General features: G+C 51.9%; 3 protein-coding genes across 15 annotated transcripts in view; 1 reads left to right on the top strand and 2 right to left on the bottom strand.

Moving 5' to 3' along the window:
- Positions 1-5,793, bottom strand: part of LOC104356596 (P2Y purinoceptor 1) — a 7,008-nt gene extending 1,215 nt beyond the window's left edge. The window contains exons 1-2 of the mRNA XM_033000072.2: positions 5,752-5,793; positions 1-5,235 (exon numbers count right to left, since the gene is read on the bottom strand). The exon at positions 1-5,235 is cut by the window's left edge and continues 1,215 nt beyond it. Coding sequence (XP_032855963.1) covers positions 4,076-5,167 — 1,092 coding nt within the window. The 5' untranslated portion in view covers positions 5,168-5,235; positions 5,752-5,793 and the 3' untranslated portion in view covers positions 1-4,075. The remainder of the gene's footprint in view (positions 5,236-5,751) is intronic.
- A 34,544-nt stretch (positions 5,794-40,337) lies between these two features.
- Positions 40,338-141,396, bottom strand: MBNL1 (muscleblind like splicing regulator 1). Of its 13 annotated transcripts, none has more exons than XM_042798811.1 (11): positions 141,202-141,396; positions 113,503-114,507; positions 68,199-68,369; positions 62,951-63,151; positions 56,012-56,269; positions 55,067-55,120; positions 54,077-54,230; positions 48,665-48,700; positions 47,872-47,966; positions 44,711-44,785; positions 40,338-43,057 (listed from the first exon to the last, which is right to left on the bottom strand). In XM_042798811.1, the coding sequence occupies exons 2-10, from the start codon at positions 113,674-113,676 to the stop codon at positions 44,729-44,731; spliced, it is 1,200 nt and encodes a 399-aa protein (XP_042654745.1). In that variant the 5' UTR covers positions 113,677-114,507; positions 141,202-141,396; the 3' UTR covers positions 40,338-43,057; positions 44,711-44,728. The 13 variants fall into 13 exon arrangements, with proteins under 13 accessions (XP_042654745.1, XP_042654750.1, XP_042654739.1 ...); XM_042798816.1 differs by lacking the exon at positions 141,202-141,396 and adding an exon at positions 132,723-132,867; XM_042798805.1 differs by lacking the exon at positions 141,202-141,396 and adding an exon at positions 132,499-132,597.
- LOC122153813 (basic proline-rich protein-like) lies at positions 114,634-133,246 on the top strand (the record flags this gene model as incomplete). Its single annotated transcript, XM_042797032.1, has 2 exons — positions 114,634-115,170; positions 133,175-133,246. Coding segments are annotated over exons 1-2 (609 nt in total), but the record flags the coding sequence as incomplete, so codon positions are not given.
- Positions 141,397-142,242: the final 846 nt, after the last annotated feature.

Raw genomic sequence — 142,242 nt, 5'->3', positions numbered from 1 at the left:
CCAGGCTGGGGAAGACTCGGCGTGGCCCCTCGCTGGGCTCATACAGCACGGCCCCCGGGGGGTTTAGTCTGGGGGGGTCCACGCTGTGGGAACGAATCTTCAGGCCCTGTCCTCGGGTGAGAAGAGGCAGGATGCTCCGCGGCGCTCGCGCGCTGGCCGCCAGCCACGGGGACGGTCCCACAGGTCCCCACGGCCGGGGAATTGGGGTGGGGAGGCAGCTCGCCGGGGTGCTGGGGAATTGGGGTGGGGAGGCAGCTCGCCAGGGCACCCTCCTGCTGAGAGCAGGGTCAGGCAAGGCACTGCTGGGTCCCTAGGGCTGAGCGTGACTTTGTTAACTCGGTGTCGTATGAACTGGATTAAAACAACAACAACAACAACAACAACCCGTGGTGCTGTGTGATGAAAACGTACAAACTGACAGCAGATCATGCGTAGGTTTCTTACCGATTTCATTTTGTGTTAGAGATTACCATATGTAAGGATTAATGGGCATAAATTAGAAAAAAAAATTAACCCTGTGAGCCAGAGGAAGCAAAATATAGCTAATGAATAAGAATTTGTTTCAGCGTGGATCATAGTACAATGCTTTGGCAAAACTTAAGCTCTAAATAGCTATTTACTCCAAACCTTTTGGTGTCTTCAGCGAATGATTTGTAGTTATTAAAAGATTCCCAGATACACCCAGAGGAAGAAAAGGTTAAAAGCATGACCATGAAATCATAAAATGTTTACTCTCATTTGCTAGTCGAAGGCTAATGTAGCAAAACAGGAAAAGGTGGAACTTTTAGGTGGTCTTCCTGTAGGGAGGCGATGAGCTGAATCCCGTTCCCAGTAAACGCAACCCATCGTCATCATTGATTATTAATTAACAGCCCAGAGGCTGTAGCTGAGATTGCATTCTCTTTGCATATTGGATAGATCAGAAAGAAACTGCTGTCGAGTGGGTTCCGGAGAGGCTTCTTCGACTACATCCATGGCAGAGGTTTACGGATAAAGGCAGGGATCACCTAAGGTTGGCGGGCTGCTTGGCTTCCACAAATACGTTACGGCAAGGATAAGGGCCAAAAGGCAAATATTTAACAACAGACAGACTTGCCGAGTTGCCCAGGAGCTAACGGCTCCAGCCAGCACAGAAGACCTGCTTGCTTTTTGTCCCGGTGCTGCCCAGTCCCCCCGCGTCGAAGCGGCGTCCTCGCCGACGGGATGGCCCAACGGCCACGATCCCGCCAGGCTGCGGGTGCAAAGCCAGCGGTGGGGGGAGAGGCGTGGAGCTGGTGCGGCTTTGCAGGGGCGCCGACGGCTCCGCACCCGGTCCAGCAGCGCTGGGAAAGAGAGCGGGAACTTCTCGGGCGATTGCGAGGCACGGCGTCACGTTCCAGCGGGACTGAGAGGAGGCTGCGGCATGCTGGGGGGGTGTACGGCGGGGAGTCGCGCCGGAGCAGCACGCGGGTTGAGGTGCGAGCGCTCCCGGTCACCGGGGCTGAAAGATGGGAAACAAACCGTGTGGAAAATGTGTTTAATGATCCTTCTCGCCGTTCGGTGGGAGGCTCCGGTACGCTCCCGTGAGGAGAAGGTGCCGAGTGCGGTTCCCTGCCACGGCCGACCGTCAGCGAAAGCGATCTTCATCAAATCAGTGCCCAGCACGGACCTCGGTGATGAAGTGGGGGACGCCGTGCTCTTCGGCGAGGCGAGGCGAGGCAGAGCGAGCTTTCACGGGTAGAGCCACGGCGGGCGCTCCGCTCCCGCCCGGCCCCGGGGTTGTGGCTCTCCGAGCTCACGCACGCTGTCCTAGCCTGCCAGCTTTGCCATATTAAAGAGACATATTGCGAGAAGGCTGCAAGTAACTACATGAGGACCAACCTGGGGGTGCGGTTTTTACATTCTGCTGCATCTGTTTAGGATCTTTTTTCAGACATGAATTAGTGGAACATTTTATTTCCTAACTGAAAGAGAGAAATAGACCACGAAACGCTGGGAAACGAATACGATTTTAAACCTAGCAGAGCAGATTCAGAGAATATCCTATTTTTATGCTCTCTCTCAATTTAACTCATCTGCCATTCCAGCCAGGACATGGCTCAATTGAATGAAGTCTCAAACAATCACATAATAGGAGAAGTCATTTATTGTGAATCAGGCTCACTCTCCAGGGATATAAATAGGCTGTGCTGTTCCACAGTCTTTTGTCAGGAGGGATTAATTAGCAATTGACCCTTGCTTGGGATTTCTTCGCTACCTCTACATTTTTCATCCTATAGGGCTCAATGAGATCTTAACACTGCTTTAAGGAGCTATGCTTCCTAAGCAGTAGTTTAACTTATCTCTAGGCTATAAATCAGTAGTTTAATTTATCACTAGGTTACATATCAACAGTGAATAGTCAGGGTGGAATTGAGTTTATTATAAAGATGTTCTGTTAGAAGACACAGTATTACCGTGATTGAAACATGCTGTCAAATTTTCCATTAATGCCCAATTCTGAATATGACCACAGAGTACCACACTTTACATACTTTACATTTAACTTTCCAATAAATAAGTTCAATAAATAGGGATTTTGCAGATTAAGAAGCTGTACGTGTGAACAGAAGCTGCTTTACAATGTTGTCAAAAAAAATAACTAGAGCTATTCTTTTCTGTTACCAATCACTGGAAATTAGTAAGTAAAATATAAATATTTTACTATTAAGACTGGAGGAACTAAGATCTGTTAAAAATCACCCTTAGGTTTACATAGAACTTCATTTTGTACACTAGATTTATTATTTAGAGCATGCTTTCCTATCATTTTTAGCACACAATATTTTCAAATACATTTCTTAAAAATACGAGAAATGAATGACTGCCCATGTACGATTTCATCTGTGCTCTGATCACTAGCTCTTGAGTTACACAATATTGCAGTTTGGCTAATTTTGGACGACCTGTTCCACGTTTGGAGGAGATATGTAATAAAGGGCCGGATTTAGCCTGTAGTATGTTGCAATATCTTGTTAATACAGTAATTTATTTGTCACAGTACAAAAAAATTAATTCCCCCCAGTTATTTTTTTTTTATATATATATATATATAATATATAATCCATTTATATTACCCATTTTAATAATTATTTTCTGGGGAGACAACTCTTACGTTATCCCTAAAGACCACCAGGAACAGAAACATTCTCATACCAAATGAAAACGCGGGTAACTCGAGCGACCGCCGTTCCACTCGTCCGAAAGGTACGGTTATTTCCAGCAGAGGCGTTTCTGCACGTTTTTACCCGTAAAGAACTCCAGCGAGGCTCCCGCCACCGGCGCTGGCGAAACACGTGCAGGTGCGAAGCAGGCAGAGACCCGCTTATCTGTCTGCCAGCCGCGGAGGGCTCGGGTCACCTGGAAGCCAATTTGCCTTTTAATGGGGGGGGGTGGGGTGTGTCCAGATTTTTCATGAACAACCATCGTAATCTGAAAGCGTAATCATGCACACATCAGTAAGCCTACCTCTTGTAAAACACCGGCACTCAAAGAAGACTGAATCATAAATGCTACCGAACTATCAAATAATTATCAACACTAGTAGATGAAGAAATAATAAAACTGTAAAAGGTGAGATAACTGCATCGTGACTTTGATTTAAATACTTGTTTACAACGGCAAGTGAGCGAAAGGCCAGGTGTGTGGACTGAGCCTCGGAAGAGAAGACACTGCTCTTTCTTATCTTTATTTCCTACTTTTAAAGAGAGGCTGTTTGAGAGCCTTTTTGAACGTGGGAGACTAAGTCATTAAACCAGAAGTACTTGGATTGCTTGCTTCCTTTAGGGGATTTACTTCATTTTACTTTATCTGACACAAGTCAGAAAGAAATGAGAATATTGCAAGCAGAAGGAAAGCTGAATTTTGACACGTTATTTTCCATTCAAATTCTTCCACTGACTTTGTCAAGCTTTTTCTAAGATCAGAAAACGAGGCTTTACCTAAAATGAATCTGAGAGACTGGTAGATTTTCCTCACACACTTGTAGCACTACAGTGTCCTACTGTCTCCGAGCGGAGGATTTTTTCCAAACTGTTCCCAAATCTTTTGCATTTGTTCACAAACTGGTATCTCCGTTCTGTTTATACTCTGATAAAATATTGAGAGTCATCTCCTCGCTTTTGGACTGCACGTTGTGTTCACTTCTTCTGGACGATTTCCTGGTCGCCCTGGAAAGGCGCCTTCGAAAGGTATCGCCTGCCAGAAAGTAAAGAATGGGGTCGACGCAGCTGTTGAGGCTGGCCAGCCCCCTCGTCACTTGGTAAGTGGCATAAACCTTATCGTTGAAGGCACACATTTGTGGGGTCTGAAAATCCACCCTGGCTCTTAGATTTAAGGTCTTCATCACGTGGAAGGGGAGGTAAGACACAGCAAAGACCGTCAACACAATGATAACCAGGTAAATCGACTTTCTCCTGAGAGGAGAATTGTCCAAATCTTTGTAAATCAGAGCTTTCACAATGAGCCCATAGCAACCAAGAATCAGGATGAATGGGATGCAGAACATAAGCACCGTGGTGCACATGCTGTAAATGAAGTAACTTCGCAGGTAGTCATCGGCTGTTGTGTCGTAGCACGTCGTGGTTTTATTCTTCCTTATCCCCGTTCCCGAGTAGAAGAGTATCGGGGAAATCACGGCCACCACAACAACCCAGACCAGGGTGCTGATGTACACCGCGTTCTTCTTCTTCAGCCTCCCCAGCGACTTCAGGGGGTGCACCACCCCCGTGTACCTGTGCACGCTTATGCAAGTTAGAAACAAAATACTGCCGTACAGGTTCACGTGGAAGATGAACCGCTGCAGCTTGCACATGATGTCTCCGAAGATCCAGTCCGTTTTATTGAAGTAGTAGAAGATGAGGGCAGGCAGAGTCAAGACGTACAAGAAATCGGCCAGCGCCAAGTTGAACATGTAAACCGAGATGCCGCTCCAAGGCCTCATGTGGAAGACGAACATCCAGATGGCCACGCTGTTGCCCAAAAACCCAGTGATGAAGACGAGAATGTAGACGGTGGGCAGGTAATAGAACTGGAAGCCAGTTTTGGTCAGGGAACACTTGGTGGTGGCGTTTCCCGCAGACCAGCCGCTGCTGGAGAACAGGTTGGGCTCAGTTCCATTCAAAGCAGCAGAGAAGAGGACTTCAGTCATGATCCTTCCACCAGAGTCACATAGGTCTGAGGTGAAGCAAGGAAGTCTCTACAGGAACAGCAACGCATCTAAAAAAAAAAAAAAAATGGAGCGAAGGAAACCTAACTGGGAGGTAAAACCTGCCCTGCTTTCCTTCAGAGGGTTTCTGCGCTGGGCTGAGCCGCTCCCACCCGCGCCGGTGGGGTGCGGGCCGTCCCCCCACGCCGCGCACCGGGACCCGGGGACCCCTCCTCGGCCCCGGCACCCCCCCACCCGGGCCCCGGGAACCGCCCCCCCCCCCCCCCCCCCCAGGCCCCGGAGGACGGGGCAGGCGACAGCGGCCGGCGGGGCCGGGCGGGCGGGGAAGGGCGGGCGCCGGGCAGGGGCAGCGGGGCCGGGGGGGTGCGGGGGGGGGTGTTGGGGGGGGGGGGGGGGCAGCCGCTTTCCCCGCCCGCCGTTCCTCCGGCGAGCACCGCGGCCGCCGGCCCCGTCCCGCAGCCCGCCCGCCGCCGCTCAACCTCCGCCCGGCTCCGCGAAGTCCCCTCGGCCCCGCTCCCCGCCGCGCCCCAGCCCGGCTCCGCGGAGCGCCGGGGGTTCGCCCCCACCTGCCTTCCGCGGCTCCCTCCTCCTCCTCCTCCTCCTCCTCCTCCGCCTCAGCCCGCGCTCGCCTCCCCGCGCCGCCCCGGCTCCCATCGCCGGGCAGGGCGGGGAGGGGGGCAGCGGCTCCGGGGCCCCCGCAGCCCCTCAGCCGCGGCGGGCAGCGCGCCGGCCCCGGGCGGAGTGCGGGCGGGACGAGGCGCCGGCTCGGCCCCGGGACGCGCCGCCCGCCCCCCGCGCCGCCCTCGCAGGCGGTGCCGCCGCTCCCCGCCCGCGGCACGGGGCTGGGGGGGGGGCCGGGGCTGGGGGGGGGGGCCGGGGCCGCCCCGCCCGGGGCACACAGCCCCACGCACCCCCAGGCGCCGGTGCCCCCACGCACCCCCCCCCCCCCCCCCCCCCCCACGGGCGGGCTGGCCCCGGAGCCGCGGCGGTACGGGCGGGCAGGACCCCCGGCCCGCCGCAGGGGTGGAGGAGTGGGGCGGTGCGCCCGGGCCAAGCCCCCCTCCCCGACACAGGCATCTTCCCCACGGAGCGGCAGCCCCATCCCTCGGCCGGGCAGCCCCATCCCTCAGCCCGGTAGCCCAATCCCTCAGCCCGGTAGCCCCATCCCTCAGCCCGGTAGCCCAATCCCTCAGCCCGGCAGCCCCATCTCTCAGCCCGGTAGCCCCATCCCTCAGCCCGGCAGCCCCATCTCTCAGCCCGGTAGCCCAATCCCTCAGCCCGGTAGCCCCATCTCTCAGCCCGGTAGCCCAATCCCTCAGCCCGGCAGCCCCATCTCTCAGCCCAGTAGCCCCATCCCTCAGCCCGGCAGCCCCATCTCTCAGCCCAGTAGCCCCATCCCTCAGCCCGGTAGCCCCATCCCTCAACCCGGTAGCCCAATCCCTCAGCCCGGTAGCCCCATCCCTCAGCCCAGTAGCCCCATCCCTCAGCCCGGTAGCCCAATCCCTCAGCCCGGCAGCCCCATCTCTCAGCCCAGTAGCCCCATCCCTCAGCCCGGCAGCCCCATCTCTCAGCCCAGTAGCCCCATCCCTCAGCCCGGTAGCCCCATCCCTCAGCCCAGTAGCCCCATCCCTCAGCCCGGTAGCCCAATCCCTCAGCCCGGTAGCCCCATCCCGGTGCGGGGTGCCAGGTGTGCCGCTCCCGAGCGGCTGAACAACGCTTCCCTGATTGGGCTTTCACTCAACCCTTTGAAATCTGCTCTGCAACCCAGTTTAAGCTCCACGAACATGTTAATTGCTGTAAATGGAACAGCTGAGCAGAAATATGCTCTACTGACCTCTAATTAAGCACTATACATTTGGCACTTGAGTCAGAATGCGATTATTATTTATTGTCTTGGCAAAACACAATCTGCTGGTTTCAGCCATTTCTTCCTTGTTCACATTTTAGTTAAGATGTGTGGTGAGTGATACATGAGCTAGTCATATCTGCTCTCAGCTAAAAGCTGTGTTCTAGACGGAGGATTATTAGTACTTCATGAATATGTATTCATTTTTCAAACTTTTGAGTCTGTCTAAATTATAAAACTACTTTGTTGGGAAAGCTTAATTGGGAAATCAGCTGCATATTGTACCCCTGTAGGAATATGCAAGTGGATGCAGATGGAGTTGCCAGCCCGGCATCTCTTGTGGGCAAGTTACACAGACTACAACTTTGAAGCAACAGCTTCAATTTTGTACATATAAGACCTTTTCTTCTTGTATATTACTGGGTGGGTTTTGTTTTTTTGTTTTGTTTTTTTTTTTTGTACTCATCCACTAACTGCATATTTACTACTTTGAAGATTCTTTAAAATTTTAATACAAATTGGATATGAAGAAGAAGGAAAGCGAGAAACGAGACAAGGACAGCAACACCTGTAAAATCTGTGTTGCAAAGCAAGCCTGGTTTACAAAACTGTTCAGTGGTGCCCTCTAGGATTTAAAAATTCTAGCAAAAATTAATCCTTAGCCTCAGTGTTCCCACAAGAGAAAACACCCAACCCACAAACCAGACGTACGGTGAATACGGTGTAATAACATCAAGCCCACCATGCTGGTTTATGAAGAAGCCATCTTGCTCCTTGGAGGAGCAGCTGCATGGCCCAAGCCAGAGTTCGTTTTAATAAAGAACTTGGATTATGGTGTGGGAGAAAATATTATCATGAGAGAAAATACAAAGTGATGCTATTATCATACGAGAAGCCTTTCAGTTTATCTTTCCCTTTATGATTGTTAGTTCATTAGTGATTTTCTGAGTCCCATTGCTAGCACGTAGCTTCTCTTGGCAGCTTCCTTGAATTCCTCGTTTTGAGCAAATTTTGAGACATGCCAAAGCAGCGTTAGATAGCATCAGTAAATGTGCACTATGAACTACAGCCTGTTTTCCTCTGTTACCTAAGCAGCGCCGTAAATCCAAACGGTGGAGACAAAAGGTCGGCGCAGTAATTCAGGGAGCCCACAGCTGCCCGGGGAAGGAAGGAGGCACTTCTCAGGGTTTGTGCTGGTGCCGGAGCCAGGCGCCCGCTCCTCCGGCCAGGGCGCCGGGGGGGTGCGGGGGTGCGGGGGGGGGGCAGCCCGAGTGTTGGGGGGACACGGGCAGGACGCGGCTGCTCGCACCCCGTTTGCCCCGGCACCCCCGGCAGTGCTCACGCCGACCACCCGCGCCGTGCCGGTGTGCCGCTGGGGGGGACGGGAGGGACACCGCCGTGAAGCCGTGGCTGCAGAGAGGTGACACCTCGTCCCACGTAACGTTCTTGGGGGACCAGTAGGCACAGTCAAGGCTGAACACAAATGTATAGGTAGCCAAAGGCAGAAGTGAATCTGTACCAAACCCAGGCTTCACATCCTTCAGCTCCAGCAATGTTGATCCGTTGCTAAAGACTCCAAGCTCAGATTTATAATCTGGTCTGAGAAACTTCGATTTATTTAGTTTGCTGTGCCAGGGCAGGATTTTCCGAGATACCCGTAACTTTTTTTCTGAGTGTCATCTCATTTTCAAATGGCTCCTTTGAAGGGTGGGCACCCGAAGCAGACGGGGTTGCTCACACTGATTACAGGCATCAAGCTGCAGCTTCGATGGTGCCCTCGAGGGTGTAACATCACACTCCCCATCACCTCCCAGCTCCTCCCGGGGAAAAAACTCCCCTGTCAGAGCATCAGGTGCTACCACACACTGCAAACAGCAGCAACTTATCTGGAACCACACTCGCCTTGCCTCGCAAGAGTGGAAAAGCACCATTTCCATTTTTCATGCACATTTTCCAAATCACTGGCATTTTTGCCTCCTTTTTACTCCCGCCTCACATACCTCACTCCGTCCAGGCTTTCCTTTTTTAAACCCCAGTCGCTGTGACTGCTCAGTATTTCATCCTTTGCCTAGCAAACCTCATCTGTTGTCTCTGCCCACACTCCATTTCCCCTCCCGCCGCGACGCGGGGCGGGCCGGGGGGGGGCTGCTGGGGGGCAGAGGGGTGCGGGTGGCCGGGACCCTCGCTCCTCGCCCACCTCAGTGGCACTTTGGCCCTGCCAGGGAACCTCCTGCCCGCTGCAGCCGGGCCCGTGCGGGGTGACAGCTCCGTCCCTGCTGCTCCATCGGCAGCCCGCGTCTCAGCACCGCCCTGCTGAGCCTGCCAGGACTGGAAATGGAAATCTCACATACTGGTTTTAACAGTTTGCGCGTTCCGACTGCAGTGCTTCAGCTGTGAAAGGTCCAAGCACTTTGCATGAGTAAAGAACGCGGCATATCTTTTAGCAGCCACACTGCTACATGCCTTCACACACAGCCAGCAAATTAGTGTCTTCCTGCTTGTATCACTGATCTGTTCTTATTTTGGACCACAACCATAAAGCATGCTGCATTAGCACCTTTTCCTCCATAGCTCTAGCATATGCCTTGTAGCCGAATAGGTTTCTGTCTGGTATAGCTGAAACTGAATTCCTTCCAGCTTTGCCTCTTAATGCACTTTCTGAAAAATCTGGGATTTTATACCACTGATTTCCATTAAACTGAATGTTTTGTTCTGTTAACAGCTGATTTAACTCAAATGGATGATATATCCCTAATGAGAAAAGAAAGCATGCTCAAGAGCAAATGGAAATTCCCTGTCAGTCCAATTAGCGCTGAACTATCGCAGTGTGTGGGTGTGCAGAGGGAACGGGCTGGACGTAAATCCAGCTGTTTCTACCTGTTGGGTTTGGTTATTGGGAAGGAAGACTTGGATGCAGATTTCAGTATTTCCAAGTGTGCTTGTACGGACGAGGGCCCCAAACCGGGAGCAGACAGAGGCTGGTAGAAAGGACCCCCATAAACGATCATCGCAGTGCCTGCTCCCAGTGAGGGCAGAGGGAGATGTATATACACCCACGTGTATATAAGGCGCTCCGTGTCTCGCTCGGGAAGCTGTGGGAAGGGGTGGGTGAGCTGCTCTCGACTCCCCGCTGCAGGACATCCCATCTGCTGCAAACCCCCCTGTTTAACATTTTACCTGAACCGGCTTGTGACCTACCTATGGGCTCCCGGTGAGCTTCATTCCCCTTTTCATTAGGAACCTCGTGAGGTCAAACAGTGCTTTATCACACTGTGCTTTCTTTCTCCAGTCTCTGCAGTTTCACATCTTCCTTTTTCATTTGTCACAGAAGATGGCATCTCTTCCCAGCACCCCTTCTAAAGCATGCAGACTTTCCACAGTGAGCCTGAAATACTAATTTATTTTAAAATACTACTGCCTGCAGTATTTAAAATACTACCACTTTGAAGCTGTAAGAGGTCCCTCAGCTGGGCTTCCAATGGCCACCTGTACATAGGTGAGAACTGAGGAAATTCTGGTTTAAAGGATTTGAGCAAATACCTACTTGTATAAAAAAGGTGAAACTCATCCTTGTCTATCTAAAAATACTTACATATATATAGTAGCCAGACTGTTAGAAATGGCTAGTTACCTCAGGTTTTTTTTTTTTTGTTTTGTTTTGTTTTTTTTTTTTTCCTTTCAGCCTTAGCTTCACATGCTGAAAATACCCAGCTTTGGCCTTGACTTGTGAGTAAAAGATCTATTTGGGAAATGTGAGGGTGAGCACTATTTTGTGCAATAAGCAATTTCTATCACCTTCCTGCAAGAACTTGTAGCCCTCAGCAGCTGAGGCGGAAGGCTGAACCCTGGCAAGGAAATGATATGCAAGACAAAAATGTCTGTAACAGTAAGGAAAAGCAGGAAGGCGTGTAAAATCTCCCGCAACAGACGCCCAATATTCCCTTCTCCCCCTCGCAAAGGGCTGGCAGGGTGGGGTTCTGGTCTGCGGGCCCTCCCCAGCCGCAGGGACCCTGCTGTGCCGGGCGCAGTGGGGGCGTGGGGAGTGGGGGACCCCGATCCCGACGCGGGACCTGCTCGCTGCTGCAAGCCCCGGCAGCCTCTGTTCGTCTTTCCTTGGAAAACAAACCTGGGAAATGACAGTTCAAGAGCTGATAAGAATAATCAGACGTGTCTGTTGCGGCTATGGCAGGCGCTGCTGGTTGAAAGCAAGTCTTAACTGAGTTCCCAGCCCGTTCACAAAAAACCGCCAGCAGGATACGTGCCCAAAGCTTCGCTTCTGCCAGCAAAGCCTCTGCTTCGCCACCGCTTTGCTCTCCTGCGCTTGCTGTCCCTGCCGAGCCGACATTGCCGTCCTTCTTGCTGTTCTTGGAGACCATCAACCCGCTATTTCGGGGGTGACGAAGTCCTGCCGTGTGCAGCCTGCCAAGGGGCACCCCGACGCCTGCTGCTAAGGCGCGGGAAGCGGCTCTCCGCGCCGCGGGGCGAGGGGAGCGTGCGCCTGTGTGCATTGCTAATGGCTGAGCTGACATTTTGCTGTCTTGAAAACAAAAGCTGTTCATGGGCTAATTAAACAGATCTGCACACAGCGTAATGCAAGCCCCAAGGAACGACAGAGTCCCAACAGGGTGTGAACTTTGGAAGACGGAATGACACAGTATTGTGCATGCAAAAGATAATAATTTTATAATCAGTAGTGGGTAACGTGGTGGGTGGCCAGCACGGGAATTCAGAGTGCTTGGGCTGCAAGGCCCTGGCGAGTGTCTGATATGACTGTCACACAGTCCCATGGGGATGAATACTCTACATCTTTTCTTCTCCTTCTTTGCCTTTATTAATATTATAAGCCAACAAGAATAACGAAATTGCTGTTTTGGAGTGCCTTCTGAATTTCAGCATATGCAAATAGTTTCTGATCAGCACCGCCACTGTGATGCCCCTGTGATACCAACACAGCAATAAATAGAGTTAATGGAGCTGACGCATTAATCCTAGTAGAGCAACGACACTTCCAGAGTCTAAAGATAACGCAGAATACTGGAAAACTTGTTCTAATTACAGCCGAGAGCATCTTGCCTTCTTCCTATATTGCCATTTTAAATTGAAATTACTATTCTCAGTAGAAAAGATCTTTTGTTCAGCTACCAGCCAAGAAAGACAATTCTACTGAGAAGGTTTAATAGTGCGTTAATACTCACATTACAGTTTCCTCAAATGCCCAAGAAGACAAACAGTCAGGAAACAGTGAAGATCGCATACCAAGGGAGACAAAATTAAGTATTTCAGTTAAGTACTTGGTACCTAATGCATGGAGGGAAATGATCACAGCGCTCCCCCTGAGGTGCTACAACTGACGCGGCCTCTGAGCCCATCCCGGTGGGGTGCAGGGACGTTCCTGCTGCCGTGCGGGAAACCGTGGGGGCCCCGCAGGCGCCTGGTGCCTCCTTCCAGCCCTGCCCGGCTCCCCCAAAGCCTCCCGCACCCCCAGATCCCTGCAGCAAAGCTGAACTTCCCCGCAGAGCCCAGCCCCTGGGCAGCAGCGCCACGTCTCATCCTAATGCTGTTTCGCGACCCGATTTTCACTGGCGCTAGCTTGCAGGTAAACATCCAGTTCTGTGTATCTGCATCACGGGCTGGCTGGATATTTTTTTAGCCATCTCTGTCTTTTTCTCCCTTATCTGGAGCAAAGCTTGCAGCAGGGAGGCAGTTGGGTTTTCCCGGCCCGGCGAGGGGGAGCTGCGTGGCACCGCTCGTCCACAGCCCTGCTGCTGGGAGAGCTTTCGGGCGGTTTTGGGAGCGTTGCCAACCCTGCACCCCGTGTTGGTGATCCCGGTCCGGGGCGGTGGAAATGGGTGCGAGAGCCACGTTTCCTCAGAACGGCTCTTCAGAAGCCGGGAGTTTTGCATATGTCCTCGCTCCTCAGCTCCCGGGCAGGTTTCAGCTCTGCTTTGCCTCCTGTAGGTGCATACGGCGTATGGGTACGGACAGGCACCCGCACCGACGGCCAGAGCTTGGTAATCAGCAGCGCGGGCATGCTCTGCAGGCTGCAGACACCCGAGCAAAGTCTGGTTTGGCTGCCGCAAATTCGAGCGCGATTCCCGGTGCTCAGCAGGCAGCTGAGAGAGCAGTCCTGCCCCGGCCCCGCAGCACGGCCGGAGGCAGCACCCCGGGCTGCAACAGAGGAAGCCAAATGTTACTCAGGAAATACCTGCAATTGCATCACTGCCAAATCACATCAAGGGTAAACATCATCTGCTAACGTTCAGCAGATATCAGAAAATATGGTAATATTGGATTTTTAAGTAAATTTCCCTTTTGGTGTTTCTTTATAAACATGCTTAAATGTAGGCGAAATTGTTTCTTGGCATTTTAATATAGTATTTGGTTAAAATAAATGTTGCCAACGCTAAAAATATAGGAAAGCTAAAACCAGACAACGTTTTCAGGTGCTCAACTTTCCTACTGCGTATGAAACACTGGAAAGAAGATGTTAAAACTGATCTGGAATAATTTTTTAAAAGCTAAGATTAAGAAATCAGAGAACGGTAACGTACTAATAGGTGAAAGCCTCGCATATTGCCTTCCCATGGGCTGGAGGAGCAACAGCCGCAGTTTAGAAGCTGTGGAGGTGACCTCTTGCTCCTGTCAGCAAACACCACTTACTGGGGCCCTTCTGAGCTTTCATCCTTCTGCTTTTCTGTGCTCACATTTTCTTTCCCAATCAGTTCTACATGAGTTGATCTAGATAAAAGGAGGAACATGCCATATACCCACGCACGGTATTATATTTCCTGCAGAAATCTCGCCCTGTGCTGTTATCCTGGTGGAGCTGAAGGGGGTGACTCACCGTTTTCCATACATTGCTGCTCGCCGAGCGCCCGCTGGCCCCGGTGCCTGTGCCAGGGGTTGGCTCTCACCAGCCCCAGTGTGGCCACCGGGACCTGCTGGGCTTGCCGTGCCCGAGGTGACCACCCTCCCTGCAGCCAGTGGCCGTGCTGGGCTCCGAGCCCTCACCGCCTCCCCAGGCTGGGCTGCTGCTCCGGGAGCTCCGAGTGGAACTAGTGCCTGTTAGTTCCCTGAAAAAAAAGACAAAACTTCTGAGTTCTGTTGGGTTGTTATCGCCACATGGATAAAAATAAAACATCCCCGTACCCTTTTGCGTTGCTGTACGGCAGCAGTTACGTGCTCACGCATTCGAACGCGGTCGTATTGCATAGCTAACTCTAGAACTGCATTTTCAAAGGCTTTTAGTGTCACTTGGTGTCACTCACCAGGTCCCTGCTAACGGCACAGGCTCTGTTCAACCGTGGGCCGTGTTAAAGTCTGGCTGTATTTCAGTTGTTCCTCAATTCAAGAGTCCAGAGCTACCAGTAATGAGCAGTCAGTGGTTTTTCTAATGGATCTTAAGGAGCTACTTTGGCACTGGTTTTACAACAAGAATAAGTAAGGTGCAATTCTTGCCCAAGTCTCACTGCTGGCGACGAAACCCAAGTGGCCCTGGGGGGTGGTGGTTGTGCCCCCTTGCCCCTCCTGTCCTGGGGAGTGGCGGTGCCCCCCTGCCCGCGGCACCTGGCCCTCCCTCACATTCCTGCCCAAAGGGTTTAATGTGGGGAAGGAAGGGCCTCAAGAATACCAGTCATGGAAATGGAACCTAAATTATTCAGTTTAGTGCTGCTGCATAATGAATCCTGGATTTTCAGCTGTCCTGATGCCAATACTCTATTTTATTTTATTTCGGGAATATCTGAAAGTATGGTAAGGCCAAAGAAGTGACAGGAGTTCAAACTAAGTATTAGGAGTCCCTTTTTTTTTTTTTGCGCTCCCTCCCGATGGGTTTGAAGCTGATGGGGGTAGGAGCACCCTGAGCAATACCTCGGCACAGCCAGACCCTTTCATTCCTCCCCCAGCTACTGTTCCCTTTCTCATCAGCCCGCAGCCCTTTCTCCCTGCGGCTCTGGCTGGAGCTGGTGGGGGGGTCACAGCCATCTCCCATCACCAGGGCGCTCCCAGCTGGTTTCTGTCCTGCTTCTGGGCTGAAACCAAGCCAGCTGAAGGTTTTCCTGCCATGTCGCAGAGCACCCGGGCACCTCTCTGCTCTCTGTAACTCAGCAAAACTTCTGTATGCATTTGACCACTTCAGGTAAAATTCGACAGCTCCCGCTGGCAATCAGGAAGGAGGTGATGCTAAGGAGTAATCAGAGAGATACAATAAACAGAGAGATACGTCAGTACCTGAAATAAAAAAGCCTAATGAAAAGCTAATCATGTAGTACAAAAAAACGCTGGCTCAGCTCTTACTGGAAACAAATACCCTGGCGATCATTACCGAGGCCATTTCTAACCCAACGTGCAGTTGCTGAAGCAACAGCTTCAGTTCAAGCGGCACCGGCTGAGGCACCGCAGTCCTGGGTGGAAGCAGCACGGCTGCAGGGGCTCTTCTGTCCCCGATTTCCCACCTCCCTCATTTAAATTCCAAATGCAGACAGACTCACCTGGTTTGTAGCTGAGTCATTATTAAAAAAAAAAATTAAAAAATAATAATAAAAAAAAAGATAGGCATGTTGACTGTAGAAGAAAAATAAAAGCCATGAATATACACCTATTCTGAGATGTTGTAAAGCAAAGTTAGCACATGGCTCAGCTGACTGTGTGTGTGGACACAGAAATGCTCTCAAGGAGCAGACCACAGCGCAGAGTTGGTGGAAGCCCTGGCTACACCAGACAAGTTTCCATTTGCCCTCAGGAAATCGAGTCCCAGGTTCAGCCGGGCTGGTGAATTGTTCTGCCAGCTCCGCAGGGTGCTGTGACGGACGGCATCACAGGTCAGCTGTGGCTGCTGCCCCTGCAAATGGCTCATCCCCACCCCTCTTTTCAGTGAATCACACCAGGACCAGGCCTCTCATTATATCTGATTCATTTGAGCTTCCACTCCTTATGTCTCCAATTTTGTCTCCTGTTTCATTCCAAAGGAGTCGCTTTTCTGATTTTTTTACCACCCACGGTGTGCAACCGTTCTGCACCAGTGCCTCCCAGATTCCCGCCCCAGGCGGGTACCCAGCGATGCCTCCGCTGCCCGCCCGCTCTTGACTTTCCCAGACAAACCCCGCATGGAGATAAACGAGGCGTGGAGCCACCCGAACCAGGAGGGCTCCCCTGAAACCCCTTAGGCAAGCAGAACAGACCCTCCTTCCCCTCAGGTGAATTTTACACCCTTTCCCTCTTTTAGTATATGGGGGTTTTGCTTTTTTTTTTTGGTTGTTTTTTTTTTTTTTTTTTGTTGGTTTGGTTTGTTTTTTTTTTTTTTTTTTCCCCTAGAAATCAAATCAGCTCACGCTGGGCTCTGTGGCAGTGGGACCCCCTGCACCCCACCACGGCCACGGGACCCTCTGCTCCCCAAGGCTGGCGGCAGCTGCCCGCTGCGGGCACGTCTTCCCTCCTGCCTTTCAGCCTCTGCTTGCTCCGCACTAATGCTTTCCATCCCCTTAATGATTAATGATTAAGGGATTAACCTTTAGCTTTTAAAATTGGAGCTTCAGGAGCTTATTTCAGGAGCCTGGTCTAAAAATGTACTGGAAAAAAAAAAATCACTGGGATAGATAATCTTTTTTATAATCTCTAGAATTTATCTAAAAGAACCCACTGTTAAGTAAAAATACCTCCGTTAATGTTCAAACATGAGTGAGTATGGTTGTTGTTGTACAAACCTTTCAAAGCTACTAATGATTGATTTTAATGTCTTTTATTTAATGGGGGACAATATCAGCACTGACTTAAAACCACAGCAAAATTGTGTGCAGAAGGGCAAAAAGTCCACTATGGGTTTCCATTTGCCACCTGATTTCTAATAGGAGTACAATCAAGAGCAATTGTAAAGGGGGGCAGGGGGAAAAGCTGTATGCCCAGGACTGCAGAGCTGCCTCAGGTGAGGACCAATACCAAACCCTACCGCTGTTTAACCCGGGGGGTCTGAAGAGAGACTTGTCCTTCGTGCACAGGAGCAGCAGCACCGTGCAGGGAAGCGCTGGCGCTGCAGCCGGGGTGGATCCCCTGGGATCCCCTGCCATCAACTGTCACCTGGCAAAAATGGTTCCTTAAAAGTTTCTCTAAGAGTTCCTCGAAGATTCCTTCTGTTAGGTACCGAGACAGCCGTGTGGTGTAAATCTAACCCACTCCTGCGTGGCACCAGCACAGAATTTGCCGCTCTGTGTGTGGCAGCAAACCAGGCACCGCACGCTGCTGCAGAGCCCCGGCCGGAGCCTCCAGTCAAGCTCTCCTCATCCCCCAGAGCTGCTTACCCAATCCTTCAACTAATGAGACATAACTCTCTTTTAAGATGCATCTTATTAAATGCTTTTCAATTATTCTTGCGATTCTGGTGTTCTGGTATTTTGTCCACGCTGAGAGATATTTTCCTGTCAGCTGCTTTAGCTTCTCTCTGTACTTGCCTCAAGAGCGGGGAGAAGGGAGAGGAGAGAGCAGAAAGCAGGGGAGAGGGGAGAGGGGAGAGGAAAGGGGAGAGGGAAGAAGGGGAGAGGGGGAGTGTGGAAGCACTGCTGGCAGCCGTGGCTCCGTGGGGACCCGGACACCCCAGCACCCTTCCCGGGAAGCCCCCCCGCACCCTCGTCCCCCCGCTGCCTGCTCGGGCCGTTCCTGCTCGTCAGAGGCCGCTTCGGGCTGGCCGTGCCCCGGCTGGGGAGAGGGCACGGATGGGTTTCACCCGCTTTCGGAGCCTCGCTGGCTTGGCCCGGGCGCCCCAAACGGCACAGAGCTGCCTGCCTTTTCCTTTCTGTACCCCCGACCTTTAAGAAGTGGCATCACCACACCTAAGGATAGATTTGTAAAATCTTGATTTGACACAGTTGTAAATGTGACGAAAAGGGAAGGTTCCTTATGACTCTGCGCGGTTTTACAGTAAACAACTGAGATATATGACTGTAAGCTGTAAATACAAATTGGTTCAGAGTTGGAGTGCCCTTTATGCTCTCCTGCTACTACTGCACAGCCACAGAGAGGGTGATTTACTGAAAGCCCCGTGTCTGGAAGAGGAAATGCCAGTGAGATATGTCTGGTGATCACTCCCTTTCTATGAGAGAGCTCAGGCGTTGCTACTGGCCCGTCCCCTGTCCCCCCCTATCTCTACATGAGAAGGGACAAGGGGACAAAGAGGGAAAAAATTCCTTCAGCCTGAGTCACTGAGAAAGAAAGGATGACTGTAGGAGACAGAGAGAGGGCCGCTGATTAAAATAGCGGCGCTTGTAGATTTGTGTAGTCCTGGTGCAAAGACTTACAACCGAGTGGCCTCCCCTACCAAAGGAGCTGGGCCGGGTCATTACCCTGCGCCCGGGTTCCTCCCTGGCGCGCCCCACGCCTGGCAGCTTGGCTGCAAACCACGGATTGAGATTTTCTTGCTCTGTCCTGGCTAGAAAATTGATGGGCAGATTGTCCCCCTCCCCGTCCCCAGGGATCCCCCAGCACTGGCCACCGAGAGGGGAGGGCAGAGCCGCAGACACGCTCCTTTGCGGCTCAGTCTGATTTTGGCTGACAGCTTAAATAGATGCTAAGTGATAAGGGAGCTCTCGAGGAGAGGGGAGCACGGCTTTGTCTCCCGCCGTGCCCAGCAGGGAGGCAACGTCCGTGCTGTCTTAATGGAAATAAATACCTCCCTGGTACAGGTGCTAATGAGGTTTCATCTGTTTGGCTAAGGCGGCTGCTGCAGGAACCCTGCCAAATCCCCTCGGTCCCGGCTGCAGCGGGGAAAATAGCAGCCAGGGCAAAGGTTTAGTACTTCTGTAAACTAATGAGAGGAGAGGGATCATCCTGCCAGGCTTACAGGCCAGATAATGAGATTGAATCTCTGAAGTCATCATTTGGTGGTTAAGTGAACAGGACTAATCCGATGTAAACTGACGGGTCTAATTATTGGACCCACTGCTCGAAAAAAGTTGGGAGCAGGCGTCCGGCAGCTCGCTCCACAACCACGGCGCTTCGCAGGCTCCTCCAGCACCAACAGCCCCGACCCCCTTCGCCCCAAGCCACGGGTGGGGGGTCACACGGGACACACGGACCTTCTGGTGACACGGCTGTGCCAGGTCTCGCCCGGGGCAGAGGCGGCTGCTGCTTCCCCGGGGGTGGGTCACTCCCTGCCTTGCCTCCAAGAGCCCACGCGAGGAGGGGGCACACGGGGTGGGCAGGGGGTCGGTGAGCCCCCAGAGCACCAGGGCTGCACCCCGGGCTCCTCGCTGGCGGCGCGGCCGCAGCCACATTGTCCCACCCCGGAGTAACGCATCCTGGCGAAGAGACTGGGAATTTCTTTGACCAAATTCAGTTCCCCTTAAATAACGTCACCGCTTTACGCTGGAGGGGGCCAGGAGCTCGCGCCGGGTTTGCAGCCCAGACGCATCTCTGGGACGTTGCACTGTGGGCTTCGGCTCCTGAGGTTTTCTTGCCATAAGCCCAACCTGTTGCCAAAAGCCCCCGTGGGGTCCCGCTGCTGTGGCAAAGCCAGGAGGGAGCCGGGGGGGGGGGGTACATCGGCAAAACCGGTGCAGTTTGGCACCCGGAGGGGACGACCCATTCCCCGGCTCAGGACAGCAGCGTGCAGCGGCGTAGGACGGCTGCTCAGCGGAGCAGCAGCTCGTGCAGTTGTGTGGACTCCCCAGCCCTTCAACTCTCCAAATTTTTTTTTTTTAAAAAAAAGGACAAACCCCAAACCCAGGATGTCGGATTTCAGCTATAAATCAACCCGCAGTCTCACCAGGCAGAAGTAGGTCGCTGCTCAGAGGGAGCGGCCCGAAAGCTCTCGGCGTGCTCCCCGAAATACTTCCCTGAAGGGGCCACTGAACCTCTGGACACAGCCAGCGGGCAAGGTGGGATGAACCCATCGATTTGAGAGATGCCGCGCCTTCCCTGGGGTTGCTGCCTCGCCGTCTGAGTTATCTGGGTCAGTTAGTTGAAGGCCCCCCCATTTCCACCCCCCCACGTGGGTGGGTGCTGCCGCGGTGAGTGCCCGTGCCCAGCGGCACCAGCCCGGCCCCGCAGCTGCCCGGGTGCTGCCCGGCACCGTGGCCGCTTGTACCCTCTCACGGGTCAAAGGATTTTTTTCGGGGACATTTCCAGGGCGCTGGGGCGAGCAGCCGCGAAGAGGGTCTGCCTGCAGAAAGAGGATCGATCGCAGCGTGGCCCCCAGATGCTGCTGCTCCCGGAGGTTGGGGCAGTTTAAGCTTCGGTGCTTGATGAAACGCGATGTGTTAAATAGTAAATAAGAAGTCTGATGCGGCAGCCCCGGGGATGGGGGTCACTGGTCCCTTCGCCCCCCCCGTTCCCCTGCACGACCACCATCTGCGGGCCCCCGGCCGAAGGAGTTTGTGCCCAAGTGACACGGACACCTGACGACCCCGGTTCTGAAAACAGGAGCTTCATGAGAAAGCAGTGTGTCTGGTGAGAAGATGATGAGAAGATGATGATGAGATCACTGATGAGAAGATAAGGGGGGCGAGATAGGGAGACTTCCTTCCCATCTCCCGGCAGATGCACGGAAAGGATAAACCCCGCTTTGCACGGCTCTGGCAGGCGGCGTTCCACGGCCACGCCCCGGCCCAGCCACGGCCACGGGCCTTTTCCAGCCGGGAGCCGCGTTAACCAGCGGCTTCACCCAAACCACCGGCCGAGGGGAGCACTGCCCCCCCTTCCCCGCCCCCCCCCCAGCCCCTGCAGGTATCCCCCCTGCCAGGCCCCACATCTACACATTTAAACTTCATCTCCTTTCCGTGCTATTTCCTCTAGTGGATAAAACCTGATTTTTTTTTTTAATATGTTTTTTTTTTTTTTAGCGCTGATTAATATTAAAAGTGCAACTCCTTGGGGGCTGTTCAAAAAAAGGCAGAGCCTTTGAAGGAGGGACCACTGAACTGCACCAAACCACATAATTTAATTATATTATCTTGTTTAAATTAATGCTGGGTTTTAAAAGGCTGCTTAAAATCAGGACAAAGAAATCACTGGCAATGTTAACTGTACCACTTAGAGTAAATAGGCTTTTGCCGAGAAATGTAAAAATAAATATGCTGTTCTTCTAGCAGCCCCACTGATCATTTCATAATGAAAGCAGGCAGGCAGATGAATTTCCTTTCAGTGAAAACACACAGAAAAATGACAGGCTCATGGTTATTTACTTTAGGTTTTGAAATGAAATTACGGCAATTATTTTGCTCTTCAGAACACGAAACGCAGAATTAATAGAATTCACAGAAGATGAATATTCAATTATCCCGGTTTAGGGTTTTTTTTGTGGCTGGTGCTGAAGCAATAAACAAACATTCCTTCGGAGAGCTGTCTCCAGCAGCGCTGTCTGCCAGCAGATCCCTGCTGATGCTCCACGCCCCAGGCGCTCCCGTGTCCCCGGGCACCTTTCCCAGTCACCGGAGCCGGGAGGAGTGGTGGGTGCTGGCGGTGGGTGCAGGTGGTGGGTGCTGGCGGTGGGTGCTGGTGGTGGGTGCTGGTGGTGGGTGCCAGCAGCCAGGGGAAAAGGCCGAGCAGATTTTGCAGGGAGCGCGGCAGAGCTCGGAGGGGCCCTCGCCTCTGCGCGGGCGGCTTCTTTACGAAAGGTCGTGGACAAACAGTTGAAAGGTTTCTAACCAAAACCCTCTCCTGCTCCCAGAGGGGATTTCCCAGGGAAGGCGCACCACAGAGCACGTGGTTGGTGGTGCCTGTACTCCGCAACCAATCGGAAATTTTTTAGATGATATATTTAGATGGCGGGGCCCAGAGTACCGGTTCGCATGCTCAGCGTGGGCTCAAACTCCGAAATCAGTTATTTTTGTTGTTCTACTTCAACGCTGCCACTGGTGATCCAGCTCCATTAAAGTTATTGGCTTGGTTTGGTTGAACTGGCCAGCAGCTGAGCACCACCCAGCCGCTCGCTTGCTGCTCCCCCAGGGACGGGGAGACACCCGGGGACAAGATAAACCTTCTCACCTTGCCGGGCAATGAACGGGAAGAGCTGCAGGCTGCAGCCTCCGAGCCTGCTCTGCACCAGAGCCACGAAAACACCTTTCCTGGCAGAAATCAAACCGACGCAAGCGTTTTTTCTGTCCCGACTGTAGGTGTGATGCGGCGCAGATGCGCTGGGGGCCGTCCCCTCGCCCCGGGGTGTCCCCCCCCTCTCCTCGCCCCGTGTCCCAGCCGCGCCGGCGCACATCGCCCCGCGACACCCCTCGCGCGCGAGCAGGGCGTTTCCGCGGGGGGGATGAAATGTCCCAAAGGAGACGAGGCAAATCCAGAGTGCCACCCCCCTCTCCGAGTCCCACGCGGCAAAGCCCCCGCGCTGCCCCTCAGACCAGCTGGCCACTGCCGAAACTCTGCTGATGGGGACACCACGGAGCCACCACCGGGTCCCGCGGGGACCTGCTCTGCGACTGGGTTGGCCCGTTCCTCAGTTTAAATTTACAGAAGATTTCCTCCTATTTCCCTTCTATACGGTATTTCTTTAAGGATCACGCAGCCTTACAGAAAGAGGTATTAGAACAGCACAAGCTAACATGTTTACAGCTTCACGTTTAAATTTGAAAATGTGTTTTCTAAACTGATGACTGTATATTTTCAGACCTTTCCAAAGCACTTGTTTTCCTTTGTATAGCTTCTGCTTCTTATTCTAATTTAATAAAGCCATCGCTAAGGCAGAGAGTTGACTGTTTCTGGCTAATGACAGACTTTGATTTGTTTGTACGTATTGTTATAGATTATTCCTAATTACAAGCATTTTTCAGAGGCAGTTGAAAAAATAAACAAGCAGCTGGTTTGAATGTGCAACCTATTACTGTATTTCCTAGAGCTGCGGAAAAAGTATTACATTCACAGTAGGATGGTTTTCAACAGAGGAGGGCAGAAAAGGAGTTTTCCAGTTGGGAGTCCATCTCACCTCCCTCCCCCAGCGTTGCTGCCAAGAAAAAGATAATTTTTCAGCCTTTCTGGTATCCCTGGAGGTGCCCACCCAGCTCAGAGTATGAAGTGTGGGCTCTCCCCAGGACATTCCATGGGGCAGCCGGGGGGGGGCAAGAGGAGCAGCACCCCGGGGGCCCAAGGGTGGCCATGCTCGGCAGGGGGGAGAGGGGTCTCTGGGGTCTGGACGAGCATGGAAAGGATTGCAGATGTAGCAACAGCCGTGCGCGGAAGATGCTTCTCAAAGCAACGAAAAACGGCCGAGAAACCGGGCAACTAACTCTGCAGCAGCTTTAGCCCAGATGGGGAGCCCGGCCGGCTGCCCCTTCCCACGCCGGGGGGTCCTGGCTGCTGCCGAGCCAGCGGCACCGTCAGCGTCCCCGCGGTGCTCATCCCGCAGTCCCAGCCCCCTCCCCGTTGAACCCCAGCCAGGGCAGGTGGGACCAGCCCCCACGAGTGGGGTGCAGCCTGGTCACACCCATCCACACAGCAGCGTCCCGTTAAACACGGAGGGGGACAGCTCCTGAGGCGAACGCAGGCATCTCTTTCCAAGTAGATGATGTTATTTACTGCACAAGCATACATATTTTAAAGTCATCTGGAAGGCCTTGCAGTAAGCGAGGGAGTTTGTGGTTTTGGGCAGGACCGTGCCAAATTCCGAGGCAGACCTTCCTTACCAAACTCAGTCCTGTTGTTGCCAGTCACAGTTTTGGCCACTTCTTGTCATGCAGTTCGTTAGAAATCACGCACGTGTTACAAAACTGTATTGCTAAACACTTGGGTAACCCATCCAAGTCAAAGTCCCTGCATGTTTGATTCATTCTCCGAACAAAGACTGATTTTCCTATGAAAACAAACCACTACATGCTTCTTTTCAGCCCTTAGGCAAGAGTATTTCTGGAGTTAGTTTTGTTTTCTGTTTTGTTATTTTTGTCTTGTTTTGTTTTCCTTAAAGATAACATACTTGATTGGAGAAACCATTTTAAGACTCAAAGCAAAAGAAAAATCAATCAGGAACCTATGTTCTTTACTAGAGAAAATTAGGAAGAAGCTGTATTTAAATAAAAAAGTCCACACTTTCCCTTGGTGCCGTGCTATAGAAGGGCTACAACCCCAAAAAAGCCAGCCAGCGCCTTTTAGCTGCCCCAAAGCAGCAAAGAAATGCAGCAGCACCGTCACTAAGATAATGCTGTGGGAATTCCTCTGCCACCCCCCCAGCGCGCAGGGCGCGTTAGGCAGCAAATGGTTGTTCTGGATACCAAAGTGCAGAGAACACGCCGAGTGCTGCGTGAAGGAAGGGACCCGACAGCCTTGCACGCACGCGTCGCCGCTGCGAGTCACCCCCAGACCCGCAGCAGAGCGCCCGCCCGCGCCGAAGGGCCCCGCGAGCGTTGTCAAGCGGCGCTGCCCTTCATTCCCCCTCCCTGGAGGATGGTTGCCTTCAAAAGCCATTAGAGCGGCGCAATTAGGCGCCCCCGCAGGTGCCCACGTTGCTGGCCCTGGGCCCGCTGCAGGGCTGGGGGGCCACGAGAGCAGCCGGCGGGGAGCGGCAGCGGCAGGCAGGGGCTGCGGCCCCGACAGCCGGGAAACGCCGCTGCAGGCAGCTCAAACCCGCTTTGGGTCTATTCAGCCCTTTATCATCGAATCGCAGAACAATGTGGGTGGGAAGGGACCTTAAAGCCCCCCCAGTGCCCCCCCCTGCCCCGGGCAGGGCCCCCTTCCCCCAGTTAGGGGGCTCCCAGCCCCGTCCAACCTGGCCTGGAACCCTTCCAGGGAGGGGGCAGCTCCTCCAGGCACCCCGTACCAGCACCTCGCCACCCTCACTTGCACTGGAATAAAACTCAAGGGCCTTTCCAGGCCGTAGTGGTGTGTTGTGGTTTGAGCTCAGAGGGCGAACGAGCACCACGCAGCCGCTCACGGCGGGAGCAGAAGGCCTAAGAGGAGCCCACCCTGCGCGGGTGGGGAGCGGGCGGTGGCTGCCGGTGCTGGGGGTACCACCAGCACCCCCCGGCCGGCTGCCCCGCTGCGATTTCATGAAGGGAAAGGAGGCGGGAGCAGGGGTGGGCAGGGAGGGGTGCGGGTGGAGGGGGCAGCAGGGGCTGGCGGGCGGCTGAATCTTCCCTTCGGGACCACTTCTACGCCGACGGGCAGTAAAAACAAGATGATTTTTGCTGCCCTCCCCCTTGCCCTCAGGATCACACCGGTGTGGAAGCCAGGCCACGCTCCCCCCCCCCCCCCCCCCCCCCCCCCCCCCCCCCCCCCGGCAGAGCCTCCCCCCCCGAGGGGGCTCTTCAGGAGGAGGGTGGGTTTTCATTATTCATGGGTTCTGCCTGCTGCGGGAAGCCGGGAGGATCAAAGTTTACTTTGCCAGGATCCGTGCCTCCTGCAGGCAAGGCTGCTTCCAAAAAATAATCCTTCCACTCCTGCGTCATTAATTTTTTAGCATGATTCATTTAAAAGAAGGATTAATTTCAGTGTGGTTGGCCATGCAGGGCTTTTCTAATAGAAAAGTAGAGGCAGGATTGCGGGCAGGAGGCTGCTGAAGCGAGAGCAAAACGCCGGGCTCCCCTATGACCCTCTCCAACAGCGAACAAGTCCCTTCACTTGCCCCTGCTTCAGCTTCCTAGTAAGTAAGTGAGGATAATCAGAATTAACCACCCTGGTAAAACACTTGGAAACCTAGAAATGCAAAATGCTGTGAAAGAGCTAGATCTATTGTAGAGGGATGACAGAACTTCAACATGCAATGGTTATTATTTACGACCCGAGCGTTAAGACCTGCAAACGCAGACTGGGATTCAGCGGTGGGATCTGCACCCACCGCCCACGCGGAGCAAGGGGGAGGTGGGCTCCCGGGCAACGCTCACCGCTCCTCAAACAGGCACAATAAAAGTCAAAAAGAAGCAGAGGCTGAAAAAAAACCCTCAGAAGTCTAGTTTGAAAACAAGGGAAGGACGTTATCAGCTCACTGAAATCCATCTTGCCCGTCCTCGGAGTGCGTGCAGCTCAGTTCTTTGGTTTTTTCTCCCCGGAGGCCGCGCTGGGGTGTCAGTGCCCGGGGTGCCGGCGCGGGGGGAGCAAGCGGCGGGACGGGGGCTGCAGCACCCAGCTCTCTGCAGAGTCATTTCGAGACCAAGAGAACCCCCACCTCCCCTCCACCCCCCCCCCCCAGCTCCTCCAACCGCAGGAGCATCCGGGACCGGCTGGGCTGCCGCGGCTCGCACCGGGCAGGAAACGGATCTGACTCTGTCTGGGGTCTTCTGGCGCTGCTGCAGCCTGACCACAACGGCCTCACCGTTATTTTCTCCTCTTTGAAATGGAAAAGCACCGAAGGAGGGCAGGGGGGGGTGGGTGGGGGGGTGTCTCCTCCAGGGAGCCCAGCCTTGCTACAGCATCTCTGTTCAAGCTGGCACCAAACAAGACCCCCTTGGGAAAAACTCCCCCGAAATTAGTGGAGGCCTCCAACACGGGCTCAGACTAAACCCTCAGCGGTGCGTTACGCTGGTGAGTGGCACACGCTCAGAATTGTGCATCTGGCAGCAGGAGGCCCCGGTCACCGATTTACCTCCCGCTAAAGCCGAGCGGAACCCTGACCCGGCCACAGGAGCACCACAGCCCACTGCTAATGAGCTTTCTCTGAGCCTGGTTGTAATTAGACCCCAGCCAGCGCCCTGGCTCAAAGACGGCGTCCAAGGGCCGATGATTTCGGAAGGACGAGGCGCAGCAGCCCAACGCCGGGCTCCCCCGAGCCCGGCAAAGCTGCGAGGCGACCGCCCGAGAGGCCCCTGGCCGGGCTCTGCTCTCGGCCTGGCTGGCACAGCAGCGTCCCGGGGGATTTTAAACCTGGTTATTGAGCTGATTTTCAGACACAGTGTTCAAGCGGTGAGTCCAACAGACTCAACTCGCTGCTCAGGCCACCCGAGAAGCCCTTCTGCATCTGCCCTCCCATCGCTCTCCTCAGCACCTCCGGGATCCCGACCGCTTCTCTGCTAAACACGCCAGATCTGACGATGCATAATTAATGCTGGAAACTGCATCGCGTTAGGCATATGAGCTCGGTCTGATCTGTAATCACAGCCAGTGGAAGAACCGCCGGTTCTTGGTGCCGAAGAGGCAGCTCCCTCCCAGAGGTCTGAAGGCAGAGGGGCGAGCCAAGCGAGGAGGCAAAGCAAAACCAGAACCTTTGTGTTCCTCTGCGCTTTGATCTCCCTGTGATCCCAGGTGAAGGGTTTTAATGGCATTTGTTCAGGGTTGTGGTTTGTTTGGTTTTGTTTATCTAAGCACACAGTTTTTATTATTTAAAGAATAATAATAAAAGAAAAAGATTGCGCTCTTCACACAACTAGCAACCACACCTGCAAATGCCCATCCTCACCGTGACGTGAGAAAGGTCACTTGAGCTGTAGAATTTGGGGTTCCCACAGTCTGGAAGCACATTTCTTCATGCCCATTCGTTTTTCCTCTGGAAAAATGTGCCGTGGGCCAGCGCCCCCCGAGCCCCGTGCGTGGGGTGGGCTAAGTGAGGGTTTCCCAGGGCCCTGGGGAATGGAAGGCAGCTCTCCCCTGCCCTGCCAGCAGCCCGGCTGCCCTCGCCCCCCGCACCTCTCCCAGATAACGCCGAGCTTAATTGAAGCATTAGGAGCGAAGAGCTAAAGAACACACGCTTTCCCAGTAAAGCTAATTTTGCAAAGAGCTATTCGGGGTTTAAGTGCTGGCAGATGACAATGAGGCCAGAAGATGCAGGGAGCGGCTGCTGCTCCCCTCGCCTGGAGCGAGGGCGAGCTGGGGGGCTGGCCCGCAGGATGGGGTGGGGTGGGATGGGGTGGGATGGGAGGGGATGGGGTGGGAGGGGATGGGGTGGGATGGGATAGGGTGGGATGGGAGGGGATGGGGTGGGATGGGATGGGGTGGGATGGGAGGGGACCAGCCACCCCGCTCCAGCGCAGCTCCTGGCCCCTGGCTGCAGGGGGGGGGGATGCATGGAGGGCAGAGCCCGGGGGGTGGGGGGGTCCTGCCCCGAGCACGCCCAGCCCCTGCCCGCAGCGGGACAGCGGGGGAACGGGGGGGGGGGGGGGGGGGGGGGGGGGGGGGGGCCGGCATCGCCCCGGGGCTTCACTGACTGTTCAAACCATTTCTACTGTTGAAAAATGCCAACTGGTTTTCAAAGGCTGAGAAAAGTGGCCCCTAATGGCTCCTCTTTTATCTGAACTTTTAGTTATTCATACCAGAGCCTTTGTTGACATTTTATAACTTTTTTATTTATAAATGTTCTTCCCTCCCCAGTAGGCTGCTCTGCAGAAACAGATGTTCTGCACACAGCTTTGCAGAGTTATATCTCTTAGGCTAATTTATCTCACTGACCCCAGATACATGCCTGCTTAATAATTAATGACTTTTTTTTTTTTTTTTTTTTTTTTTTAATTACTGGAATACTGCACAGATTCCTCTGGTGCACTGAAGAAGGAAACCAGACCTGCGCTCAGCATTTTAATAGGAGTCGACGGAGAAGCGAAGCAGCCCGGGCGCGGGGGCAGAGCAGGTCCCCGGGACGCTCCCCTCTCGCTGGGCTAACCCCCATGGGAAGGTCACGCCTTAGGAGTTTCCAAAGTTTGCCACTTCCCACAGCTCTGGGAACAGTTTTCAGCCGTGGAAAACCGGCGGGCTGCTGAGAGAAGTCACCGGTTCTCAGAGCCACCAAACGCCGTGATTTTCCAGCAGCAGTTTTGGTGGTGCCGGCTGGTGTCCGGTACCTCTGAACACCGTCATGCATCTATTGAAAAGTCAAATATTGCAAGCGAGCCACGCCTGAAAGTGCCTCCCCACCCAGAAAAAATGAGGGCGTTTTCCCTCTCGGAAAGGGCTCTGACACGTACACGGGGCATCGACGCGGGGCTCTGCCCTGGAAAACCCCCACGGCCTTTCGCTGGGCTCTGACAGTTCTGCTGCAAAGACCCATCACAAGTCACTGGGACGACCAGAGCTGGTCCCCCCAAAAAATAAAAATCAGTATTTCTGTTCCCTGGGAAGTTTTGCCACATTTTGAAGTGAGCTGCGAATTTTTTAACATTCGTATTTGCTATTCAGTATTTTGAGTCAAAATATTAATTTTTTCACATTGAATAGTGTTAAAACAAAAAAATGCTAGAGCATGGCAGCGTTTCAAGCTGTTAACAACATTTTACTCTGAAATGTTCCCATAAATAGAGAAGACTAGATAAATTACACCATACAACTTCATAAAACTAACATAAACTCATGAACAAAACTAACAGGAAATGAAACTTCTCACCAAAGCATAATTCTACGCTGCGATTCTGATTTCCAAAGTTTTCCTTGTTTAACCCTGTTTTCGAAAGACCTTTGGAAAAAAAATTTTTTTTTTCTTTGTTTTCCTTTTTAGAAAAAAGATCCGTGCAGTTTTTGCAGAGCGAGTTATATGGATTGTTCCCCTCTCTCGGCGCGTTTGCTGCCCTGCTAGTCGCAACCCCCGCCAAGCGTGGCCGAAGTGGGGGTTCAGCCCGGCTCGGTGAGGGCAGCCCCTGCCCCGCAGCGAAAATGCCCCCGGCGCAGCGAGCGGGGTGCCAGCCCCCCCAGCCCCACCCCGGGGGTCCCCTGCCCCCCCCCTCCCCTCCATCCTCACCCCAGGGGTCCCCCGGCCCCCCCCAGGTGGCCCCGGGGCAAGGGGCTGGGCCACCCTTTGGGTTGGTTTGATGGGTTTTTTAATGTGAACTTCCCCCCTCGTCTGCAGGCGCAGTAAATCAAGCCGCTGTACTCCTCCGCCCCCAAAAATCCAAACTATGGGCAGGGTAAGTCACCCCCGGCAGCTGGGCCTCGCCGCCCGGCCGGGGAAGCTAATTGTTTAATTAAGAGATAAAGTCGGCTCGCACAGCCTCTGTAACCCAGCGTGTGTCTGACAAGGCGACACTTAATTAAAACAAATCCCCACATGATTTGCAAACATTCTTTTTTTTTTTTTTTTTTTTTTAAATTATGGTGCATTACCCGTCAGAATAGTGTTTCTAACGAATTGTATAATACCATGGCCACCCCCCCAGCTGCTGCTGAAACTCAGGAGTATACATTCATTTTCTTATACTATTTTTTTTTTCACCCTGCACAAACATGCAATGACCTGAACCCCTCTGGAGACGCCTGCAGCGGGGCTCGGGCGTTACAAGACCGGCGGTGCCCCCGGGACCTGGTCCAGCACCACTTGTCCCCGCTGTGGCTGGGGGGCTGGGGGGGGGCCGGGGGCTCAGCACCACAGGCTGCACAGGAGAGGGAAAAGCCAGCAGCTCCCCTGGGGCCACGGGTTCAATGTTCTGCGTTTCAGCATGCGAGCTTTGCCTGGAGCAGAGCTGGGGGGGCTGTGGGATCGGGTTTGGTAGGAGGATGCGCTCCCCCCACCAAAATCACCTGTTGGAGCAAGTCTGGGAAGGAGAGAGGTGCGTGCAGCCAACACTGCGACAAATATGTAGGGCGAAACACACGCTCCAGTATGGTTTTATCGCTCATCTGCTTTTTTTTTTTTTTTTTTTTTTTTTTTTTTTCTAGAGAGAAGGTGTGAACACAGCCATATTTTAGCCCTAATTAAGCCAGTCCCAACATATGCAGCGACAATGAGTGACCTGCGAGCCGGGGCGGCCCGCTGCCGGCACACGCTGTTCTCCAGGAACAATGACATTAAGGATGGAGTGGGAAGCCACCACGCTTGCACGGAGGCTGAAGCCGTGCGGCACAGACGCTGCACGCCCGGCGGGGAGACAGCTGGGCCTCCTCCGGACTATTGAAAACCGAGGGGATGACTCAGCCTCCCCCCCCCCCAGCCCCGAAGCGAGGCAGGAGCAGCGCGGGGAGGCCAGCCGGCGGAGATGTCCCCCCCAGCCACCCCTGGTCCCCCGGCCCGGGGCGAGGGACGCTGGCCCGCGGGGCTCCCAGCCGCACCCCGGGGTGCTGGCGCCCGCGGCGCGGGGATGCGCTTGGCAGGCAGCGCGCCTCGCCGAAAGGCACCACCGGCTTGGCAAGGGATGCTGCTTTTCCACACAAGAAGAGACACGAAGTTGTTGACACATTTCTTCCTGTTCCCATTCAAAACTACATCGCAAGCAGGGCTGCGAGAAAGTCACGTGCCGGATTTAACAGATTTCTTCCCAGAATGAGTCTTCAGCTCAGAAGGGTAAGACATGAGGGATTAAAAAACTAATACAAAATTCTCTTTGCCTGAGAGGACTGTCACAGCATGCTCGAAATAGGGTGCCAAATTCTTCACTGATTTCTGCCCTGTAGTAGCCTGAACTGATGCCACTTGGAAAGCAAAAGACTTAAGTAGCAGTTTAGTTCATATAACTATTAATATCCACTCTACAGGGAAAAGGGTTTACAAATATATTGCAAGAAAATGTTGTCCATCCGTCACAAGTGGGTACCTTCAAACTGCAGCATTGCAAACCATTGCCTGGGACTGGGGGGGGGGGGGGGGGGGGGGAAAGGATTGAAAAAAAAAAAAGGGGGAAGGGATTGGAAACATGTCCCTTCACCGGTCACCCACCCGTCTCGCCGGTGGCAGGCTGGAGGGACACCGACCTGCCCGGCAGCGCTGGGAGGTTCTGAAATGTAAAATGCCACAAAAATCAACCGGGAAGCGGCAAGGCCTACATTTTAGCGCTGAATATGAAATGGCGCAGAAGAGGCATGAGAAAAACCCAGTCAGGTTCTGGCAGTTTCTGACACCGGGTGCTGCACGTGGGACGTCGCTCTGCGCCTGCGCGTTGGGGCATCTCAGGACGTGGGGCCAGCCCCGTCCTGTCCCCGGGGAGCAGCTCACGGGGGGGGCGGGGGGGGGCTCGTGGTCCCCAGCTGCAGCGTTCACCCCGGGAGCGATTTGGGGTCAGCAGGACCCCGGGCCGAGGCTCGGGCTGCAGGAAGGGACCACAGGGGAACCAGTCCCAGCCCCGTGAGCTTTGGTGAGCACAGCCCCATCATCCTTCTTGTGAAAAATGAGGGCTTTCGCCGGCATCTGTTGAGCAGGGAGAGAGATGCATGTGTGAACTAGCAGCTGGATTAGGTTTTTGCTGTCCTGAAAGCAAAGAGAAGACTGAATTCCTGAGAAAGAAAACAGATTGGGAAACAGAAGATTGCCCAATTTACCTACTGGTGAGTCAGAAAGCGGCAAACCTGGCATGTTTGCTGTGCGGCAGCGGGCGCTGTGTTTGACTGGAGCACCCGAAGGCAGCCAGTAAGGACTGGGGGGGGGGACACGACACACCAAACCCCTCCCTGTGCTGGCAGAGTGTTTGCACCCGCGCTGGGCTGAGCTGTGCCGCTGCCCAGGGTGCAGAGCTCCGAGGGGGCTGGGCTCGGTTTGGCACCCGTGCTGTGGCAGGGTGAGTCGCCCTGGGGGCTGGAGAGCCGGGGGGGGGGGCTGCCCCAGGCAGCAGCATCCTCCCCCCCCCCTCCCCGCCCCAGTCCCTGAGATGCAGCTTGGCCTGGTGACCCTCAGGGACAGGGGTGGTGATGGGGAGAACTGAAACACCCCAGCGTTTTCCTGAGCTGGGCCAGCAGTGACGATAAACAACCGCCCCGAGCTGACAGCGGCCGCTTTGCGACTGTCATCAGTAGGTCTGTTAGCCAGAGCGGGTGTGCAGCAGCCTGCCTCCGGCGACCGGCCCGTGCCCGTGTTTGCCAACCCCTGCTTAGACGAGGCTCCTCCAAAGGAAAATAACCTAAGCAAACTGGAACACGTCGCGCATTAAAGCTCAGTTACTGAGGCAGCATCAGGCGCAGAAGCTCGTCGAACCCGAGACACGAGCCGGAGCCCCGGCAGCGGGCACTCAGCTTGCCCTCGGATTTTTGCGACGTTTAAGGCTGCTCACAGAGAGTCCCCTGGCTCGGGGGGCTCTTCGCAGGCACGGGGGGGCTGGGGGAGGGCTGGGCTCACACTCACCACGCTGGTGCAGGTGGGGAGCAAAGGGCACGGCCCAGCTCTTGGCACCTCTGCGCTACGCGAGCAGCCCCTCTCAGCTCCACCACCCCACCCCGCGATGCCGCTTTCCTGCCCAGCACCCCGGCCCGTCCTGCCCAGCACCCCGGCCCATCCTGTCCAGCACCCCGGCCCGTCCTGCCCAGCACCCCAGCCCGTCCTGCCCAGCACCCCGGCCCGTCCTGCCCAGCACCCCGGCCCGTCCTGCCCAGCACCCCGGCCCGTCCTGCCCAGCACCCCGGCCCGTCCTGCCCAGCACCCCGGTCCCCACAGCCTGGGGACACCCAGCCCCCAGCACGGCCAGAGCCCGCTCCCGCATCGCTCCCCTCACCCACCTTGTTTTTTTTTTTCTTTTTCTCTGCCCTAAATTCCTGTGCAGAGCAGAGCATCCCACAGCCCCGCGCACCCCAGGTATGAACACCACCCCCCCCCCCCCCCCATTTTCCCGCTACGCCGCTGGCCATGAAGCCGCAGGCTGTTAGAGTGGAGGGGATGGCAGAGCCCCCCGCCCAGGACCAGTGGCCTCGCACCGCTGCGGCACCATCTCGGCCTCCAGCAGCCCCAGAACTTTCAGATCAGCCATAAAATATTCTGGCCCCAGCCTTCTTTTGAAGCGTTGGCGGAGCAAACCCCCGTGTCGCTGCGCTCTCGCGTCGCATCCCTGTGCACACCGGCGGCAGAGCTCCGAGCGCTCCCAAGCCGCCGGGATGGGGGTGTCCCCGGCTGTGCCCGGGGGGGCTGCGGGGAGCAAATGGCTGCGAAGCCCACAACGGCTTCTGTGACCCGAAACGCCTCGAACCCCACAGCCACCCCCCTCACTGCGGCACCACCGGCCCCCCCACCCCTTCAGCTTGGGGGGGGTGGGGGGGTGGGGAGGTGTGTGTGTGTCTGACCTGCAACCCCAAGCTGAGTCTGTTCAGGGGGGAAGAGCAGGAGGCTGCACGGGGGAGGGAGGGTATAATTGCACTTTTTGCTCTGCCTGCCCACGGGCTCAGGGACTGCAAACGGGGCCAACAACCCCACGGCAGCAGCTGGTGATTCAGAGCGTCTGGCAAGGGGAGGGCTCAGAGGTGTAGCCTGCCAGACCTGCAAAAAATAATAAAAAAAAAAGCACCATGCCAGAGGCCAGCCCACCAGCAGCCCACGGGTCCGCGTGCGGCTGCGGGAGGGCTCGCGCTCCTTGGGCCGGGACACGCAATCCCTGCAGCTGAAACAGTGTGGAGCTGCTTTGTTTTGTCTTTGCAAGTCCCCAGCTCGGTCACCCGAGGACAGAGCTGTAGATACAGTTAAAACCCCTTTCGTTTTAGGCTATCTCTGTTCAAAACCACTAAGAGGTGCCCACCCTTCCCAAGCATGTGGTAGATACCAGACAACAAACATCTTTTCAGCTTGTTTTGGTAAAGTCCCTAATACACTTATTCTCCCTGACCTACTGAAGTGATAAATTACCTCCTAAACTGCTTGGAGAAAGGCCAGGATTAAGTTGGCGTGCTCAAGCCAAGCTCCAGAATTTTCTTTAAAAATAGCAAAGATCAAAGCGATGCCCTACAAAATCCGTCGGGTTTTAGCTGCAGCTCCGGGGCTTTTCCAGGCGGTGGCCGAGTGGGACGGCTGCAGCGCTGTGTGTGGAGCAAGTGGACATGATAAAGCTTTATGTTACAGACAATATGTGACTGAAAAACATTTAAAAACCCCTCAGCCCCACAGTGCTTTATTTCCCTCTGCTCCATATGAAGCTGAAGTAGGGGAAGGGCAGTTCTCAGCTCTGGGGTCATGGGGACGAATCCTGAATCCTGCCTTCTCTCCCCAAAGAGCACAGCTCGGGGGAAGCTTCACGGGGCCGGGCTGGCTGGTGGCTCTGGCACCCCTGCCCGCCGTGGCACCCACCGTGGCACCCACCGTGGCACCTCCATCAGCCGCTGAGCCAGCACCTTTGGCCGCCAGCACCTTTTATTTTGTGCCCCAGCCAAAGGCTCCAGGCGAGCTGAACTCCAGCTGCGCCGAGAGCACCGGGCTCTTGGAACGGGCTGCCCCGAGCTGCATGCAAAGGTGAGCAGAGATCCTCTAATTACAGACTAAATTGAAACTCCGTTATAGCAGCCCGTAAACCCAAGCACCGGCTGAAGAGGTGGGTCATGCTCAGGCGTACGTCACCATCCTGGTTTTCCACGCTGCGCACAGTAATTTCAAGGTAACCAATAAACCCCCCGATTTTCAAAGTTCCTGCCCCCCCGGCAGAGCTGCAGCCGCCCGGGCAGCGAGTGCACTGGCGGGGAAAACGCCTCGGGGGGTGCGTTTGTGTTTGTGTAACCCCCTCTGCAACACCCGGGGAGATCCGGGGCTTCTGCACACACAACACTTTCTGCTTTTGCTCAGCCGTGGCCCTGGTAGAGCCCAGTGAACCAGTTACAAAGGGGTTCCTGAACCAAAGGGGATTTTGCAAACGAACGCAGCGTCATAGTGATGGAGACGGGTCAAGCCCCGTTCTCTGAGCAGCTTCCACTGCCAGGCGGTTTGTGCCCGAGGTGCTGCTGGCTGCAGCGTACGCGGGGATCTCCTGGCCAACTGATTTTGTGTTACAGATAAGACACACAAAAGGGCAGCACAGACCCAGCGCTTGCACCACACGCCAGAGGTGCGTGTCCTCCAAAGAGCGCGGAGCTGTTTTAGGGAAGGGACACAGTTAAAGTGACTTATATGTGCTATTTGGAGAAATTAATATGGCAATGCAGCTGTAAGTGAAGTTAGAAAGGAATGCTGGTAGATGCTCAGATACCCCCCGAGCAATTATACAGGGCAAATTAGATTCTTGATAATTCCCTCAAGCTCTCTTCCCTAAGTCGCTCCTTTTCACTCTGTATCTGTGCGTCTATTTTAGGATGAAATTTTCAGTTCAGCACAGATGTTCAGAACTGGGTTCCATGCAGTAACGATCTTTCCACATCATTTTCCCTTTTGCACTAGAAATTACGAACAGAGGAAGGAGCTGGAGCCAGCAGCAGCTGTCGGAGCCTGGGTAAAACCAGACGCTGGGTATCGCCACGGGGCGATGGTGCTGCCTGGGGGGGGACAGCGCGGGGGTGCTGAGTGCTCGGGGTGACCTGGGGCAGGGAACAAAACACAAACCCGCAGCCCCAGGCGGGATAGGTGGGATGCCCCCCCCCCCCCCGCCCCGCACAGGCTGTACCCCCACTTTCTGACTGGCAGCAGAAATACCTCACGCCGGGTTTTATCCACCGCCAACGAGCACACGCTGGCAAGAGAGCTCGGTGCCGAGCCAGGCTCTTCTTCTTGCTTCTCGTTGGGGATTTCAGCACACCCCACGCTCCCACCGCGGCGGGTCCTGGGAGCCCCCAGAGCCGTTGGCCAGCGCCCAGCGCCGAGCCAGCCCCGCAGCTCAGCCGGTGTTAAACGTGCCTCCACCGAAACAGCCGGCGAGCACCGGGGCGGCTCTGCCGCGGGACGGCGGAGCCGAGGGCGAGACGTGGCGGTGGGAAAGGGACGAGCAAAACCCCTCCAAAACCACCTGGGCTCCGCGCCCCGGCACGGCGCAAAGGCGCGACCCCCGGCAGGCCCATCTTGGTTTGCCAAACGCGCAGACGAACACCGAGAGAGACCCCACGCTGGGGCGAGCGCCAGGAGAAGGTTTGCTCCGGTGCGCGCTGCCGGCGGGGCGCGGAGGCTGGTCTCAGCCTCGGCGAGACACGCAGCGGAGCTCGGCCCGTCGCCGCAGGAGTTTCCCCCGTGACACTGCACCCTACTAACGCAAACAGCGAGACGCTCGGTTCGTTTTGTGTAGGTTTAAGGCTCTTTAAAACCAGCCGCACTTGAGAGGAGGGTAGAAAGCAGCAACTTCCACTACTGACCTTTTCCTGGACCAGAGGTATGGATTTAGAAGAGAAAAACAAGACGTGGGTGGAAAAGGCAATCAGCAGCACTGCTTTACAGAAGGGTTTGGTTTGGTTTCCTTAAACTGCATTTTGCAATGCCCCGTTCCCGTCGCCCCAAGGGGGGCTGACCACGCAGTGCTGTGCCGCCTGCTCTTTGCTCTCAGAAGAGCACAACCTGTCTTCCCCCATCCCGTAATTGTCACTCGTCTCTTGCCACTATTTAATTGATTGCTTCCCTGTCGGTGCCGGGTATTTGCCAATATATGGCACAACAAGCTTGCTAAATTCCTGGGATGGGTAAAAGACTCCAAACTGGCCATTTGTTGGTACCGAGGATGCAGATGCGATGAATGCTGCTCAGCTGTACCCCTGGTGCATTTTTGGGGTGCTTAGGAGGAACTGCACTTTCATTTCCAGCGCATTCCTGAAACCTCTCTGACTCAATTCCTCCTGTGGTTTATCAGCACAGGGATAATGCACCTTCTCATGCCTTCACTAACCCCCACAAAAACCACGGCGCATTGACTTCGTACTTGCTTTCAGCTTGTTCCTTGAATCTATACAAACGAGAGAGACTTTTCTGTGCCCCCGGCACTCCCGGCCCCGGGGGCTGCAGGCGGGGGTCACCCAGCTCAGCTCCTTCACCAGACAGAGCTTTTGCAGAAGCATCACAAAGCACCATCAGGTCCCGATACCCCCACCAGCCATCCCCCCCCCCCCAAACCCTCCCCGGGGCTTCCCCGCACCCCCAGCCAGCAACGCGCGATGAGAAATGCTGGTTAAAGCAGCTGCACGTCAGCTGCTGCGGGGCCTTCCAGCCCTGCCTTTCCAACGGCTCTGCACAGCAATAAGCTGAAAAGTGTTCTGAGAGGGGTCGCCCCAGGGGAGAGCCCCCCCACCTCTGCTGCAGGAGGCCCACCCCCCCCTCGATCCCTCAAAAGCAGCACCACAGGCCCATTGCCACCCCGCGCTTGAATCACTCACCCCCACGGCCACCACAGAGGCACAAACCCAGGGGGACCCCCCCCCCCCCGGCCCCAGCACCGCTCTGCACAGAGACCCAGGAACGAGGCGAGCTGGGCTGGGCCTCGGTGAGGAGACCCCAGCCAGGGCTGGACAAGCACCGGGGCAAGGTCCCCCCCCCAGGGCTGGGGCCCTCCCGAGGCTCCGGTGAGCTGCCGCTTCCTGGAGCATCTCCCCCAGGGAGCCCAAACCGTGCCCACCCCAGCCACCAGCAGCAACCAGCTCCCACCTGCACGCCCGGAGGTCACCAACTCCTGCCCGGCTGCCTCCAGCCCTCGCCCCCAGCTGAGCCCCAGCATGCCCATCCCCACCCACCCCCCCGGGGGCTGCTCAGCACCATCACAGCCACCTGCCCAATTCTCCAAACCTGCCTTCCCCGGCAGCTCCGGGGCTGACACCCACCATGGGTCCCCCAGGCCCACGGTACAACTTCAAGAAGGAAATAAGCTTATTTTATTATGCAAAAAGACCCTCAGAATTATTCTGTTTCCTTCCTCCCAATGCCATTCCCTGCTCTCATCACAGATCACACAAACGCAGCCCAAACTCCTTTTTGGGTTTCTGCTCCTCCTTCCCCAAAGCCTGGGCATCCTTCCCTTGTTTCATAACACACCTCAGCTGCAGGCACAGCCGGACCCCATTGAACAAAAATGTTGCATTCTGGTTTTAACCACCGTTATGGCTGTGGTTATCGCTCTCCTAGCTGTTACCAGCCCGGCCAGCTCTGGGCCTCCCGCGCTGCTTTGGCAGCTCCTTCCCGTGGCTCCCCCCCAGCATCCGAGCCGTTTTATTTCTCCGGGCTGCAGAGCTGCTGCTCGGCCCCTGCCTGGCCCCCCCGGGGGGGGGTGTGTGTGTGTCCTGGGTGACCCCGATGTCCCGTGGGGCTGGTGACCCCGGGGCAGGGCCACCGAGCAGCCCCCGGCCGCGGGAGCACCGACTGGGAGCAGCCCCGTTAACCACGGGAGCCTCCGTGGCTGCCCTCACCTGCTAGAGAGGAAAACAAAGCCAGGTTATTTTTGCAAACATAGAACACTCGTGCTGCTCGACGCGGTTTTTTTTTTTTTTTTTGGTGTTTTTTTTTTTTTTTGGTGTTGTTTTTTTTTTTTTTTTTTTTTTCGCTTAGCAGCCGAATGCAAGGACAGATTACAATGCTGGTGTCACCACGAGCACGGATGCAAGCGCGGCGCGAAGGGGCTGCGTGTTCAGCTGAGACACGAGGCGACAAACCCCCCGGGAGGCCCGTGGGGGGGCTCCCGGGCGGCGCCGAGAGCACGGGAGACACCCGAAATCCCTCGGGGAAACGAGCGTTCGGACGCGCTCCCCCTTTCCGAACGAAGCCCGTGACTTTTCGGGCTGATGAGCGGAGCGAGCAGCGGGAGGCGAACGCGTGGAAACGGGGCTCCCTCTAACGTCAGCCGCCGCCCCCGCGCCCCCCCGGGACCGTGTCCCCCCCCCCGGGGCCGTGTGTCCCCCCCCCCGGGACCGTGTCCCCCCCCCGGGACCGTGTCCCCCCCCCCCGGGACCGTGTCCCCCCCCCACCGGGGCCGTGTCCCCCCCCCCCCCCCCGGCGCTCACCGGCACCTCGGGAGAGCCGGGGGGAGCAGCAGCTCGGCGTCCCGGCGCCGCCGCGGGGACAAAGCCCGGTACCGGCACACAAGGCTTTTCCCCGCAAAGAAATCCTCTCCCTTCCGTCCAACAAGCGCGCGGATAAAATTCAAAATGCGCGCGGATAAAATTCAAAATGCGCACGGAAGCCAGCGGTGCGACTTGCGACCCGAGATAGAAAAAACGTAGTTAAGAAAGGGAACTTTTATTAGGGCAATTTCACTTTATTTTTTTCCATACAGCAAGGTCAACTAGAGCAGTAATAATAAAATAAGCAGAAAAACAAATTGCAGCCCAGGACAGAGTACATAATTTGGAGCAACTACAAGCAAAAAGTAAGTCTGTGATTACATAATAGTAAAACCAAGCACATCTGTCCTTTCAGCAGATGAAAGTTGCGGGGTTGCAAATAAGTGCAACTTCATTAATTATTCAGTGTGAGTACTGGAGAGATCCGATACAGAAATGGCCTAATCGCTTTTTCTTTCCAGCTCTGGCATGTATCCTGACAAGGCTTCTGGAACGCTTTCCATTAAAACGGTAAAACTTCCCAGGGCTTTTTTTTCACCTGCTAAAAGAACAGGACCACTACAGCAATAAAAAATAATCACATAACAACTACGGCTACGGTGTGCTGTTTGGTTTGCCTGTTCATGATTCAACTCTTTTGTGAAAGTCAGTATTTGTTTTGAAGAATCTTTTTTTGTGAACAATAAACCACTGAAATTGTCAGAAACTGGTTTGAATAGCATATATCTTTAATATATTTTTTGATACTTTAAACATGCAGTAGTTTTTGAATAATGTACGGAATATTTGATCCATGATTTCACCTTGATGGTTTGAAGTACCTGCTTTTTTTTCTTTTTTTTTTCCTTTTTTTTTTTTTTTTTTTTTTTTTTTAATTATTATTAATGATTTTCAGGCAGATTTGAACCAGTGGAGCTTTTGTCAGTCATGAGATCTTGGAAGGATGGCATATCTTTCCAGCTGAAAAAATCCTGGCAAACTACAAGCTGTCCACATAAAGCAAAGCAACTTTTTTGAAGGGGTATGGAGTGCTAACTCTGTGCCACTTTTGCAAGCAATTTTGTTCAGCCTGTCATTTTATTAGCCTTAACAAAACTCCTTGTAATTATAGACATTTTTATTCAAAATAAGATCTTACTATTATACAGGTTTCTCTCTTTTTTGACTATATACAGAAGTGCAAAAAGTCAACCTTCTCTCTATACGTTCCCACATGCTAAACTGCAGCATAATCAACCCTCAAGAGTTTGCACACACACACTATAATTCTTGTTACGTAAACTTTGAGTATTTGGATTATCAACAAAAAGTCCCTTGATCTATTGATTATGCAGCTTATTTATAACAAGGCCTGATATTCAGGGATTTCAAAAAATATTTAAACAATATTTTAACATTTGAAATGGATACAGTAGAAAATAAATTTTATTCTAATATCTAGGAACTAGATTTTCTCATAATAACTAATTACAAAACAAAATAAATCATCAAAATATTACTCAATTGTCTGCCAGGATTGTTGCGATAGCAACAACTTAACTTCTTACTTAGCAATGATTATATAATTATAAGATATCCATATAAAAGATCTTTGTTCTTTTAATGAAAACTAGACAAGAACTAACAATGACTGACATTCTTACATTGTAATATTAAATCAGTAAAATATAAATCATTTAGTTAACAATAATACGAATACTCATATGACACTACATGTAAATTCAAAACTGAGTATGTTATGAAGAAAACTACTTTTTTTTTTGTATTTTGAAAATGTCATCAGTAAACTCTAATAAAACAAAATTCTATAAACTGAAATGGTATTCAACTGGTAATAGAAAATGAAAACAATCTAATAAATGTAAGAAACAAAAACTACACTTTTAACAAGAAAAAAAATAAGTAATATTCTCTAATGTTAAGTAACTACAATAACATGTGAAGTCACCTATACTTTCTTAACACGATTGAAATTACATTGGTATGGGTTTTAACCCGTAATGTAATAATCTAAGGCTTTAATAGATGTACAGTACAATCAGTAAAATCAACACATCATTCTTATACTATAAAGCATCTCTCTCAAGCATAAAAACTCGCAGTAAACTTGGAAGTATGGAGAGTTCTACAACCGAACTCGCGCTTCTTCCACTCCACGCTACGCTACCAGTGACCTGGCCCCCACTTCAGCACTTTGCTGAACAGAGCAAAAATATCCTTTACTAGCTGCAACATCCAAACCACAAAAAGGAATTCCTTTGGATGAATCCATTCTTAAAACTTGAATGCACATCTATTTTTTTTTTTTTGTTTTTATTTTGTAAAGGCTTTCTAAGGCTATAAGCAGTTAATCTGAACAAAAAAATCACATATAAAACTCACCCAAGTATTTAACCCACCCAATTTCTACGCTAATTAAACATGTCCATTTTTCATATTTTGGTTTGTCATGCATCTGATGTCAGTGCTTCTTTCGTCTTTGTTTAGAGTCACCGTGGAAAGCGTGACTTTGATGAAGTGAAACCCATCTCTGCAAAACATTTATAGTCCTTTCGACTTTCGACAGAGGCTATAAATAGAAGCAAAAGAAGTTCCTCAAACTTTTGTTACTGTGTCTCAGAAATGGCTTTTCCCTTTCATATATCATGTTATACAGTAAAATATGCATAAATATTACACTACAATGCCTTAAAATAGTTTATATATATGTCCAGTAAGGGTTAATTTGTACGGCTAGAGTATCTTTCTTGTGCTGTCTACTGTTACTGTAAGGAATGGTTGGCCATTTCTGAGACAGCTTTGGTTTGAAACAGAATGGTGCCCTTTGACTGATTAGTACTAATAAAGTAAGTGAAAACGTGGTTCTGAAAATAACACTGCAGAAATAATACTCTAATCGGATGTACAGTCTATGGCACTTCATGAGAATCCTTAACAACATGGTACTTAAAGCCATTGATGTGCTTTAAAATATACACAGTTGTGGTTTTGCTTGGCACATTCATCTGTCAGATACCTCTCTTACCACTTCTTACAATCTATTACATTAAAAATATTACTCTTAAACAAAAATTACTGTGCATGCACGCTCTCATCTATAATGGCAATTTTAAATACAAGGTGCACCTTTGTTATTTGTAAACCTTGAAAGAAATAAACTTACTTTAAAAAATTATATCTTGGTCTACAGACGTACCAATACATAATAGATTTATGGTTACATCATCGTCTGTCTTTTCAAGGTGACGTACATGGTTATGTAGGAAATAGACTGCGTATGCATATCCAAATCCATATGCATACTTCTGTGCTAGAAAAGATAGACAATGTTGTAGTTTTTAGACAATAAGATCACCTCAGCACAAATATCAATTAAATGTACAAAGTATATAGGCAACAGTGTGCAGTGGATTTCCAAGTTCTTGTTTCATCTCGTTAACATGCAATGTGTGATGTTTTACTGCTGAGGGAGTTTCCGAGTGTTGCTTGACGGTATATACAGTATGGCTAATGAGCTCGTCCTCTTCTCAACCCAAACACACTGTCCTTTTCTCTTTAGTTATGATCTAGAAAGGAAAGAAGGTCAAGCCTTTTCAACACAGTCATAACTTTTTGGTAGCACCACATCAGCCCAAATTTGACATCTGCAACAGAGGAAGAGAAACCTGCCCCCGAGATCTCCCTGGGGTAACGTCCCCGCCGCGCGGTTCACTTCGGGTGCCCGGAGCAGCTGTGGCTGCCCCCTCCCTGGAAGGGTTCCAGGCCAGGTTGGACGGGGCTGGGAGCCCCCTGGGCTGGGGGAAGGGGGCCCTGCCCGGGGCAGGGGGGGGCACTGGGGGGGCTTTGAGGTCCCTCCCCACCCAAACCGGTCTGTGATTAAGATTCCCTTTGCGCCCCAATTCTGCAGTGACACAAGCGCGCGATACGCCGGCCTCCTGCCCCTCCCGAGGGATCCGAATCTGGGGGGCAGCTCCCCACAAAGCGCTGCGCGAGCGCGGCCCGGCAGCCCCGGCCCCCCTCCCCTCCCAGGCCCGGCTGCCGCGGCCCCAGGCAAACCCGGGAGCCCAACCAGCATTTGAGAGGCACCTCGGCATCCTTGGGGACCTGGGCCCTCTGTTCCCCAGGTCGTTTTTCTTACTTAGCTGCCCACCCAGCGCAGCTGTTCCTCCGGCCTCGGTTGCCCGTCACCCCTAGAGAGCGATTCCAGCCCACGTCGGGACGGCCACCCCGCTCCCGGCTGAGGGCAGGGGAGGCCTGGTACCAAGGTCGGGCTGCAGACGAGGGGCACCCCACCTGGGTCACCCAGGCAGTTTTATGCTCAGCGGAAAGGAATGACCTTTATTATAAACCCGCTGTGGCCAATCAGTTCATCCTCACCCTAAGTAATAATTCCATGACGGCCGAGCCATTCAATAAAAATCAGAGCAGAAACGGAGCGCAAGGGAGGGAAAGGGCCACAAGCTATCCTGGGGGAGGTGACGAGGGGCCGTGCGCGGTCTTAACGGCGACGGGCAATTTCGGGGCAGACTGGGAGCTGCAGTTTACTCACGGGAAGGTACAGGGGAAAAAAAAAAAATCTCTCAAGCTTAGGCACACGCGCCCCGGTCTCAAGCCACGCAGGGTGAAAGGCTGCAGCAGGAAAAGCCGAGGGGCACGGTCTGCAATGGGCACCAACGCTCGGCAGCGTGGCCCGTGCCCGTGCGGGGCCTCCCCTGGCCACAGCACCCGGCCGGGGAACACCGGGCACCGCAGCCACAACCCGCGTCCCGGAGGACCCGGGCGTCAGCCAGGCCGACGGCTCAGCCTGGACCTTCAGAGGTGCCGGCTTCCCAAAACTGGAGATGTAGAATTCGCCCTTTCTAAAGACAGTTGAACGTAACCAACTCCCCCCCAGGCCCGGCCCTCGGCTCGCATCACTGCCGGAGCCATCACCCTTTATAAACGAAACGTAAAACTCTGATTTTAGCCTCTCTCATTTTGCTTTCTGGGTATGTACGAACTGATGGCGACATCTGGTCCAACCCGCTAGCCAAGGTGCTCACTGCCAACTACGGGGTCTCCGCTCAGAGAATGGCACGTCAGCGGGGTCCGCGGCCTCCTCCCCCGCACCTTACTAGCTTTCTTGGGGAAAAACATAAAAACATTCTGTCCCTGAAAAATACAAATTACGCACACGCAGGGGTAAGAAAAACGCAAGCAACAACACATTGGGCACTTACTGTTTGATGACAAAATGTCTACATCTGTGTAACATACTTGTGGCTAGTCAGATGTTCGGCAGATATTATGGGTATCTATAGGTAAAAAATTTAAACAATGAATAACACGTGCAATGAGCCAACCCAGAGACACAGCATTTTGCTACAGAACATAAGTTTGGAAAAGTGAGGATCAGCTGTGAGTTGGTGGATTTTATATTGTAACTATAAGTTAAATTCAACTGAAGTGCTACAATAGCAACTTAAAACTGGAAAACATTGTGTTAAGTACTACTTGGCAAATATAAATAAGTATTATTGGCTGTTTAGGAGATAAGAGAAGTTAAAATCTACCAAAGTCATGCAGTGCAGTAATTGAAAATAGCCCTTTTTGTTGGCCTACACAAAATTCTGTGCTTTCAGCGTATCATTTAATACGATAAATTCTACAGTGGCCGTGTTTCAGTCTGATTTTGTGAAGTGCTCACTGCTTTCCCTGTCTGGGTTTCTGAATGCCAAACCTAAGATGCCCTGAGCCCGATTTTCATGGCTGGTGAGAATCCACTGTCGAAAGAGCTGCCTGCTCCTCCCACGGCCGCTGCGGGCATGCGGGCAAGCTAAGACTCCCCAGAGCAGCGAAACAATTCTGAAAACGTTCGTCTGCCTGAACAGACCTCAGCACGTGGCTCTCGAAGTGCCCCGTCAACTCGGTGGAAAAAACCCCCAAAGCACGAAGATCCGAGGAGATCAGCAGCAGAACAAGTAACCAACTCCCGTCCCCGGGCCCGGGCGCGCGGGGCAGGGGCTGCAGCCCCCCCGGCGCGAGTCGGGGCCCTGAGGAGAGCCGGCAGCCAGCAGCGGGAGCCACCCTGAGCTCCCCACAGCGCCCCGAGCCCGGCCGGAGGGCGCGCCCGCGCGCTGGGGCATACACAGAACTGCTCTGTGCCATCACAAACGGCTGTTGCACCTGGAAGGGCTCCTTTTCCTGCTGGACGCTAAAGCTGACCTGTTAGTCCGCACGAGAAGGGGCGTGGGGAGGTTCCTCCTTAACTAAACCGTCCGTCTGTCCACCCCTTGCGCCCTCTCCTCCCCTAGCAGCTCCACACAACTCCACAACATTGCCAACTTGTACAGAAATGTGCTTCAAGCGTAATGAAGCTTCTCATACCATTTTTTCCTACTGCTGCAGGACAGGCTGTTGCACCCAACTGTGGAGAAGCGTCAGGGATAGTGCTGTCGGAACAGACCAAGGACCTTCAACACCAGTCAATGAAGATGAAGGGCCAGATCTTAAGACTTTTGGCATGCATGCACATTGCATCGTGTGGCATTAAATATTTTCAGCATTGCTCACATAGTATATACATATATTTGTCATATATGTATATATTGAGGTTCGGCTGCAGTACTGTACTAAGTGTGTTATGAGGCTCCAGGGAGGATATGCATGAAATGATCAGATTCTACAACAGAAAGTTTCCCTGTAATCAATTTGGGAAAGTGCATGGCTACTTAGACAGAGATGATTTCAAAAAACAGTGATGTCTTTCTGTGGCTTGGCTTGTTCTCACAACTCTCTGGCCTTACAGAGGATATAGAGGCACCCTTAAATTGACTGTATGGTGCAGTAAATTACAATATTAAGATACTCTGGGCATACAGGTGGTTGCTTGCTTAGGTGACACATACGCAGAGACCGTCCTACTGATAAACTAGCTTTTCAACAAAGGGATTCTTATGCTAGTTTAAATCCGTGAGTGACATGGTCATTAAGCAAACATCTCTCAAGAGCAGAAAGTGCCACCTGCTAAGCAGAGTAATCCGAGTATTTTTTTTTTTTTTGGAATTGTAAACTATCCAGGTCCCGAGGCTCGGGACGCACACGCCAGTATGTCACTGCAATAGCACGATTTGGAGAAGGGCTGCAGAGGCAGAGGGAAGGCTCCAAGGCCGGGGGCTGCGGCGGGGCCGGTGCCACCTCCCCGAGCACCGCACGGCCCGTGCGGCCGGGCGCTTTGCGATGGGACACTGACATTGTTTAAGGAGTTAGCTCTAACGGCTCAGGGAGCTGAGTACGTCAGGTGAGCCTGCCTTAAAAACTGACACTTATCTCCAGAATTAATTACACGTACAGAACCACACCTGCAAAAATGCTGAAGAAAACGTTACTTCCCTTTTCTAAAAGGCACGTGTGGGATTCCCCCTGAGCCGAGAGTTATACCTGCGTGTTAGACCACAACTGGTGGTTTCACGGCACAGGCAATTCGAACCTCCCGGTAAATCTCAAAAAATAATTTGTTTTTGGAAGAGGAACGAGAGGGTGTTTAAAGAGTGTTTATCATTGCACTTTCAGCCCGATGTACTACAGAAATCTGCATTTTTGAGCCCCCAGCTAGGTAACGACAAGCCACGTTCTGTTCTGAGGTGCAGGTCCGGCTGGTCCGTGTGGGGACTGCAGCTCCTCTGGCCCCTGGCACGCACCTTCAGAGCATCGCTTCTGCCTTCTCTGGGAGGACTTCCAATCACTTCTTAGTAAAGCATTATTCTGTTATTCCTGACATGCACCCCAACATGGCAACAACCGGGGCAGCTATTTAGAAATAAATCTGGGCTCTAACGGACACTGTCTTAACTGAAGTCTGTCTACTACAACAAGCAATCGGCCGCTTCGAAGCAGAATCCCAAGCCGAAACAAAGGTTAAAAGAAGCTTCTGTGTGGCCCATGCTCAAATGTTTTTGGCTTGCTCTTGGAAGAGGAGAGTCAGAACATGTTCAGACTGCTAAATTCAGGCTTAAGATTGTGACCCTGCAACCTCTCTGCACAAAGGTTTTACTGGCTTTCACTGGAGTTCTGCACTACAAGGAACTGTCAGCTTCACAGAAATAGAAATAAATAATGGGTTCCGTGTATTATCCCTTTCTCTATACATGTCTGAGAGCCGAAGTAAGCAGCATGGCCCGTAAATGTTAAGACTGAGTCAGAAACTCTATTATCGATTATTTTTAGCATCAGAAATGGAACTGCAGCACCTTTTGAGCATGGATAAAAAGCCTTATTAAGCTGTGCTGCAGATCTTAGAGAGAATGTGTAGGCCAACAAGAGGTAGAATCCAAACCCCCATGCTCATTAAAAGCACCAATTTCAAGTTGTCTGTAAGGAACAAAGCTGTAAATTAGCAAACCTGGTTGGCTGTGGCTGTTGCAGCGAAGGGAACACTTGTGGCAGATGTTGTTGCTGCAGACACAGTGGCTGGCGTAGCACCGTGCACCATGGGAACTTTCGGAAGGAAAATCATATAAGCAAACATACAGAAGAGTGTAGCAGTATGGGAACCAGAGCGACATGTGGTAGGATAATTGAGCATGGTATTTATCACAGCAAAAAGCCCGAGACATCATTGCCAGCGCGTGACATGCAATCACAGTGCAAAGCAGGACAACATTCCAGGGAGAAAGAGGGGAGGGAAATGAAAGAGAAAAAAAGGGGAAAATGCTTGTTACCATCAAATCAAGAAAATCGACACAAACAAGCTTAACCATTTCAATACAAAAATCAACAGAAGAGTTTTTAAATGCCTTTATATTTACAAATTGTTGTCTTTTAAAAAGTCAACCCAAATATTTACTGCAAACAAAAATTAATCTCGTTGAAGGACAGTATACGTCTATGTGGCTATAGTAAGATACAGTCTTTATTTAACACAAGATAGTTTCTAAACACTGGAACTCATAGTCCAATCAAAATCCACCAAGGAACAATGTGCAATTCAAAAAATTGCTCTACAAAATTAACAACGTCTACGTGTCCATGTCAATTAAATAAAACAATTGCATTTAATTGACAGGTGTTAGTGCAGGAGGCTAAGGGAGATGGATTGGCACGAGAGCTCTAAGTTAAAATCTAGCAGTGGATTTTGAGGGTCCGTGAGCTGCACCACAGGTTTAAGATAATCAAGAAACAAAGCTGGCACCTACCAACACTTGTAGCGGGTGTCATGCACAATATTGAGCCTGCCCATCATGCATTGCAACAGGAAGGTGGATTTGGAAAGGGAAAAGAATTAAAACAACCCATCACACGTGTAATTAGAAATTTCATTTGAACAAAGAAGAAAAATTGTTATTATGGGAACAGTGGCATGTAACTGTCAGCACAATCAAACCATACAATAGCACAGTGATCCCTCAGAACTAGCGCTCAGGGAAGGGGAGAGAGCTGACCGAGCTGTGCGCCGGTGTACCGCCTCTGCCTTTCTAGCACCGTGGGATATTAGCACGGCTAGGAAAAGTCCCTGGAGCTTTCTTTTGACATTCTTTTAAGTCTTAAATCTTTTTGCCTTTTGACTCCTCTCCTCCCGCCTCGCAGCCTCGTCAGCCAGGGCCCTTGGCAGGGGGGCCGATTCCTCGCAGAGCGATGGATGACCTGACCCAGGCCGCGTCCTCAGCCGCAGCCCGACGGCTCCGATGCTCCGGCAACACCCCGGCCAGGCCCGGGGGAATCTGGCACGCGGTGCTTGTGCCGTATCGGGGGGATCTGGCACCCGGTGCCTGTGTCACACCGTCTGCACGGCCCCTGGGAGCTGCCGGTGAAGCGGGAGCGCTCCCGGCTGCCCCGCGGTCTGTTTGCTGAGCACGCGGCCCAGCGCCGGGGCTGAGCCGCCAAGGGCTCCCCAGCAGCTCACGGCAGCACCTGCCAACGCTTGTTCAGCACTTTCTGCTACATTATGGGACGTATTTTGATCTGGTGGTGTCTGGGCGCACAACCTGCAACTGCCTTTAGGCTACACAAAAATAGCTGAAGCGACAGCAACCTGGGAATTCTGCCCTGCAACTAGAGAGCCGGCAGCAGGATGGTGTTTTTAGGAACATTATGGTATCATTTTTTAAATATCACTAAGTTTACTTTACATAGCAAAATGCCTTTCATCATATTGAACTCAGAATATTCTGGTTTTGCTTCCAATATGATAGATAAATACGTCCTGGTATTTCAGAATATCCATTTTTAATAAACGATTTACTTTTTCATTTAACAAATAGCTCTTATTAACACCGCTAATTATGCCTGACACAGCAGAAACTGAAATAAACTCTGAAATCTGGGAACAGAGATTGCAGTGGAAATGGAAACGTCTTCTAGAAGCCTGCCGGTGGGAGCCACAGCACTGCTGCTTCCTTGACACTGCGTGACCGTAACGGGGGGACAGGAAAGTGTTTTAGCCGGTGCCAAGCATTGTACTGGCTTGCACAATCTCAAGAGCATTTAACTAAGCAGGCAAAAAGTCAGTCAGTGTATTTACTGCTGGGGTCAAGGTTATTCTCTGTCATCACTGTATCTGTAACGCTACAAAGAAAAGGCCATAATCATGTTTCCTAATTACTCTTCTATTTCTGTGTCAAGGAAGAGACTGAAAATATTCGCAAAGAAAGGTTAAAAGAAGGGTAGTTTTCTGACTTCCCCATGTACAAATCATGGCTGAAGTCAACGGGACCACTTCCAAGATTAAAAAACGGAGCAAAGTTTGGGTATGAAGTACAAACAGCAAGTACAACTGCTTTCTCGGCCCCTCTTATGGCATCTCTGTGGTGCTAATGGTGTTACAGAGAAGAACCTTTGAGTTCTGTCTCTGTGCAGAAGTGCACTATTTGTAAGGGTGCACATACTTCATCAGATTGGGAATAGAGTGTCGTTCCATGCATAATTATGTCTACATGCTAAAGACGAGTTAGATATTCGTAATGACTCTAAAATATCACTGTAAAGCTCTTCAGCTCAAAATTTTAGTCTGAGTTACCATCATTAACATTATAACCGGTGCACAGAGTTTTGAAAGGGAACTGAAGCAAATGAACATAAGGCAGAAATGAAAATACTAGTTAGGGTGCAATAACTTGCAAATAGGAAGACATAATGCTGTATGACCCTCTTACCAGTAATAAAAATCTTTTTTGCTATGACCTTAATATTCATCTTGACTTCAGAAGCTTTGACTGACTAATGAGAATGCATGAATAATAAATGTGCAGTTTCAAATGTTCCCTAGTTTTTCAGCACAAGGCAGAATTTTAATTCAAGGATGTGCTCAGTTAACTGATCATAACTTCACAACCAGATTATTTCTGCAGTGGAATAAAGCTATTTTTGTAATAAACAGTCTAGGTTTACTGGTGTTTTAGGCATTTTTTTTTTTCTCATCTCTCCCTTGTATTATTCCCTCGGTCTATTTATTCTGTCCAACCTACTAAATCCTAATTAAAAATATCACCACAGACAGCACAAGCACCCCTGTCGAGGTGAACAGCTGTGCCTGATCTTTCCCTCCCTAACATTTTGGAGGAGAGCAGTGTTTTCAGGCAGCCCCAGAAGCCCCGGGGAGGAAGGTGCTCACAGAGGCACCGCTTCAGGGAAGCATCTCTGCGCTGCGTCCCCACGATGAGCGAGCAAGTTCTCTGCTGTTGAAGCGCCAGTAACTAAATAAACAGGCGACGTGTTAGCTTAAGGGCAGAGGTGGCTGAAGCCTTTCCGCGGTGGGCTCTGTGGTTCTGCTGCCCTGCTGCAGTTCTGCCCCTCGCAGGTGCTTCGGGACAAGAGCTCCTGGGGGTATCCCGTAAGCCTGCCCCCTTTCCTCGGGAGGATTACGCTCCTCAAAGGCTGGCTGCTCGACAGGCCAGGAGCAGCTGTACCCGCACGACTGAGGCAGCGAGCTGCGGCGCAGGATGGTCTCCAGCACCGGGGCAGGAATCTCACCCAGTTGCACGTAGGAGCTCTCTACCTGCACGTACAGACATAGCCCCAGCCAGCTCACAGGTACCGCGGGACAAGGAGCGTGTGCAGAAGTGGTGAACGCCGAGTCACCGGTGCTCTGCAAGTTCACAGCCCCACAGCACGTCTGCTGCAGCGCCAGGAGTCGGCAGCCAGGACCAAAGTACCAAACCGAGCCGTGAACAGCGATTAAGTCGTGCAGAGTCTCCTCATTCATCAGACTAAGTCCACTTATTTCAACTAGCCAACACCACAAGGGTTCCCAGTTCTTTCTGGCAACGCCTTTTAGACTCCCCTCTCAGTCTGGGGACAGCTTCCAGCAGCCAAGGTTTTTGGGAGGCCTCAGGGGTGGGGCAGAGAGGGAGCTTTATTTCAGAGCGGTGGGATGAGTATCTCGGAGCGTTTAATCAGTTAAAGTGTGCTGGAGTGCCAGTGTCCATCCCCTGGCATGCACGATCCCTTCGTTGGCTTCCCCGTGCCCTGGCATACAAGCAGCCTGAATTATGCCTTACAATTCAGAAGGGGGATCTGGGTTTGTCTGGAACACGAGCGGAGAACTCCCCAGGGTGGAACATCAAGAGCGGAGTGCCCCGCAGCGAGGAGGGGCCTGCCGAGATCCTCCTCAGGGGGACACACCGACACCGCGTCGGCTCTGCGAGTGCCCTGCCCTCCAGCCCTGCCGCATTCTCACACACTGTAGCTGCAGCAACTGAGAACACATGCGAGTCGTTCCAGTTTGGGTGCCTGAACCTGAAAAATGTCACTTTAATTCAGGTGCCGCTGAATTAACCTGCCTCTGCCCCACGGCAGTGGAGCCGAGGGCACCCACGCTCTGTGCTCTCCCGTCGGCCCTTAGGGACTGACGGAGGAACTCTAGCTCCAGACGAATATGCACAAACGGGACCGATGCTAGGTAATCCTACGTGGGGAAAACTAAACAGGGCAAGGTGGCAAATAAAACTTTTGGAAAAGTACTGGATTACTGGAAAGCTCCAACTGCTGCTATCTGATAAATATAAAAAGAGAATCTAGTAGCTCACGCTAAAAAATCCTGTGCTTTTCTTGTTTAACATACACTAAACTTCAGTGGGCAAGAAAGGTCAAATGAAGCATCGAGAGCCACTGTGCAAACTCCTGTGGGTCTCAGTACAGGTTTGCTAGGGGAAGAGCTGAGGTTGGTTGTGTGCAAGTGCTGACGAGAAAGCTCCTGGCCATCGATGCAGTGAAATGAGGTCCGGCGTGCAAGAGCCACGGCCCCCGCTTCTAAGTTCAGAGGGCGTGATTCAAAGCAGCTCGAGTTCTTCCAGAAATCATCCAGCTCCTCTCTGATTTAATGGAAGCTGGAAAATTGCATGGCTTACTAACTATACCAGTTACGCTTTGCCAAAACAGATCTGTGAAACTTTAATATCTACAGGAGGGACTGAGACTGCATAAGCATTTTTATCCCAATTTTCCTATGTGGGCTAGGGATCTGATCTAAAGCTTACTCAGTCAGTCTGTCTATTGACTCCAACAAGCTCTTACTAATATATTTCAGTGGTTGCAATGCATTTTTTAGAACCTAAATAAGTTATTAAAATGTACTACATCAAGCAACTGATTTTTGTGCCATTTAAATTATACATCTTGGTTGCATGCCAGGTCGAGAAAGAATGGTAAAAGGCGTTATACCGAATTCCTGGGAACATACTTGCCAAAAATGCTTAGGACAAAATCCTTACATCTTTTTGGTAAAGACTGAATAGCTGTATTTTCTTTTCTCCCCTCAACTAATCTGCATTACGACGAGCTGTCCTCACAGGCTCCTTCCAATCTTTTGAGTACAGATCTATCAGACGCCCTCTGCATACCCCCTAGAACGACAGCGCTGTTTTAATGCGGGTTTGTATGTGAAAAACTAACTCTGCCGTGTTCATATGGTGTACTAGATGCAGAATTTTTCATGAAGTACTGTTTGCAGAACCTAAACGTATATTCCAACTTTAAGTCCCATCCCTTGTCCTCTGAAGGGATTTCTGCTTATATAAATAGTACAGGCATCCATTCTCCAGCAATTAGACTAGGACGAGCGTAGATGTGATCACTGCTGAAGAGGAACGAGTGCACCTTGGTTCTGCTTAGTCCAAAATCAGCCCCGAGGCTTCAGAGGCAGGGGCCTGAGCCCGGATTTCTTGTGCAGGTTCATGGTTAGCCTATCTGCGAGACTGCCTGCCCGTGCCTTGTACGATCACTGCACCAGAATCAAAACCAAAACCTTCAAGTGCATGAGTCGGAACAACTGCTGCTAAGCACATGAAGGCAAAGGGGTCTTACAGCAAAGAGAACAAATACAGCAGCGTAAGAGATGTGTAACAAAGAGAAGTTAATCGAGGGGAAGAGAGAGAAGATTTCAAAATCTGATTTGGGAGGACAGAGCATGACGCTGATTTTTATATTAGACTGGAAGACACCCACCCGAGAGCAGCAGAGAGAAGCCAGCCCTCCTGCAGCCGGCTCCTCCGGCCGCCGCGCAAATCCCTCTGCGCCTTTCCCGCCAGGGACAAACCGTTACGTCCTAGTGCGTTTTGTCCAGAATTCCCCCTTCTCCCTCCCCAGGAGAAAAGCAAACGAGAAGCACTTACCTGGTGGGAGAAAGGCTGTATGCTGCTGTAACTGCATGTTGGCAAGAGCTTGCTGGTACTGGAAAATACCAGTGTTAAAGACTGCAGTGGCACCATTGGTTTTTTCAAGCGCAGGCCTCTTTGGTAATGGGGGAAGTACAGCTTGAGGAATTCCCTGAATGGTGGATGGGTATAAAAATAAAGTCCAGTAAAAAAAAGAAAAAAAAAACAAAAACGGGGGGTTGGGGTAGGGTGTGGGGTGTGGAGGAGGGTGGGAGGGAGAGGGAAGAAAAGGAAAGAGAGAAAGGAAAAAAGAAAAATCAGTAGAAGGCAAAAAAACCAGGCAGCACCATGTTTATCCATGAGCAAGCAAGCAGCATAGCAGACTTAACTACCAAATAAAAGGCGAGGTAAAAGCTTTACGAGGGAGCACTACTTTAGCCTGCCATTACAGCGGCACAGGTAACGTGTCGGAGCCGTACGTTATAGGAACCGGCGGAACTATTACGCTACTGTAAAGCTTCAGGGTTTCGATCAGGAGCGAGGCTCTCGGGGTAGGGGGAAGCAGCACTGCTAGCTCCATGAGGATCAACACGTAGAAGCAATGTTAATAGTCACCGTCCGGGGCGGATGGCGGGGCCGCTGGCGCCAACCCACTCCCCTGCCCGGGCATGCAGAGCGCGCCGCATGCCGGCACCCCCGGGCCGCCTCCGCACCACGAAGCCATGCCAACGCACCCTGCGCCCGCCGCCGGGCCCTCGGGGAGGGGACGGGGAGGGGGGCACGGGGGGGTACGGGAGGGGAGGGGGCCGGCGGGGCACGGGGGCGGCGGGGTCCTGCTCTCTGGAGCCCAGCCCGGTCCGGCCGCCCCCGCGCCCCGCACCAGGGATGGGGGGGTGCGGGGAGGGGGGGGGGGGGGGGAACCGGGATGTTCCAATTCTACACATTAACCCCAAACTCGACTCTACGATACAGCTACATGCCAAGCTAAAAGGTGAAAGGTCATAGTACCAGGTCAAAGGTTGCCTCGAGGGGTCGCTTCAGTGATTTGACAGCCGACTGAGTCTTAATTAGCAGGCAGCGAGCACATGATGGCAATGGCCAGTGGGGTCAAGCGCATTAACATAAACAGCAAGCAGAGGTGCATCATGGGGGCAGCAGTGCATTTGGGTAGGTGAGAAAAAACAAATAAAAACAAATCACCGGATGCCGTGTACAACGGTAACAAGACTAGGCATGCATGGGGGGCGGGGGGGGGGGACACACGTCGGTGGGCGCGGGGCGCTCCCGGCCGACGCGGGAGCGGAATCGGGGCTCCCCGTGAGCGGGCACCGGCTCCCCGCCCCGCCCCGGCCGGCCGGGAGCCCGCGGGGCTCGGCGGGGAGGGCGGTGGGCCACCACAGCCCCCTCCTCGCCAGGACACCGGGCCCCCGCTCCAGAGCTTGGCCGCCGCCGCGACGAGGGTTGGTCGGGCGCCCGCCAGAGCTGCCGCCAGCCCTCGGCGGGGGGACGGGGGGGGACGGGGGGGGCTACGAGTGGCGTGAACGCAGGGAGGTCGGCTTCACGCTAAGTCTCTACACACACAGACTTAACGGTAACTGGAGTATGGGTTTATCTATCCGTGCAGCTAGATAGATACACATCTACCCACACACGAACACACAATAAACTATATATACATATATGCACGCACACGTACAGACACGCACAGAGGTATGCACACATATATGTACATATAGATACTCTGTACATCAGCAGGCAGAATTAGTGGAACACCTTAACGGTCTGAAAGTACTTAAGAGCAGATCTGGCACTGCATGCCGAGGAAGCTCCCTGCACCGTGTCGTGACTGGGGTCCCCGAGCACACGCACCCCCCCTCCAGCAAGAACAGCTACCACATCGACTATCGCCTCTCGACAGCTTCTTTCTATTCCAGAGGCGTTTTCCGAACTCACCATGGCAGCTGCAGTCGCTGCTGCCTGGGCAGCTGCAGCTTGGTTAACCTGGTACTGGGCAGCCTTGATCTTGGCTTGCAGGTGTGCAGGAGGGTGAAAATATTTGCACTTTTCCCGTGAGCATCTCCCTTTGATGTAATCCATGCAGACAGTGACCGTGTTGTCGTTGGTGTCGACCATGGCGCTGTCGGCGGGGTGAGCGAACCGGCAGTCGTTCTCTCCCCTGTTGCAGTTGCCACGCTGGTACTCTCGACATACCTGCGACACCGGGAAGAGAAAGTCGCTGAGGTTGGGTGACAGGGGCTGGGGGGCACGGCTCGGAGCGGAGCTGGGATTTCTGGAGGTCTGTGAGAGCGCTGCGAGGACGGGGGCCCGGCCCCAGGCGTGAGGGGACGGCGGGCTCAGCTCCCTGGCACCTGGGACCGGGCTCCTCTTGAGCCACTCCTGATGTCAGACTGCCTCAAAACCCACCGGGATTTAGAGCCGAGCACGCAGCAGGTTTTCTGGCTCCCGCTTAGCCACCCTCAGGGCTTTTCCCGTTCTCTGAAGAAACGTGCTGTGGCTAGCTCCCCCGGATCACCCCAAGCAGCGGGGTGCTGCGACGCGGTCGCGCTGCGCTGCGCTCTGGCTCTGCCCGAGTTCGCGATGCTCGAGGCACTGACTCGGGTGCCTGGCCACGAGTGCGGGGAGGCCGGAGGGGCTGGCAGGGTGAGGGCCGGCACCTCACCCCACCGGCCGGGCAGCGAGCCGCACCCACGGGGGAGCTGCACCCACGGGGCGTGCGGCACCGCTCCGGCCCCCACGCTCCAGGCGTCTGCCGCGAGAGGGCAATGCAAACCCCTGCCTGCCCCGGGTCACCCCGCCGATCGGCGGCAGCCAGGGCGGTCCCCACTGTCCCGCCACGCCACAGCAGCCAAAGCGAGCTGAGGGAACCAGAAATTGCACAAAGGATGCTGCTGGGCTGGGGGGTCCCCCCCGGCGGCACCCCCGGTGCCGGTGCGTGGGCTGCGGCCCGGCCCCGCGCCGCCGCAGGGGCCTCCAGCCACCCCCCGCCCTGCAGGCACTGGCTTCATCACCGGCTCCCTCCTCACCCCCCCGCGCAAACCCCCCAGTTCAAGAAAGCGACGCGCGTGCTTTTTTCACGGTCGGCTCTTCACAAACCGCAAACAAAAATGGTGTTTGCCATTTTAGCTTCCCAAAGGCTACAGGAAACAGAAAGGGACAAAAGCAACCAAGATTGTATAAAAATAAAACCACTTTAGTAGATGGAATTTCCTTTTAAAGGTGGGTGCCCATGAGCTTGGATCATCAGTATTTCCTCAAGGACCTTGGCTCTGATCCCTGCAGCAAACCAAATTTGGTTGTTATTTGGTCTCCATCCATGCTAGTGCTCTAGCTGCTTTTTAACCCCTGTGCTGCTCCAAGTACCACCTGCCCATCATCTACAACTTATGAAATGACATCCCCGAAGGACAAGAGCAATGCCATTCGTGAACCTGCTCACAGGAGGCATCCGTTTGCCCAGGGTCATTCCAGCGTGACCCTGTTTATAGTCTTTTTCCATGGGGTGACAAGACTCGGGGTGGGTATTTGCAGAGGAGCCACGTGAGCCAGTTCAGGCACCTCCGCTGCTCTCGTTCGTCCCCGTGGCCCTACTGCTCGCGGCTCGGTGCCTGCAGAGCTGTTCCTGCACCACACGTGAAACAGGCTGGGCAAACTCCTCAGCTGGAAAATAGCCACTTGCCTTCCAGGTCAATTCTGCAGCCGGATCCCTTCCCTGGTCTAGTCCCCATGCAGCAACATAGAATCACAGTCTGGTTTAGGTGGGAAGGGCCCTCAAACCTCCCCCCCCAGTGCCCCCCCCTGCCCTGGGCAGGGCCCCCTTCCCCCAGCCCAGGGGGCTCCCAGCCCCGTCCAACCTGGCCTGGAACCCTTCCAGGGAGGGGGCACCCACAGCTGCTCTGGGCACCCGGGGCCAGCGCCTCCCCCCCCTGCACAGGGAAGGATTTCTGCCTTAGATCTAGTCTAAACCTCCCCTCTTTCCGTTTACCATTACTCCTCATCCTATCCCTCCACCAACCACTTTACCAGCCAGCAGGACACAGGGAGCGACGGGGGAAGGAGCTGGCGCCTGTTTGAGCCACCAAACCAGCCCAGTCTTCTTCTGGTCCCTGTCGCGTGCCGGCACCGTCCCTGCCCGCCCGAGGCCCCTGCCCCGACCCCCCCCGCTCCGGCACACGCCGGGCAGAGCTGGCACGGCACCGCTGCTCCAAGAGCCCCACCGCCCGCTCACCGCTGCTCCCGCCGCCCGCCAACACCCTCGGCGTCACGAACCGGCACCTTCTACCGAACACAAGCCTCCCGGACAGGCAGAAGTTGAACAGTTCCTTCGATTGTTTGTTTGCAGTCTAGAAGTCAACCGAAGTCTTTTCCTCTGAAGGAGGATGCAACTAACATCAGCCGACTGTCCGCCTTGTATTGGTGATCCACAAAACCAAGGTCTCAAAATCACTCTACACGTAAGCAAGAACTACTCCATTAATAACACAGAGATGATATATGAAAATCCATATTTAAGTGTGTGCGTGCGTGTGTATATATATATATAAAGGTAACTATAATACAGAGAGAGAGAGAAAGAAAATGCATCCACGGATAAGCTAACTTTATCACAGTGAAAAACCAAAGCAGAATGACCAGAAAACTGAAATAGTTAGGCAGACAGAGATAATCTTTGGCATGTCCAGAGCAAATTTTCACAGAGCTGCCATGCAGTAGCTGAGATAAGGCAATGAATGGCTCTCAGTGCTCCTTAACAGATCGCTGACTGATGGCTTACAGCAGTCAGACACAAACCATAATGCTGCTAGCCCTTTTAATCAGTGTGACCAGCAATGGCTTTTCAACCACTGTGATGGTAACCAAGAATGTTTCCAATTCTTGCTTGTTTAAAAGCAAGCATTGAAAATGGTGTTATTTTTTTGCCAGGGGCACGCAGCACTGTATCATTCCTCTGCTTGAGTAAAGTGAGACACAGAAGCATGATATGTTGTCTGGTCTTCCAGATCTGGAGAGCTGTTATTTAGTTATTTATTAATAGCCCTGTAATTAGTAACATAATTTTCAACTCGGCATGTTAGGAAACATAAACAAGAGAGGCACCTGTACGTCTCTAGCCTGTCTGCAAAAGTGCTGTTAGTGCTGCAGTATTACCGATTCACTGCAGTTCACTTAACTTGTTCTAACTTTGGGCTGAGTTTGTTTGGATGGCCCTGCCGGGATTCCAGCTGCCCACCCTGGGGGGGACACAACGGCCGTGCCACCCCGGGAGCGGCAGCGGTCCCACGCCGCTCACCCAAAGCCGGGGCCGAGGTTTGGCCGGAGGGACACGGGCAGCAGAGCCGAGATCCCTGAGCGAGCCACCTGCCGGCCTCCTCCTCTGCGTTGAGGAGAATTTATCAAAACGGGCCAACTGTTCTCCAGTGCGTTCTGAACATTTAAACCAACGGCACCACCAGGCCAGATCTCCTGATTACCCAAGATGTGAAAATCTCCAAGAACTTCTAAGCTGCTTCTTTCTGGCAAAAAACAGTATATATGAAACAAGCAGGAAACAGCCGCTTGGTTGTGGTCATTCCTGGCTCTTGAACACTTCTAACAGAAAACGATGGCCTTCAAACGAAAACACATCCCTTTTACATAAAGCGGTTAGGCAATTCCTTTCTCTCTCACTTCCCTACCCTTCTCACTTCTGGTTCACTGGAAGAGCCATTCAAGATACCTCTGGCAGGAGAGGAGCGTGAGGAAAGCTGTAGGAAAAGCCTCAACCCATGCCATTTTTGACCCCCAGATCCAGATTTCTTATGGGAGCGACTGAGCACACTGGACAGCCAAACATCTGCGTGCTCTCTGTACAGGCGACACAGGCCAAAGGCGTATGAAATCAATCCTACTGCTAGTAACTGTCACTGACCTTATCTTACAAATATTCGTATTAATTCAGGAGACCAGGCACACTGCCTGACAGATCTGTGGCGTTTGCCTGCTTTCCTTAAAATCCCAGGTATAGGTATTGAGAGCTTTCAGCTGTGGAACGGTCTGACTCAGTATCCCAGAACACGTGTGCTAACTTAATTAATGCCAGGGTACATCGTTCTTGAAAGTAAGTATTTAAAATTCTAAGCAGAACAAATCATATTCCAAGATTAGATGCTAACATCACAGTGGTTATTTTTCTCAAGGACACTTCATTCCAAGGGAGCGTGAGCTAAGCCTTATAAAGCTCTTTCATCATGTCATAACAAACGACGATACCGACAGCAATACGCTCACTTAAAAGAGCAGGTTAGACCATACTGCCTTCTCTGAGACGTAACAACCAGACCACGCAAAATCTTTCAAATCAGCTCTGCATTTCTGTAATCTATAAAGTACATTCAAATGTTTTGGTGTTCAGAAAAATTACGTACTTATTTGGTATTTGTATTCTAAATTTGGATACTCCAGATTAAATGACCAATATGCTGGAAAGCACTAGCAAATTATCTTCTCACCTACGTGTTTTACGATTTAAACAGCATTTGCTGAAAGGAAAAAAGGAGGAGGAAAAGACAGCCCTTTCCCCCAACAGATACTAATTTTGTAAGACAGCAGCGTGGTGTGAAATTGCAGTCAGTGGGTCAACCCGGATGTGCTCCTGATCCCTGTCAAAATAAAAAGCAAAACATAAACATCTTAAAGGGTAGAAGAAGCTGGATTTCTCTGAAGTGATCTACATGGTACAAGGGCGGGAGCAGAGCGGAGGGAAGGGCCCTGTTAGGAAGGCAGGGCTGGGACAGCCCTCCTCTGAGGCCAAGGACACGGCCTGGGAGCCGAGCCCACTGAGATAAAGGCAATTCCAGCAGAAAGGTGCTGGGTGCTGACGAGCTGGGACGTTTGTCACCTGGAGAATACGGCTGAGGAGGAAGCGCCCTGCTCCGGCCGGGAGCTGAGCCCCGGGGAGGGCTGGGGCTGCCCCCGGGATCCTGCTCCCAGGGGAACCCCCGCGCCGTGCCGCTCCGCTGTGGACGGGGACGGGAGAGGCACCCCTCCAAGGCCCAGCACTTATTTTCAGGGGTTTCCAACTCAGCCAACATCCTCCTTTCCACATAAGCTCAAAGCACAACCACTCAGCCTTTTTCCCAAATGTTACCGATTTCAGATGTTTTTGCCGGCTTTTCCTAACTGATAAAAATGGTTTTTACTGCAGACTGTGCCCCTGGGTGTTCTGTGAGAGTAACACTCTCACAACTCCCTCTCGCGCAGAGGAGTTTGGCTCAGCAGTGTATCACTTCTCTAAATAGCCATATAAAGGGAATGCAAGCGCCTGGAGGACCAAATCCTGCACGCTGAAGTCCCAAACCTCATGAGCTCCCCCGCGCACCTCGGTCCCTGTCTGCCGGCCAGCACAAGCTCTGTCCCGGAGGCACCACCCGGAGAGGCAGAGCCGGTGCTCGGGGATTTCGGGTACGTCCTGCTCCTGCTTACCAAGAGAAAGCTGCCGAGCCCACGGCCCCAGCCCCACGGCCCAGCGCCAGGGCCTCCACACGGGTGGAAACACAGTCAGACACAGCAGGCGACCTCGGCGCTGCTCCCCGCCATCAGCATCCTCCTCTCCGTACTCGTTTCCGAATCTAGCGTGACTTATTTATGAATTTCTCTGACTGCATTTTGATTTTAATCCGCCTCTGGCAGGCATCCATCATAAAATAAGAGTCCTCAGAGGAAAAGCATCCCTTGGTGATTCCAAACAGCCACCCCTGCGCCAGCTCTCGGCTCGATGTGGCTGCCTCTCCTGTAACCTGACCGTGCTTTGGGGAACGCTTTCCTCGGAGAAAACATGTCTAAAAAGGGAAGTGATGCGATCCCGCAGAAGGGGAACCTGTGGTGACGTGAGCTCTGAGAATAGTGACAGCGGCAGCGGGAAGCGCTCGCTGACAGATGACCGTCCGCACTCCCACCTCGCAGCCTTCCGAGGGGCAGCTTACCAGTCAGAGATGCAACCGAGAAAAAAGAACTGATTTTCATTCTAAGGAGAATCAATCCTTGTTAATGCAGGTGCAGGGGCGCAAAGAAAAGCATTACAATTCCAGCTGGCTGCGTTTTAAGACAGAGGTCCTTCTCGCTCCTCCCATGGTGCTCCCGGAGCCCAAGGGCAGAACAGCCCCTCCACCCCCCAGCTCCCCTCGCTGGGCAGAGCTGGTCCCCGGGGATCCCCGAGACCCCACGGGGACTGCAGAGCCGCGGCTGCCGGGCCGGCTCACGGCTCACGGCTCGGCTCTCCCCCTCGCCCCAGCGCCCACCTCCCGCGTGCCCAGGAGGCGATCGCCCCGCCGGCTCAGCCTCTCCCCTCGCCGCCTTCCGACCCGCAGACCCGAGCCGATAAGGTGCCGAAAACCCTGTCAGGCCTTTCAGATAAGAAAGGTTCAGGGCGAGGGAGCGCACCAGCTCGAGAGCGCCAGCGCTTGTCAGGGTTGCAGCGGGGACGATAAGCCGGGCGCGGGACTGCTGGCACCATCTGGCCGGGGGGCCGAGGGCCACCTCCTCCCCAGGCAGCTGAAGCCCGCGGTGCCGGTGCCCCTGCCCACGCCCCCCCCAGTTAACACCTTCTGGGCACGCACCGACCCAGTTTTGAGGTGCTGTTGCTGCTGCCGCGGTTGTTCCTGAAAGGGCTCGGTATTTCCATTTCTTCCTGCAGCCGAGGGTCAGCAGCAGCACCACAAGCATTAACTTACTGTGTGATCACTCAGCCACAACCTGTCCTTGCCGATCACCGAGATACGACATCATCAGCTGAACTGAAACCTGCATTAATTTTCTTTCTCAAGAAAAATATTTCTGTCTCGGGGACATGATAAATGATGCAACTCACGAGGCTAAGTCACACGTATCGGCTCCTACCTCCAGCCTGTCTGTCCTCATGAGCTTCTGGGCGGCGGCGGCGGCGGCGGCAGGAACCGGGACACCGGGGTTCCCTGTCACCAGCATCGGGGCGGTGGGCAGGATCTCCGCCGGGACCAGGCCTGGGGAGACGGGCCCCAGGTAGGGGTTGAAGGCGGCTGATGCGTTGGTGGCTAAGCTCGGTGCGACGGAAAACATCGGCTGCAGGCAGAGAAAAGAAGAAAAAAAAGACACTTTAAATATTTATACTCGCCATGCCATCAGCATAATAACTTTTTGGCCATCATCTTGAGCACGACAGCAGTGAGTTTCTGTTACTGATGGGAAGGAAGCATTTGTCGCGTGTGCGGAACATGAAGAACGCATTGTAACCGAGCGCTCCTCACGGCCACGGCAGAAAGTCCAAGGCTCTCGGAGGGACACGACCAAACGGTGTCCGAACACCCGCGCCCGGGGAAAGAGGCATCTGCACGAGAGCATCAATCCACACTCAACTTCAGACACAGGTGAACACCTTCCTAACCCCGATGACTGCTAGCACTGGTTCAGAAACTACAGAGCATTAATACAGGAACAAGACGAGACGACCGTAATCATTTATATTTTTGCAAAATTAAACAGGCTGTCCATGCAGATATCCTGAAAGAAATATCAAGGGTGTGCATTGTTTAGATTAAAACATTAAGCCAGAGAAAGAGAGAGTGAGCATGCAAATACTGGGGTTTTTGTTTGTTTGCTTATTTTAAAAGAAGAAAGAGTCAGATGCCCTTGTAGGCTATCGCATGTTGTGAAGATAATTGGATGTAGCAGACCAAATAATGCTGTAAGACCAAATGTGGAGCTGTTACACTGCAGTAAAGATTAAATAACTCTTCTGCCCCACTGAATGCAAAGGCACTGCGCTACCAGTGTAACTGCCAAATAAAATAGTCTGGAGTGTTTATCTTTAGTACCTAAATAGTTACTCAAGGCATTTAGATTATTCTTCCAAACTACTTTTTAGAGGGAAAAACAACTACAGAGTTAACGTAACTCTTTTTCTCTCTCTCGTATCTATTTAAGCCAGACAGCATATAACACCACGTTTTTGTACTCCTGCAGAACCATTTGGAGGTGGGGACCGAGCCCATGTGAAGCACTGGGCAAAAACACATGCAGAGATTATTGAAGAAAAAAGACTGAAAGTTGTGTAAATGGGAATAATTTCTTTAATGTGTCTGATTCTTCATCCATGTGAATGAAAAACAAAGAGGCAAGTTTTACAGGAAATAAGATATTACTCTGAAATACACTACTAATTAACTTCACTCTTCATTACTGTGTTATCAGCGACGTAATAACGAACGTTAAAAATAAAACTAAGAACCAGTCTGTTAGCGTGTAATTTAAGAGATATCAGTGTTTGACTTCAGCCCAATATCCTCACTGTACAGTAAATAAAAGGCTACCCCATTTATTTTCTACTGAGATAACTTTATACTAATATAAATATCCTGAGGCCTTTAGACCACTGCACAATAATAGCGTATTTTATCAGAGCCATTTCACGGCGTGCTGGAACTCCCGGGTATTTTGCAGTGTGCTGTACACCTGTGAATTAGGAGATAAAAACCCGTCGTCCCACCGCATCAGCCCGGGCCGGGAGCCGCGCTGCGGTGGGCAGAGCAGCAGCACTTCATCTGCCGGGGCACAAAGTCGCAAAGTCACCCCGATGCTCCCGCGCCCAGAAACGGCTCCTGGCGAGGCAGCGGCCTCCGGGGACGGGCAGCACCGGCTGGACCCCCCCGGGGACCGGCCCCAGCACTGCCCCACGGCTCGGGCGGCCGCGGGGTCACCCCCCGCCCAGCCCCACCGCCCGCCAGCGTCGGCTGAGCTCACCCCAGTCCCCCCCTGGAACTGCAAACCGGCCGGCACCGGGACCTCGGTGCCACGCCGGGGAGGAAGGCCAGCTCAGCCCCAGCCGCCGGGCTCAGCTCTGCCCGTCGCTGCTCACTTGTTTTCCAAAGAGCTTTCACTTCCCCAGCTCCAGAAGCAGAGCTAATATTTCTCTCTCACCATCACCAAACCATACGACGACTTACTGGCCTCGCAGTTTGGGCCCTACTAGGCTGCCCATCGTGCAAAACAACAACAACAACAAAAAAAAAAAAAAGAAAAGAAAAAGGCAGCTCCTGTAGATCAGCAGAGAGAACAGAGGTGAAGGAGGACGCAGCTCCGTGCTGCCAGGTGCCCCATCACCCATGTCGCCTCCTCCACCGAGTAACTGCGCTCTAGAAATGCCCGTGCACAGCCAGCACGGCCCAGGGGCACCTGTGGCAACCGGCCCCTGCAGCGCAGCCGAGCCACGGCTCCTCCCAGGGCGGATGGACGGACGGACGGACGGACGGGGATGCTCTTTAGCATTTTTCATGCTCTTCCACGCCGGAAAAGGCAGATCCGGGCTCTGACGTTGCTGTTGCGAAGCAGCACAGCATCACCCGTTGGTGCCCCAGGACCAACCGGTGTCCTAGGCCCAACCAGTGCCCCCCCCCCCGGTTACGAGGGCAGAGCCGGCCCCAGCAGGCTGAGCTCCTCCCGGGGGTCCCAGCGCCGCGCTCTGCAGGTCACGCAGCCCCCCCTCCCCGCCTGAAACCCCCTCCCCGGGGTGCCAGCCACAGACAGAGCAAAGGGTGAACGAAAAGGGAGAGACGGGAAAAGTCCACAGACCGTACTTGTAATTAAGATAATTAAAATATTTATCAAACAGAAATATGAGCGGAAGGATCCTACCGCTTTGCTTACCAAATTAGAGTCTCTCATTAAGTTAGTTCACTTTTATTAAAGCACGGGGTATTGATTTTTGTGAAACAAAACAAACTGACTGAAGCGTCGTTAGATGGGATGAATAAATCCCTTGCTAGAACACCCTGAAATAAAATCCATTTCAACTGCGCTAAAAAAATAAGGTAATTTTAAGGCCAAATTAGTAGGATGACAACCATTTGGAAACACTATTGCTGGGACAGCCAGTGGGCCTTGCTATGAATCCTCCTCAGATTGGATGAGACTGAATTCTGAAAATACACGGCCTGTAATGTTTGAACTCAAGTGATGTACACAGAAACTGCCCAGGCACGGGCAGAAGGTTTGTGCTGCTCTTTAAAATACACTGACTTAAATATCGCTCGTCAGGGACACTGCGTGTGTAGCATAAAGGAGAATTTAAATTTGATTTAAATGTTACCCTCACACTAGCCTCTCTTCATATTAAAAGGGAATGTTAACCCAAAGGACTGCATTAGTATTTTTTTTTCATGTTTACCCAAAGGTTGGCGTGTGCCTACACACTGCTTTGTATAAACCATGAGCGCTGTATTTGGCTACAGTTCATGAAACAAACAGGTTAACAGCGAAGAATATTTTAAGCAATGGTTCTTGCTGCTGGCTGCATTTTGACTTAAGCTTTTTCATAGTCCCAAATATGAATTTTCTGGCACTAGTGCTGCATCACTGTACTCAAATCAGGAAATAAAAATAAAATCGTGGCCTGTGCACACGTCTGTTGCGAGCTGTTGAAACTGAACAATCATTCTGAGGTTGCTCTGGAGGTAAAGCACGCAGAGTACAGCCGGCTTTTGTGCTGCCCGGCTGTACAGGGACTCCCCTCTGGTTCCGACCCGAAAGCCCCGCGCCTGCCGCGGTGACATGGAGCAGTTTAGTGAAAGAAAAGCCAATCAAAAGGGAGAAAACACAACGTGGGATCTTCTCACGCTGTGCTAACAGGCACTAAAGTCAATTTACTGTGACGATCCTACCACAACATTTGCTGCTTTTCTCCCCCACTTGCACTTTTTCCTGAAACAGCCGAGGCATAAAGCGCTGTGGGAGAATAACAGTTGTATTAATGGAACCAAATAAGCTACAAAATATTTACTGGTATTCTGTAGACCCACAAAACATGGGGCCAAATAACCATTTGGCACAAGCACGAGAGTCCTTTCTGCTGAGATGGTTTTTCCTAATGATTTAACTGTATTTTGAGGAGTTGTAATTGTCGCTGTGTTTTTTGAAATTAACATTGAAGAACCCATCTAACAGAGTGAATATAGGTTTCCTAATGGAAGATATCTAGACGTAAATTAAACTCCCTAAATTCGACCTGTGCCAGAAAGAAAGGAATAAAAGAGCTGTCAGAGAAGTGATAAAGCAGAAATATCTCTCTCTATATTTATATATTTTTCAACGTATGTTTTCCTTTGCTGCCATTTTACCCATTGAAAGAGAGAGCTTCAGCCAGGGGAGCACTGTTTGTCGTTTTATGCAGAATATATCAGCCTTGCTCCCACATTAATCAGCGCCAGTCTCGCTCATGCATTAATCAGTATCCCCTAATGTCTGAGCCAGAAATTTACATCACAAGGCTTCTGGGCCAAATGTATCCCTAGGTGAGCTGGGACGACCTCTCTGCACGGCATTAGAGAGGGGTCTGGCACAGGGTGCTCAGCTCCCCAGCGTGCATGTACGCGGCAGGCTGGGGCCAACCACCTCCACGTTCGCTGAAACGCGGGATTCCTGCAGAGCAAGGAACTCCGCCACGGCGTTCGGCTTTGTGGAACGCTGCACTGCGCGTCCTTGCTGAGGTGTGGGAGAAACAAGATCGGATGGAACTTAGGATCCCTCTGCACTCTGACCAGATGAGAGGTTGCCGACGGCTTCTCCTTCCCCCACCCCTCGGCTTTTTGTCGAGAGTCTGATTATCCGTCGTGCTTCCTGCCAAGCCCGAGCGGTGGCTCGTGCAGGTCTGACTGACGCGCGCCATACATCACCCGGGGCAAGCTTTCTGCTCAGCCTGGCAACGCGCTCTAAAAACCAAAGACTAATTCCAGCAAGTAATTCCCTGAGAAGGCTCCCCCGAGTGAATGGAAAACATCCAGTGTAAATCTTCTCAAACCCAGGAATTTCCTAGAGCCCGTGCAATTGCAAAGGAAACGCCTGTTTACAAAAATCGGACCGTAAAAGAGATCGCTCACTTTCTTAATTTTAAGAAATAAGTTGCAAAAAATGAATTAAATTATCTAAAGATTAACAAAATTAATTAACAGTATTACTGCAGGCAAGGGGGAATTAAGCTGTACAAAGACCTACAGACCAGCGCTTATCGCATCCGATTTCTCCAGCAGTTAGTGGTGTTTGTGGGATTTTACAGCGTGTAAGCACGCCTGCTAACGCCCACTGCAACCCACTGAGCGAAGCCAAGAAGCGCACATACCACAGGCTGTAAGGGGGCACCAGGCATCATGGCATTGGCGAGCTGCATCTGCTGGGCCAGCATGGCCATGTTCTTCTGCTGAATCAGGTTATTGCGCCCATTTATCTCCAGCTGCGTTTTTAAGTGTGGTGGCGGGTGAAGGTATTTGCAGTTCTCTCTTGAGCATCGACCCTGAGGAAGAGAATGGACACAACCGGGTTAGGAGCTGTAGGTGGATCCTCATTCCTTATGTCATCGGCTAAAACAAACACAACACACGCTACAGAGCCAGGAGGAACCCCCCCGCCACTTCTCCAGGCTGTCGCACGCTGGCCACAGCAGCCTGACAATCCTAGTGTCAGCTGTTTGCTTCTCTAAACTATGTTTTTCTGCAGCACAGCTCTAAAAATCACTCTTTTTTTTTTTTTTTTGACAAGTTGCTGACGGTGAGCCTACCTCTCAGTTGTTTCCGAAGCCCAGCGTGCCCACCCTCTACATTTTTGCCCAGCGAAGGCCGTGCCCGCGGGGAGTGGGCACGGCTGCCCCTGCCACAGAGCGGCCTTGGGGCAGCTCCGGAGCCACAAACCCAGCGGCAGCGAGGGGCGACCGGCCGCAGCGCTGAGCCGGCAGCCGGGCTGCCCGGGGGCACAAGGAGCACGGCGTGCACAGCAAAGCGCCTGGTCCGAGTAGCGTTATTACCAGGAAAACAGCACCAGCTCTTCTGCGCTTTTGCCAGAGCTGGAATACAGCACCTTTGGAGCAAGCCTCTCACATACGATGCAATTTTTTTTTGGTTGTCGTTGCAATTGTGTCAACCAAACAAGAAAACCAGAATTGTTGCTAAATTTCTCATCAAATTTAGATGCCGTAGAACAACAAATTTCACGCACTAATTTTATTTGGATGAAAGGACTTTCATCAGTTTGACAAGCGTTCACATCAAGAAATAATAAAAGATAATTCTATGCATACCAATTCCATACCCAAACCCCAGCGCACCTCCTTCGCGGGGAAGCCGGCCCGGCTGGGTGGGCGCCCTCCCCAGCTCTGGGTGCCCCCACCCGCGGGGTCCCAGCTGGGCGCAGGGTGCTCGGGCACGGTGGGCACTTCAGAAAACCAGCCCCGAGCCACGGCTCCACTGAAAAACCTCTAAAAGGGAAGGGCCGGCCAGAGCGACGCCCGCGCGGCCGCCAGACCCGGGGCAGGCCGGGGAGGAGAAGCCCCCCTCTCCTGGGGGAGAGAACCCCCTCTTCTCACGGCACGTGGGCTGTGCTCTCGCACGCCGGGAGACTTCAGAAAATTGCAAAGTCATTCGTATGGAAGCTTTACACACTAATTGTTCTTTAAAATTGCAACAGCGGGGCCCATGCTTTCACTAAAGGGATGATAACGATTAAAAAAAAAAAAAAAAATCCACAACAGAGAAGGAGGATTGAATCCTTTTCTGGAGAAAAACAGATTCCTTAAATTACATTTTTTTTTGCTTTACTCATTCATCTTTGAAATAAATCCAAACAGGAACAATGACAAGGCAAAAGAAAGCCTTAATTTACGTAAGAATCCATTTTAATCAGAAAACATTAATTCAATATAGTTCGACCTTATACTGCAATTTTGCTCAGAAAGTTAAAATGTACTCTTCTTCTAAGATCTGCCAGAAGTCTAATTTGTATGATGACTTTTGTCTCCCCTTAGGGCTGGGAGAAATGGTTTGCTGCTGCTGCCCCCCCCAATCTGTCTCTCCTGCTGGCAGTCCAAAGTTCACAAAACTCATTTTCGCCGTTATTCAGCTGACACCGGCGTGATCCCTGCGTAGGAGAGACACCTGGCACAAAGGAAAACACGCAGAGTGCCGCGGGGAACATCAGGCTGCACCCCAAGATTACAGAAAGCCCTCTGTGTATGAAGGCGGCTGCTGTAATTAACGGCAAAGCAAGCTCATCTTTCCGAGCGCCCGTCCTGCAGTGAAATGCCCTTTCCATCCCGCGACCCCCGCGACCTGCAGACTCGCTGCCCCCTTGGTGGCCCCGGGGGGGCTCCCCCAGCCCTCCCCTCCCGCAGCCCCGGGAGCGGCTCCCGTCCGAAACCGACTGCAAGAAAATCTCCCCAGTGCCACAGCTCCGAGGGTTGGGGAGCGATCGAGACGGCGGCCAGGTAACGCGCAGAAGCTGCAAGCACAGCATCGGTGCTACAGGTAAAACGGGGGAAACAAACATCTGCAGACTGAGGGAATATTTTTACAGGGGAACGGGGCTTCCTCCTGCAAATAAGGATTAGGATCCTTCAGTAACAAACATTAATGATTCATAAGTAGGGAAGACAGTTCGATGGTGGCAACAGGAATCGGTGTTTAGGGAGCGTGAATTTTAGTCCCTGCGCTATTAATTGAGAAAATATTTTTGTATGCCTGTGTATACACACACATACAGGCATGCATATATATATATATATATATATGTGTGTGTGTGTGCACGTGCTGGTCGCTGTTCCACCCGCGGGAGCTCCCCGGGCCCCTCCGGGGCGGCACCCACCCGTGTCCGTGGGGACCAAAGCCACCCCGAGGCCCGAGGGCGTGGGACGTCGGCCCCCCAGCCCAGCTGCCCGGCTCGCCTTCGCTGGGGCGAAGCACGCTTTGGACTAAACCACCCGCAGTTCCCTCCGTGAATGCCTCGCTGACACCACTGCTCCGTATTTAGGCCATTTTGCCCAAATAAAGCTGCATCATTTCAGCACGCCCCCCTGCAGCATTTCACAGTCACGGGCAATGGTAGGTAAAAGGCCAGCACTTCGGAACAGCTTTGTTTATGTCAATTTTTCTCTGGATACTAAAACCCATGTTAACTGTTGCTACCACTAAGTAACATGGGGCAAAATTACACATTTACTAGCTGCCTGTAAGATGGTATCTTACATTAGCACAGTGTAAAAATCAGACTTAATTACTGCTAAATGAGTAACACGAAACTGCAACATGTGTTGCTGGAATCAGCGAGGAGCAATTAACAAGCCTGATTGCAAAAGGCAGATTAAACTCCATGTCCTCATTTCTGTGCTGGGGTTCAGGCTGCTCCAGACTGGATCCAAAGTCTGGCAGGACACGTTGCACCTCACGACCGCTTAAGGTGCTTCCTGGACACAAACGCTCTAAGGCCAGAAGAAACCACTCCCGAGCCCTAACGCAACGTCCTTGGGCTCCTGGGAAACAAGGGACCCGTCTGCTGTTTCCCCACCAAGGCCACCATTTCCATTTGCTTAGCAGCTGATCTTTAATTTACTCCGAGTTAAAGACTAGCAGAGTATACCGTGTCCCCAGGTAAACTGTTCTTACGCTTAGTTATCGTTAGCTACTACCAAGAAGTTCATGCCTTTCTCGGTTTTATGTTGCTTTGGAGTCTAGTGCAGCATTTAACTTTCAATCTTTTTGCATTTTCAGACCCTAGCAGATTTTCCAAAAGAAATGCAGACTTTTCTGCATTGGGAACAGAGTTTCTTGTCTTCTGCTCCACAGAACTTCAGAAATGGTCCACCGAGTGCTCAGGAGTCGGAAACTGCAGGCTGAAAATCACAGTCAAAAATGTCAATCAAGAACACGGACTGGATTAATCTCCTTTATACTGCGAACAAGTAGCTTCTTAACTGCCTTTTCGGTAGAATCTGGCAACTTCAGTCAACAAAGTTTAAGGCAGATTTTCATCCCTCCAAACATTTTCTGAACCGTTTGCTGTTTTTGCAGTCATAAAAAAATGACCACTACGAGCAAGTAAATTCAGAGAAGCGGAAATGGAGCACGCTGGCAGCGTCCCGAAATGCTCTACCAGGACACAGGTAGGGCTTTACCAGAATCCTGCTGGACTAAAACTTAGCAAAAATGCTCCCGAGGCTCCTCGGGCGCGCTCTTCAGCTGGGCACGGGCACGCTCCCCGGCGCCGCGGTGAGCCCGGAGCGTGCCCTGCGCGGCTCGCAGCAGGAACGCCGGGGCGGGAGGCCGTGCGGGCCCCGCTCACATCATGTTTTTCTCCCGCTGTCGTATCAACACGATCCAGGCAGAGAGCCCAGGCTGAACGAAGCAGCCAGCCTGACGGTCGTTAAATGAGGGCAGCGTGCTGTCTGCAGTATTTTAAGCTGTCTAGCCTTGGCAAAAGCGGGCGACGGCAGATCGGCGCAGAGGAGCGGGTGGCGCTCACCCACCCGGGGACCGGAGCGGGGTGCCGGGAGGTGCCCCCCCCGCCGTGCGAGGCGTGGGTCTGGGGGGGCCGCTGCTCCCCGTGCCCCTCAAACAGGTCACTGGCCCGAGCTGAGCTGGGGGCAGCCGCCTCCCCAGCACCGTTTGGGGAGGGACGGGGCCGAGGGCCCAGCATCTCCCTGGGAGCTCTGTCCATCCGTCCGTCCTCACTGCCTGCTGGATCAAGCCCACCTCTGAATACCCCCGTCTGAAGACCCTCTGCACCACCGCTCCTCCTCCCCGCAGCGTCTCCACCAGCCCTCCTCACGCCCAGGCGGGGTGCTGAGCCGGTGCAGCTCCTGCGCCCCGGTGTCGGCACACGCTGCACCCCTCCGAAAATGCCCAGAGGACCTCATCTGCCCCTCACCCCCTGCCAGGCCCCCCCATGCTCCCAGGCTGCTGCCAGACTCGACGCTGGTGTCCCAAGCGCTCGGCACACACCGCTGGCTGTGCCAGCGCTGCCAGCCGGCACCGGCACCCGGCGCTGCTCCGGGAAAGCCGGGTTCGCATCCCAGCCAAAGCCGCGGCAGCCGGGTAAGTGGGGAAAAAAGCCAAACCGGGAGCAGCTGCAAAGTCAGGAACTGCAAGAGCGGGAGCTGCCACGCTGCGTGAGGAGCCGGCGCAGGGGGGGTGACCCCAAATGGCCAGGGACACCGGCAGGCAGCATGGAATCATCCAACACGGTGTTTTGAACCTTGCATGGCTTCCTAAGAAATAAAAAACAGACACCAAAACATAACTTAAAAAATTGGTTACTGCTAATCTCAAGCTTTTGCTATGACCTGCACACCAGGTGAGTGCGTGCAGAATTGCGGAAGAGGCAACACGCAGAACTCGGACAAAAAAGAAAGCACAGTCAATCCTGTCTTGGAAGAATCACCCCAAAAATTCCGCATTCTGAAAATACAGTGGAAGTATTTCTACAACACTGGGATCATCTGACAAACACGATGGATTTTGGGGTTACACCTGTCTATTTAAGACTTTCACAGAGATGAGCAAGAAATGAGTTCATCTCCGTGAGGTCGCTACCATCCTCTCTACACCACCGTTCTTCTGTGAAGCGTGCCCTGTTTTTCAGGTCCCACACTAATGTCAGACAGACAACGGCAATTCTTGCTCTCTGAAAATAACTGCCTTCCAGAAAACACCCTGATTGCACATTTAATAATGAAGGGGACTCACTTCTTTACCCGCTGCAGTTACAGCTTCGGTAATACAGGTACTAACAATTTTCACTTTACCCTTGAGGGAATACTTAATGGAGATCCCAGCAGACATCAATAACTAATTAACAGGACGATAATTTGAGCTCAGTGTGCTGCGGAGCCCTTGCGTGACCCTGCGGCAGCCCCCACGCTCACCCACCGCCCCGGCGCAGCCGCAGCTCCGGCTGGACCCCGCCGGGCTTTGCCAACGCTCTTTCGAGCAGCAGCAGCAGAGATCACGGCCGCAACCTCGCCGCCGACACCGGTGGGGTTTACAAAACCGTGACACCCCAGTTACCTTTGTCTGACCACGCAGTTTTCAGAGAAGATCCCAGGGTGGCATCGGGTCCAGCCCCGGCACCCGCGACCCTGGTGCCTGCGGGTGCAAACCCCGGCTCTCATGCACGCTCAGGCCAAAGCGCACACGCCTTGGGCAAGTATCTGCACCCAGCTCTGAAAAGCTGGTCCCTGACTTGGAGTAGCTGCTGTTAGGCCTTCAAAGCTGTTTTAAGAACTTACAAACATCCACGGCTTTCAGGACCCCCTGCATAAGCTTTAAGCCAATGCGAATGAGAACCCATCACTTTCCAATACCTGGAAGCACCGTCTAATCTGTGAGGCAAAGGAAGAACAGCAAACTCATCACCCTGGTGGACTCGGCTCCAGCCTAAAACCTTCTTGGAAAGCACAGCCCGGCGGTGCAATAAATAAGATCTAATTAGCAACCTGCTCTGGCAAGGTCGTTACTCTGTCAGGAGCCCACCTGCAGCCCCGTGCCGGGGCACTGCCGGAGCCAGGACGCCCCGTCCTCGGAAACGCGGGAGCAGGCAACAGGAGGGGTTCCACCCCGAGCCCTCGCGGGGTGCGGGAAGGCAGGGAGCACCCAGAGCACCCCGCCGCGCCAGCGCCCCGTGCAACTCCCAACACAAACCCTCCCCTGCCAGGAGGAGCCCCGGGGAGCCCACCACATCCACCTCCAGCCCGCCCTGAGCTCAGGTGGAGGTTCCCAAGGCCCCGCTTTCCCTCCATCTGGCGATTTCCACAGGGATGCTGTTTGCAGTAACGTGAGGTGTAACTGTGGTTGGTGCTCCCTCGGGCACGCGGAGGGCTCCTGGAGCGTGACGGGGTGTGCGCAGCCGTGGGGGGACACGGCTGGCACAGCCACTGCGCCCGACCCGCCCGCCAACGAGAGGGCAGGGAGGTGACACCGTGGTTGCTTTTCTCTGAGCAATGTTACCAGTGACCAGACTGATAGTGCTGGGGTGCCTGCAGTCTTGGAGAGGGGCATCCTCCGCAGAAGAGCTGACGTGGGAGGATCAGCAAACATCAGACTGGGCACAGCTGAAGTAGAAATACGGAAGAATTTTGAATGGACAGAGACTAAATAAAGATCACAGTAACTGCTGTCCTTTGATAAACACCGGAGAGTGCACACTGAGCACAGCAATCTTGCCATGGCTGTTTAAGGTTATCCTTCTGCAGCAGTACAAAACCAGAAAAAACAAACAGACCCAGCAAGCTGGCGTGCACAGTGACTCCGCGCGTCCCCGGCACAGCACTGACCCCTTACTTCAGCTGGGGCAGGCTGCCTGACTCCACACCGAGCTCTTCCCTGTGCTGCTGAATTAGGCAACACTGACCACCCTCCGCGTAGCTGAAGTAAATACATCTGTACGGACAAGTTTCATAAATGCAGTTGGTCTGGGAAAGTCTTAAAACTAAGCTGCGCCAGCCTGCTGGGTCTGTTTATTTATGCTATTTTTATACCACTGCAGTAGCACAACCCCAGTTACCGAGCACTTGCTACACCGCTCTGTGCGTGTTTATACCAGAAGCACTGCTTACAAAAGCAAACGGGAAGGCTTCTTGTTTTTCATCAATCCACCAACACTGTACCATTAAAATATCACCATAGAAGTCCAGGGGCAGAGGAGAACCGCGAGCACCAACGCGCCACTCGCTGCGTGCGGAGATGTTACTGGGATAAACCCTGGCTCTTCCCCCAGCGCCCCGGGAGTAAGCCCCTTGCTCCTTCCCCGAGCCCGTTGCTGGCCCGGCAGCGTGGCCACCGAGCCCGGGCAGCCTGCTCGCCCGCTGCCGAGCCGGGACACTCACCCGCACACCCACAGCGCTGCCCCCCCGGGGGAGCAGCCGCCTCCCCTCGCCCCGCTTCGCTGACAGAATTCAGAAAAAAAGGGGACTGCCACCTGTAAACACAACGTTAAGTCCAGGACTGATGCAACCACCTTTCAGTTGAAATTTTTAGCATACGTTGCTGCTCAGGATGTCCTGGAGCCAAATTAATTCTCCAATTTAACACTGTTGCTTAGCAACAGGGTTTGAGATGCAGGAGAGAAAAGCGGGAGGCCCGTGACGGCCGGCTGCGGGCGGGCAGGACGGGCGCGAGGAGCCGCAGGCGGTGCCGGACCCCCGCCTGGATGGAGGGTGTCCCTGGGGCACCTCGTGGGCCACGGGTGAAAACAACCTTCCAAACACAAACTGCAGCCCAAACCCTCCTCTTGTTTATTCCAAGAGAAAACTGAAGTGGAAGAAATACCAGTGGAGTTGCTCTGGGTTTTGAGCAAACAGTTTTTCCTCAGGTGGTTTTGTGAAATTATGGTTAAACATGTGACCCTGCAGGCAGCATCGCTGCCGTTAAATCAAGGAGACACACCGCAGGATGCGACGAACCCGGCTTTTAAACATGAAAGTGTCGACCAGAAGCAGGCTGCAATCTCTGCCGGCGGCCTTCAACCACCTGCACCACCACCAGGGACTCACCAAGGCATTTCTGTGCCATCAGAGTTACCAAGCCCTGCTTTTCAAGATCAGACATACAACCTTCCAGTATTTAACAGGCTACCTGCTCAAAACAAAAGGAAAAGCTCCTGGGGGCCAGCAGGCACTCCTACCCGCGCGGCGGGTACCCGACCCGCTCGCATCCGCGCGAGCCTGCGCTAGCAAACCACGCTGAACGGCGCAGCTGGAACAGATTAAATGTTTCTGATCCAAAACAAACATGCAAACACCTCCCTCTTTGAGGGAGTAGAAATTCCTTCCGACAGCAGAGAGCGCGGTGCGTTAAAACCCAAGCAGGAAGATGGCTGTTACATAAAATCTGAATATTGCCTGTAAATGGTAAAACTATTTATACTGATGCCCATGTGTTTTACAGGAAAACATTTAATCACATGTAAGCTATGGTTTGCTTTTTAAAAATAAACCGTTTGCACATGCTTTGTTGTAGTAGCTGGCTGCCAAGCATACACATTCAGATAAACTTTTCAAATATTAAACAAAAGGAGTTACTGGACCCATTTTACTGACTTGAAGCGCACAAACTGCAGCCCTGGCGAGTTCAGGACCACGCTTCCGACCGCGAAGCCGGGCAGCGATGCAGACACGGGCCCACGACTGCTGCGGCACTACGCGCTGCTGCTGCCCAGCTCGCCTGGAGAGCCAGCCCAACAGAGCCCGGAGGAGGAGCCGCTGCTCCCCGAGGGCCGGGGCATCCCCCTCACCCCGATGCGTCGCTGAGGCTCCTCCGGGGGCTGAGCCGGCCAAACCCGCCGCTCGCCGCACGGTCACGGGTGGGCTTCGGCGGCGGCCGCTCACCCGAGCCCCGCGAGCACGCAGGGTCCAGAGCACACCCGCTAGCAGCACGTCAGCCCAGCCAGCACACGGGCTTTTCCACGAGAAGTACACGCTTACCCATCCCGGCATGCAAACACCTGAGTTTTATACTTTGCACAAACCACCCCGAGGATCTGTCCTTAAAAACAAATTTCTATTTTTTTTAAATTAGGCCGTTCCAAAACTCCTTAAAATCCCAGCACTGGCACACCGAGGAAAGCCGACCAGCTCTGGAGCACCAGCAGAAGGGCAAACGCTGGGACAGGATAATCGATGCTTTGTGCCCGAGTAAAAAAAGGTGAAAATAAATCTGTGTATTTCTGTTTTTGTAAGCGGTTTCCACCCATAAAAAGAAAATAGAGCACAGCACGGCAAAACCCAGCGGGCTCTTGTTTCTACATACAATAACCACATTCCTGGCACCATCGTGGTCGGGCTACCCTGCGAGCAAGCACGCCGGCGCAGCTGCCTACGACAAACACCTGGAGAATCGGGAGAGACAAACGCTCCCCCCCGGAACACACGTTCCCCCCTCGAGTACTGCGAGCGACCCAGCGACGTGCAGACTGTCAGCGGGTTGCAGGCGCAGAGGCTGCCGTGGCGGATGCTCAAGCTGCCCTTCAGCCCTTATCTGCTTCCCCAGTTATCGCCGCCACGCTTTGACCCGCTCGAGCACACTTCTCTGGTCTGGAAAATCGTCCCTAGCCGTCCCCCTGGGTGACAGCCCAATTCCCCCTCCCCGCCCGTCCCACCTCCAGCTTCCAGCGGCCATGGAGGCGAGCGGGCTGCCACCAGCCCCGGCTTTCCAATATCAGCCTCAAAATAATTAAAGAAGCTTCTACGGAAGGTAGAGTCCAGTCTCTACGGCCACAGCACCCAGCGACGCCAGGAGACGGGCCGCATCCCCGCTGTGCACAGCCACCCGTCATCCCCGGCCCCGGGGGCACCGCCGCTGCAAACTGCCCCCTCCTCGTCCCAGCAGCTCCTCGGCCAAAATAACCGACGCCAGGAAATTACAAATTTTACATGGCTTAAGTTAATCACAAGTGGAAAAAAGAAACAACTACAGGGAACCACCGGAAGGTGCCACTCACACGCCTGCTCCCCTTCCTAATTAACTGCAGAATTTCTGCTGCTTTTATATTCCTGCAAACTTCAGTTTGTCTACACACCTGCATTATGCATCCAGTTAGACTGCATTTCACCATTTAATAATAATGATAATTAAAATAAAACCCCAAACAGGATAATGACTTTCTTAGCATTTACACAAATCAACCTCTTCAGAATACCCGAGCACTGCAGACCACACGTTTCGCCCCGTTGTCGCTGCCCCATACCAGCACCCCAGGAGGTGTCACAGGCACTGCTGGGAACTGGGATGGTGTCACTGCTGGAATTCAGGTGGGCAGGAACAGAAAAATAAGCAATAAAAAAATCCATACGTCGCCTTGCCCTTGCCATTTCATAACACCTACAAGGCAGGGGCGCCCCAAGTTTGGGGAGAGCCCCCTGCCCCGCTGCCGCCAGCCCCCCCGCACCCGGCTCGCACCCAGCAGCAATGGCCCCGCGCTGCCGAGCACGGGTTTCTGAAGTTCTCACGGAGAACACAATTTTAATGAATAGCAACAATAAAATAAAAGGATAATAATCACCGGGATAACTTTACAGAGCCTTCAGTTCAGCTGGAATTTGTCTCCCCGTAAGGCGTTCTGCCGGACTGCAATAGCTGCTGGCAAGCATTAGCAAAGAAAAGCAGGAAGTATTTTTAACAGCAACAAAAAAACGCCCTGGGTTTCATTAGGTAGCTGAAATACGCGTTTATTCAGCCCTCAAATACGAGCCCTGGGGAGCGGATTTGTAGCGGGATGCTTGACAATGTCACAAGAGCAGAGGGACCTCGCAGCCGGCGGTGACACCAGCATGGTGACAGCACACACACCGCGCCATTGGCACCAACACTTTTCCTTGCTTGTGTTTCAACCAACCTCCTCTCCACAGCCCCCAACCAGCCAATTCACGGTGTCAACAAGACTCTGCCTAATTTTGCTTTCACTGGTCTTTGCCTTCCCCCATTTACCTGTGGGCTTTAGTGTTAACGGCCCTGCAGAGCAGGAGTTTCCCTGGCAGCGCCGGGCAGGCTCCCCAGCACCCAGGGACCACCCCATCCCCATCCCCATCCCCATCCCCATCCCCATCCCTATCCCCATCCCCATCCCCGTCCGGCTCTGGAGAGTGCCTCAGCAAATTTGCGTGCAGCTATCTCATTTCTGACTATAAACCTATGTATTAAACTTATTAAAGGGCCTGTGGCAGAAAGCAAGCGAATAATTCCTGCTTTTAAAGCAGTGTAAACATGTAGCGGATACCCTCAGTACACTTGGTTAAGCCCTGTTTCCAAGAATACCGACCAAAGCTTGGCCACACTCTGGAGACGAGTTCAGCTCTGGTTGGGAGCTGTTTCAAGCTTGGTTTAAGCTGTTATTTCTCCGGGACCTTAACCTGGGGCCGTCCTGCCCTCCCCATCCCCACCGTCCTCCCGGGGCTGACCCTCCGGTGCAGGCGCCCGGCTCTGCAGGAGCCTCCGCGGCCGAGGCCCTTCCTCAGGCTGAGGAGGAGGAGGGGGCCGGGGCGGCGAGCAGCCCACTTCACTCCATCTCGGGGAAGCCCAGCTGTAGAACAGATGCTGTGCCGCAGCTATCGCAACGCTTTATTTTGATTTATTCAGCTAAATCAAGTCACCAGTGGCTGAGCAGAATTATTTCCAAATACCTTTTACTGATCTACTTCTTCACCATGCATTTCCTTCTATGATTTTTACAGGTCTTATTGCACAAAGGAGGAAAAAAATAAAATGATAAGAGGCCTTTTTTCAGTTGTTCCTGGTCACTTTGGGAGTTCTCTGCTAAAATCTGCACTACCAGAATAGGTACAAACCAAGAATTTCCCAGCTCAGCCCCACTGACAGCGCCAGGGCCTAACAGGGGCTGGCAGCACCAGTGCTGCTGGTGGCCCGGGGACGCACTGGGGTGCCCCAGCAGCAGCAGCCCCCCGACAGTGCCGGCGAGCCCTGCCTCCAGCCCCCCCCCCCGCCCTGGCCCAAGGAGGTGTCTGACTGCTTGGAATTTGCTAAGATGCTTTGTCTCACTTTTTTGGCATGATGTGATCTTGGTTATAATAATTAAATTGATCTGGCTACATGTTTTATACTTTTTAATTATCTTTGTGAATCTTTTCATATCCAGTGTAGCCATAAAACACAGCAAAGCGACCACTTAATGACGTCTTTGTGTGTGTATCTTGTAGAGAAAAGTCTCAAACCCCCTCATTTATCATTCTGGCTTACACTGCTAGTGGCGCTTGTATGGGAAGAAATGCAGAGCAGCCATCGTATTGCCGTGAGGTTCAACAGGCTTAATAAAAAAAGAAAGGAAAAAAGAAAAAAATAGTAATCAGGCTCCCAGCATGAAACCAGAAGGAAAGAAAACAGCACAGCGGTGAAACCCGCCCTGATGTTTCTGAAGCCGGTGGGGAGCTGCCCCGGCAGCTTCCTAACAGCCACCGGCAAGTGCATCCACAGCTTATGGGAATACAAATGTTTCCAATCCTGTAACACAATTTGGGATTGATAGTCATGTTATTACAAATATTTGTATATCCACATGTGTCTGTATGTACACATTATAGGTATCAATTTCTCAACGTTTGCATTTACACCACCACCCCCGGGTCACACAAACTCTGCAGGCTGACACAGAGGAACACTGGATTTCTTCCCCTCACAGCCCCCCAGCCAGGGCGGTACTGCAGCACAAGAGGGAATCACATTTTTCCAGGCCTATACAGGTAAGCCAAACGCCCACCCCCGCGGCTGTTATCCCTGGGGGTTGCACGTGGGTAACAACACTATTAGAAACTACACAACATTTCCAGCAAGGACTTCAGAAATTGCTCTCTCTAAACTCCTAAAGCCATAAAATCCTGTTAGAGCAATCTCTAGTAATCCATATGATCCTTACTCAAGCATGTAGCAACTAACATTTTAAGAGGAAAATGAATGACTTTATGCCAAGATCAAGTAAAACACACGCAAGATTTAATCTATTTATCGTTACAGCTTCATGCAGTGCCACCCAGCAAGCGGCTGTGAACAAAGCAGTGCTGCACAAAGCCTCGCCAGCTGCAGGTACCGAGGATTACTTTTATCAACATTTCTGTTCGCAGCGTATAATCGCCCTGTAAATGACTCGATCTGAAAAACAGGCCCTTTGCTGTCCAGCCTCTGTGCTTAGGATCTCAGTAATTCCAATTAAATTACTAAAATGAGCAGTAAACTGAAGACCCATCAGGTCCCACTGCAACTGTTTAATGCATGTACTGCAGCATAATTAATATTTAATGATATCTTCAGGCTTCCAATTTGTTTTGGTGCGGTATGACAGAGAACAGGCAAGTTGTCAAACGCTGCATCCAAACTGGGGGAACAAACAAAAAGGACACGGTCCTTGCTCAGCAGAGCTGCTGAAAGAGGTCCATGGTATTTATGGCAAATTTAAGAAGGGAATACCACAAGGCGGATGACACCACGTATGTTACTGTATACTTTTTACGCAGTCAATATATTTCACAATTATTCAGAATCCCACACCAGCCATCTGCAGGGGTGTTTCCCACCGTCCCAGCCCCAGCTCTGCGCCGCTGCCAGCGCCTGCCCGCTCGCTCTTCTGCTGACTCCAGCACAGTCTTCTTATTAGACATCAAACATAACTTTTAAGGTAGACACAAGCGCATGTAAAATACAAAAAAAGCCCCAGATGTAACTATTTTCATTTGTTTTTGCAGCACACTGGCATTAAGTCTCTTCTACCTGGTGAAAAAGGGGAGGTGGTTGGCATGGTGATCTAAATTGGATAATTAGTGTCCTCACCCAAGTATAAATATGCAGAATTCTCCATTATAGTTGCTATATTTAAAACCGAATTGCTGATTGCTGTAGTTGAAAATAAAATCTTGCTTCTGTGATTTCAAGAGAGAGAAATTGCCATTACGTGTTGCCGGGATCTGCAAACAGAGAGTAAGCTGAGCCCAAACAGCGAGCTCGAGCTCGCAGCAAGCGGGACACGGTGCTGGCGTGGCCCTGGCCGTGCCGCTGCTCCAGAACAAGGACCAGGAGGGGAGGCAGGGTAAAGTCTCTCTTCTTCATACCAAATCATTTACTTCCGAAAGGGGAAGTGCACTTTTCCCTCCTTTAAGCTCTGATGAGGTTTTATGGCAACAACAGGCCGTTGCCTTGCAATTACGGTGTCTGAGATGCGTGCAACGTTAACATTACAGCTGCAAACAGCCATGCTTCTTTCTAAACGGGAGTGATTTGATAACCAGTTCACAATATACTCACTGCAAAACCCAAAATATCCTTTAAAAAAGATATAAAATATTTTCAGAACATTTCACTTTAATTATATATGCGATTAATTTCCCTCTTTAAGCTCTGCATCTCATTGCCAGCATGTTGCTCCAACAGCTTTCCACAATGTGGAAGCTGCACTCACAGCTGTGCCTGCCTGCGCTTGCACTGCTTCTGCAAAGTGCCCTGTTTTTTTTTTTTCTTAAATACTAGTAATTTGAAGGCAGTCCTTTACATAATGGGGGAAGCAGCAGAAGCGGGTGAACCTCAGCGATACAGCAGCACCTGGAGCTGCCCACATCACATCCCCCCCGTGGAAACGCGTCCCCGTTTTTCACGGCACGAAACCAGCAGAGCACTGTAGGCCTGGGGGACTAATCTAAAAACAAAACCAAAACCAAGACCTGGTAAGAGGCTGCCACAACACCCGAACACGACACAACGTGGAGGAGCATCTGGAAGAGGAAAGCTGAACGCGGGTGTTGAGGGTGCAACCACGAAGAGCTGCAAAGGGGAGCTGGGCCGAGACAGCCCAACGGTGGCAGAGGACGGACGCTGCCCAGCCTCGCTCCCCTGTACTGAACCAACCTCACCAGGTTTGCCTGGATGCCCGAAATCCTCACTGCCATAAATCTCTTCTCTAACATCCTACAACCATCAATCAGACTTCCTCGGAAAGCTCGCTCTGTATTTACTGCATTAAGAGAAGCAATTCCTACAAACTTCCACACAGTATTACCCGCTCCGGTGCACATTACTTTTGCTAGTGTGTTTTTGCAGTGGTGGTGTTTAATCCCTCCTGAAATCTATTCATGCTGGCTCCCCCCGGAGGGCTGGGCTTGAAGCAAATCAGCATATGCATTACAGAGGCAGTGAAACCTGGGGGGGGGGGTGTCTCTCATCTGCCCCCATCCTCACTGCCAGGCACGGGTGAAGCGAGGACACAGCCTGCAACGCTCTGCCGCGCCGGGCGAGACGTCAGCGGCCGCGCAGCCTGCCAACGCCGGGCAGCCTCTGCTCGCATTTATCGTTAAGGTCATTGCTGAATAACAAAAAAAATTAACGTCATATCAATAAATTGTTCTCTACTTTCCAACCGTACACCGCCAGCCCTCCTTTAGCAATCTGAAGGTCAATTGCTGTCATTATTTTTTTGTCTGGATTTTTATTGAGGAGAGGTTGATTTAAAAGCATTGGTGAAAAGCGAACACTGGAAATCACTGCTGGAATTATAACCTGAAAATGCCAACACATTGACGTGTTTTGGGTTTCTTACTGACGTCATTTATATAACAATTACACATTTCTCTATCTTCCTGCCTTGCAAATGGAGTTTTTAGACCTTGCTATCCCTTTTGTAGTGTTCTTCCTTGTGCTTAGTGAGTATCTCAACACCTTAAGTACAATTGGAATGAATTTGTCAGGTAAATAGTTAATTGATTGAAGAATGATGACTTTGGATTGACTGAAACTATTTCTGGAATTTACGAAAAATAACCTAACATCTGTGGGAAAAATAATTGGTAGAATACTGTTTTATTCAAGTAAAGTTAAATTAAAAATTCCGATTGAAATATGAAAAATTATTAAACTTAATTTCAAAACAGAATTTGCCTTTGCAATTTAACTGAGCACAAATGAAACAAAGCTTTCCCAGTTTGCATTTTGGACGGCCCCAAGCATCCGAACAGAGAACCCCACTATTGCCCTTCTGAGGGCGAAAGCTCCCTGCAGCCCTTCCAGCGTGACAGACGGTGCTGCTGCTCTCCCAGCCCAGCCCAGTTGAGCCCAGTTGAGCCCAGCCCAGCCCAGTTGAGCCCAGCCCAGCCCAGTTGAGCCCAGCCCAGCCCAGTTGAGCCCAGCCCAGCGTGCTGCTGCTCCGCCGCGGGTCCCAGCCCTGCGCTGGCATCTCCATGCTCCCCACACCCTGGCCATGCCGTGCCGCCCCTCTGTGCTTTTGATTTCTTCTCCTGCCAAAATCCATCTCTCAACCCGATTCTGTCCCCAGGTAAATCCAAACGTGGGATGTGCCTGTTCAGGCCCACTTCTGCAGCAGAACTACCCCAAGGCAGCCCAAGCTGCCTCGCCGCTGCGCACCCTCCGCTCCAGGCTTGCAGAGTCAGAGGTGAACGGATCCGCCAAAGGGTTAATTAGAGGCTGGAAATACCAGAATTGGGATTCCTACCCAAAACAGCGCCCAACCCCCCTTTCTGGCAGGACAGACCCACTGCCTGGGGATTAACCGAGGGAGCCTGGGCAAGGCCAGCTCCCCCCGGGGCTGCCACCAGCCCCGGAGGCAAATGGAAACCACGGGAAGGCGCAGGAGCCGGGCGGCACCTGGCAAGAGTCCCCGGCATCGCGCCCGCCAGCCCCCATCCCTTGGAAGGGGCTCCTCTGGGCACGGGCTAATTGCAGCTGATTTTGCTATCTCAGAGCTGTGCTGAGAAATTATCTTATGTGACAGTCAAATGCTGAAAACTGGTAGTCCGAATTTTAAACATCTAAATGCCACCGCCAAAAGGCGGACGTGGTTCCAGCCGGAGGAGCAGGCAGAGTCGTGCAGGGAACGAAGGAGTCGCCTGAGCACACACCACCAGCAAAGGGCTAAATGACACCTTCACCCTGCCGATACTATTGGTTTAGGGGAAGAGAAGCAGTTTCTGGGGAAAGAGGAAAAGACAGAATGTCAAATTTGGCAGGTATTGAGGTACTCATTAAAAAATGAAAATTATTTTCTGATAAATAAAACGCTTCCCTGAAACCAAGGTCAATCAGTCACATGGGAACTGTTCTGCGGATCAGTACCAAAGCCTGGGGAAACGATTTCAAACACATCCACTGAGCTCTGCTCCGTTTGAACGTGAGAAGACGGCAGTGAGTCTTCACCCAGCCAACACCAAGCACGGGCTCCAGCAAAGCTTTACACAAGTAACAAAGAGCGGGATAGCGGCACGATGGGAAGCAACGGCTATTCCTGGAAAAGTGAACAGTTATTTTCTTAGTGCTAAAGTCATCTTTTTTCTAAAAGTTTGCAAAAGATAACGATTTTGAATCACCAGCGTGAGAATTTTCATTTTCAGTAATGCCACACTGAAATCTCTGCCGAGCAACACGTTCTGCTTCTCTGTGCAGTCCTGTAGGAGCTGGCTGGTGTTTTTAGTCAAACCAGAGAAAATAAACCCAGCACGTTTCACTTCCTAGGAAAACCCACTAACTGCACGGCACGGCCATCCATGGCAAGTCGCTGACAGGAGGCACGGAAAAGTGACCTGAGTTCCAGGAATGCAAACAGCTCTCCGGTCCCCAACCTCCACATGCACGTGACATTTTACAGCCCAGTAAACTTTCTTAGATGGAAACATGTTTCTTCAATAACATCCAAACCTCTCTACTTAATTACTGCACCCACCCAGCACTGCCAAAATAAACCCAGAGCAGTAGCCGTGGAGGGGAGGGGGGAGAGGTCAGGAGACTGTGACGGGGACTCGGGCATTCCAGCAAACAGCAGCATTTTTACAGCTGCCGGGACACCTGCATGGGTGCTGCTGGGGCAGAGAGGTGCAGCAGCAGAGGACAGGCTCCCTTTGGCAGCTGACACAGAGTTCTGCCTTTGGCAAGTGAGAACTTAACACTTCAGGCCCTTTTTGTACGGATTGCTTATATTGTAATCAACTGAAGGCCATTCAGTTTACTCAGTAATAAGAGACTGAGATAACACACAGCCACAGAAGAAAGGCCTGTGCAGGAGGGTTGGTACACATTTACCCCTATTTACACTGGATCTCAACACCAGTCTAGTCTAACATCACTACGCCACAAAACACGAAGCCTGGAGATGTCATTTCCATGGGGGCTTCAGCTCTGAGGCACGAGTGGATGCTGGGGCTGAGGGACCACGAACGTCCAGCACAGCGGGCAAAAACTGGACATTGTGACCCTTCACGTAACGCCGTGAGGTCCCACGTGCCAAGCTGAGCCAGCCCGCAGCACCGGAGAGGGGTGACCCACGTCTGGCAGTGACGGTTTGCTTTTGGTTCACAGTCACTGCTACCATGGTCCCACGCAGAGGAAGTGCGGGGAGAACCGAGCGAGAGCTGCCCAGCCTTGTGAAGCCCAGCGGTGCCAGCCTGGCTCGCTGCTCCCCGGGGCCGGGCAACGCCGTGCCACGCTGCTCCCTGGGGCCGGGCAATGCCGTGCCACGCTGCTCCCCGGCTGGGCAATGCCATGCCACGCTGCTCCCCGGAGCTGGGCAATGTCATGCCACGCTGTGGCAGCAGTGCTGAGGCAATGCCGTGCCACGCTGCTCCCCGGGGCCGGGCAATGCCGTGCCACGCTGCTCCCCGGAGCTGGGCAATGTCATGCCACGCTGCTCCCCGGGGCCAGGCAATGCCGTGCCACGCTGCTCCCCGGGGCCAGGCAATGCCGTGCCACGCTGCTCCCCGGGGCCAGGCAATGCCGTGCCACGCTGCTCCCCGGCTGGGCAATGCCGTGCCACGCTGCTCCCCGGAGCTGGGCAATGTCATGCCACGCTGTGGCAGCAGTGCTGAGGCAATGCCGTGCCACACTGCTCCCCGGGGCATCCACTGCGGTGGGATGGAGGATGCGCCTTTCGCCTGTGCCTGGCTGCCAAAGGTCCAGCTAATCCCAGCGCCAGGCATGAGTGCAACAAGTCAGCGCAGGACAATGAAATGGCACATGTGAGTCTGACCCTGTGGGGTTGTTTAAAAAGAGACACTGAAAAGAAAAAGTTCGCAATACACAGAAAAGGAAGGAAAAATGCTTAGCGCTTCCAGTAAGGGGACACAGCAGGCCAGTGGACGTCCCCCTTCCAGCCAGCATCACTGCTGTGACCAAGAGGACAAACCCACAAATGTACTTGAGTAAAGCAAAAAATACTTTACCTGTACAACAAGAATTTTAGAAACTAATAAAAGCTGAATAATTTCTGTTCTGAAAAAGAAACCAGAAAAACAATCAGAAAATCTTTAAGAAAAGAATGCCACCTGTTTTCCACAACAGGGAACTCGACGAAGCCAACGGCTTCAGCTCTTAACGAGACAGTGACTTCCCACAAAATGCACCTTCCAAAGGCAATGAGCAGCTGGGGGGGCCCCGAGGGCCGCGGCTGGCAGCCGGGCTGCCCCACGGCCTGGCAGGGCCACAGAAACACACCCGCGGCGGCAGGTACACGCACAAAACAGGTATTTGCTAATTTAACTGCATCCCTGGGGTGGGCGCGAGAAGAATCCAGAGCGAACAGTTGGTCTGTATAGCCAACCAAGCCAAGACCTGTCAGCATCTGATTATTATTTATTGCAGCGATGGAGCTGGAGCTGACAGACGCTGCTGTAAGCAGAAGTACACTAAACAAAGCGGTAATTAATGTGCAGTCATGCACCAGCACAGGACAAGGCCAGCTGTCCAAGGGTCAGCGTGAAGCACAGCTCCTCACCACACCTCGCCATGCTGCCTGGGCTGCAATTAGACAACTATGAAGTTTCCTGTAGCTTGACATCACTACGCTTAACGAGTTATCAATGGCAATGAAATTTTGCAAGACCGAATCGGTTGTTTCGGGGGGAATTAATGAGCAAGGACAACACACCCACCCCAGGCCCAGAAGCACCCACGGATCAGGCAGGGCCCCTATAGCCTGGGGTGCCACCCACCCCCCGGCACTGCCGCCTCCCCACACCCCTCCTCTTCATTAAATACCTCCAACCCTTTGAAATTTGTCTTTTAAAGCTTAATTCTCTCTTTTTTTTTTGAAGTGAAAATCAAAGACCAATCGTTAAAAGATAAAGGTTAGGCTGACAGAAAATTAGACTTGCATTTTTTCCTTAAATGTGCAAGACAGAACAAACGCTGCTTTTTCCTCCCTACTGCATCACAATTATTGCATAAGTAAAATTGCTAGCTTTGGCCCTTTTTTTTTGCAAATAGAGATGCAAGTAAACACACTACCTGAACTTTCTATTCCACCAAATAGTGAAATCTTTCTCCAGAGTTAGACTGATTACCAGAAATCATAGTTAAGAATGAGTTTTATGTAAAGCAACAGTAAATACACTTCAGAAGGGAACAGGAAGGGCTGGCTATCTGGCACATAACTCTTGTGGACGCTTCACAAATCAAAAAAAAACCCCAAACAAACAAACAGAATTACCCACCTGCCACAGGGTAAGGCAGGGGATACTTTCTGTTGTTTTTCACAATTCCTTCTCGCTCTCCTTGCTGGCTACTGGGTGCGGAAGGAAAGGAGGTGTTTGGAGAGCAGAGGATTTTGTGGAAAAGAGACATCACACAAGAAATTTGTCAGACAGCAGGTACTGAAACGTGAGGGAGATGCAGGAAGTCAAGTTTTTAAAAGACCTGGAGGTCAGCTCTATGAAATGCGCCGGTATAGCTGCTGACAGAAAGAGATGCCTCGGGACAGGTAAGCAAAGCTCTGGAGAACGGTCCAAATCAGTGTCATTAGAAGCAAAAGGGCTGCAAATAAAAAAGGAAATAGAACCAATCGATCTTGAGAAGTAAGACAAAAGAGGATGAGGAAAAAGCCCTGCAGAGCACACTACACGGCAAGTGAGTGGAAAGGAGAGGGGTGGAGGAGGAGGACTGAAGAGGAGGAGAAGGAAAGGAGAAGGAAAAGCTTTGCAAGACGAGGAGGAGGCCGGGAAAGCCCAGAGGCTGAGGCTCTGCCCATCCCAGGGGAGCAGCACCCGCGGGCCGGCGGGCAGAAGCCTCAGTAACAGCACGGGGTGTATTTATATGGCTGCAAATAAACCAGGAGGGCTTGCACAGGTGCCCTGCAGAGTCAAAACGGGGTGTTTCCTTCCCCACGCACCTCCCGGGTGCTCAGGTGGGCCTGTGGCCAAAGCAGCCGGGGCCAATGCCCACACCCCCCCGGGGCACAGCGGCTTGGCAACCCGCACGGCACCCAGCAGGGCTCTTCCCCCGCCCCGGAGACGCAGGTCCAGGGCAGGGGGGGTCTCTGCGAGGAAAACAGGGATAACATCAGGTCCGAAACAAGCACCGGCAGCTCGCTCAAAGCCTTGCCCACTCTTGTAGCAGATCTCTCGAAGTGATAGGGAGAAAGCCTACAGAAATGAGGAGTGCTTTGGTACACCTCGCCATAAACCCCATGGAGCCTAACCGGGAGTGGGTGCTGAGCCAGGTAATTTAGTAATTGACAGAATTCAGCACATGCAAATTAAAACAATTAATACTTTTTTACAGTGGTACAGTGCTGTCAAAAGTTTTTTTTTTTTAAAAAAAAAAAAAAAAAAAAAGAGGGAGATGATCTTCCCCCGCACAGCCAGGCCTGCTGTAGTCCGGGGGTGACAAGTGTTTTAATTCTACATAAGAGAAATTATTTTCCATTCTGTGTTATTCTTCATGCTCAATTTCTGCTGGGCACTATTCACTGTCTATCAGCTTTATCCCTATTAACTTTCTGAAAATGTTTCTCTGACGGAAAGCAAAATTTTAAACTTGCCTGAAGAGCACATACCACCGCCGTGTCCTGCGGCACAGCCAGAGGAGCGGGCAGCGGAGGTCGCAGTCAGCGGCATCAACTTTGCAAAACAAGTTCTCTTCCTTCCACTTAACTGTGCTAGCAGCATTTCAAGCATTATCAGTTAAAGAACTTAGGTGTAAATTTCAGGGTTTTTTTTAGAAATGGGCTGATTTTCGGAAAGGCTGAGTGCTCCGTATCCCTCACAGTTTGCTGCAGTGCCTGTGTAATTAACGGTACCCCGGGCACTAGCCCTGGCAGTGGCTCCGGCACTCGGACGCCCGCTGCTCCCTGACCTGGCAGCCAGCAGCCCCTCCTGGGACCCCGACACCCCCCCCGCCCCGCAGGCCCCCATCCCGCCTTCCCCAAACCAGGGGAAACGCCTCAACTTGTTTCTTAATGCTCAGGATGTCTGAGTAAGCCCTCGGTGGCAGAGCAAGGCGAGGCCCTGAGTCAGTTACGCATGGCCACCCCTAATACACAAAAATAACTTGTTTATTCCTCCTGGTGTGTTATTTTTACACTGGCAGCTCCGGGTATCCGTGGCAGGTTGCTGCCGCTGGTCCCAGCGAAGGCACACGGCGGGGGCCGGGCAGTGAGCCCCGCAGGGCCCCGCATCAGGGATGTCCCTGTCTGCCCCACCTTGGCACAGAGGGCTGCCCTGCGGGGCTGGGAGAGGTGCTGGTCCCCAAGGGGTCTACGAGGAACACCTCCAGCCCCTGCCCACCCTGCCAGCCGTGCCGGGTACCTGGGCAGAGCCGTCCTCCCCCTCCACCAGCCAGCGCCTCCGCGCTGCCCTCCGAGCTCCAGAAGGAAAGCCTTTGCCTGAGCTGTGGCTGCCAGAGAAAAAACCCTTTGATTTCCAACCACCTGGAGGAGAGCCCTTCTAAATCAAAGTGTGCCCGTGGTTTCCAGTGAGGCAGAAACAATCCTTTCATACACACGAGCTGCATCTATCAGCTCAGGATAGCCGAGGGCAACTTAACGATGCCCACCCTGGCTGCACCCACACTGTTGCTTAAAGGAGAAACTGAAGCGCAGCTTTCCCTTCCACAAACTGAATGTTGGCTCACTGCACATTCCTGGAGCACCTAGTTAAAGCTCTTCTGGGGGTCACTTCACTTTATAAATCCTGGTTTTGGTGGCTACAAGCCCGACTGAGCGAATGCAAGCATCCATAAGGGCTGCTAATACCACCGCAAGGCTGGTGAGAGGTACGTGGGAACACAACAGAGCTGGAGCGGGACAGCGGCAGAGGAAGCTGCTGGCAAGTAAATATTGCTCAACACGACACCAGTATTGGGGAAAAACTGACAGGGTGGAATAACAGGAAGCTTAGTCACTTCTGGACAAAAAAAGCAAAGCGTATGAGAGCGGGGCGGGAGGGAGCTGGGCGGCAGCTGGAGCGGCGGGGCTGGCAGGGCCTGGCGAGCAGCGCTCAGCTGCGGGACGGGCAGGGGACAGGATGGGTGTCCTGCCCGGGGGCCCCCGCGGGGTGCCAGGCCGGGGCGACGGGCAGCCCCGCCACGGCAAACCCTGCGCCAGTGCAGCGGGGTCGGCTGCAGAAGCTCCTCCGGTCCCCAGGCGGCCCCAGCTAACCGCCTGTGCTAACGACGGAAGTTAAACCGTGACCTAGTTAAACCACGGGCCCAGCTTCGCCTCCACTTTCCTACATGTGGAGAGCACCACCACTCCTCAGCGCGGGGGCAGATAAAAAAAACACGAGGGGCGGGCACGGAGGGCTGAAATACTGCAGTTAGGACTGCAGGATACGTTTCATTTCGAGCAGTTACCATTACCATTCAAACCTACCGCAGAACGGCTTCAGGAGGTGAGTGAAGCTCGAGCGACGCAGCGCAGGGCTCCTGCCACCTTCCGTGGTGGCCGCTTGCTCCCCGGAGGACCCGGCCCAGAACCAGCGCTGGAGGTGGCCAGTGCTGGCACGGGAGGGTGCGAGCCAGCGCCGAGGAGGGGGCCCCGGCGGGCACAGCACCGAGCGGCACGCCGAAGCGTGGCCCTGGACGACGTTTGGCTGGTGTACAGAATCGGCACGTTTCTGGCGGCTCTCGAGCAACACCGTATTCAGAGCGTAAGGGTGCTCTGCAGAAGCCTCCGAAGTGGGCAGAAAAGTCGAAAAGATGATTAGGTTTCTCTGATCGCAAGCTTCCGCAGTGAAAAGTACTCGTTACCCTTCAAATGCAGTCTGCACTGCTTGCCGACAAAGAGATAACAGCACTGCATATTAGTAAAGGGACTATGCTAGAAAAACACAAATCCAAAATTTTACTACATTATCTGGAGGGGCATGCATAGCAAGAGAGAAAGACAGATTTAAAATAATTAGAGGCTAGATAAAGAAAGCAACCAAGCCATGCCAAAATGAAGACAAACTTGATTCATAAAGTTCTTTACTGCTTAGGCAAATGAGGGAAGAAAATGATGTAATAACCAAATGGTTCAGTGGCAGAGAAATTTAAAAAAACAAGCTTATGGTTTAAAAATTACTGCAATGAAGATCTGTCTATAGGAAATTCAGATTTCTGTGGCAAAAAAAAAGAGAACCAGTTGATGTATTTGCTCTCGGGAGGAAAAGGGAGAGTTAAAAGCCTTTAACAAAGAACAAGTTGAAGCAAGCAAGGGCAGCAAAGGAAAAGTGTGGTGGGCAAACAAAGGCTGATACATTGGGTTTGTTTTACCTAGCAAGTGTGTGCTAAGGCACAATAAAAGCTTCCTAACCAAATAAACAGCCTTCCGGTCCCCGCAGGCTAACCGCAGCCGTGGCAAAATCAAGCAGCCAGGTGTTCGGCTGGAGGCCGGGGCCAGCCAAGCCCAGCAACGCACGAGACTGCGCAGAAAGCACTGCTTCACCACCCTGCTTATTTAAAAAAATAACCGAACCCAAACACAACCCTGGAGTGGGCTGACAGCTAGGTGGAAGAACAAAAAGCACGAGAGGAGGACAGCAGTCTTAGCTGGCGGGCAGGGGAGCTTGCACTGCCTCCTTCGATGTGTGCAGGCTGGGGACAGGCCAGGCGTGCGGCACGGCACGGCACGGCACGGGAGGGAGGGAGGGCACGCAGGAGCAGGCGTGGAGGGCAGCCAGCACACGTGCCAGGCTGGCACTGCCTTTGCAAACCTCAGCCGGCGGGCACCGCGCTCGCGGCACCACCGAGCAAAGGGCCGGGCAGCGCCGGACACCCCTCGGGTCCCTGCTGCCGGTACCGTCCCAGCAGGACAGCCGGGGCTGGTCCACCAGCCCAGCCCGCTTCTGCCCGGCTCCGGAGGGGCTCACCCAATGCCACCAGGAAAAGTTTTATTTCATTTTTCACTTGCGGTGGCCAGCCACGGCTTGCCTTCACCACGCAATAAAAAACAACACCCAAGGCTCAGGCTCAGTCCAGTGTCCAGCCACCGTGCCCTCAGGTCAGCGTCCGGCTCCACCACTGACCCGCCATGACGTGATCCAATAATCATTAACACTGGGGCACGGAAACCCTAACGAAAATTGAAAGTTTCAACTCCTACCAATGAAGAATTTCCTGCTCAGAGCTCAGTTCTGCACGGCCTGAAGCGGAGGGGAACGGCAGGACGCTGCTGACCCAGCAGCAAAGCTGGACTCAACAGGCCCTGTATTGGTCACGGATGTTCTTTTTTCATCCAGCTTGGGAATAATTTCCTGCACTAAGTGCTTTCCAGGCCTCATAACACTGATATAGTAGATCAATATTTTACCAAGACAAAGCTCCATGACGGATGTATGCACTAATTAAACCATCTCTAACAAGCAGCGCTGCTGTAATCACACACGCTGTATCCCTTTTAGCTTTTACACCAGAGGTTTGGCCTTGCTCACTGTCTGTATAAACCAAAATGACAGAGCAAAAGATCCACTGCAAGTCACAGTGTGCAAACAAAGATGGTATCTACGTTGTCCGTACCAGTGCAGTGCAAATAAATTAAGGCTACGAGAAAACATCATCTGCTCTCAGGAGCGCTCATTCTTCTCTCTGTTAAAGCCCTTGCATAGGTTTTACTTTTAAAAATGCAACTCTTGGGTAGAGCAAATACATACCCAGCAGAGATCCACGCTGCTAGGACAGGCCCGGCAGCCCGCCCGGCCCCAGACGCAGCCGGTAACACGGGACCACACACGGCAGCACCGCGGCGGAGCTGGGGGGGGACCTCGGCGCAGTCTGTCTGTCCCCCGCGGCTGCAGGCACGTCCCCCCATCTCCCGCTGTCCCCTCCGCACCAGCCCGCAGCCCCGCCGTGGCTTTGAGATACAGGCGTTGCTCTCGCTGGAAAGGACCCAGCTAAAAGCCCGTGTGCGCTCAGAAACGTGGCTGCAGGGTGGCATCAAAGCCTTGAAAAGCTGAACTCCATTGAAGTCATGTACTAGGGGAAAAACAGGCTATGATAGCTCAGAAAAGCTTGCGAAATAAGTGACAATGACATCAGAGGAGCAGAAAGTACATATAAACAGCAGAAACTGGTTTTCAGCCTGGGCAAGGTCTTACAGAGCATCTGGGTGCTGAAGGAATAAAGAGGTGAAGATTAATCTGTCTTTGCTATTTCACTTGAGTTGTCAAATAGAGGCGGTCAATGGACACGAATTAGTGGGAAACACAGATGGCAGGATTTATTTTTCTAAAGTTAAGTAATCACGAAATATGCCAAAATACTGCTTTGTGGTCAGAATTCCCTTTTAATTGTTTATTTGAACACGGGCACTGACAATTGAAATGTCCTGTTGCAAAAACAAACTGCAGAGAGAAGCTGCAGCTTCCCCCTGGATGGCAGCTCAGTTCCCAGGTCCTGGGGCTCCCACCACCGGGAGCAAGGTACAAACACCCAAATGCACTGGTGAAAAGGAGGGGAGAGCATTTGTTTTACAGTAGCAATCTTTCTGTAGGAAGCAGCATTTGTACCAATGGCACTTTAAGACATTTCAACAGTTCCACTACCTTTCCCATATACAGTGAGAAAATTAACATAAAATATCTGTAGATGTTATCTGTAGTGCGTATGAGCTCAAAAACATCCCTATGACCTGAAGATTTGAATGCTCTCACTTGAAGCCCACAGCCACATAGCTGGTGGGAAATAAAAAATGTTCCATGTGTGGGAGCCAACTGAACTGATGAAACAAAAAGTAACATTCAGAAGGAAGACCAGTGTATCATGATCTCACTTGAGAAGCCCTTTTTCCCCAAGTTCAGCATGTGTGAGGCAGAACCAAAGCCACAAAGCATCGGCCTCGGGGCTGGGCTGGAGGGCTGTGTTACAGGTGTCTGCTCTTAAAGAACCTAAATTCTCCTTTAATATATTTCACACAGATCTACTAGAGAGGAAACAACTAGTTTCTGAGTATTAAAAGGAAATAAAATCACTATTAAATTCCCTTCTTTTCCCCAACTTTTTTTTTTTTTTTTTTAAGCAAGAACAGATTGACTGTAAAAATAGTAAGACAAGAAAGAAGCGAAACAGCGAAAGAGAACTTTCTACGCTGTAACCTCCCTACAATTCATCAAGTCCAAGCTGACAGCTTTGCCCACCACTACTGCCAAGCCCTGGAGCCCCAGTGGGGTATTTCCCGGCCCCCGCGATGCGCTGCTCCCAACAGCCGGTGCCGTTCCCAGCACTGCCCCAGCGCCCAGCTCCGAGGGCGATGGAGAAGGACAAGACGCGGCTTCACGGGCACGCACCTCCCTCCTCTTCCTCTGTGTGGATGAAGACACTTAACATCAGGCTCCTCAGCAGCGCTGGCAAAATTAATTCTCCAAGAATGAGGGCTGGAGCCTGTCTGCTCCTGTCACAGGAACAGGATGGAGGAGAGTGGGGAGAAGTGGGACCAGAAGCCAAGAGGACAAGAAAGGAGCAAGGTGGCTGGAGGGAGACCTGGCACTGCTGCCCACGGACGCTCCCAGCGCTGCTCCAGACAGTGCCACACCATGCACCACCCTCCTCCTCCTCCTCCTCCTCCTCCTCTTCGGGCTTCGCAGGAATGAGAGCAAGCTCCGAGAGCGAGGAGGTGCCTAGCTGCTGGCGCCTTCCCGCGCTCCCGGACTCGGCCCCGTCACGGTCCCTGGCGTGCTATTAGAGAGGCCCGTGGGACGGGCTCCCGGCCTCCCGCCGTCCTGCCCGGGAACGCAGGGCCCAGCTTCCAGGAGCACCAGGAGCGACACGGCAGTGCCGGCGCCCGCCGCAGCTCCCCGCGGCCAAGGCGCTTTTTAAACAAAGCCAAGGAGCAGAAACAGAACCGAGTGATTTGTCAGAGGTGATCAAAACAGGACTTAAGCAGTCACTTCGTAACATTTAAATTGCCATTTAAGTAGAACAGGCAGAAAAGAACGAAGCAGCTATGGATGGTGCTGGTCAACTGACTTTTTGCTGTACTCCAGACAACAATAAAATCCAGCAGTGCTTTCCAAATTTTAAAAATTAAATACGGGTATATTTTTAGCCACTGCTATTTTCAATTTGTTTAAGCACAAAGCGGAGTTTCTTAATTCACAGAAGGCCTTTCCAGCTGCTGAAGGCTCCTTTTTACATACAAAACCGAAGTCAAGGCAGAAAACAGCAGCCTGAAAAAAAAAAAAGCCTTAGAGCATCCACTTGGCGCCAGCTGCTGCAATTGCTGGAATAATCCATAGCAAGGCCAAGAATTCAAGAGACGTGGGACAAAATTGCTGGTGTCTTGGGCTGCCGCCCCGGTGACGGCTGGCCCCTTTATCTCCTTGCTGCAGGCAGGGTCGCAGGGTGTATCACGGCGATCGCAACTCTCTGCCGTCCCAAAGCCCCCACCTCCCGCCCCCGGGGGGAAATCCCCACTCGGGTCCGTGGCACGAGTGCCGGCCTGCCCACGCTGCCCACACCGCGCCGTGCTGCACTTCGGGGGAACCCACGGCACCCCCACGGCACCGCTCTGCCAGCTCCCAGCGCCGGGAAGGTCCCACCGGCACCCCTTCCAGCAGACGGCAGTTCTCTGCTCTCGAGCGATGTATACAGGGAACAGAATTAGGAAAGCATTATTTTTCACGAAGTATTAAAAACAAGCCATCAATGTACTGCAGAAATGCACGCAGCAGTAATACCTGTCCATGTGTGCAAACCAAGGAAACCCGCCGCAACCAACTGTAAGTTTGTCAGAACACATACACAGAGAGACAGAAAAAAGTCAGACAGGAAAGGGATGGTTCAGCTCCAGAGCCCTTCTGGAATCAGTGGTGGAGAAAGCGTAAAACCGAGAAAGGAATTTTGACAGTGTCATTTACATCACAAAGTTTGATTTTTAAAAACTGTCATATGAAATAATGCCAAGCTCAGCTGTTTTTCAAACCAGTGCAATTAACAAGGGAGAAGGATATAAAAAGAAATCAAAATCAAATTACTTTCAGGGTCTTCCCCCCCCCCCCCCTTGAAGAACAGTCGGGGTGAGCCTGGAAGGTGAGACTGGCCTCGCAGCAGGGAGATCTGAGAGCTGGGCCCCCGGCTCAGCGAGCTGGCTGTGCCAGCGTTCCACACCGTAACGCCGCGGCCGGTGCTGAGCTGCTGCAGCAGAACTGCCTGTCGATGCAGCAGACCCCCAGCACCCACCCGCCAGGCACCGGGGGTGAGCCCCGCGCCCACCCGCCAGGCACCGGGGGTGACCCCCGCACCCACCCGCCAGGCACCGGGGGTGACCCCCGCACCCACCCGCCAGGCACCGGGGGTGACCCCCGCACCCACCCGCCAGGCACCAGGGGTGGCCCCCGCGCCCACCGGCCTCACCCCCCGCAAGGCCAGACAGGGCCAGAGCGCTGCAAACTGCAGCAAGGGGATGTCCTGCAGTGGGGCGTGAAAGGAAAACACTGATCAAGCCTTAGCTTTAATGAATGTTTGCCTTTTTCCTAAATTTTTTTTTTTTTTTAACGTTTCAAATACTTCACTGTAAAAGTTTTATTTACAGATTTTGCCAATCTAAAGACGGGTATTTAAAAAAAAACAATTAAATAGTTCATCTACTGCATTTCCTCTACTATACAAAGTCTTTAAGCTTTACCACTGGGAAAAAAAAAAAAAACAACAAGTAAATCAGCAGGTGTCTAATCCTACTCAGGTTGCTTGGTGTTTCCCTCATGTCTTTGGGGGGAACAAAACTCTATCCTCACCCCAAAGCCCTGCTTCTGTTAAGCGTAACAAGAAAACCTCCCCTGCCTTTCACCCACGTGTTCAGGGGCAGCTGTCTTTTGGTTTCCTGCGCAGTAGTCAACCAATGGCAAAAAGAAAGCAAGTACAAAAGGATTCTGAAAAACAGCCTGACCTAAAAAAATGTATCTAATATAGATAGAAGGCCGGGAGAAAGCAACACACTACAATTAGGAAATCATGTAACGGCCGGAATACCTCTTGCTATCTACATGATGCCAGCGCACAGCACAGGTATTACCAATCACTACTGCTGGCACGCGTGGGCACACACACGCCTGCTCCCACGTCCCACAAGCCCGTCTGCTCGCAGCTCCCTGACGAACCCCAGCACCTCTCCCGAGAGCAGTTCTGATAACCGACCCACTTCAACTCCCTGATCCTCCCAAGTACCCCGGCAGCAGCCCGGGCCCGAAGCCTGCGGCTCGCACCCGACGCCGGAGCTGCTGTGTCAGCGGGGCTGGGGGCTCCTCGCTCTGCCCTGCCCTGTCACGGGCGGTGCTGGAAGCACCGGGGCCCGGGCAGCCCCCCCCCACCCCGGGAAAGGAAAACCCAGCGGCTCCCAAAAGCGGCTCCCGGCCGGCCCCGCCAGGGCCCCCAAAACCACGCACCTCCAAAAGCTTCCACCCCCCATCCCTCAGCTGAGCTCCGGGAACCCCCCCGCGTTGTGTTACCTCCTGTCAGGAATCTGCGATGTTCGTATACAGACGTGTATCTAATACACAGAATATACTGAACGTACGCATACACAAGTAATACACACTGTGTATAATACGCACAGAGTAAAACAGTTGTAAGCATTACAACAAGCAACTTTAAGCTTCCACTGTAGCCACTATTTAACCATTTATTTACACATCTAAAAATCAACAGAAGCTTCTAAGCAATAAGTGCGAGACAAACACTGCGCAAAAATGTTTTACATTGTTACAGACATTCAAAATATCCTCGTCTAATGGCCTGAAACATTAAGAGGCAGCCTCTGCTTCCCTTTGTATTTTCAGTGCCTTACTTCATTAAGTCAAATGTTAGAAGTTTCCAGCAAGGCAAAATTAGGTGCGCTTTCCTCCATACTCAAAAAAAACCCCACCACCAACAAAAAAACCCCAACGAAACGATCTATCAACAAGTATTAATTTTCTCTTCAAATATATTTAAAATCACAGCAGTAAGCTTGCTTGCAACTAGGTACAAAAAACTGTCTTGCGAAGAGCTGGTAGAAACTGAGAACAAACACATTTTCTCAAGGAATTTAAGAGCCTTTCTGCATGCAACATCCACCCGACGCGTTGCCCTGGACCGTTCAGTCCCTGACGTCTCCTGTGCTTTACGGTTTCTTTCTCCTCCCCTTCTGTCTGCTCACACTTTTAAAACCCGACTCCTTTCTCCTTCAGTGTTTCAGGTGGCGTGACAGCATCTGACCTCCCTTGAGCTCATGCCTTTTTTCTGTCTCCTTTTAATTTCTTTCTTCCTTCCTCCTGCTTTGCCTTCTTTTCTAGTTAGAGGCTTAATCATCTCCTTACGCGCATTATTTCTGTGAACTTGGAGAACGCCCGTGGCCGTCACCTCCTCTTCCCCTCTGACTACCCTCTCCTCTCCCTTCCCTCCTCGGATCTCCATTTCGGCGCTTGCCGAGCGTTGCCCTCTCGCTCCATCTGGGCCCAGGAGGGGCCCCCCCCGCGCAGACCCAGAGCCCCCCCCGAGCGCCGGGGGCCTCTCCTCGCGTGGGGCGGCGATGGCCGCGCTGCCCACGGCTCCTGCTGGCGTGGGACAGCTGCAGCTCCGAGGTGTGAAAACGTGCGTGCGAAGAAGGGGTGACCAGCCCTGCCGATCCATCCGGCCCCCCGGCGGCTCCTCCTCCCGTCCCCCCCGCTCTCCTCCAAAACCCGAAACACTGATAACGCTCCCTGCTTTCCCTTACAGCTACACGCGGTGTGAAAAATGAGGCAAAACGGCATCAACAATGTACCAGCTCCTTAGCTGGCTACGATAAGAGCATTTACACAAAAATTTTAGCACCTCAGCATCTTTGTTCTTCTAGCCTTGAATTAAAACAAACTAACCAACCCCCTCCTTCGGGAACTTCCTGCAAAAATATCTCTTTGGTGTGCTAAAGCAAATAAAAATAGACCTAAGAAAACTGGTAGAATGTCTTATAGAATGAGGTTAAAAAACCCTTTCTTACATAATGAGGTTAAAAACCCCATTCTTACATAATGAGGTTAAAAACCCCATTCTTATAGAATGAGGTTAAAAAACCCTTTCTTATAGAATGAGGTTAAAAAACCCTTTCTTATAGAATGAGGTTAAAAAACCCTTTCTTACAGAATGAGGTTAAAAAACCCTTCTGATTTCAAGAAATACTTTAAAAAGGAAGGAGTAAGTGCAGTAGCTGCACTCAAAATCCTGCACGCAGCAACTAAAATGGTATTGCTCCTTCTGTACACAGTTGTACACATTTTTAAAGGAACTACTTGTAACACATTCCGTTCTTCTAAATACTCCCGGCCCCCACCCTGTCAACATCCACGCACTGGAAGAGCACTTAGGGGTGGGTTGCCCCCGAGGTTTTAGCGAGGGCGACGGCGGGGCACTGCGGCAGGCACGCATCCTGCTCGCCCAGCGCCGGCATCGCCCCGGCCCACCCGGGCGATGAGGGCACAGGAACCACCCTGCCAGCCCCACGTCCGACCGGGCCCTGCGCCGGGCCAGGCACCTGCGGAGAGTGAAGCGCGTGTTAATTCTAATTAACCACTTCGTGGTATGCCTGTTCCAGATCACTTGCGTGTGGCATATTTGAGGTGATACTCAATAAAGTTCGCTTCTGTTTCCCCCCCTCCCTTTTTTTCAGTAAGTATAAAATCAAGTTCGGCCACAGTTCAAACAGGACATGTGATGTAAAAAAGCAGCCATAAATTCTGGTATTCTGAACCTTAACCAGTACAGCTGGCACCTCTCCTTAGGAAGAGCTGTTTACTTCAACATGGAGAAGCCGTATCAATTTATACCTGCAGTGGATAATTAAAACTAAATACACCAAACCACAACAAACCCAACAACTAGCACTTCAAGGTTTTGAAAACAAATGAGAAATAATTCACAAGTGACTTTTTTCTGCGTTTTTAAAATCAGCTTTTGATTTAATTATTTGCACCACTCAAAACTTTTAAATGTAAAATGAGCAATGCTACACGCAACTTGCACTCTGGAAGACTCATCTCTACTCAAAGGAATCGGGCACCTACAACCCCTTAATCATTTCCAGCGACTTCGAGCAATGCCGTTTCGCGGCAGGGACTCCGGGAAGAGGCAGCTGTGGCGCTGGCACCCGAGGAGGGATCGGCGGCCGAACCGGGCGCCCAGCCCCGAGCTGCGCGGAGCCCTGGCTGAAGAGGGTGGCTAAGCAACTGGGAGGGAGCGGGGGGCACCCCAAGGCCTCTGAAGAAGGCAGAGGACGTAAACCAGGCTAGGCCTTTGCATGTAATTTAAGCTTATTTCAGTCAACTTCCAGGCTTCGGAAAGGAAATGTGCCAGGAAAGCTTTAAACACAGTAATCCATGATCTAATAAACTGAATACAGTTGCCAAAAAGCTGGTATTTCTGCCTTCTCACAATGGCATTCTTACCTTTGCCAATTCATTTATGTTAATGATACAAGTAGCTGTACCACAAAGTCAGCTGCACCACACCGCGCAGGCATTTAAACTTTGGTTTATATACAGTCACTGTGCCCTTTTCCCTCACCTACATCTCTGGATATTTCTGAAAAATCATGCAGGCTATTTATATGGCTGGTCTTATTTTCCAGTTTATGCGACGGCACCCATTCTTCTCTCATTCGAGTCACTAGGCAAAGCACTGTTTTCAAAAAGAATTAAATTACACGTTTCTGCTTGTCCCCCTCCGGTTTTACTCACGATGGCTCAGAACGGCTCCTCTCACTGTGTCAGCGAACGGCCAGTTTAGCGCGCAGCATCTGACTGGGTTGCCACTGAAGCATTTTCTAAACCCGTTTCCCCGGGCTGACAGCTCTGCCGCAGCCGCTGCCCAGAGCAAGGCAGTCCCTGGCAGCGGGGGCCGAGCTGGCAGCCGCGTCAGGGGCCGAGCCCAGGGCCCGTAGCGCAGAGGGTTTCCTTCACCCCACGGCCCGGGCTGCCGGGTCGCTCGGGCAGTGGGATCCGGCTTGCTCTCCCCATCCCGCTTCGTTTCAGTCCTCCAGCAACACCTCCTTCCACATTGTGAAAAACGTCCTTGCTTAGCAAACCAGTTTCCTTCCATTTTACACATATCTCAGCTGATTTGTTGCCGTTAGGCTTATTTAACGACTGCAGGCAGAACAGTGAATTCCTTCCCAACGTTATCACATTTTCATACATCTTTAGGTTTATTCCTCTAAAAGAGTTCAGTAAGCTTCCTTGAGAATTCCTCGCCCCTCGGCACAAACACTGCTCCTCGTATTCCACACTGCCACAGGTGAGAGGCAGAAGCGACACCTGAGTGTTCGCTGCTCTGTTTGCACTAGCAGTGTTTGCTGAACGCAAAATACAACCTGCAAATAAGCTGTTACAAGTAAGTTACCAGGGAAAAAAATGGTTAAGCATTTCTAAACACTTTTTCCAGAGTATTTTAAACTGTTGTCCAATTCTATACTGGTACTACTTTGGCTGGTACCATCAGCAAAGCACAGATAGTTTTACTTTCAACGCAAAGAAAAGCTGAGTCGACTTCACGGCCTGCAGGCTCTTTTAACTCGTGCTCTCCAGAGTTAATAATAATTTCCAGAACAGCCAATTTTAACTGAAGCTGCACGTTACTACCGTTCTAAAAATCCCTTTTTTCCTCCTGTTCAGTCCAACCACAGAAAAATAGTAAAATACTGAGTTCTGGTTGCAGGGTGCTTACTGTTTTGCTGCAGGTGTCTTTTGCCAGTTTGCAGCTCCACGCACATTCACCTCTGCAACAAACGCTGGGCCAAGTGAGAAATTCCCCTCTCTGACTAACCTCACCACAAGCTCCCCCAGCATCAACTGGAAATATTTAAAACTCAATTGTTTTGTTTTGGTTTTGCTATGAAGCAGTTCCTCACACTCCACTATCAAAAAGAATTTTGCATTCTAAGGTACTTTACTTTGAAATAAAGCTGCCATATATATCAATGTGCATGCACCCATCCGTCACCTGCATGCCTCGTGCAAGGGCAGCATCTTACTCTGCTCCATAAAACACCAGCTGCAGCCGCGGTGGTCAATAAACAACAGGAATAAATACCAACATAATAAATACAAAGACCCGACTCTTCTGTTGCCTCTGCAGAGTGTCTAGTTTGAGTGTGAAATCTTTAACCATTCAGTTTGCCCAACCAGGGTTTTTCCTAACTTGCCTGTATTTTTATTTTCTTACAATCACGCATAAATCCGAGCTGCCTCCTAACTCACTTCCTTGCAGGGAATATTCTACCAGGCTACCAGGCAAGCAAGGGTATGTTAACACGAGTAGTATTTTGAGCATGCCCTACCACCAGAAAGCTGAACTACAGGCACAGTTCACCAGCAGACGCTGGCTCTGAACCCCGGTTCCGCTGCAGGAAGCGGGAAGTGACGACAGAGCCAGCAGCCTGCCCAGCTCCAGCTCGCCCTGGCTCGTGCTGTGCAACGCGCTCCGAGCTGCTGCACGCTGACGGCTGAATTCCGCTTGAAGAGCAGGACCAAGCGTACTATTTTTCTCCAAGTATTTGCTTCACCAGTGTCAGTTCAGAGCGAGTCCCAAGGTCCCAGGAAACATTTCATCCTGCCTGGTGTTTCCAAAAGACTTCAGTTAAACGTGTGTAGTCTTGTTCTTATATTAACAAAGAAAGAAAAAATGTGCACTGCTCTTGACACTGCTATGCTAGCTACTACACACAGCTAAAAATCTGCCAGGCTCCGGTGAAGTGAAAACCTCCCCGTGGGCCAGTCAAGGCTGGAAAGAGTTCTCTCAAAAAAAACCATGCAACCTCTCCCCCCTCACCCACTACAGAAGGCTAGCACCACAATCACAAAGGATTTTAGACTGAATCCCATCAGGATAAAGAAATTCAGTTTTGCAATGGATTACCAGTCTATGCTTGTAGAGTGTAACCACTGTTATAAATTCATCACGGAACTCTGCTTGCTCATTTTCACACTTTTACACATGGTTAATTCCAGACTTTTCTCTCCAGCACATATAAAGCACAGAGTAGTCAAACTTGTTAAAATTCACTCTTGCAATCTTAGCCTAGCAATGTTTATGATCAGCTTGTATTTACGGTTTCAAGGCTGAGGATGTTTTTAAAAGGATGCACATCCAGAGAAAGAACGGGAAAAGGGAAAACACCACTGGAAAAGCTGGAAAATGAAGAAGCATTAATCCTGCTAGGGGCTAAAACACCACAGGGCTTCGGGTGTTCCTGCAGTTCAGCAGGTGGTTACTCCCCTTGGACAGCAACTCAATCCATGACCAGGAGAAAGGAGACTTAAGAAAAGCAGAAATAATGACATTTCCTCCTGCAAAGCAGTGGTTTCCTACTACACCACCAGCCACCCTGTGTTTGCGTGGCTGCTTCTAGATCATTTTTTTTTTTTAGTGTGTCCACAAACAAACGATCCAGCTCCCCAGGCACAGTGCAGACCCCCCTGCACCTCAGCCGACTCTTGCCCACGCTCCGCCTCGGCTTCAACACGGCGTTTGCTCCAACTGGTCCCCCCGGCATCTCCCCCAGCAGAGGTGGCCCCAGAGCCACCCGCCTCCCGCGTCCCCACAGCCCCCTAAGGACACGTGCCCGCCCGTGCAGCCGGCACGGCACGACGGACAGCGCGCACGGAGGACAACTGCCACACTTGGGCGTCCTCTTTTTCAAATTTAAATCTCAATCTCACAACTATTTGTGTTCATATTTAAGCCTGGAAGCTGGCCCATTCAAATGCTGACAAAAAGTAAATGGCTTTTTCTCTTCAAAAAAACGCTCCTTTCTTCAAATAGTACTCTTTTTTTTGCTAACTCTCTGTACTATTTCACCGAGTTAGGAATGGTCCAGAGGAATCTGGAGCTGAAGAGAGTCTTTCCAGGAACTTGACGGGACTTGAAGTGCTCTCGAGACGTAAGCTCGATCCAAACCCGCTACCCCAGCCGGCCCCTTCAAACCCTCCTGCTAAAGCACCGCCGCTCTTCAGCAGCCTTTGAGCAAACTTCTGAAGTATCAGCACTTTCCCATCAGAGCAGCACGAGTGCTCCCAGCATCCCGCCTCTGAAAAGCGAGAACTTTTCAGGACCTCCAGCGCTGAGAGCTGGCAAAGTGCACTGGGGTACAAAAGGCTGCTGAGTTTAGCGCTTTTATCAACTGGGAAGTTTACGCAGTGACTGATAATGAAAAACGCAATCTGAGGAAACAGATCCTGTTTATCACACCAACGAATCTGCTACATCCAGGAATGCCTGCCCTCACCCTGAAGCAGGGACACCACCTCCCAGGGCAGTGCCCACAAAACACCAGCCCTGTTTCCCTGTAACCGAGCAGCTCACGGACACCCGGGGGGCAATGCCCCGATGACATTCGTCAGTCCTGCCCTGGTGCTGCCCCTCGGGAAACCCTGCTGCCCGCCCGCCGCCGGGCAACACACCCTGCTGACCGCTCTGCCGCGACCCTGCCAGCCCCTCACCCAGCCGGGGGTAGCTCCCGACAGGGACGTGCCGGAGCTCCCGGAGCTCAAACCGGCATTGTCGGGGCACGCGGCGTGTTTCCAGCACAGCTTCTGGCAGATCACGCAAAGCCACAGTCCCTCGAGGTCTCCTACGCTGCCGCTACGGACGCAGCCAGAGCTCGCGGAGCTGCTGCGCCCCGCAGCTTGCCGTTGCTGGTGTGAAGCACTCCAGCATCACTGCACCCCGCAGATGAAGTAGCTGGATTTATTATTCTTCTTTAAAAATCCACTTCATCAGATGCTAATATTTTCCTCTATTTGATCAAAACGTTGGAGTTGCTTCCAACTACCTCAACAGGTGTCCTGTATCAGCGAAATAATTAGATGATCCCTAATGAAGGGGATAAGTCGTAAGTATTTTAATAAATTCAAACGTCAACCCCAAAGAGGTTTTCTTATTTGCATAATCCTGTGTTTCAGTACCTCACAATTCAGTGTTTACTTAAATCTTATTTCAATAGCAGTAATCCTTCTAGTGGCACCGTGCAAACGAAAGAAAAAGACAGGACTTTGGATCAGAATAAAAGCACCTCTCCTGCTAATTTTATACAGGGACTAATTCAAGCGCTGCTGCACAGCCCTGCAGGAAGAACCCGAACGCCTGGATGCGGCAGCCATCGCGTGGGGCTGGCACGCTCGGGGAAACTGGGCCCCGTGGCGGCTGGGCTGTGGGCAGGCAGATTCACCCGCCCCAGCCCAGGCCCCCGCGGTTCAGGCTGCCCGCAAGCACGCCGACTGGCACAGCCGGCAAGGCAGAGGCTCGCCGAGGCGGCTTCAGATCCTTTAAAGCCTAGGAAGATCACCCTCCTATTTCCCCCGAGCACTGTACCACACGCCTGCTGGGAGGGAGCACACGGTGAGGTCGCTGCCGGACAAACTCAAGCAATTAGTGCCACCAAAACGGCGCGTTGTCTGGGATGCTGGTCCTCGAAATGGGAGAGCTGACCTGACACCGCAGGCAACGCTCTTGCCGGCACCGGACTCTGCTTTCTCCTTCTTGTGCCCTCCAGGAGCAACACGGAGCAGCGGAAAGAGCTAGAGATACACAGGAATACGTTTTAATTGCTCTTCACTAAAGCCTCCTCCACCCCGAGGCCGTGCCTGGGCGCAGGGCACTGCTGCCCTCCCCGAGTCCGGACCCCGACCAGCAGCGGGACCGTGCCGGGAGCTGGTTCCCAGGGCGAGAACCGGCGCTGCAGGCCGGGGAGAGCAGGCGCCCAGCTCTCCACCCAGCCCGGCCCCGCGCCCAGCACCAACCCACCAGGGAAAACAAGGCGGGTTAGAGGCGTCCATTACTAACCAACCCCAAAACAACCCTGTGGCTTTTTTTTCTCTTAACTGACCGAATTGGTGGGAGGGCTGCAGCCCGGCCCCGGCCCTGGCCGGACGCCTGGAGAAGAGGGCTCCTGCTCAGACCTCAGACAGGGCCCCGACGCGGGAGCTATTCCCGACTCCCAAGCAGCACCCAGGGCAGTGCTTCCTAAACGGGATCCAGTTGGGCTAACCAGGCTACGCGGTCCCAACGAAGAAACATTAATGCTTCTCCAAAGTCAAAAACCAGATGTGATCATTCAGTCTTGAATGTAATTTGTTTCTTCCAACAAATCTAAGAGTGAACCTTGGCAACAAGGCATCTGTATTGAGAAAAACAGAGACTTGGGGTCATCCCAGGAAGGAGAGAGGCCTCACAGGCTGCTTCTGAGCGCTCATTTGAAGACTTGGGACAAACGACTGAATTTTCTTGACATGAGGTTTTCTAATTTTATGCCTCTTTAAATTCTCCCTGCAAATTAGCTCAGAATTTTACTGATTTCGACTGTACCCAGCAAAAATTCCTTACTGTACATAACAGAGACTCATGTTGGTTTCTATTACGTATAGCCTCTAAACAAATGACAGTGCAAATGTTGCAATGCAATGTTCGTTTGTTTTTTTTTTTTAATTTTCTCCTGCAGACCTAGAGCTGAAACTGTAATACGAACTCCGAACACTGTAGTGAGCCGTAACTCTTTTGTCTGACTACCTGATAAGATTTCAAAATGCCATTTATATTCCCACAGGGGAACACGCATGGTTTCGATTGTTTGGTTTTTTAATGGACTATTTGCCACTCAGCCTCACAATTGCACCATTTTCCCAATCTATTTGCCTATTTCCCTTTGCTCCCTCCTCTGGAGCTCAGCCTACTGGCAGACGCACAGGCTGAAGAGGAGACAAACGGCAAATCAGATCTTAGGAATTTGAACACTGTTTATATTTTCATTTTTTTCCAAGGGTTACTGCTTTACGCGTTTCCTTGGAACCAGACGAGTGTCCATCTGCCTCCCCACCCCTGAGCCAAACCTCACCCCTGCGCCCTAAATGCTGTTACTGCCTCTCACTGCAGTGATGCCACACACCACCAAGTTAAAATTACTTTTAAAGAGGCACCTGCTAAAGTAACTATGTTTCTGGAGGTTTTCTTCTGACTTAATTAAAGGAGAGACAGAGCCAATAATCTGCCATTCTCACATTCTTAGAGAAATATGCTTAGCGTGATTTTCTTTTCTTTGTATTAGAATAAATAAGGTCCTTATTCTACACCTTTAGGTAAGTATAACACAAAGGGGAATGACAAGTCAAAAAAACATAATTATTTGAAACAGTGATGAAGTAGAGAGATTTGAACAATTAATTACATCTATGAGGTAGGAGAAATAAGGTGCTCACCAAGTTCATTTATAATAATACCTTTTTTTTTTTTTTTTTTTAAGGCTTCTCAGTGAAAAGTGGCATGTCACTTTTAAAGAGTTCAGGAGTTTAATTTTTAAAAAATAAGTACTTCTGCCACAGAAGACAAAATACTAACATACTATGCATTGGTGGATCTTAGGCGCAAGACACCAGAGCTTCAAACTCAGACATCATCGGTGAAAAGACTTGGAATGTCCAGTGTCTAGCTTTTTCTTAGAATTTCAAAACAGCAAAGAAATGTGAAAGTTCGAGACTTTTCAGCTGTTGAAGGAAGAGTAGGAAAAAGCCTTTACACTTCATTGGGACACCCAACTCGAGCAGGAAGTGGCCACCTTAGCAGGAGCATAACTTAAGAGAGCAAAAACTTATCGGAAAGTTGCAGTGCCTGGACCGGACGTTGCTCCAAAGGGATGAACCGTGATCCAGCCCAGACCCTGCGGTGTTTGCCGAGCCCACCGAAATGAGGTGAAGTTCAGATGGGTTAGAGCCGGCACGCTGTGGGTCACGGCAGCTCGCCCCCGCACCGCAGCCGGGCAGCGCGGCAGAGGACGGGGCGAGTCCTCATCGCCCCTTCCCCGCCTTGTTTTTATACTTCCAAAACCACATGGCTAGGAACGACCGGGCGGCAGCCCAGGGATGCAGCAGACAGGCTGCAGGCTGGCTGCCGGGGTGTCCTCAGCGCATCTGCAGCCTCCCGCAAGATTTGCATTTGACATCCATCTCCCCATTGTTAAGACATCTTTATCTCAGCTTTCAGGAAACATCAGATGACTCATCTATCGGAACATCTGATGAAACTAACGTAATTTCAAAAATGAAATCTACTTAGGCATATTTTTCCAAGCAGAAAAATGAAGAAAAATGTCTTAAAATTATGTTAAAAATCTAATTTCTGTTGCGAACTGGTTTCCTGATTTAGGAACTCAAGAGCTTATTTTTGCCGTAGACAGTTTAACAGGCTCTTAGGCATCCAAATTTAGGAAAAAAATCCTATGGCATTTAAACAACGCAGAGCCAGAGCTGGAGCTGACTCAGCCACTCAAGCGCACGATTTGAATATACTACATAATCATTCTTGTTTTAAAATTATCCTCCTAATATCTAAGGGCTAGATTATCCCCCACACATTTATCTTGATTAATGCACTATCCCAAGGACAGCCTTGCAGATTTCAGTAGGACTGAGCATGAAGCAGGGTATTCAACAGCAGGATGATAAAATCTTGCTCTGATTGACGCGGCCCTGACCTCCTCCTCGCGCCACCTCGCCGAGGGCACAGACATGTATGTGTCCTCCTTTTTCTCCCCGTCGCTCCTAATTACCCTGCGAGAACCTCTGCTCGCTGCCAGTCCAGAACTCGGGGCGATGCTGGAGGGCGCGCACGTGCCGAGCCCGGGGCTGGGGTGCCACCGCTGCCGGCACAACGTGGAGGAGAGGCTCTCGGGAGCGGGTGCCCCTCGCTTTTTGCTCTAGACCTGCATACACAGTTTTGCTTTCATTTCACAGGCAGGAGGGAGAGAGAGGAAAAAAAAAAAAAAAAAAAAAAATAGGAAGTATTGCACCCAAGCTGAAAGTTCCACTTCTAAAATCTATTTTTCCCTCCCACGAGCAGACCCAATGAGCCGGCTGTGTGCGCCGTCCCTGCACAGCACCCGCGGAGGACACCTGGGACAGGGGCCAAAGCCTGGCCGGGCAGAGCTGAAGGGTACTGCCATTTCACGGGGTCCCCTCAGAAAGTATTTGCTTTGCCTGTTTATGTTCTAAATATAGCAGAGCACACCGGCCATCTCCAGCTCAGCAGCCAGGATTGCTGTCGGGGCCGCAGCTCGCTGCAGCACGCACACACCTGCCTGATGGCAACTAAAATCAAGCATTTTTTCTAAGCCACGCTAACACTAATTCTTGGGAGCACTATGGGTGAAAGATGCACCCACAGTTTGTACAGAAAAAGTCAGTAACTAAGTATCTGTCTTATGTCCAAGAGACAATGCAAGAAGAGCTGTGTAGTTAATACTAATATGACGTACATTTATAAATCAAGTATTTTGATATTAAGGTCAATTTTTAGGTGTACTGCTATTTAGTAAAATAGCAAGAGTATTACATCTCCACTGAAATATTGAAATATTAAAAATTATTTTTGAATGCCCTAATAAAAAATCTTTTTCTTTTTTTTTTTTTTTTTAAACTTTGGTAAACTATTAGCTGACCTTACAGTGCCTAGACAAATCTGGTATAACTTGTCCCTAAACAGTTTTTGTATAACATCTAAAGTTTATGATATTTCAGAAAAGGTAACAAAGTACCCAGTGTGTGTTTAGCTCAGCGCACACCAAAACTGCCACAGAACTGAACCAAAACCAAAATCGAGCAACTGCTCTTCTGCTCTCTGGATTGGACAGGGAATTCATTGACGGGATGTTTTCCATTTTCTGTTTACTAAAGTTATTCTCATGCATTATACAAGCTACTTAGCTCAAAAAAACCCCAAACAACAACAAAAAAACCCCAGCGAGCTCAGGAGCTGGCTGACACAGGTGGGTGCAGGGCGGCCCACCACCTCGGCCACCAGTGAACCTTCCAGCAGGAACGCGGGTAAACCTATCTGGGAAGCAGGGTGTTTTTAAATAGCAGCTTCCTTCCCGGCTTCCAACTCGGCTACTGCGCTGACTTTACATGGGCAGCAGAAGACTCTCCCACAGAGGACTCTGAAGCAATGTAATAATGCTGTAATGCTATTATGCACAGCCCTTGCCGCTCTTCACAAAGGTGATAATTATCTCCTCCTTTAAAAAAGGAAACGGAAGAGCCCTGCTGACGGCAAGAGAAGAGCCAGCCGTGCCGCCGGGGAAGCCCGGCCAGTCCCCGCTCCGTCTCTCCCCCAGACACAAGCTCCCGCCGCCTCCTCGCCCAGCACCGACATTTCCGAGCACTTCCAACGACCACGGAGGCCAGAAATCTGCGCGGAGGACGCTGACGTACAGCGAACGCGGGCGATGCCTCCCCTAGCGAAGGGGATTCACGTCCAATTAACTCCGTTTTCTCCTTTCACCCTTTTTGGTTGGACCCTCGCCCTGGCAAGTGCCAGGCCGGCGGGGTGAGGCCGCTGCGGCCAAGCAGCGGCTCGGCGGGGGAGTTGAAGCGGGGGGTCCTGCGGGAACTGCTGCTCCGTAACCTCTCGGGCAGGGGCAGGACCAAGCCCCGCGGGCAGGCCCCCCGTCCCCGGCAGGTATGCCGCCGCGGGCACGCCGTCCCCGCAGACGACGATGACGATGAGGACGCCTCGCCGCGAAGAGGAAGCGCCAGGCGGGCTCGCTGCCTCCCAGGGCTGGTGGCCACTCCTCCGCTGAGGGCAACACCTCGGGGCCGGGACTCCCCATCCGTGCCGGCGGCCCCCGGCACTGCTCCTAACGCCAAGACTTTTTTAATGCATAGAAAACATTTTATTTCCACATTTTAAAATGAGTTTTTCTTCCCCCCCCCCCCACGTGCATGATAATTACTGTAATTTTAAAATAAACTTGGACAACACAGAAACAAACTCACTCCGATATCCGTGAGTTAGAACATGGCTGGGGGTGGTGGGGCTGGGTATTCCAGGCCCAAAAGCATTTTAAAGGTTCACACATTTTTAAACTCAGGAACGCTGCAGGATTTTTATATAAAACTGCTATAAACCCACTTCCTGCCGCGATCGGGGCCTGGCGGCACAAGCGACCTGCAGTAGCTGGTTCCAGCTACAACTCCCTCCCCAGAGCCTGTCTCTGCCACAGGCCAACTCCACGCACTCGAGCTCTGCCCCACTTCCTGGGATTTGGTCCCAAGAAGAGAAAATTCTACTGTAGAAAATCCGACAGGCGTATTTCTGTTTCCCAACTTTTGATAATTTTTTTTTTTTTTTAATGACTACTGAATTAATTCCGTACTGTTTGTGGGATGAGTATTTTAAATGTGAAGATTATTTGATTCATAAAAAATGAAGGGACTGGGCTGGGATTCACATTTAACACCTATTACTGAAGCTACAGTGAAACAGCAGCCACACATTTACAGCACCTGACTTGGATACACCTCCTAAAAATCACGGTGAGGCCGTAGCCTCTCTGCTACAGCCCTGCTGGCACATCCAGAGGCACCTTGCCTTCTGCTAAGCGCCGTCCTTCCCTTAAGCAAGTGCATTTGTGAAAAAAGACAGAATAACCACAGCAGTCCCAAAGACAGAAACACAAGCAGGGTGCCCACAGACACCCGAATAGCCCAGGGAGGGAAACACTCTTCTAAGATTCACCATCAGCTGTCCAGAGACACCAACAACCCACTGGTAGTTACGAGATGGAAACAAATCCTCATATTGCTTACGTGGTTTGTGCTATTAAAAACAAAGAATCCTTACAGTGACTTTGCTGTTTCTACGTGAAGTGCCCTTTATTCCAGCTACAGGCGGAGGATAATTTGGAGGCAAAGAACCCGTCGCTGTAGCCATACCCGGGGATTTGAGCCCTGCCAGGCATATTTTTCCCTTCGTTCCCCCTTCCCCTGAGGAAAACAGCAAAACAAATCAACAAGCATCAGTAAAATAAAAGCAGCAAAACATCCCACTGCTGGCAGCCAGCAACTGCTCCCTTTTGGGTTGCAGGGTTTCTCTGGCTACAACTGCTTCTTTCATTAACTGTATATCCTTGAAAATAATATAATATTTACTCACTTTCAATGAATCAAAGCAGGCGATTACGCGTCCGTTTTCAACTTGGCAGCTTTTCGATGGGTGTGCAAATTTACATTCCGTGTCTGGTCGTGAGCAAGTCCCCCTTTGGAACTCCCTACACACTTCCAGCGTTAGCCATTTTGTGTCCCGAATTGGCGTGACACTCACAGCCATCTTTAGATTTTACAGGTAGTTAAGATTTCCAATAAAACGGACAAACGAGTAGCTGAACTGATAAACTGGAAATGATGAAAGCGCCACCTCCAGAATAATTTCTTTTTTTTTTTTTTTTTTCCCCCACTCCCTATTTTAAAAGTACGTGTAAAATAGGGTGGCCACAATCTCAAGGAAAAGATGTGCCACCAGGAGTTCGCAGCGTGACACTGTTAATCGACAGAGGTTTTGTACTCAGAGTAATGCTAGGATTACCAGCAAGGTGGACATTAAAAAGTGGGGCCCGGGACTAGCCTCGTGCACTCAGTACCCCATCCTGAGTGCCAACCGGAGCCCACACTGCAAGCATGAAAACGTGGCAGACCCTCTGACAGGGGATTTTCCAAGCTGCTCTCAGTAAAGTTGTCTGAAAGGTAATCTCCACGCAGCTGAATTTGCAACGGGGTTTTGTGGTGCAATCGGTATCGATTAGTTTGGCATAGACAGATGCAGCAGTTTAGAGCAACGATTGAGATCGGAATTTTTTTTTTTTTTTTTTTTTTTCCTCCTCCTCCTCCTCCTCCTCCTCCTCCTCCTCTCCTTGATTTTCGGGCAGAAGATATCTGACCTTCTCAGCAAACTTTTATTTTTTGCAGTAAAGCAGCCTAGGGCAGGGCCCGATCGCGCCTCTCCCTCGGTTTTGGGTGGCAGTGGGGGTGTCTGGCTAGAGGTGGCGGGCGGATGCGCTGTCGTCGCAGTCTAGCTGGCAGCAAGCAAGGCAAAAAGCAGCGGCTGCTCTAGAAGCGGTCCCAAGCAGCAGAGACGTCAGGAAAGGCACTTCTTAGTACCAACCTGTAGAGAGAAGAGACACGTTACAATTCGCCGGGCGGCATTTCGGGGTGTCCCGCGGAGCCGCCGCCGCCCCGCACTCACGCCAGCCGCGGGGGAGAGGGGCCGCTTCCCCGTGCGGAGCCAGGCATGAGCGGGAGCGAGCCAATCGCGGGGAGCGTTGCAGCGATACTCCGGGCAGGAAGCCAATGGCGGGGGCCGTCTTATGAAAGGTCGCGCCTGTCAGCCGCTGCCCCGAGCCCGCCCGGCGGGGCTCGCCCGGCCGCCGCAGCAGCCGCGGGTGGGCCCGGGCGCTACCCGGCATGCAGCGAGGGGGCCGGGCCATGGCGGCGGCGCGGGCAACGGCAGCGCGAACGGTACCGGCCGCCGGCCCTGCGCGCCGCCCCGCCCCGCCCCGGCGCTGCCCGTCCCCCCCCCCCCCCCCCCCCGCTCCCGCCCGAGGACGGACCCGGAACGCCCGCTCCCTCGCAAGGCCCGGCCCCGGCCGCGCCCCACGTCGCTCCCACACGAAGTTGCCGCCCGCGGGAAGGAGCCCGGCTTCCTCCCGCCAACACGCTGCAGGTGAACCGCGACCGTGGCGATGGACACCACTCGCTTCAAAATAAAAAACCAAAAAAAAAAAAAAAAAAAAACCACCACCCCAAACCCACCCGGGCGTTTAACACCTAGGGCTGAGGGGGTAGTGAAACCTCTCCCCCCTCAGACGCCAAGGGGGAAGGGCCGTTTCTGCGACAGGAGTTTCAGATGCGCAGCTTCGCCCCGGAATTCCAGTGCCACGTGTAAACACAACTCGGCAATAACTGCAGCTCCCGTCCCAGCTGGAGCAGGGGGCAGAGGCCTGCCCCCGCCGTGCCCACCCTGGGACATCACCTGCCCGCCTTGCCATCGGCGGGAAGGCTGGTCCCAGCCCTGCCTTCTAAAGACACTGCCCTGGATTTCCCACCTTCGTATTTCTTCGTATCTCCCACCGCCCCCGCCCCTGGAGAGCAGCATCGCTGACGCTGTCATCGGAAACATCTTGGGAAGCCACGCTGGGTCAGCGTGGATGCAAACCAACAGACGAGGAAAATCTGCAAAGAGTCTTTTTCCAGGGACTAAGCGGTTAGAGCAACACACTAGAGAAGTAAAGCACACCTAATACAGCTAATAAGATTATAACAGGCACCGTGGTTTCCTTGCCAGGACACTTCTAATCATACCCACACTTTTAATCCCTGCTAGCAGGAGACAAACAACTGCGCGTAATTACCTGCAAGCGCAAGTTAACAGCTAGGTGTCTTGATAAACACAGATACTCATTTGCTTCAACTGCCTAAAGCTCAGAAGCCGCCGTCATCCAGTGCCAGCAGTCGCTACCGATCAGCACCTGGGGATACAGCAGACTCGGCTCTTGAAAACTCATTCCGTAACAAGCGCTCGGGCAAACGAGTTTGGTTCCCCCGCTTGCGCCCCGCTACCCAGCCATGAGGGGTTCGCACCAACAGACTGGAAAGTGCAGAACAACGGGCCGGGACCTCACGGTGGCGGGGACCCCCCCGTGGGACGGGCTCCAGGCACCCCCGTCTGCTCGTGTGGGGCTGCCCTCCACGGCATCAGCCGCGACGCATCAGCCCGGCCCCCAGCCACCCTGCACCGCAACCCGTCCTTGTCCTCCACAGACACCGCCAACGGACGGACCCGCCTCCTCCCCCCACCACTCTCGCACAGCACAAAACGACGGCTTCTGCGTGCTATTTTGTTATGAACGTTCATTCCCTGCGAGACCCTCAGGAGAGGGCAGTGCCGATGCGGGCGTAAGAGCTCTACAACAAAACTCTGGGACAGCTCTAAGCAGGCATTTGCTCCTGTTCCTCAGTCTGGTACACAATCCATACCGAGCATTGATTTTTCCAAACACCAAGAAGAGTTAGAGCAGCAATTGATATATTTTACATGCTAAAGCAGAAGCAAGTTAAAGGCCAGATTTTCAAAACAAGGTATCTGATTTCACTCTCGCTACAAGAGTAGTCACCCCTAACAAGGAAAGAAAGCATGAAGGCAGGGTACAAAATGAAAACTATCTTTTGTCCTCACATGTAACGAAAGGAATGATCTTCCTGGTAGAAGTCATGAAACTATGTTTTATTCCTAGCTTCGTAATAAGTTTTCTATTTGGAGTCAGACTAGCCGCTTACTCGCAGCGAAATCCTGCTCCTGTTGAGGTCACTGAAATATCTGTAACTGCATTAAACGAGGCTGAATTTCACCCTTCATTCTTCAGGCTGCCAGCTACAAAAAGAAAAGCATTACTCCAAGGAGCTGTGATGCCTCAGAGGTAAATCTTCTGAATATGAAGAAATGCTAGATATATATTTTGTCTCTACAGTTACTTGAACAAAAATTGTTTTGTCAGAATTTGTTATCTACCTGAAAACATAGCCAGAAATGTCAGCTTTAAAAATAGCCTTCTAGCAAAAATACTGTCTTCAGACCAGAGGTATATCTTCAATATCCCCACTAAATAAAGGAAAATGCTAGCATAGATTTTTTTATCTGCATAAGATATTTTCCCCTCACTTCAAAATTTTCTTGTGATATTCCAAGTCAGTAAGGAGTTCCTAATAAGCCTCAAATACTAACGGACACCACTGTCTGCAAAAAAGCCTCAGCAGATACATGTGATGTCTCTCTCTGGGCTGTCTCTGATAAGCTAGGAAAGACTGCAACAAATCCAGGGGGAGGAACCATAGTGAGAGGACAGGAAAGGGGTTGAGTTGATTTTTATTATTTTTTTCAAAATTCAATTAAAAGTTATTTGGGGGCTGACAGGTTCCAGGCTCCGCCTAGTAGGCCAGTCAGTACTGAAGGCTGTTCTTAATCCACAGCTGGTTTTTGAAGTTCACCTTTTGAAATTTTAAAGTATTTGCTACTTGTCTTGAGACTGTTGCAACATCACTTTGGACAAAGCATAGCCTTACCTTCACTGTTTATTGGGAATACAAGGGAAATTAAGCTAAAAATATTGAAAGCAAAATAAAAAGTGATTCTCAGAAAAGACAAAAGAAGTAACACTGAGAAGTCATTCTTTAGGAGGATAAGAGAGATGACTTAGTTGTCTGCTGAGCTGGGTCAATGAAAACAATTAAGAAACAGGCTCACAAATCAATGGGGAGGCTATCTGGAAATGCCTGAGAAAGTGAAACTAACACAGAAGGGCCCATGTGATGATGGTTTCTAAGTTCTGATTAAATATGTTCCATTTTTATTACTTCCCGTTATTGCTATAAAGAAATGTTGTACAGCCAGGTTAATAATATGTTTTTCCTGCTCTTCCCGTCAGTCTTTGACACAAAAACAAGTTATCTGAACAGGGGTGTCCCTGCCCTGGGAACTGCTCCCGAGGAGCCAATGTTTTCACTCTTCCTGCAACTGGTTTTGCTGGACATTCCCATTTTTCTCCACCTCAGCTCACACACATTTCTCAGAAAGAAAGATGTATAAAGCCGGACAGGCAAAAAGCACAACACTAAAGAAGAACACGGCAGTGAACAATGCTATTTTTACGCTCAGAGAAAGTGGAAGCTGAAAACGCCAATCTCAATGACATGAGAACTGTCAGCAAGAACAGATAATTACACAACATGAATCCATCCTCATGACAATGACTCTAATGAGATAGGAAATGGAATAAAATCAATATTCTATTTACATTGACAGTACAGTCTCAAAGCTTGAAATTGCCAAATGGCTGTCTTTTAAATAAAGAAATACAAAAATTACTGACTGCCTTACAGTATTTTCAAAACACCTCTGCCAAATTCAAAGTTTACCAATAACGTATCTCAACACAAAATTTGGAAAAAATACCGCAATTACTTCATGGCACAATTGAAGGATATAATTATAGCACTGTCGCAAAATTAAGCGGAAACAATGAGCTAATTAACATCTTGGCCACATAACAGCGAAGGATCAGTTAAAGAAAAATATTCTTTAGTTAAAACAAACCAAACAAACCAAATTGGTTTTGCACTCTAGCCCTGTGGGAACTGTACCCACTACACCCATGCGACCGCACGTAAAAGCAAGGAGACCCCTCTCTCCATTTTGTCCTTTTGCATACATCGGGCAAAAGGAGAGCACGCAGGCAGCAGCCCGGCGGAGCCAGCTCCGAGGCGGGAATGCCGGGGCACTGCACCCCTGGAGACGCGCTCCCCAGCCCCCCGCGGCGTACACGGAGCCTGGTAAAACCGCCAGCACCAATTAGCACTGAACGACTAAGCAAGTCCCGCACCGGAATAGTAAAAAAACTGCCCACACTACTTTTATGACCCAGATACTCTGCATAATATACATAGTTTTAGTAGTAGTCGTAGTACTAGTAGTAGTGTTTTAAAGGTTATTTCTGTACTGTTTTAGCTCTGACAGAGTTGCTTGGGAAGGCAGTGCAACCTCCCACTGACTTCAGTGGGATTCTCAGGCAGATCCTCATCAGACCTGTTTTTATCTTGAGTGTATTTCACAGTTTCTGAAACCGTTTCAGCAGAAACACCTAACTGCGACATTACATCTGAATTTAATGCATACAAGTGTACTCAGTTCATGAAAACTCGGTAAATAATGAAAAAAGAGGCAACATCATAAAGTAAGTTTCCCCAATTGCACATTCATTGCTGAATGCAGAAACAAGGTATTTCCTTGAAATCTGTTCTCCAAGATTTACGTCCCTAATCAAACTGTGAACCACTGCCCAACAACAGTGTAGTGGCACTGGCGTACAAATCCCATAGCTCAATCCTTTCTTACTTTAGATTAGTCGGAGCAACACTCTAAGTCAGAAAGTTATACTGCAAATTCCATAAACCCTCTTTCCTTTAAAGAATACATGGCTAATTACAGTAATAGTGGTTATTTCACAAAAACCCCAACCTTTAAAGTCAAGAAATATGTCTGCTGAAATTTCTCTTTTTTTTTTTATAACCTATGGTATATATCAATCTCCTTTACAAAATTTGGGACTTCAGAGACATGCAGAATTTACATTATCTGACAGCATTAGATGGATGTGTATTTATAAACTAAACGAGGGAAAGGTCAGTGTCTGTCTCTAGACTAGGAAATGTGTATACTAGCTATTATTCTGCTCTTTCAACTTGTAAAGCCAGAGACACAAAATGGCAGGAAGGACTACTCTGCATTTAATCCATTTTACTGTTGATTTATGTATTACAAAGCATTCGCACATCCATCCACACCACTGAAGTTGAAAATACTGTTTCTGGTATTAAGAACATATCCATACTATAGATCCTTTACCATAACATTTACATGATATATTTTAGAAATAGGAAGTTCTGTATTATCCTGGCGTAGGGGAATTTCAACCATAAAAGAAGTGACGTTTCCCACGCAAGTCAAAAAAGAAGTTGTTTGTCTTTAAAAATAACAGCAACCTAGCGATCTAACTTAAAACTCTGAGAAGTAATTTTAAAAAAAAAAAAAACAAACACCAAACTGAATTGAAGTAACCAAAAGCTCTTTTATTAAAATCAGTCTTACGTCCTTGTTGTAATTAATTTTAAACATTGCGCTTCTATGCAAAGACATTTGAGAGGCCGTAACAAAATAACTAAGCGTTCTTCTTCCAGAAAGCTATTCATTAATCAGATGCTTGCACATTAGAGACATTTTGTTTGATTAACTGCAAACGTACGTAAGCCAAGTGATGCAAGAGAGGAGCGAGCTGACCCGCGCCAACGGCATCGCACCAGGACGGGTGTCCCGCAGACCCCCCGGGCAGGGCCCAGCTGGCGTCACCCCGCATCGTGTCCCCCCCCCGCGCTGTCCCCTGCCCCCAGCAAGGCCCGTGTCGCCCATACAACGCTCCCTGCTCTCTCCTGCGCCGCGCACACGCCTGGCTTTATCATTCTGGTTGCTTTTCCTGCTCGTTCCAGGGGTGCCTATCCGCTCTGCAGCCACACGGTGACCAAGGTGCCCCGCAGGCAGCGGGTTTGGGGCGTTTTCCTCGAGAACAGAGCAACAGAGAACCGCGGGAGGACTCCCACAGCTGAGCTTCAAAACCAGGAGGTGCCATCAGCAGCGGCAAAACGGATGGCTACGCATCACTGAAAAACACTCCCTTCCTGACAGGTGATTTCTAACGGTACATGCGTGTATATATATATAAAATATTTTACATACATAAAACATGATTATTAGCATCATCCATGGTAACAACTACTACAGAAAGAAACAATGTCCATGACTCAGCAAGGCAAGCAACCGCTTCCCTCTAACATCAAATTCAGCTGATGCCAATGGTTTCAGGGAGGAAAAGGGAGCCGGAGGAGCTGTCGCTGGCGAGAGATGCAGCAGACACCCAGGCTAGCTTCTGACAGGTCGGGCGCCTTAACATCCACTGTATAGCAAGGGAGAAAATACTGGCACTTTATTACTGCTGAGATTCTAAATTAAATCTAGGTGTTAGCTCTAGAAAGGTTCCCCTCTTTACAATCAGCTATATCGTTTTTCAGTTCCCCCCCTAAAGCAGCTGCCACACAGCCCTGGTTATAAAAGGTGGCTTTTTACTTCCCCAGAAACGGATCCCACCAGTGGGAAAAATGAGTGTTGAGAGACCGCTCTGCTGAGCGCCCGACGGATTACAGCACATACGTGGCCAGTACTAACATTACTATTAATTTATTATGACTCGCATTTGCTCCAGCCAACAAGCTTCTCCGCTTAGCTTCACTAACCTGCCCCAGTCCAGGCACCCCCTCCCGCATTTGCCCCCCGACACCAAACTCAAGATCTCAAAGTCCTTGTCCGTTCACACGATGATCGCTTTGTTACGTGAATAATTACAAGCTAGGAGCCTGGGTGCAGCCGCCACATCCTTACACACGGGGAGGGGGACTACCGCAGCGGGGTCTGCTGGGGAGGACCGAGGCATCTTCAGCAAAATTCAGTGTGGGGCACCTTACCACTAACTGCCTGCTGCACCGACAGGCGTGCTCCTACCGAGGCAAATCAGAAGTTATAATTATGTGGATTGCTTCATCTTGCATCTGACTCGAGGGCAAACAAAAAGGGACATGAATACAGATAATGAGGAACAGGTTATACAGAGTTCTGCTTTCGACAGCGAGTTAGAGCTCCGGTTTCGATGGCCTGGTGGTCACTTCAGCTCGGTAATGGTGAGCTGTGGCGATGCTCTGGCAATCACATGCTTCTCTCCAAGGATGAGAAAATTACACGAGAATAGGTGAAAACGGGGTCGTCGATGCGGTAGGGACTGAAGGAGAGCCACGGGCGGTGCAAAGCTGTCGCCCCAGCACCGCAGCACAGCACCCCAGCACAGCACCTCCGAGAGAGGCCTGGGGGACCCCCGCCCCCCAAATCACCCCAGACTCCACGCCCGGCACCCCCAGAGCAGAGAGGTATCGCCAGCTTAGTGCGAGGATGTAACCGCCAGACTCCTGTTAACATTAACATGAATCACAAGGCAACGACAGCGCTGGAAAACTGCTCCAGCATCTGCTGCAGGACAGGAGATAAAGCCAACTGCGTTCCAGTTCAAAGCTTTCTGTTTCTCAGAGAATCTCAAATCCAAAATAGAGTATTTTCTATGGTTTAATACATTCTGGCTTTACATTTAATTTCTCAGTCATATCCTTCCAGCGTAGTAAAAACCTTCTAAAACTTACCAGAAATTACAACGAATCTAAAATAATTTCTTCTCATTGTTTGTGTAAGAACCTAAATCCTAGAGAATGGGGTTTTCTATGTTCTGTCACTATCTGAGGTATCCGAGATAATTGCTATGCACTAATATAAGAGCAAAATGATTCTTCAGTATACAGCAGAACTAATCAAGTTTAGGAGACACTCTCCTTGCCTTAACAGATCACTACGCATACAGGGCTCAGCAGCACTGAAACACTTATTGAAGCGATTTTGCACCGCTAACAATCTCACCCAAGCTAAATAAATACATGTGTCTTCAGGTATCAAGGAAAAGCTCCAAATTAGTCACCAGCATTAAAAATAAAATAACAAAAACTGAGTGACTGCACTTCATTTTAGGAAAGAAGTGAAAAATGTCTTTGAGGCCATTTTTTAATCAGTATTTGCTATAATTTGTTATGCTTGTTCATCCTGAATCATGGTATTTATGTAGCTAACAATAATAATGAAAAACAACCCACTAACGGCCCCTAGATCAGAACAGCTTCCGCACAAACCCTCCGCCAGAAGCAATGCCACGACCGAGAGGCGAATGACGAAGGGGCTCCTGAGCAAGGCTGCTCCCCGCACAGTTACGGGGTCACCCTCCCAGCACCGTGCCCAGGTTTCGGGGCTAGCTTCCCTCCCCTCCTCCCGCAGGAGCTGCCCTCGGAGATGAATTTTGCTAACACTCAGTTTGCTCGTGGACTCCCCGATGTCTGGCTAACCCAGCTGGGCTAACGCTGCTTCAGTACATGCTCACAGACAACTTTTCTCCTGTTTTCAGCCTTTTGCTGTGGGTAACAAAGATGAACTCATGGGAGGGTGAAAAAGAGGCTTCTGGTTACTTCAGTGCCCAGCAGGCCCTTCCCAGGAGGCCGGTGCTCGTACGGGAGGGAGCTGCAGCGCTGTCACGCCGGCAGCCCTGCGGACAGCGCTGAGGCAGAAAGCCCGGCCGCTGCCGGCGCAGGGTCCTGGGGCCACCGCTGGTGTATCGCACAAAGGCACACGAGGTCACCCACAGGCTGCTCCCATCTGAGCCTAATCAATGCGTATTTTCACAAAGAGCAAGCAGCAGCCTGGCGTGGAAGGTGCAGTGAGAGTGGTGGCATCTTCTTCAGCATCACCACAAACGGTAGCTACCGGAGGGTTCCAGCTCGGCCAGGCAAATCTTCAATAACTTTTTGTTTCCAGGTTACAGATCGGGTCATAGCCCACTACTTTGCTAAGTTTTTATTTATGGCTGTTGTACAACTGACCTACCTGATCTATTTCTGAGCTCCCACCTTCCACAGACCAATCCAGGAATGTCTCTGAGGCAGAACGATCGTGGATCCCTCGTTCCCCTCTCACATCCTCGTACTCCTCGCGGTCTCACATCGTCAGAGCTGCCGGATGGCTCCTGCTCCACCAACACGTGGCCTCGCCTCGCGCAGCCAGCCCGTTCCGCTCCGGGCAGCCCCGCGCCCAGGGCTCACACTCCGGTCTCCTACACAGCCTCCTACCCGAGCCAGGAGAAGAGGACCTTGTCCTTTTTGCTCACTCTGCAAGCAACCTTTTCTAGGCTCAACCAGTGCCAAATCACAGAACACATAACCTTCAAATTCCCATTAATTCTTCTTGCAGAAGAAACGGCCTCTATATATTCATGCAACGTAAAAATGGATCACTATCCCCAAAATGCCTGCTACGGCAGAATAAAAATACCAATGTTAGCATGTCAAAGGGCCACAGGTGTGAACCAAAAAGTTTTAGAGTGTTTCTTAAAAAGTATCTAAAGCACTCAGATTATATACCCCTGTGATTAGGGCTACTTCAAACATTCTTATTTTTTAAAAAATCCAAAGTAACAGCTTGCAGAACGACGCTATGAAAACCCAATACAAAACGAGTCCATTTAATGGTGCCACTCGGGCACCGTGCGCTAATTCTGCAGCTCCTCAGCTATTTTCTCTCCAGAGGAGCGGCAGCGGGGGCAGCCAGCCCTCTCCTCCAGGGAGGGAAAGCCCGGTGCTCCCTCCCCGGCCCCGCGAGCCCCCAGCGCTGCCCCATCAGTGTCCGTAGCGCCGCACGGGCCATTGGCTGTCACGGGCCACCTCCACTGTTTTGACCCGCTTCCCCATCGTATTTCTCCCACAGAAAGCTCCTCTCTGCCCTCTACTCGGCTTCTCCTCGATCTGTCCCCTTTTCCATGAACGCACCTGTGCAAGCTGCCCAAACTGAACAACACAGGGAAGGAATTTTGGAAAAAGCTCAAAAGCTTACCGTTTTCATTCTGTTCTCCCTCTTGCCTCTAAAAGCCATTTAAAAAGTTTAAAATTCTAGTCTTACACAAAAGACATGGAATATTTGGAAAACAGCTTTTGAAAAGATTTCGGGAAAAGCATTTTTTATAAAATTGGTAATTAAAGACTTAGAAGTTGTAGAAAACTAACCAAACAAACCCAAAGCAATAATTTTGTCAGTCACGCAGAAAAATACGTGAAAGAAGTTCAAATTCTTGTATGTTAGTTGCCACCATTAGCTGCATTTAATTAGAAGAATTGAACAGAGCTGCGTCTACTTTTCACAACAAATCACATAATTAAAGATTTATTTATGGAATATATTTGCACATAAATACAGGAGCTCAATAAAACGCTGATAAGCAGCAAGCAAGATATTTTCCCAGGGACTTTCCTCTAAGCAGTCTGCAAAGCTAAGTCATAGCAGCAAGTGCCTGCACGCCCAGAAGAACAATTTTCAACTGTTACACATCAAAAAGCTGAAAAGCACATAATTACATTATCAGTATCACAGACTCACTATCTTTGATTTTTCACTGCTTGTGAAAGAAGTCTCAAAGTCAGTTTAAGTTTTGCCTACGTATCGAGCACTGAAGGATTCCCGTATAAAATTACAGATGGGAAGGATTTCACTGGAAACCAGCAGTGATCGTACAAAGTCAAGAATGCTGCCCAGGCACTAATAAATTCTTCCCAATGCTGGAAGATACGTTTTCTGTTTGGATTTTTTTTTTTTTGCTTTTCCTGAGCTTCCGAGAGTCACAGAAAAAAAAGCGCTCGAGTTCATTTCTCACACGTAAGTCACGCTGCGTTTATCAGGACGTGCAGCTGACAGGACCCTTCTCCCATGGAAACCAGCTGGCACAGGCGACACCGCAACGGCCAGAGCCAGCTCGGGATCGGCGAGGAGGAGGAAGGGCGGCAGTTCGGCACGGCCGGCCCCGGAGCAGCCGCCATCCCGCCCGCACCTCCGCCAGCAACCGCGGCAGATGCGGGAGCACCGGCTCCCGGCGCCTGCGCACACAGAGACGCGGATTTTCTGTGGGGAATCCAGGCCTAATTACTGCTGCCTTCAGCTTGGCAACCTGCGTGGAAAACCTGACACATCTGCCCGGCTCAGCCAGCTCCCGGAGCCCACACGCTCCTCCGCCGTGCCCCTGGGGAGCGCGGAGTTTAAAGCCTCGACACCTCGGGTACATCTAGACCCAATTAACGCAGCAAACTTTGCCTTCTCCTACAGCAAGTTACTTAAATTTAACAGGAGAGCTTATCTCCTCGCCCACTGTGTAGGTGTCACTGCAGCGGAGAGGACGTCACTGCATCGCCGGAGCTGAAGCGGTCTCAGGGGCGCACTCCGTCCGCCCATCCGTCCGTCCGTCCGTCCCGCTGCAGGCTGACCCCGCCACGCGCTTCGGCCACGCACCCACCGCCCGTGCCCCCGGCAAAGGGGGGCTGTGGGGCCAGGGCACCACCGCGAGAGCAGCGCCGTGGGCCTTGCGGACCGAGCCGAGGAGCTCCAACCGCTCTCCCTTTTTCAGAAAGAAAAATTCCCATTAACGCCTCTGGAAGCGGGATTGGGCCCAGAGCCCCCGCGTGGCCCCGGGTCCCTGCTGGGTGGGTGCTCCGCACAGGGGCCCTGCCAACACCCGCTGTAAACGCAGGTCCCGCCAACCGAGCTCCCCACGCAGGCAAACTTGAACTCGCCACCCAAGCCAGGACCCGTTATTTATAACGCTTTCGACATTTTACTTTTCTCTCCAAATAATACCTGCTCCGAGTTCAAGCCCAAGGCATATTTTGCCTTGCCAGATGATCTGCGACCGTCTCATGACTTATTACATTGTTATCATCACTAAGCTTAGCAAACAGGGCTGCTAGGTCTATTAATCTTCTGAAACACAAAGTCTGAAACCGTAGAAACAAAACATCTCACTACAAGATACATAAAATGTGGTGTAGTGAGATAAGGGGAAAATTCAGTGCTCGCTCTGTTAATTTTCTTCTGTGCCACTGCAAGCAAGACTGACGCACTTTTGTAAGAACCAACTCTGAATGTAACGTTACTGACAAGTACGCAAGTGAAAAAAAATTCTTTACAACAGCAGCCTTCCCCAGGGGCAGACAGTGAGGTGCGCTTCCAAGAGGAAACCCTGGACTCTATGCAGAAGTTTAAACTGCCACCCGTAAATTCAAGGAAAAGAACTGACAAAATGAGTCAAATACAGCTGGGCTGGCAATGGAGGGCTGCGTGAAAGCTCACTTCTCAAAACGTCAAATGCCTAGACATATTTTAACCTGTCTAGTAGTTATTTCTCTTTATTGCGCTGAAATTCATTCCGATTCAGCCACTGATACACAGCTTGCATACTTATGTCCCAAAATACTCTTCTGTGAAAACAAACAGTTGGCATATTTGCCAAAAACGTAAGGTCCTAGGAGCAACACAGGCAGCTGCACCCTTTCTGACAGTGCTCAAATAAGGGCTGGAAGTTGTTTCTCCCCGAGCCACCCCGCCAGCAGCAACCGGCGGCAGCGGGGCTGCAGAAGGACGGACGGAGCGGGGGGCTGAGCCCCCGCGCTGGCTTAACGCCGGCTAGACGCTTGGCTTACGGAAACCATAACCTGGCTCCACAAAACTCAGCCAACTGTGGCTTAACTCAGGCCTGGCTTCCCCGGTTTTCCCGTGCAATCTATAGATTCAAACAAAAATGAACTCCAAGTGCACTATTTAGCATCCTGGTGACGGATACTTTTTACCTTATTAACTACTGCTGCTAAATAATTTTGATATTATTTCTAAATAATACCAAATAGCAACTATCCCATTGAAAATTCAAGCTGCATTTAGTGAGAACTTAAGTTAGACTTTATTGAGGATACATTATGCCCATTGCAAACTTTGACTTTTTTCTTTATAGTACATGAAAAGAGTTTTCCTGGCTACCTAAACTGAAGATATTTTGGAGAAAAATATTCTTTTTTAACACCGCAGCATATGCACATAATTTGAAACATGGACTATTTCTCAGGGTAGTAGCTGACAGCAAGTAGACATTTAAAAAAAACAGCTGATCCCAGAAGAAAAGCACTTCTGCTGAAACACAGCTGGATTTCATCCCGAGGTCAGCAGGCATCAAACCCTCACAGGGTCCTCCAAGCGCGGGCAGCCTCGTGTGCCGCTGCCGCCGCACTCCCGCGGCTTCCGCTGAGGCCACGGGAGAAATTTCAGATCAGCCTCAGAGCAGGAAAATTTCCCGCTGGTTCTGAACGCACAGGACAAGGTAAAACAACATTTGCACCTGGCTTTAGTCCCCAAGCAAAGCAACGACTTCGGCGTTCGCCCCGCACAGCCTGCGGGAGGTGGAAGGAGCGACACTGACCGGTCACTCGGACGTCCTTAGCAGCGACCACGCTCCATTACAAAATGCCATATGCCAAAGCTTCACCTCTCACCTCTTTATATTAAACGTGCATTTTTTTTTTTTTTTTATCTTGGGACGTATTCAGGCTTCATCACGGCCGTTACACAGTTTAAATGGTTCCTTCTCTTTCCTTGCTGCAAACTCTTACTGACACTAGCGGGAATTACAACCGCACATATTCACAGCAGAACAGACTCCAAATGTCACTGAGGATAGCAATAAAAACCACATTCACATGTTTATCCTTTCGGTAAATAATTAGGGGGTAGTAGGAAGGAAATGTTGTTTACTTTGCTGCATTACTTGGAAAACTAAGTTTACAATATAGAATTGTTAATAAAATAAAATAAAAAATAATAATCATAGGCATCTGCTCTAATCCCCAAGGAACACAAATAGCCGAGACCACCAGAGAGGCAGGCAAAGGGAACCCTGGAGCCTCTGCCTGTCCCCCACCCGGCGCGGGCTGAGCGCAGGAGTCGCGGGGGACGCGCCCCACCCCAGCCTGAGCCCCCACCCCACAGCGCCCGGGTGGGTAAAGCACATTCACCAAAAGCCTGGATCCCCCCAGGCGAGCTGTGCTCCCGCTCCGGCAGCTCCCCGAGCCCTGGGGCAGCACCTGCACGTTTGTGGGCAGGGTCATTCTGTCACTGCTCACCAACGAGCGACAGTACAAAACCACATTATTTCAGGCAACGCCTGATTGCTGCCATTAGAGTCCTTCCTTGTTCATACTGGAAAACCGTCATAAAAACATACAAAATACAACCACAGTAAAATTCCTTATGGATGGGAGTAGCTGCAGGAATTTTTTGATAAACATTCATAGTTACGGAAATCATCCTCATCATGGTCAAAAATCACAAAAATATGGCACCAAAAGGGAACAGAACTTTTTTTGCAGTTTTATCTTAATGAGCTGGTCTTTGTTAACAGCAGTCACCTCTTCATAGCATTTGCATTTAAAATGTGCACAAGGCAAGGGAAAACACATATTAAGCCTTTGAAAGTAATGAATAGTTACTGCAAGGCATCTTTTAATAATCCAACACACGTGTGACTTCCTCAGTGTTAGAAAAATGATGTTCGCACCTTATCCATGCGGTTCCTAAGTAGCAATCATCTTCTACTCTGGACATCAGGAGGTGCTAAGGCTCATCCCCCTAATTACAGGCATTCCTGGGTCATTACCACCGCCCCCTTAAATCTGAAGCAGCAGAATAGAACAAGTACTTAAAGGAAATAAAAACAGAGAGGAAAGTGTTTATTTTAATGTGAACTGGCCATGAGATCTTCATCTACACCACACTGTAAGAACCTTTACTGTGGCCACACAACCCATCCTGGGCAGTACGGTAAAAACCACGCGGCTTTAACTCCCCTGGGCAAACAAAATAACGGCTGTTTGGTGTGATGCATGACCATCGCCTGTACTTCACAATTATTTTCCAGGTTTCCAGTATACATGGGCTCTAAGTTCAGAGAAGCCAGATTTGCCCCTGACACAGGAATGCAAAGCGATGCGGCTCACACACTCTGCCAAGGCCCCGGAACACTGTATTTACCAGTCCTCTGCAGGGCAGACTGCAGTGAACACCATTACAGATTCTTTTCAGTGGTATCTTCCCTGCTTAGGGAATTTTGGAAAGTAGCATTTTCAGTGCTCCTGAGGCGTGCAAACTGGACAAGCACAAACCTCTACGCAAAATGGGTTTTAAAAGAGAGCAACAGCAGCACCTGCGACTTTCAAATGCTTATCAGCGTGTGGTATTTGTCATGGAGGTGTCTAAAAATGTTAGTTTACTCAATCCTTGGCCTTGCTATAGGAAGAATATAGATAAACTCAGTAATTATTACCTAGTAGTATTAGAAAATGATGAACATCATCTGAGACTTAGTGAAGCAACACAGTAGTAAAATTCAAAGGTGGAGTAATGCAAAAGAAAACTAACCTTTCTCCAAAACTGGAAATAAAAGTCTACACTTGAGGCTTGAAGCAGCTCGATTCGCACTTACAGGTTTCCGATTATACTGCTGAACTTCCCAAAACAGAATGAACCAAGAACGCTGCCAGCCTAAAGCAAAAACCCCTGAAATTTTTCCGTGCCACGGCCGGCAGCAGCGGAGGGCTGGGTGCCCGGCGCGCAGCCGCAGCCCTTGCGAGGTGCCCGTGCTGCGGCTGCTGCGATGGCGAGGTACCCCAGACACCCGCGCAGCACCCTGCTACGCCCCAGCTCCAGCACCCTGCTCAGGATCACGCTGTCCCGACCTCCTACAGCGCAGCGGGATGAGCCGGGCTGAAAGCCCTCGCGCCAACACACGCCGACCGCAGCCTAGGGAAAATCCTCTGCTAAAGGCTATTCTGAATTATGATTGCTTCCGCAATTAGACAGGAGTAGACCAGAGAAGTTTTAAATTAAAATTCTCTGCTTCCACTAACTAAACTGTTTTGTTGATACTCCTGGAGACCACCCATTGCCTTGTTAATCCACCAGATCTAGAACTCCAACATCCTCTGCCACCATGGTGCAGGGCACAGGTTGAGGCGGTAGGCAGGCATCGGATACGCCCGAACCGGCCATTTCCCGTGTCTGCCATCCAGCTTCCAGCCCAGAAAAACACGAAGCTCGTGCCTAGCCGGCACGTGGCACAGCTGTACTTCACAACGCTTCTGAGACAGCGAGCATAAAGGAGGATTTTGTGAGTAAATGAAAAGAAATGACAAAGCCAGGCTGTTCCCACGGCAGGGAACGCCGGCGCTGGGCAGGGGATGTATGGAAGCCATACCCTCCACCGCAGCCGAGGAGAGCTGTCACAGGCCAGCTTTGACACTGCTTCCTCACTCAAGTGAATTACAAATTCCTCACATAATGCCTCGGGTTTGCCCTTTGATTCAACTGCCTCGTAGTACAACAAAGCATCCTTGGACGCAGACCCTTTCCTGCCATTCAAAATAAATTTAATCCAATGATGACTTTAAGGAAATGAGACAATAAATATGCCCCGTCACTTTCTCTCTCATGTATCCGATTAAGAAATCTGTTGCCGGCGTGTCTTCCTTCAGCAGCCTGCATAAATAACAACTGCACAGTCCTGTACTTTTAGGTGTCACATTAGCTAGGCAGACTCCACAATTACCGTTAAATCATTGGTACAACATAGAGGGCAATAATTCTTCAAAATTTTCTCAAGTCTGGAGGCTAACTGGTTATAAAACTTAGAACGTTCAGTCACTGCCATCGCTTTTCTATTTAAACATCTTTTGCTTCCACTGCGCCTAAAGAGGTTGTGTAGCTCAGCAGCCCAGCCTTTAAATCCAGGGAAGCCCAATTCCATTTCACAACGTTCTGGTCTATGCCTGATCCGGCACGAGCCAAGGAAAGCAGAGCAGCGCAGGCCTCACAAAATTTAAATTGCAAAAGCACACGGCGCAGGCGCAGAGCTGAGCCCGGCATCCCCGTCCCCCCGAGACCCCCGTCCCCCCCGGCTCTCGCGCCGCTACGTCCCAGCCTGCCACATTCAGCCGTTTTGTCACCCACTGCAGCGGAACGGGGGACGCCAAGCCTTGATTTTCTTCCTCTTTTATCCACTCGCAATTGCGATGGCATTTTGGGCAGGCAGGCCTGGCAGGGGTCAGCGCCAGGCGCGAGTTGCAGCCCCAGCCCGACAGCCCCCCTCGCCTCCCGCTGCCCCTGCAGGAGTGAGTACCACCGGCTAATTAGTCATTACGCAAATTAATTCCTTGTTGTCACTTTGGAACACACTGCCACTTCATTAGGATCTTTTCTTCCTCAGTGCCAAAGAAGATATAGCCCAGTTATTTGTTCAATTTTATTATTATTGACATCCCTCTCTCCTGGCCATGACCTCCCTTCGTTAAACCTGCCCTTGCAGTTTCACCATCTTTGCTTCTGTCACCCGCGTCCTTCTGCTATTGCCGGGTCCTGCAGCCGGTATTAACCCCCCCTCAAAAAAAAAAAAAAAAAAAAAAGCCAAAAGAAATAATTTATTTTAAAGAACGAATCGTGCATTTTTCTAAAATAACCGTTTTATACAGATGGCATCCCTGCATGTTTCTCTTCCGCTATACTAATACCTCAACAAACTGACTTGTTCGCAGTCACTAGATGCCAAACAAAGTTCTGAATTCAAGAACTTCCTCTAAAAAAAAAAAAAAAAAAAAAAAAAGGAAAAAAGCGCTCCATTTCCACGCAGTTAACCCGGCGAGTCCCGAGGGGCCGGGCAGCGCAGCGAGCGCGTATCCCGCCGGGATTCCGCTCCCCGCCGCGCTGGGCAGCGCCCGCGCCGGCGGCGGCCCTCGGCAGTCACCCGCTGCGATTACATAAAAAAAAAAAAAAGAAAAGAAAATCCAACCTCCAGAACTGCGCCTTTTCTGGCGCCCCCGCGCCTCCCCGGCCCCCGGCCCGCCCCCGCACCTGCCCGGGCCCCGGCCCCGGCCCCGCCGGGACGCGGCCCCCGGCCCCGCCGCCGCCCGCGGGCCCCGCCGCGCCGGGAGAGGCCGCGGGGGCCGGGCCGGGGCCCGCGGAGCCGCGGGCAGCTGCGGCCGCCCCCGCCGCACTCACCTCAGGCATACCGTACCCGCGGGGCGGCGGCCCGGCCCGGGCGCGGCGGCGGCGGCCCGGCCCGCTCAGGGGCTCATGCTGACAGAGCCGCCGGCGCGGCGGGCGGGCGGGCGGGCGGGAGGCGGCGGCGGCCCCGGCTCCCGGCCCCGGCTTCCGCCGCCGCCCCCGCCCCGCCCGGAAGCGCGGCCCCGGCCCCGCGGGCGGCCGCGGCCGCGGGCGCTCACCTCAAGCCGGGCGCGGGCTCCGGGACGCGGGCGACGCGGCGCCGAGGGGAGAGGGGCCGAGCGGCGGCGGCGGCGCGGGCTGCCCTCCCCCGGGGCCTCGCCTCCTTCATCCTCCCCGCGGCCCAGCGGCCCGGCGCCGCATGAGTCACCGCGCCGCAGCCCCGGCACGCGTGCCCGGCCCCGCCGCCGCCGCCGCCTCCGCTGCCGGAGGCAGGAAAGGGGGAGGGAAAAAAAACAAAAAAAAAAAAAAAAACAAAAAAAAAAGGGCCGTAAAAAAAAAAAAGGCAAAAAAGAAAAAAAAAAGGCAAAAAAAAAAAGGCTAAACCAAAAAAAGGCAAAAAAAAAAAGGCTAAACCAAAAAAAGTCAAAAGAAAAAAAAAGAAAAAAAGGCCAAAAAAAGGCAAAAAAAGTTTAAAAAAGGCAAAAAAAAAAGACCAAAAAAAGGCAAAAAAAAAAAAAAGAGTTCAAAAAAGGCAAGAAAGTTTAAAAAAGGCAAAAAAAAAAGACCAAAACAAAAAAAGGCAAAAAAAAAGAAGGCAAAAGAAAGAAAAGGCAAAAGAAAAAAAGGAAAAAAAGAGTTAAGGAAAAAAAAGGCAAAATACAAAAAAGGCAAAAGAAAAAAAGGCAAAAGAAAAAAGGGAAAAAATGAAAAAAAAAAAAGGCCAAAAAGTTTAAAAAAGCAAAAAAAAAGAAAAAGTTAAAAAATTGCAAAAAACAAATAAAGGCAAGAAAAAGGCAAAAAAAACCCTAGGAAAAAAGTAAATAAAAGGAGAAAAAAAAAAGGCAGCCAGGCAGGGGGAGGGAAGCAAGTGGAAAATGTCTCCAGCAAAACAGCTCTGCGCACACCGCCGCTCGCAAGCGGCCTGTGCCGCCAGTGTCCTCAAACTGCGCTATCCATTATAATGCCGGTTTTTACACACACACGAACACACCCTCCAATATGAAAATGCTGTTCCGCCAAGGAGGCCCTAGTACTGATCTCCTTCCCAGAGCAGGCAAACAGACGGTGCTTTCGCCCGTTTCCCGCTCGCCCTTCCTCCCGGCAAGCGGAGCGCCTGGCAAGCTCGCCGGCTCTGCCCCGCCGTCCCCCCGAGGCTCGGGGTCCCCGGGGCGCTGCGCCCTCCAGCACCGGGGTCCCCGGGGCGAGTGGCCGGCACCCACCGCGGCGGCCGGGCACGGCGCTGGGCCTGCCTGGGCTCCCCCGAGAGCCCGGCCCTTCGGGAGCCCATCACCGAGGCGTCGGTTCTGCTGTGCCGAGCGCCACGGGCCGGCGTCGGTCCTGCCACGCCGGTGACGCCAACGGGAGCAGCGCAGGGACGGGGGACGCGACGGTAGGGATCAGTCAGGCGCGACCTCGACGTGCCCCGTGCGGGGCACTGGCGCGAAGGGATCCCAACAGCGCGGCACTGACCTGAGGGACAGGAAAAGAGAAGGACGTGCAGCAGAGAGGCAGGCGGGGGGTGCGGGGGGACACGCGGGGTCCCGTCCCACCCGTGTCACCCCGCCGGCACGCGGGGAGCGGGACCGGAGCGCCGGGGACGGTGGTGGGGGCAAAACGGTGGAAAGAACTGGAAAATCCAAGTCAACGCCAGGACTGGAGGAAGCACAGCGATGATCTTCCAAGATTTAAGGACACTGTAAAGAGCAGGGAGCAATCTTGTCTCTGTATTTATGGTGGTGAGGACAAGAAGATGGGCTTAAACGGCGGGGAGAGACATTCAGGCTGGACTTAGAGGAAGAAAAAGGACTGACAAGGGTACTAAATCAAGGTTAGATACTCGTCTGGAGGAGTGATTTAGGTACATCCATCCTGCCTGGGGCAAGGGAACGGATTAAGTGACCTTTTGTGGTCCCTCTTCCAGCTCTTTCTTCCTCTGACCCTGCTGAGGTTTACTCTATTTGATCTATACTTCTCTTTTATAGTGTGCAGTCTGTTCCATCCCTGAGGCTCACAGTATACCTCTTACATTGTTAATTTTTTTTTTTTTTTCCATAAAAGAGTCCTCTGCCTTTGAAAACTATGTTTTTCAGTTCTCAGTATTTTACCATTTTACTAAAATCAGTGGCAGGATTCTCTGACTTTGTCTTTTGATATCAAGGCATCAGTCGTGTCTTAGCCAAACTCACACCCAAACCCTACAAATATTTGCACTGATTCCAGGAGACATTTTGCTTAGTGTTCTTTTCCAAGTATTACGTCTCACGAAGCTACTGTTTATTGATAAGGCTGAGCATACTTCAACGCATATACGCGCACATTGTCAAAAACCCCCTCAATTATTCTTTTTCCTCAAACTTTTAATTTCAGTTTCTGTTTTCTTCCGTAGGGAACGATTCAGAGAACTGCTGCCTTATGCCGCGGGCTCCACCAGTTTCTGTTCCTGCCTGTCCCTGCTGCCAAGTGTAACGGCGGGCCAATTACTGGGGACAAGGGAATCCCTTCTGCCCCGGGCACAGGCTCTGCCCCGGCAGCTCCCATGGGTGCCAATCCCCGGGCCCAGGTTGCCAGATGAGCGGCACAGCTAGCCACGGCTGCCAGCACTGCGCTCCTGCCTCTCCGCAGCGACAACCGTCACCACGGGGAGCTTCCACGGAGGCTTTAACCGCCCTTAGCTTCGGAAAGCACTATCAAATAGACACGTCAAACGCTCGCAGCTCCACCTCCGTAGAGCTTTCCCCTCGCTTTGGCTGTGAAAATTAAGAGCCATCGAATAAATGAGTGTTCACGGAGAGAAAGCGTGCGAATCCTATGAACGAGTTCTGCTGCCAGCATAATCTACACCGCGCCAAAAAGACATTGTAATGTCTCTAAGGAGGCAACTCTGAAGTCCCGCAGTTGATACGCATCGGTCCTTCACCGGCAGGGACGACAGCGCGGGGGCACGCATGGCAGGAGAAGGGCTTCAGGGGCCGCTGCGAGGAGCTGGGTACCACGCACCTCAGAAATGAAACCACAAAAAACTATAGAAGGCTTTTCTGTGGTTAAGTTTTCAAATTTGGTCAGATCTCCCTTGTAGCTCCCAGACAGCTCAGGGCAGTGCCCCAGGCCAGCACGGGCACTCCACCGAAGGGCTGCTCGGGGTGTCCCGTGCCCCACACCTCTCCTCCTGCTCGCCTCCTTTTGTGTGAAACACCCGACACTCCCAACGCCTCTCTCCTCTGCACCTCACGCTCCTTGGCGCTTTCCCTCTGAATTTCAGACCCTCCTAACCCCCCGCTGTCCGAGCTGGGAGCTGGGGGTGGCCACAGCCCCCCTCGGGGCTGGATGCTGTGACAAGCAGCGGTCGTGCAGTGGTGCCCTGCTCCTGGAAAACAAGCGCACGCCTCCTCCCCCCAGCACACTCCCATTATCAGACATGGTTTAATTTCAGCCTCTCTCTGCTTGGCGGATTTGGACTCCCATGCCACGCGCCGTTGTAGGCTGCGAGGCTGGTGTTCATCCCCAGCCAAGGTGAACAGCAGACTGCAAGGGAACGGCGAGGCGCATCGGCAGCAGAGAAGACAAGGAAAAAGGCGAAGGGTTTATCTCCAGTATCAGGGGCGTAACTCGCTTGTGTTAAACATCTCTATCAGCACAGACACCTTGTTCCAACTTCATTTTTTTTCTGCCAAACACACCGGGGGGTTGTAGATCTGCTAGAACTTTGCCTTTCCACCTTCTCCCTCTCGTGCTTGCCTTCCCCCACCAAATCTTGTCATTGTGTTTATAATTCTGAGCATCACTTGTTAACCATACCCAGTTGTTCCAGAATACATTTATTTCTACCTTACAAATTAAAAATATCAGTACTAAAGTGGCATCTCCACTGCAGTTGAATGCTACCTTTATTCATTTATAGATACTGAGCTTCTGTTGACTTCTGAAATTTCAAATGATCGCTCAGACTTACATCCGCCACATCCTTCAATCCGTAACAGAATAAGCCAAGCCGCTTTGCTGTTTGCTTTGAAATTTGTTAGACTTGGAGCCTAAAAGAAATTTGACTTTAAATTTAGCCTTTTTCCCCAGTCTGTACTCAGAGCTGAACTAAGCACAGAGTTATGTTTATGTGAAATGAGGTGATAACGTGCTTTTCAGCTTTAATGGATAATTCCTCACTTTACTTTGGGAGACGAATAATGATACCTGCTCGAGAGATCTGCGCTCCAGCTGTTTCCTTCCTAAGGCTTCTTGTTCTATTATACAGCCTGGCATGAATATAATTAACTTTTCTTTTTGTGTGCTCTAATCGCACCCTGCAGCAGACTGGCAGCACTCCTGACCCCGCAGGAAAGGGGGTGCCTGGAGCCCCCCTCGGGAGCTGCCCCGGGCAGCGGCCGAGCGCCGAGTGCCCGAGGAAGCGAAGGCACAGCACCGCCTGCGAGAGCTCTGTGGTATCTTCTGCTTGTATTTTGGGGCTTTTTTAATAGAAACCGGAGACTGAAAGGACATAAAGAAACATTCTTTTTCCTTTCAGGAAAATATGCCATGAATTTACACTCGTGTTTCAAAGAAGTTTAATCCAGATCAGTAAAAAAATCATAATGATTGGTATCCCACCGTATTTTTATATTTGCCTGACTTACATGGCTTTGCCTGTCGTTATACAAAGCAGCAGCAGTACAGATGCACTGCTCAGATAACTTCAGCATTGGTTGCACACGCCTAGATAGTCTCTGGGAAGGAACATTGTAATGGATCGTTTGTTGCTCTTCCTGTTTCTGTTCTATCACAAAGAAATACGTGAGGCAGTTTCCTCTCTGTACGCTTACATCAGTACGCTGGGCATTTTCAAGGCAGTTGGTCCGGTCACCAAGTTTTCTGTATCAACTCCTCACTGCCCAGATTTCTCTTAAATAACTCCGGTAAGCCGGTGTCTGCGCAGACGACCTTCTCTATAGGCAGAGCTAGCTCTGAAAAATACCCGGTGCCTGAACCGGGCGTCCCCGTCGTGCCCGTGCCGCGGCAGCAGAGCGGGTGGGTGGGCGCCGAGACGCTCGCAGCTGCACGGCCGAGCTCCCTCCCGGCCCCTCCGCCCCGGTTAACGGGCCGAGCTCCGCACCGTTAGTTGCCTGCATCTGTAATTAGCTTTATTTAGTTTCATTTTCCCCGTCAAGGCCATTTTCACGGGACAGCACACAGCGACCTGCCTGCTGGGCCTGGTACTTGCTGCCTGCGCTGTCAGCCTCCCCCTTCCTTCCTCCTCTGCCAGCCTCCCCTTCCTCCTCTTCAACCCTTTCCTCCCCTGCTGGTCTTCCCTTCCTCTCTCCCTCCCCTTTCTCCCCGGCCAGCCTTGCCTTCCTCCCCTGCCTCCCCTTCCTCCCCTGCCAGGCGATTCTCCTGTTGCCAGCTCCCGCTGGGAGCCCCGCTCCAGCCCTTCCCTTCTTTGCCAAGGTACAGCTCCAGTTTGCGCCCTGTTCGTCCGGGACGTCGTTTCTCACTGTGTCCTACAAAGGGGATGTATTCTGTTTCACATAGGATTATATAGGTTACAGGGGATTAAACCCTAGAGCAGGGATGCCAAGCACAAGCTCTGCAGTAACACGATGACCAGGCAGGGCATGGTAAAGAGGGAACCATAAGGAAAGCTCAGATCCAGGGGTCTCCCAGATTATCATCCGATAATGATGATAATTACCATCTGGGATATACCAGACAAGACCACGGACTAATTATCTTCCAGCAGAGAAAGATAAAGAAATGCGTCATTGCACACTTAGCTTTGTATGTCATTCAAACAAAAAGATATAATTGAGGAGGTGAGGGAAAAGAGAAACAGGTTGTGTACAGAGAAAGTATTTTGAGAGACATCTTATGTTTGAGAGTCACTATGTGTTATTACAACTGGGGCAAAAAAGAGGAACTCTCTTGGCTGAGCTAATGCAGCCCTGGTGCAAGTGAAGCAACGAGCCTGACCTCCAAAAATTGTGCAATGGTTGCCTGCCCTTCCCTGCGAAACCCGGCCAGGAGGGCTGCAGGGCCAGCGGAGCCCTGCGCCCACCGCCGTGGCACACCTCACAACTACGCCTCAAACGGAATGAAAGCACATCCCTCCTCAGTTCCTGCTTCAGAATGATCTGAAGGGAAAAGATCAAAAGGAAAACTGAGCGATAAAGTCATGCTGCAACGGGCGTGGCATTAGGGGCATAGGGGAAAACATATTTCAATTTTCTCTTTGTCATGGCAGATGTGATGAATACTCTGGCAGATGACTGAAGTCTGCAGAACTAAGAAGCTTGTATTACGGATGCCTTATCAATCATTTCTAGCCCTCCCTCAGGGATGGGCGTCTGAAGATACTCAGTATGGGCAGGAGGAGGTAACCTGTGATGCACGAGCCATGGCTACTTCAACCACCAACTCAGCAACCCTCTTGCAGCCGTTACTCCCTAAAAGCAGCCACGCCGGGTGCCTGCTGCCCCCCAGGGCCCCCACAGCGGCCTGGTGCCTATGGGCAGAGGTGCGGAAGCTGATCCGCGAGGACCAAACCCCCAGCTCCGCTCGCGCCAAGCCCCAACTCCTGCTCCAGCAGGACTGTAAGTCAAACAGGAATCTTTTGCTAAAGATGCCGAACAGAAAAAGAAGCCAGTTAAGAACCTGATTTCGTTGCAGCGTGAGGTGCAAACGTCCCCGGACGGCGGGCAGCCGCGTAGCCGGCGCTGGGCGAGAGCAGCCGGGTGAAGCCCGGTGCCCGCAGCACCCCCGCGCAGGAAGGGGTGCAGAAAGCTTTGCTCGGCTCCGCGCCCGAAAGCAAAGCTTCTCCCCGTAGTAGCACAGTGCGTAAAGGACAAGCCCAGCAGCGCTCGGCGGCCCGCCCTGATGTGACGCGGGGCCGGGGGCTGCCGGACCCCCCCCCGGCGAGCCGCAGGGAGACACCGCCACGCCACCCCCTCCCTCGAGCTCGAGCTACGCCCTGCGGGGCACTTCACCGCGCCAAACAGCTGCAATGCAACAGCCACCAAAGAAACCTTCTACTCCAATTCTCCCTTGTCCCTCCCTGGCCTTTGTTAAAGGCGGATGCACAAGTCACTTCGAACACAGACGAAGGACAATTACGATCCTGGAGAAGCTGTTTGCCTCCTTAGGCTCTTATTTGCTCAGCGCCCACGAAACTCAAGTTCCCCAGAAGGCTCTGACATTAAATTTCAGCCTTGGCGATGCAGAGAGCGAGCGGTACATCTCCAGCACAGTGCAACTTCTGCGGTAACGAACTTCCGCTTCTGCTTCAGCAACATGGAGGCCGTCGCTTTTGCACTGCGGTGCTGAAAGATACTTTTTTTTTTTTTTTTTTTCCTGTTTTAATGATATTATCTGCACAGGGATTTCAGTAAAGAGAATGCACAAATTTCAGAATTGGCCCTTCCAATGCATTCCCCTTTAAACCCTCCTGAAATTATTAAGTGATAATATTTTTGTTACAAGTAATAAAATACTTAAAATCTTTACTAGACTGCAAGCAAAATCCGCACTGCTTATTTCACAGCAAATAATTATTATATATATGCTACGTCTTTTGCACTTTCTGTAAAGGTTTGCTTTCACTGTATTGATCTGTAAAGATTTGATCTTTATTGCTCTTCAGTTTGGGCTGGCGCCCAGCGGGCAGTGCCAGGGGCCACTCCAGGCTCTGCGGGGAGCAGTGGGGACAGGCGGACCCTGCCTGCCATCCAGCATCGTATTGAACCGCGGAAAACTGGCGGGACGTTCGCCGGCAGCAACCTATTCCACAGCAGGAAGCCGAGGGCTCGCTCTCGGGGCATTAATGTCATTTTAATTTCTCGTGGGCTTCACCAACGACTCCCAGGGAGCCGGAGCGGGGCTGGGGAGCGATGCTCTGGGGAGAGACCCCCACCCGCCTCGCCCGGGGCTGGAGGGGACCCCCGCGCTCGGCCCCGTTGGGAAACGCACCCCGGGTGCAGCACAGCTATGGCGCGGCGGCAGCGCAGACCGTTAAACCAGCCCGCGGGGCTCTTGGAAGCACGTGCAAAATCTTACTCCCAACTTTTCCAGCAGGGTAAGCGCCGCTGAGATTAACTGACAAAACGATGGGAAAAAACAGAAGAAAAGAGAAAGAAGCAGCCGGCGGTGCTGCGGTGGCCGGCTCCCGCGCCGGGTTTGGCCCGCGTGTTCCTGGGGGGTCGGGGCTCGCTCAGGGTCCCGGAGCAGCTCCACACCACCAACACACCACGGAGGCTCTGCTTTAAAGTCTGAGCACTACTTTTAAATACTCTTCGGAACTGCCAGGTTTTGTTACTTAAACTTTGCAAACAAAATCTCACATGTAGTGCTCGTTTCTTTAACGTATTATTTAAACCTTCCCTAACTTATCTGAAGATGGCAAGCCCTGTGTGCCCAAACGGGCACGCCGAAACGCAGACGTAAAACAATTTAGCTGTCCAAGCGACTTATCATAACCCACTCAACAACTGTATGCCTTTCTGCTGCGAATTTGCACGGCTGGCAAGGGCCACAAAGTGGGGTAAAAAGCGTAATTCTTACCTGGGGGCCTCCTGCGCGGGTGCGTCGGAGCGTGCTGCAGCGCCCGGGCAGCGCAGCCACCGCCTCCTCCGGCAGCGCGCGGGGTAATTACAACATGCTTTTTTTTGCAACAGCGGGATGGTGGCCTAGCAAGGGGGGGAAGCGGTGAAAGGCCAGAAGAATTATGCTTCCCAAACCCTGTAGGTCTCAGGATGTGAAATTAAGCTATTTGCAGTAGCATACAGCAGTAGCCATGGCAACGGGCTGTGGTTTGCATATATATTTTCTTAAAGAAGCAAAAATTACTTTCAGCTAATAAAAAAAGAGACGCAAGGGGAAGTGCTTTTGCATTGCAGCCACATCTCGGGTTGCAGCGCGGCTCGCCGATGGGGAAGCTCGTGTTCTCGGGCACAAACGTGCGTTTTGAAACGCCCCGGCTGGAGACGTCTCCGCTGCGACCCGCTCATCTGCCCACCGGCGTGTGGCGGGGGGGGGACGGGCTCCGGCCGTCGCCCGCAGTCCCTGGAAAGGGGGGCGATGGTTGGGGTGGTGGCCCCAGGGCTCCCTTCCTGCTGCGAGCTGCAGATAACGGCTGCGCGGCCGGCAGCGCCCGGCCTCACCGACCAGCGACGTTTAGACGCATTTTTGTTATCTCTGCTGCAGCCGCCGCCATCTCCGGGCTTCCTGCATGAGCAACAGCCCTTCCGCCCCAAGCCCTGCCAGGGCAAGAGCTCACTGCGCGCCGCAGCTTTGCTAGAAACGTCCTTTGCTCCACCCAGGGAGGGAAAGGCTCCCCAGCAGCTTCGCCGGCCACGGCCAGCCTTTGGCAAACCGCAGAGCGGCTCGGCGGGAGCCGGCCGGCCGTGGCAGGAGCCGGGGGGGAGGGAACGCTCCCCGCTCGCTCCGGCCGCTCTCGGCAGGCGGTGCGGGAGGGCTGCCCGCGTGGCGGGCACGGCGCGCAGGGCCGAGCGTGCGGAGCGGCCTGTTCCTCGGTCGCCGCGTCCCTCCGCTGCCCGCGGGGCGCAGCCTCCAGGTCAAAGCAGCCGGGAGACACACGGCAAA

The sequence above is a fragment of the Tyto alba genome, unplaced genomic scaffold (genome assembly GCF_018691265.1).
Source record: "Tyto alba isolate M040663 unplaced genomic scaffold, T.alba_DEE_v4.0 Super-Scaffold_10, whole genome shotgun sequence".
Classification (NCBI taxonomy): Eukaryota; Metazoa; Chordata; class Aves; order Strigiformes; family Tytonidae; genus Tyto; species Tyto alba.
Note: the sequence above shows the minus strand (reverse complement) of the source record. Positions and strands in the feature narration are given on the sequence as shown.

Coding starts and splice junctions, on each gene's coding strand:
- MBNL1 (XM_042798811.1), bottom strand. CDS start 113,676: ATGGCTGTGAGTGTCACGCCAATTCGGGACACAAAATGGCTAACGCTG. Junction 55,121..56,011: donor CAGCGACTGCAGCTGCCATG/GTGAGTTCGGAA, acceptor CTGCTAATTAAG/ACTCAGTCGGCTGTCAAATC. Junction 44,786..47,871: donor CAACAGCCACAGCCAACCAG/GTTTGCTAATTT, acceptor TTTTACCTATAG/ATACCCATAATATCTGCCGA.